Here is a 144,179-nt window from a genome sequence, read left to right as displayed (position 1 = left end):
ACTGATTGGTAATTTTATCATTTCTAAGTTTTCTGTATATATTTTCATAAGTGTCATCTCCTGTTGATTCTAATACTTTCTTATTTGAAACAACATTTTCTCATTTTTTCTGCTTTGACACTGTGCATCTATCAATCATTTTTATCCCTCAGATTATATATCATTGAAATATGATAGCTTCTTGGTCATTCTACATTATATAGTACCTGTATTAAAAGGACATTAATATTTCAGATAAGCTTTATTCTTTTATCAATAATCACCAACCCAAATCAGGTGTGCATTCACAAACAAATGAGTCACAATTGGGTAAAACATGGGCATTGAAGTAAGACTCACCTGGAATTTGAAGTCTGCCTCTATTACTTTCTACTTGATTGAATTTAAACCAATTTTTTACAAACTCAACTTCCCTAAATTTGTTTCTTCATCTATAAAGTTGCAATAAGTACTTTCTAGCATTGCTGTGGGGAATTGATGAGAATACATTTGTCAAATGTGCAATAGTGTACCTGAAAGTAAAGAGATGTCTTATTAAAATTTTATTTCATTTATTTTCTTCTTTTCTTCCCCCCTCTCATTTCATTTTCATCAAGTTGCCACTAACACGTTTTTCAGTGGTTTCATTATAACACATATGGCATTATCTGAGGTACCAAAATAGTTCTTATCCTTATTTTAAGCTCAAGGTATTCTCAATTTCATTGTACCATGTCCACTTTATGTTCCACTGCATTGCAAAAACTCCATTTTAAGAAAAACTATTTAATAAGGCTAATTTTGATAACTCCAAAAGCTCCCTAAATTTTCATTTGCTCATTCACTACCCCATTAATATAAAAGAGGCAAAGAATGGGCAGTATTGACACATGTAAATCATAACTCTTTGCAAAGGCACAGGTGAATCATGCATTTTAATTGGAAGACCACTTATAAAAACAACCTTCTGCAAACCTAGACTAACTCCACCATGATTTCACATTTGCATTTAACTGCTCTAATCTAATGGGTTTTACACTGTAGTTGGCCAGAAACCTGAAGATTTCAACCAGAAAATGTCAATAATATTTGTTTCTAGACAATGCTATGTAACAGATTTTCTTCCAATATTGGTGTGCCATTTGCAAATTTTTTAAATCACTGTCTGTGATTTCTTGGTTCTTCATAATAGATATATGTTCATTTTTGAAAAATTAGAAAATTCAGAAATTCAATAAAAAGAAAGCAAAAACAAGCTAAATGTCTTTTATACTTACACGTATACTTACTGTCTTAAGAGTAGACCCTGGCCTTAGAAACTTGGTATTTTTGTTTAAGTAGCAATGTTTTGAGTTTATAGAGTCAAGCATCACTTAACAACTAGGATACATTCTGAGAAATGTGTTGTTAGGCAGTTCATCTTGGTGCAAACATCACAGAGTGTAACTACACAAACCTAGATGGTATAGCCTGCTACACACCTAGGTTACCATCCTGTACAGCATGCCTCTGTGCTCAATATTGTAGGCAATTGTAACACAATAGCAAGTGTTTGTGCATCTAAACATATCTAAACCTGGAAAAGATAGAGTAAAAATATGGTAGTATAATATTATGGGATTACTGTCACATATGAGGTATGCATATGATGTCTGTTGTTGATCGAAATGTCATACAGTGCGTGGCTGTATTCAAGAGCAGGATGGAAATGATAGCAGTTTTCATTTAATAACCCTACCTCTTCCATTTCTCAACTATTATGAAAGAGTATATTGCTTCTTAGGGAGCATTCTATGAGAGTAAAGGCAAGAGAACAATTGCAAGAAATAATGTCAGGGCAAACATTTAAAATGTGGTAAGGCAAAAGCATTTTGATTCAAATTTTTTCAACAAAATGTGTTTAAATGTATTTAAATTTAAATTAACATTTAATTTTCCCCAATCTTTTCTGAATACAACAGGTTGAACCTGGTTCCTTTAAACAAAATAAGAAAAGACATTATTTTTGCTCATTTGCTATATCCTGGTAAAGTTTTGTTGTCCTATCCAGAAACTGAGAAACTAAATGGTGACAATGAACTAAATAATACATCCTTTTACAAGTCAAGTGGCTTCTAACTATTTTCCTTCAAGAGTAATGAAGGGGGACTTAAACAAGTTGCCACCTAATAGATTACAAACAAGAATTTTTGATTACCCTGTATTGGTTGCAAATAAATAAAGTAGCAAAAAAATTTAAACAATTTAAACAAAATAATGTACATACCTACTCCATGTGTATATGTCTGTGTTTACATGTAAAAAAACATTTATGATAAAATTTTATTTTTATATTTAATAATTATTAAACTTTTTAATATATTTATGTTGCTTTGATCAATTATGTAAATAAGTAATTATAAGAACTTTTATTATCTAAAATCTAATAAACATACACATTAAAAAGTTGGAATGTGTTTATATACATATATAGTACATACAAACAATATATATGTACAAGATATATAAGTAGAACATATATGCTTATAAACCTATGTGAATTATTTTGTGTATATATACAGAATTCAGTATGCACATACATTATTTACCTATGTAATACATTGTTATGCTTAAATGTTTTTAACTGATTATTCTATTTCTTTGCAACCAATGGTGCAATCAATAACACATTTAATCATAATAATGCATATATAATTTGCATCATTATATATTACGTATTATATAAGCACGTAATATTGCCTACCTCAGCCTCCCAAAGTGCTGGGATTACAGGTGTGAACCACTATGCCCGGCCTTACAAAGACTATTAAAATTGTTTATCATTAAAATTTTAGACATGGAAAGGAGTAAGTGTAAGTGGATGAGGCCACAGCAGCCTGAGAACAGCAATTTACGGCACCGATTTCTACATTTCAGAGGAAGGACCTAAACAGACTGCAGAACTTTAAGAGGAGGTAGTCAAAAACAATTTTGCAACCTCTTGCCCAGTATCTCCCTAAAAAGTATGAAAAGACTGGGGCTGAAAAAGTTCACTGTGTTAGCTTTACTACTACAAAAGATGAAACCGAAATTTTAGTGACTTCACACAAAGAAATCCAGTGTAGGAGGTAGTCAAAAACAATTTTGCAACCTCTTGCCCAGTATCTCCCTAAAAAGTATGAAAAGACTGGGGCTGAAAAAGTTCACTGTGTTAGCTTTACTACTACAAAAGATGAAACCGAAATTTTAGTGACTTCACACAAAGAAATCCAGTGTGTCTTGGTGAAGCTTCCCTTCCATTCACAGACTCGTAGACTCAGGTTTCTCCCATCTTGGGCAATTAGCATCTTAACACAAGCCTTCAGGTCACCACCATGAGGAAAGAGAGATAAAAGGATAATGGAGCTTCTAGGGAGTGGGCTTGAAAGTATTCAAAATTATTTCAACTGACACTCCAAGGTTAGAACCACCAGCCTCTTGGTTTTAATCTAGTTGCAAGGAAGCCTGCACAATATACTCCCCCTGTGTCCGCAGAAACAGAAAAATAATAAAGTTAGATTTGCTCAGGAGAGGGGCTTCAGAGAGATTCGTCAGAAATGACCAAGGCTGGAGTTTCCTCTTTGCCAGAAAAGATTCAGGTAGATGCAGCTTGAGACCAATCTCCCCATGATGGTGATGCAAAAAGTGAAGTCAACTGTGGGTTCAGTTGTTTTTCTCCCTAGCGTGGCAAAAATGCACAAGCTTCCTGTGGCAAACAGACACAAGGAAAGATAGATAATCTCAAAGGTGATAAGCTTGACAATTCATGAGGAACCTTAAACACTATTTAAGGGAAAAGGAGAAAAAGTTGCTATATAGTGCAGGTTTGAAGACACCATAAAGGAACATAGTTAAATTGCCTTAGAATTGCACTCTGTTGATTTTTGCTCTTCAACATAAGCATTACATGGAGGTCACCTACTGTTTTCTTCTCCATCTTTCGGAGGCTTTAAGCAAACCTGACACAGAAAGAGTCCCTGTAATATTTTGATATCAACCACCCTCAGGAGATATCCAGTTTGCTGAAAATCTAGTGCTTAAAAAGAGATACTCTTTTTTTTTAACACATCTTAAATCCCTGTTTAAATGACAGATTTTTAAATACAAACATTTATAGCTGTCTCACAGCATGACTAATCGAATTTTTATACTGTTAAGCCTTAATATTTTCTTGCAAAGCTGAAGTAATCTTATTCAGTACTGCAAACTGTACCCAAGTACAAGGGAATAAAATGCCACAGGAGAGCTGAAGGGCTAAGGGCTTAGCTTCTCCCTTTGTTTAGTTCTTTTCCTGGAGTAAAAATATCCCAATTATTTATGAAGTGAGAAGGGAAAAGTTCCCTTGGAGTTGGTCTTTCCTTCCAATGGTCCCAGTGTTTTTGCGGTATCAGTGGCTAAACCAGGACTACAAGCAGACCAAGAAGGAACAGGACTGTCAAACTACTGGATGCTGAGACTGGATTGGAAGAGTCACAGCTAGGAAGTTAGTTACGAATAGAATCAGGATCATGAAAACTTGAAGTCCAAGTGAGGAAACAGCCTTCAGTCAGGGACAAAGACTTCATGGAGTGCACATAGGCACAAACAAAAGGGATAGGACAAGTAACAGAGATTAGGGAAAAGAGGCCAGATAAGAGTGTAGGGTTTGTTCGGTGATAAATAATCATGGGCTGGTACTTTAGACTAGGAGGCTGGCAAGCTGAGACAGACAGAGACATAAGCAAAGAGGGAGTCCAAATGATGAGCTCAGAGATCAAGAAACAATGGGAAAGTAGAATTGGAAATTCAGATTCAGAGGAACTGAAATCTAAAGCCGAAGAGAGCTGAGGTGTGAGGTATTGGAATGAGTGACTGGAATTGTACAGAATTGTGTTAATAATCGTCTGTATCCCATTCTTCCCTGAGACCTCTGTCCAAGTGCCGCTGAGACAGAGGCTCCCAGGTGAGGCTGTTTCTAATGTAGTCCCACCTAAATGGGGTGGAGAAATTCAAGGAAGAGTGAAGTTCACGACAGCCAGAAAAAAAAAATATGTATATATATATATATATTTTGAGACGGAGTCTTACTCTGTCATCCAGTCTGGAGTGCAATGGCACAATCTCGGCTCACTGCAACCTCTGCCTCCTAGGTTCAAGTGATTCTCCTGCCTCAGCCTCCTGAGTAGCTGGGATTACAGGTGTCCACCACCACGCCTGGCTAATTTTTGTATTTTTAGTAGAGACGGAGTTTCACCATGTTGGCCAGGCTGGTCTCAAACTCCTGACCTCAGGTGATTCACCCACCTGGGCCTCCCAAAGTGCTCCAGAAAATATTTTTTTTAAATAAATTCTGAGTTCTTATTTATTAGAACAATATTAGTCACAATATTACAGTGAGCTTTTGCCTTTTCTTCCTTTAGAGGAACAAGTATTTTCTGTTCAGGTGTCAGGACATCTCTACAGAGCAATTTCGTGATAAAAATTGGAGATAATCTTCACAAATGTGAAATTCTATAACATTATCTGGAATCCTGTGGCACTGGCTTCAGACATCTGAAGCCCCAATCAGCAGTGTGATTTAAGAATTAATAATTGTCACCCAGTGTGGAAGGATGTGTCATTGATTCTGATTCAGGTGTCTGAAAGCAAACTCTCTGCCTTCAACTGACTCCAGAGTGGCAGCTCACCCTTGCCACTAGAAAAGATAATATTTGAGGAGATTAAATGGCAGCAACCTCAGATATGGTGAAATTCATTTCCTAAAAGCCACATGTCTTGTAGACAGATGAAGCAAAAGCCAGACAGGAGGGTTAGACAATAAGAATCTTTACGTGTTCTTCTCTATCCCACTACATTTCTGAATTTGGTATTTTGTCATTGTGAAATGTGATCAAGGTCATAATCAGACTCAGAGACTATGCATTTATTTTCTTTTTGGAACACGGGATTTTGTATTTCCCATGTCACCATGTCACTCTCACTACTGGTATGAGAAAGGATCAGCTGCTTTTAGCTAAGCCATCGCATAAGGGGTCAGTGCATTGTAGATGGGATGGGGGGGTGAATGAGCTTTGTGTTTCGTTCCCCCCACACCAAGGGAAGGGGATTTTAAAGGAGCTTTTTTAGACTAGTAATGATTATAGTCTAAGGCTGAGATTATATGAGAGGAAGACTGGAGATGGGATTCATCAGGTGACAAGAAATGTGAGGGATAATTATCCCAAAGAGGAAGATGATTAATGTTAACAAGTGACAAGAGTACCAACAGGTCATACTCCATAGAAGAAACAAAATTCTCAGTTGCAGAAGTGCTCAGAGAACCAAACAAAGGGGCAGATAAACTGGGAATGCTGAGTGACAGCAAAATTGTTCTAGAAGGGTCTGTGTGAGGAGAATCTATGTTAAGTTTTAGCTTCTGTGCTCAAAAGATTCCTAATAGTGCTGCCTCTGTAAAAGGCCATGAGGGGAATCAGATAAGTGGTGGTTAAGAAGAATGTTAATATAATCTTGACCTATTTTTTAAAGGAGAATATATCTATGCATATGTGTAACTGGTATAATCAAAATTTAAAAATAGTGTTTAAAGACCTAGTTAAAGGATGTTTCAAAATTGTTTTGAAGTAGTTCAAGGCTACACAAAATAGCCTGTTTGTCCTTAGCAGTTTTACAAAATAATTCACTGATATTTTTTCAAAAATTTTCTAATATTTTCAGTAAGCTCTGCAGTTTTCCCTAAGGGTCTTTAAGCTTTCAAGACTATTCATTTGGTTGTCAGTGTAAATTTTTTGTTGTTGCTGTTGTTTTGTTTTGTTTTTATTATGCTTTAAATTTTGGGATACATGTGCAGAACTTGCAGGTTTGTTACATTAGTATACACGTGCCATGGTGGTTTGCTGCACCCATCAACCCGTCCTGTACATTAGGTATTTCTCCTAATGCTATCCCTCCCCCAGCCCCCCACCCCCCAATAGGCCCCAGTGTGTGATGTTCCCCTCCCTGTATCCATGTGTTCTCATAGTTCAACTCCCACTTATGAGTGAGAACATGTGGTGTATGGGTTTCTGTTCCTGTGTTAGTTTGCTGAGAATAATAGTTTCCAGCTTCATCTATGTCCCTGCAGAGGACATGAACTCATCCTTTTTTATGGCTGCATAGTATTCCATGATGTATATGTGCCACATTTTTTTTATTATACTTTAAGTTTTAGGGTACATGTACACATTGTGTAGGTTAGTTACATATGTATACATGTGCCATGCTGGTGCGCTACACCCACTAACTCCTCATCTAGCATTAGGTATATCTCCCAATGCTATCCCTCCCGCCTCCCCCCACCCCACAACAGTCCCCAGAGTGTGAGTCCCCTTCCTGTGTCCATGCGTTCTCATTGTTCAATTCCCACCTATGAGTGAGCATATGCGGTGTTTGGTTTTTTGTTCTTGCGATAGTTTACTGAGAATGATGATTTCCAATTTCATCCATGTCCCTACAAAGGACATGAACTCATCATTTTTTATGGCTGCATAGTATTCCATGGTGTATATGTGCCACATTTTCTTAATCCAGTCTATCATTGTTGGACATTTGGCTTGGTTCCAAGCCTTTGCTATTGAGAATAATGCCGCAATAAACATACGTGTGCATGTGTCTTTATAGCAGCATGATTTATAGTTCTTTGGGTATATACCCAGTAATGGGATGGCTGGGTCAAATGGTATTTCTAGTTCTAGATTCCTGAGGAATCGCCACACTGACTTCCACAATGGTTGAACTAGTTTACAGTCCCACCAACAGTGTAAAAGTGTTCCTATTTCTCCAGCACCTGTTGTTTCCTGACTTTTTAATGATTGCCATTCTAACTGGTGTGAGCTGGTATCTCATTGTGGTTTTGATTTGCATTTCTCTGATGGCCAGTGATGATGAGCATTTTTTCATGTGTTTTTTGGCTGCATAAATGTCTTCTTTTGAGAAGTGTCTGTTCATGTCCTTTGCCCACTTTTTGATGGGGTTGTTTGTTTTTTTCTTGTAAATTTGTTGGAGTTCATTGTAGATTCTGGATATTAGCCCTTTGTCAGATGAGTAGGTTGTGAAAATTTTCTCCCATTTTGTAGGTTGCCTGTTCACTCTGATGGTAGTTTCTTTTGCTGTGCAGAAGCTCTTTAGTTTAATTAGATCCCATTTGTCAATTTTGTCTTTTGTTGCCATTGCTTTTGGTGTTTTAGACATGAAGTCCTTGCCCATGCCTATGTCCTGAATGGTAATGCCTAGGTTTTCTTCTAGGGTTTTTATGGTTTTAGGTCTAACGTTTAAGTCTTTAATCCATCTTGAATTGATTTTTGTATAAGGTGTAAGGAAGGGATCCAGTTTCAGCTTTCTACATATGGCTAGCCAGTTTTCCCAGCACCATTTATTAAATAGGGAATCCTTTCCCCATTGCTTGTTTTTCTCAGGTTTGTCAAAGATCAGATGGTTGTAGATATGCGGCATTATTTCTGAGGGCTCTGTTCTGTTCCATTGATCTATATCTCTGTTTTGGTACCAGTACCATGCTGTTTTGGTTACTGTAGCCTTGTAGTATAGTTTGAAGTCAGGTAGTATGATCTCTCCAGCTTTGTTCTTTTGGCTTAGGATTGACTTGGCGATGCGGGCTCTTTTTTGGTTCCATATGAACTTTAAAGTAGTTTTTTCCAATTCTGTGAAGAAAGGCATTGGTAGCTTGATGGGGATGGCATTTAATCTGTAAATTACCTTAGGCAGTATGGCCATTTTCACGATATTGATTCTTCCTACCCATGAGCATGGAATGTTCTTCCATTTGTTTGTATCCTCTTTTATTTCCTTGAGCAGTGGTTTGTAGTTCTCCTTGAAGAGGTCCTTCACATCCCTTGTAAGTTGGATTCCTAGGTATTTTATTCTCTTTGAAGCAATTGTGAATGGGAGTTCACTCATGATTTGGCTCTCTGTTTGTCTGTGGCTGGTGTATAAGAATGCTTGTGATTTTTGTACATTGATTTTGTATCCTGAGACTTTGCTGAAGTTGCTTATCAGCTTAAGGAGATTTTGGGCTGAGACAATGGGGTTTTCTAGATATACAATCATGTCGTCTGCAAACAGGGACAATTTGACTTCCTCTTTTCCTAATTGAATACCCTTTATTTCCTTCTTCTGCCTAATTGCCCTGGCCAGAACTTCCAACACTATGTTGAATAGGAGTGGTGAGAGAGGGCATCCCTGTCTTGTGCCAGTTTTCAAAGGGAATGCTTCCAGTTTTTGCCCATTCGGTATGATATTGGCTGTGGGTTTGTCATAAATAGCTCTTATCATTTTGAAATACGTCCCATCAATACCTAATTTATTGAGAGTTTTTAGCATGAAGGGTTGTTGAATTTTGCCAAAGGCTTTTTCTGCATCTATTGAGATAATCATGTGGATTTTGTCTTTGGTTCTGTTTATATGCTGGATTACATTTATTGATTTGCGTATATTGAACCAGCCTTGCATCCCAGGGATGAAGCCCACTTGATCATGGTGGATAAACTTTTTGATGTGCTGCTGGATTCGTTTTGCCAGTATTTTATTGAGGATTTTTGCATCAATGTTCATCAAGGATATTGGTCTAAAATTCTCTTTTTTTGTTGTATATCTGCCAGGCTTTGGTATCAGAATGATGCTGGCCTCATAAAATGAGTTAGGGAGGATTCCCTCTTTTTCTATTGATTGGAATAGTTTCAGAAGGAATGGTACCAGTTCCTCCTTGTACCTCTGGTAGAATTCGGCTGTGAATCCATCTGGTCCTGGACTCTTTTTGGTTGGTAAGCTATTGATTATTGCCACAATTTCAGATCCTGTTATTGGTCTATTCAGAGATTCAATTTCTTCCTGGTTTAGTCTTGGGAGAGTGTATGTGTCGAGCAATTTATCCATTTCTTCTAGATTTTCTAGTTTATTTGTGTAGAGGTGTTTGTAGTATTCTCTGATGGTAGTTTGTATTTCTGTGGGATCAGTGGTGATATCCCCCTTATCATTTTTTATTGCATCTATTTGATTCTTCTCTCTTTTTTTGTTTATTAGTCTTGCTAGCGGTCTATCAATTTTGTTGATCCTTTCAAAAAACCAGCTCCTGGATTCATTAATTTTTTGAAGGGTTTTTTGTGTCTCTATTTCCTTCAGTTCTGCTCTGATTTTAGTTATTTCTTGCCTTCTGCTAGCTTTTGAATGTGTTTGCCTTGCTTTTCTAGTTTTTTTCATTGTGATGCTAGGGTGTCAATTTTGCATCTTTCCTGCTTTCTCTTGTGGGCATTTAGTGCTATAAATTTCCCTCTACACACTGCTTTGAATGTGTCCCAGAGATTCTGGTATGTTGTGTCTTTGTTCTCGTTGGTTTCAAAGAACATCTTTATTTCTGCCTTCATTTCGTTATGTACCCAGTAGTCATTCAGGAGCAGGTTGTTCAGTTTCCATGTAGTTGAGTGGTTTTGAGTGAGATTCTTAATCCTGAGTTCTAGTTTGATTGCACTGTGGTCTGAGAGATAGTTTGTTATAATTTCTGTTCTTTTACATTTGCTGAGGAGAGCTTTACTTCCAAGTATGTGGTCAATTTTGGAATAGGTGTGGTGTGGTGCTGAAAAAAAAATGTATATTCTGTTGATTTGGGATGGAGAGTTCTGTAGATGTCTATTAGGTCTGCTTCGTGCAGAGCTGAGTTCAATTCCTGGGTATCCTTGTTGACTTTCTGTCTCGTTGATCTGTCTAATGTTGACAGTGGGGTGTTAAGGTCTCCCATTATTAATGTGTGGGAGTCTAAGTCTCTTTGTAGGTCACTCAGGACTTGCTTTATGAATCTTGGTGCTCCTGTATTGGGTGCATATATATTTAGGATAGTTAGCTCTTCTTGTTGAATTGATCCCTTTACCATTATTTAATGGCCTTCTTTGTCTCTTTTGATCTTTGTTTGTTTAAAGTCTGTTTTATCAGAGACTAGGATTGCAACCCCTGCCTTTTTTTGTTTCCATTTGCTTGGTAGATCTTCCTCCATCCCTTTATTTTGAGCCTATGTGTGTCTCTGCATGTGAGATGGGTTTCCTGAATACAGCACACTGATGGGTCTTGACTCTTTATCCAATTTGCCAGTCTGTGTCTTTTAATTGGAGCATTTAGTCCATTTACATTTAAGGTTAATATTGTTATGTGTGAATTTGATCCTGTCATTATGATGTTAGCTGGTTATTTTGCTCTTTAGTTGATGCAGTTTCTTCCTAGTCTCGATGGTCTTTACATTTTGGCATGATTTTGCAGCGGCTGGTACCAGTTGTTCCTTTCCAAGTTTAGCGCTTCCTTCAGGAGCTCTTTTAGGGCAGGCCTGCTGGTGACAAAATCTCTCAGCATTTGCTTGTCTGTAAAGGATTTTATTTCTCCTTCACTTATGAAGCTTAGTTTGGCGGGATATGAAATTCTGGGTTGAAAATTCTTTTCTTTAAGAATGTTGAATATTGGCCCCCACTCTCTTCTGGCTTGTAGGGTTTCTGCTGAGAGATCCGCTGTTAGTCTGATGGGCTTCCCTTTGAGGGTAATCCGACCTTTCTCTCTGGCTGCCCTTAACATTTTTTCCTTCATTTCAACTTTAGTGAATCTGACAATTATGTGTCTTGGAGTTGCTCTTCTCGAGGAGTATCTTTGTGGCATTCTTTGTATTTCCTGAATCTGAACGTTGGCCTGCCTTGCTAGATTGGGGAAGTTCTCCTGGATAATATCCTGCAGAGTGTTTTCCAACTTGGTCCATTCTCCCCATCACTTTCAGGTACACCAATCAGATGTAGATTTGGTCTTTTCACATAGTCCCATATTTCTTGGAGGCCTTGCTCATTTCTTTTTATTCTTTTTTCTCTAAACTTCTCTTCTCGCTTCATTTCATTCATTTCATCTTCCATTGCTGATACCCTTTCTTCCAGTTGATCGCATCGGCTCCTGAGGCTTCTGCATTCTTCATGTAGTTCTCGAGCCTTGGTTTTCAGCTCCATCAGCTCCTTTAAGCACTTCTCTGTATTGGTTATTCTAGTTATACATTCTTCTAAATTTTTTTCAAAGTTTTCAACTTCTTTGCCTTTGGTTTGAATGTCCTCCCGTAGCTCAGAGTAATTTGATCGTCTGAAGCCTTCTTCACTCAGCTCGTCAAAGTCATTCTCCATCCAGCTTTGTTCTGTTGCTGGTGAGGAACTGCGTTCCCTTGGAGGAGGAGAGGCACTCTGCTTTTTAGAGTTTCCAGTTTTTTTGTTCTGTTGCTGGTGAGGAACTGAGTTCCCTTGGAGGAGGAGAGGCGCTCTGCTTTTTAGAGTTTCCAGTTTTTCTGTTCTGTTTTTTCCCCATCTTTGTGGTTTTATCTTCTTTTGGTCTTTGATGATGGTGATGTACAGATGGGTTTTTGGTGTGGATGTCCTTTCTGTTTGTTAGTTTTCCTTCTAACAGACAGGACCCTCAGCTGCAGGTCTGTTGGAATACCCTGCCGTGTGAGGTGTCAGTGTGCTCCTGCTGGGGGTCAGGGACCCACTTGAGGAGGCAGTCTGCCCGTTCTCAGATCTCCAGCTGCGTGCTGGGAGAACCACTGCTCTCTTCAAAGCTGTCAGACAGGGACATTTAGGTCTGCAGAGGTTACTGCTGTCTTTTTGTCTGTGCCCTGACCCCAGAGGTGGAGCCTACAGAGGCAGGCAGGCCTCCTTGAGCTGTGGTGGGCTCCACCCAGTTCGAGCTTGCCGGCTGCTTTGTTTACCTAATCAAACCTGGGCAATGGCGGGCGCCCCTCCCCCAGCCTCGCTGCCGCCTTGCAGTTTGATCTCAGACTGCTGTGCTAGCAATCAGCGAGACTCCGTGGGCATAGGACCCTCCCAGCCAGGTGCGGGATATACTCTCGTGGTGCGCCGTTTTTTAAGCCCGTCAGAAAAGCGCAGTATTCGGGCGGGAGTGACCCGATTTTCCAGGTGCCCTCTGTCACCCCTTTCTTTGACTCGGAAAGGGAACTCCCTGACCCCTTGTGCTTCCCAAGTGAGGCAATGCCTCGCCCTGCTTTGGCTCGCGCACGGTGCACGCACCCACTGACCTGCGCCCACTGTCTGGCACTCCCTAGTGAGATGAACCCGGTACCTCAGATGGAAATGCAGAAATCACCCGTCTTCTGCGTCGCTCACGCTGGGAGCTGTAGACGGGAGCTGTTCCTATTCAGCCATCTTGGCTCCTCCCCCCTGTGCCACATTTTATTTATCCAGTCTATCATTGATGGGCATTTGCTATTGTGAATAGTGCTGCAATAAACATACATGTGCATGTGTCTTTGTAGTAGAATGATTTATAATCCTTTGTGTATACACCCAGTAATGGGATTGCTTGGTCAAATGCTATTTCTGGTTTTAGATCCTTGAGGAATCACCACACTGTCTTCCACAATGGTTGATCTGTCTTCCACAATGGTTACACTCCCACCAACGGTGTAAAAGCATTTCTTTTCTCCACATCCTCTCCAGCATCTGTTGTTTCCTGACTTTTTAATGATCCCTGTTCTAACTGGCGTGAGATGGTACCTCACTGTGGTTTTGATTTGCATTTCTCTAATGACCAAAGATGATGAGCTTTTTTTGATATGTTTCTTGGCCGCATAAATGTCTTCTTTTGAGAAGTGTCTGTTCATATCCTTTGCCCACTTTTTGATGGTTTTTTTTCTTGAAAATTTGTTTAAGTTTTTTGTAGGTCAGTGTAGATTTTGGGGAATGGGGGAAGAGGAAGAGATGCCTAAAGAGACCTCTGAGAACAATCCTGACACCAGACGGCTTCACCATTGCTTTTATATTGAAAAGAAAATGAAAAGAGTACAAGAATAAAAGGAATTTAATAGAACCCTACCACAGGGAAGCTGGATCAATTGTTTCATATCTATTTGAGAGGCAGGAAACTGTATAGAAGACTGTACTATTTTACTAAAGATGTGTTATATGTCTTACAGCTAGCTTTCTGGTAGCCCAGGTAGACTAATAGCGAATTCCATGACTATCTTTTCTCTGAAAGTGGCAAAGTGTTATTATTGCACTGTAAATTCATCCATGAACATGCCTCCCAGTCAGGCTGAGGGCTCAGGTGATCTTAAGATATTATGTGGCTTCAGATATCTGTATATCAGTTGACTATATACACAGGTCTCTGAAACAGAGCTACATGTTTATGAACTCTCAAGACCTGTACACTTCATCTTGCCCAGTATATTAGTCAGAAAGGGTAAAGTATGCAACAGTAACAACTCCAGACTCTTAAGGGGAGATACTTGGTCCTGAAAATTACAAGTACGAGCTAAATCACAACTTATTGGCCCAAACTAGTTGCATGGCCCTACTCAACCACAGAGGGCACGAAGTTCCATTTTCCCAGTGCCTGGAAGAAGATAGTAGTCACATGAGCAAAACTATTGACTATGGTGCCCAATGAATGATCCCACTTAACTCCAAAGAGCTCACCTTGGATTAGGAAGATAATTTTCAGGGTGCTAAGAAGTCTCTGAAGAGGAATTCAGAGCCTCTTGATTCTTCCACTAGATGGTCACCAGTTTGTTATTGCTTGAAAATAAATAACATATAGTGATGAGGTGCATGGCAAAATAGAAATATTTAAAGCAATGTAAAATTCTTTGATAGTCAGGATTTTAAAAGCTATAGATTTTAATAAGAATTTCTATACTTAAGGGCAATTTGACCTAAGACTTCCTGAGAAAAGAAGAAGTATTCCTTAACTTCAGAATAAAAATTTCACAATAGGATTTTAAGAAAAGCAATATTGTTCCTAGTTTTTCATCTAACAATTCAGAGTCAAGAATATGCAGTTACATCTTTGGAGGGCTGCCACAATTAGATCACAAGCATATAAATTGTAATTTGTCACATAAATTGTACACTCATGCTATTATTCCCAAGTTTTCCTAGGTAATTAGTTTATTGAAGAGTATTAACTCAGTAAAATACAAACAGGTAATGATTTTCCTTTTTTACAACCATTGACTAACACCATGCTCTGTTGAATCACTGTATCTTATCCCCTTAATGGCAACCTAAATAGGTCCTAAAGCTTCCCATTCACTTTTAGTTAATAAAAATTCCAATCCAATTCGATACGGTTTAACACTTCAATAGTATATCAAACACCATATTCAATTTAATGCTTATCTTCTTCCCCTCCCCAGCATTACCCTGGGTTTAGACCAAAGGATTTGGAGGAGAGTGAGGGTTGGGTCACCTTTTGCACTGCTTTTCCACCAGCACAGCAGCTCAGGAAGATTCCAATCAGGGAATGAAATCCCAAGGCCCGTCTTCGAGATCCCTCTAGTGGAGTGCCCCTGCCATCCTAGAGCTCTGGATAGTCTCTGCTTGCCCCTCCAGATCCATTCCCAGCTCCTCTCTCTGCTCTGGGTCCCCAGAATGCTGACCTCTATATGCTGCTCCAAGGAACTCTTTTGCTCCCTGGCTTCTGGCTGGGAGGCACTGGTGGGAGACCGGAGTTGGGAGAAAGATGTTGCGGTATCTGTTTCCTTGAGTCATACTGGGCCATGGACTGCCGGGGACTGCATTCTTATTCAGAAAAAGGTCCTGCCAGGCTGCCCTCCTCTGCAGCTGCAACTCTCACTGGGTCTAGTAACCATTTCCTCCCCTTGCTAATGGTGGTTGCAGCTTCCCACTGTTGCTATAGCTGGATGCTTCTCTGTGCCTTTTGGCTTTCCTTAACTCTGTTCACACCTTTGTAAATAATCCCTTCGCAAATCCCTCCTCGGTTCCACTACACGAGTGTGTCCTCTGTTCACTGTAGGATCATGACTGGAAATGGGCTGAGCACCTCTTTTCCTGCCCCACAGGAAAGGAGGGAAAATCATCCGATGCTGAGGATTTATAATCTAGACAATGTCCTTCTTTTGACTCTCTCTGCTCCCCTAAATTGTATGTTTATTAAGAAGGGGATAAGATTTGTGATAAAGGAAGCAGGGTCAGATTTGACGCCTCGTAATGAGGCCGCAAGAGAGTGTCAGCTTTCAAATGCAAGGTGCTTTCCTGAGAAAATGCATCACTTTCTGCTTCTTTGTCCTTAATTCAGCAGTTTTCAATTCTGGAAAGTCCATTCAACATGCTGAAAGACCTGCATATATCAGTTTGTGTGGTAAAAACTAGAGATAAATGCAAAATGTCATAAATTGATCTAATTTTCCAGAACTGAATATATCTGTAGGTTTGGATCCTCACTATCTCGAATAATCAACAGTTAATAGATACTCAAGGATTTATTTTTTATCTGTCTCATTACCTTCCCAGGAAAATAGCAAGTTGTACATACAAAATTCTAGCATTTATTCTCTGAAGCCTTTTATTATGTTTTCAACACACATCCAATGTCAAAACAGCACTCCCAGGACACTAATACAGAGATTCATCTGATGACATATTTAGCAAAATAGCTACTTTGAGAAAGAACAAGAGCATGATCCTTTGGAGGCATTGTGCTGTGTGTTTCATTTAGTTGTAATAAAACACTACCTGAGAGCCATTGCCAACTAACGTTATGCTTTATTTGCATTTTTTTAGCTTATTAAATGTGAAGGCATTCAGAGGTTGAGTAAAATTGCCAGCAAACTGTATTTCATGTTGAAGATCAGCAGGGGCCTTTTGGAGGGCTTCAATTTTTCTCTGAGTGTCAGGAAATCAGATTATTGCATCCAGCTGCAAGCTGTTTTGATTGAACTGAAAGTCTGATTTAATTTGGTACAAATGGCAAATTACTCCTCTATTTATCCTTGAACTACTTGTACCCACAAAGCACTGTATTTTAGGATGCTCTTAAAAGTTTAGAGTAGAAACATGATTTCTAAAGGTTCCCTCTCTATACCTGGACCACTTGTAAAATTCCAATATATGTCAAAGACCCCTGCAAAGATAACATACATGCATTCTTACACTCCCTGCCCTCATGCTGTTTAGAGAATATGTGTATTGATTCAGAAGTTAGATGCATATTGTGAAAGACCCATTAAAATTCTTTATAAAATGAAACAAAGTTTAGAGTACTTATTTGTTGATACCACTTAAAGGGCAACCAATTTTAAGATTATGCTATACTGTAAACAATGCTACTATTGAAAACGCTAAACAATGAGAAAAAAAATCAGTCTCTTTAAAGGAGAATATTGAAAAGAGGAGGCAACTGTTTTACTTTGTGAAATTTTCTTATATAGCACAGCTTTCTAGAACCACTGTGCAGAGAAACATATTTAGGAGACACAAAAGAACCTAAAAATCATAGCGTTATTTTTACCATACTTCAGAAGCCATTCATAATTTCTGAGATTTCCAGCTCAGAAAATATACAACTTCAAAACACACAGCTTAGGACATTTCAAGCTGTGTCAAAATAAATGATGATATGGAAACAATGATATTCATTATGAAGTATGAATGCCATAAAGTGAATTGTTGGATGGTCTTCTTTCAACGAGGTTTAAAGAAGGAAAATATCAGTAGGTTACATTTAGTTCAATTTAAGGGCAACAGTGATAATTTTTCTCTATTTAACACAATTTTCTTTTCAGAGATATAAAACCAGAAAATCTGGGTAGATAGCAAGTAACAATATAATTTTCAAAGAATAGAACTTCATACATCTTTTCATTTCTGATGCCAAGTTTGCTTATGTAGTTCGTCCACTCTGCAACCTTCCTTCTATTCAAATCATGCACATCTTCAACTCAACTACCACTTTTATTCAGGTGTCTTCCTCAAAGAAAATAATGTTTAATTTCCCTAAACAAATATAGAATTTTATATTCAATTACTAATTTTCTCCAAGAATAGCATAGTACTGAGCACTTTCTCCTGTGCCTATACCTTGCCATCAAACTACATAGTAAGAGCAGTGGTCAAATATTCCCTTATTTTCCCTCCCTTTAAAAATCTGTTATAGTGGCGTGTTTCACAAATGCTCACTGGATGATCGTGAGCATGAGTTCTGTGAAGTTTTCATAAGCTTTTGTTCAATGTCTAATGCACCAAATATAACTTTTTAAAAAATAAAAATTATTTTGTGTTTGTGCTATGGTATTCACGTCTGTTTTTGGAAACTCTCCTATAATATTTCATGTTATATGGTTTTTAAAAATATATGAAATAGGAAATGTGGTTTAACATATGCTTATTGCCTGGAAAATGAAGTTATTGTATTTACATAATATAGAACATATTATATAATACATAAATATGATGTCATAAGGTTTGCATTTGCTTGAGTGAAATTATAGTCTTTTACTTATTTTTAAATCTTACAATTTTTACAATACTCCTGAGAAAATAATGAAAATCACTGAGTTTCATGATCCTACTGAGTATAGCATTTGAGAATAATATGGTTACTACTCTGACATCTGAGAAAAAAAAATCAAATATGATTTTCTGTGAAGGGAATTTCAGACTAATACATGCTAATAAATGCTGAACTGAACTTATTAAGATAAAATGTTCTTGTAAATCAAATGATAGTCATTTTCTTAAAAAATGATAGCAGGTGTTCCAATCTGAACCATTCATTTGCAGCATGATTTAAAATTAGCAAACGTCAACATGATGGAGGGTTAGTTTCTGAAAATACAGATTACACAGACCATGTTCAATGCATGCACTGAAGCATAAATAATAATCCTTTACGGTGCTTTTCAGTTTGTAGTCTGCTTTCCCATACATAAAATCGTTTGCTGCTTATTACAACTTTGTAACAGAGAAAACAAGAATATTTTTATTATTCTCATTTTTTAGATAAGGCAGTCAGGACTCAGAAACATTTAATGACTCATCTAGGATCACATAATTTATATGTTGTAGACTATAAAACACAAGAATTGAAAGGCAAGCCTTCTGATAATTAGTTCTATACTTATTCCAACTACAAACCATCTTCAGCATTTTGAATGTTCTATACGGAATAATGGATCCTAAACGCAGTTCATAGCATAGTGTTTATGTCTACTGCATTAGATGCCACCAAGCATAAGAAGACAAGGCAGTGGAGAGAAAAGAAAACCCATGCTATTTTCCATTCCCATCTTCCTCATCATTTTCTTAATTATTTATAGTTCTTTAATTGAAAAAAATGCATTTGGCCTGACTAGGCATTTTAATTTTATTCTAATTGTAGTCTCCTGATTGATATTTTCATATACATATTTTTGTTGAAAGTGAATTTAAATATGGTAGAATTTGGATCAGCCTTATATGAGATAGAAAAAGAAAAAAACCTCCATTAAAGCATAAATGAAAAGGATGGAGGTGCATGGTGGCTTCTTACTGTGGTTCAATGTATAATGGCCCACTTTGGCAGATAAATGGCCAATATTTCACAAAATTGTCTATTTTCTCAGTGAAGCAAGATATCTCCTCTTTGCACATGGTTCACAAATTACAAACCTGTTCTGATTGCAAGTAATGTTATGAACTGGATGATTAAAAGAACATTTGAATGACAATGCTTTCCTCGAGTGCAACCCAAGAAAGAGACCAGAGAGTAGGGAAGAAATATACCCATTATGCAAATTCTAAATTTTGTGTCAGGAAAAAGAGGTAACGTGATACCAATGATTTTGATTCAAAGAGCAGGAGATAAAAACACACAAAAAAACACATGATTTAATGTGAATGATCCTCTGTTACCAAAATAAGAGGTCAATCTTAAATATCTAGGCCACTGGCTCAACACAGCACACTGTTCAGTGCAGGCTGCCCAAGCAGGCAGCAAAGCTTTCAGTGCCAGCAAATCTAAGGAACCTACATCAATTTTTTGTAATAATTTGCATTTTAGAAATAAGGTAATACCAATCAAAACCACATGAGATATCACATCACACCTGTTAGGATGGCTATTGTTTAAAAATAAAATAAAACAAGAGATAACAAGTGTTGGCCAGAATGTTGAGAAAAGAAAATCCTACACTGTTGGTAGTAATGTAAGTTGGCATAGCCATTATGGAAAACAGTATGAAAGTTGCTCAGAACATTACAAATAGAACTACCATATGATTCAGGACTCTGGATATATATCCAAAGGAAATGAAATCAGTATGCTGAAGACATATCTGCACTCCCATTGCAGCACTATTCACAATAGCCAAGATTTAAATCAACCCAAATGTCCATCAACAAATGAATGGATAAAGAAAATGTAGCATATATAAATAATGGAATACTATTCAGGCTTTTAAAGAAAAAGGAAATCCTGCCATTTGTCACAACGTAGATGAACCCTGAGGATATTATGCTAAGTGAAATAAGCCAGACACAGGGCCGGGCGCAGTGGCTCACACCTGTAATCCCAGCACTTTGGAAGGCTGAGGCAGGTGGATCATGAGGTCAGGAGTTTGAGACCAGCCAATATGGTGAAACCTCGTCTCTACTAAAAATACATAAAAACTAGCAGGGCATGGTGGTGCACGCCTGTAGTCCCAGCTACTCGGGAGGCTGAGGCAGGATAATCGCTTGAACCCAGGAGGCGGAGGTTGCAGTGAGCCGAGATTGTGCCACTGCACTCCATCCTGGGCAATAGAAGGAGACTTCGTCTCAAAAAAATAAATAAAAAATAAAAATAAATAAGCCAGACACCAAAAGAAAATTATAGTATGATCTCAATTATTGTGAAATCCAAAAAAAGAAAAGAAAGTCAAACAGAAACAACTAGAATGTACCAAAGGCAGAGAAGGGAAGTAAATGGAGAGAAGTGGGCCAAAGAGTACACATTTGCAGTTAGGTTAGGTACAATGAGTAAATCTAAAAGATCTAACATACAGCATGAGGACTAAAGTTAACAATATTGTATTGTATACTGAAATCTTGCTAAAGTAGCTATTATCACCCAAAAAAAAGCTACTGTTGAAGGCCAGGTATATGTTATTTTGTTTAACTGCGATAATCATTTCACTGTGTATATGTTGTGAAATTAAATAATTCACTTAAAGCTGTTCGAACTCTAAATTTCCCTGAGCCCTGGGAGGAATGTGGCTATGTAGCTTGAGACATGTAGCATGCAGTTGCAACTTCTGCTTTTTTCTGTAAATAATTAGGAATGACCAAGTGGTGCCAGAAATAAGAATTCCTCAGAACATTATTTCTCCTCAAGAAATGTTAAAGCAAATTTCCTTGGAATGTAGCAAGCTGTGCTCATCAAATTGCTATAATGTGTGTACTGTCCTTGTATGAAAAATGTTGCAACCCTCCTAAAAATGTTTCTGTCCATATAAGTAAAACCTTAGCTTTACCACTTGAGAGCACTGACTTTGTTCCTTTGGCATCTGTTTCCCTTCCTTTGGAGTCTGTTTACCAGATGACTATACTCAAGCTTTGTGCTTGAGTCACCTCTATGATTAATCATATTTTCTGAATCTTATTATTTAAATTCGACATTGTATATAAAAGCATCATGTTGTATACATTAAATATACACACTAAAATTATCTTTTAATAAATACAGACAGGGCACGGTGGCTCACTCCCATAATCCCAGCACTTTGGGAGGCCGAGGCAGGCGGATCACGAGGTCGGGAGATCAAGACCATCCTGGCTAACATGGTGAAACACCGTCTCTACTAAAAACACAAAAAATTAGCCGAGTGTGGTGGCATGCACCTGTGGTCCCAGCTACTTAGGAGGCTGAGCCACGAGAATCTCTTGAACCCGAGAGGCGGAAGTTGCAGTGAGCCAAGATCGTGCCACTGCACTCCAGCCTAAGTGACAGAGCGAGACTCTGTCTCAAGAAAAGAAAAGAAAGAAACAAAAATCAGAACTTTGTTGGGATTTCTTATAATTTTTATAGATTAGTTTTGATTTTGTTTTGAATTACACATTAGAGGTAACATAATATTTTTAGTGCTTATTAAGAACTCTGCAGGTCTTAATCCAGCCCTACTATTTTTACCCTTCTGCATTCCTTGTCTTGAAGTTGAAACATTTTCTAGCCAAAAAGAGCATCCATAAATTAGCGCTAGAACCTTAGCCAATAAAAGAGTGGGATTCCCAAGTAGGACTTCAGTTCCTAATAAGTCACATTTCTGGGACAAGAGGAGTAAGTGATGAAAGTGATGAAGACAAGTTTAACATTCTTGGCTTGACTACATTTTAGACAGGCTTCTTCTTGACTCTAAACACTGACCTCCCTTTGTTTACAGCATTTACGTTAGAAAATTTATAATCATTAATTTTTTCCTGTCCTTTCATGATATAAATCTTTTTACAAGCCTCTTGCCAGTTTTACAACCCGGGACCATCTTTCTCAAAGATCTGGGAGCTATCTCTTTGAAATATAATCATCAAGAAAGAGAGTGCCCTTATCTTCTAGTCTCTGTGGAAGGGTACCTAACCTCCATGGGTGCCAATCAGCAAACACAGAAAAAAACATTTGCAAACTCAAGAATAACAATGTGCTAAACATATCCCATTGGTCAACCTTGCCCCTAACTTCCCCCAACAGTACTTCTCCACTAGCTCACCCACCCTGAAAAACCCTCCAACCTTTTACTGTGTGAAGTTGGATGGATAAAAGGATATAGAAAATGGTGAAACTTGCTGAAGCTGGATAAGTGATGTGTAAAGTTACTTCTTTCTTAATAGACTACTTTTAGAACAATTTTAGGTTTGCAGAAAACTTGTGCAGAAAGTATAGATAGTTCCCATATACTCCCTCTATCTATCCTGCCTTTTCATCCCACGGTTTCTGCTATTATTAATTTCTTGCATTAAGGTAGTATAATTGTTACCATTGAAAGGCTAAAATTGATACATTACTGTTAACTAAAGTCCTTAATTTATCTTAGGATTCACTCTGTTTTGTGCAATTTCAACAAATGCATATTTGTCACATATCCACCAGTACAGTATAATACAGAATGGCTCTGCCACCTTAAAAAATCCCCTGTGCTTCACTATTCATGCCTCCCCCCGACTCAAAATCCCTGACAACCACTGAATTTATTTTTACTGTCTCTATAATTTTTCCTTTTCCAGAATGTGATATGATTGAAATTATATGGTGTATAGCCTTTTTTTAATAGTCTTTATTTTTAGAGCAATTTTATGTTCACAGAAATATTGAGAAGAAGGTACAGAGATTTCTCCTGTATACCCTGACCCTACACATGCATAGCCTCCCCTACTATCAACATCCACCACTGGAGTGTTAGATTTATTACACTGTTGAACCTGCATTGACACATCATTACCACCTGGAGTACATAGTTTATACTGAAGTTTACTCCAGGTGTTATACATTCTGTGGATCTGGGCAATTAATATGGCATGTACCTACCATTATGGTGTCACATAGAGTAGTTTCATTGACTTAAAAATCCTCTGTGCTTTGCCTATTCATCCCTCTCTCCCCACTAACCCTTGGCAACCACAGATCCTTTTACTGTCTCCATCATTTTGCCTTTTCTAAAACATCTATGACTAGAATCATACAGCATGCAGCCTTTGGAGATTGACTTTTTTTCACTTAATAATATACATTTAAGTTTCCTCCCTGCCTTTTCATGGTTCGCTAGATCATTTCTTTGATAGATCATTGCTGAATAATATTTCATTGCATGGATGTACCACAGTTTCTTTATCAATTCACCTATTAAGATATTGAGAGACGATAGGTATCTCTGGTTTTAGGTAATTATGAATAAAACTTCTGATGCAGGATTTTTTACTCCTTAGCTCAGTTAGGTGTGGGTTCTTGTCTCACAACCAGGAAGAAGTAGGCACACAGACACTCAAAGAGTGAGTGGAGTAGAATTCATTAAGCAAAAGGAAAGCTCTCAGCAAAGAGAGGAGTCCTGAAAACAGGCTCCCAGTTGCCCCCTTCACAGCTGAATACAAGGGCTTCTATATGTACAAGCTGAAGGGGCTGGGTTCCCTATTTGTATAAGGTGCGAATTCCTGATGGCTCCACCCCCCATCCTTCCGGTGGCCATGCAGGCCCTTAGTCTGAGCCACTCCGTACTGATTTATTTCCTTTACTGAGCATGTGTTAAGGAACAGAATTTTCCACTGTGGGCATGTTTACGCAACCCCCCCACCCACCGCCCCTATGCAAGTTCCTTCATCTGCACAAAACATCTGGTGTAAACACTTGTGGGTTGCGTGGGAGATTCTCCAGGGACCCTTCCCTTACTGTCTGCCTAAAGTAAGCTGGCCAACTCCTTTCACTTCTATAAACATTTGCATGCCGGTTTCTGTGTGACATGAGTTTTAACTCAATTAGGTAAATACCTAGAAGCATAATTACTGAGTCATATGATAAGGCTGTTTGCTTTGTAAGAAACTGTCAAATTGCCTCCAAAGTGGCTGCGTTATTTTGCATTTCTCCTGACAAGGAATGAGAGTTCCTGTTCTTCTGTGTTGTGTCTAATTTTTGGTATTGTGTAGCGATATTTCATTTTTTTTTAAGTTCTGATTTTCTAATGACAAATGATTTTGAGAATCTTTCTATATAATTATTTGTCATCTGTGTTTACATGTTGAGGTGTCCGTTAAGATATTTTGCCTACATTCTAATTGAGTCGTTTGTTTTTTATCGCTCCGTTTTAAAAGTTTTTTTTGTGTGTATATTTTGGATACAAGTCCTTTATCAAACATGTGTCTTACAAATATTTTCTCCCAGTCTATAGCTTTTCTTTTCATTCTTTTAACAATGTCACTCAGAAGTTTTTAATTTTAGTAAAAATATTAATTTTTTCTCTCATGGGTTGTACTTTTGGTGTTGTATCTAAAAATTCTTCACCAAACCCAAGTGACCTAGATTTTCTCCTGTGTTTTTTTCCAGAGCTTTATACTTTTCCGTTTAGACCTGAGTCTATATCCTGTCTTAACTTGATTTTGGTAAAATATGTAATGTCTGTATCTATGTTTACTTTTTTACATGCAGCAACACAATTGTTTCAACATCACTTCTTGAAAAGACTATCCTTTGTCCATTGAATTCCTTTGTTCCTCTATCAAGAGTTAACTATTGACTATATTTGTATGAATCTGTTTCTGGGCTCTCCATTTTGTTCCATTGATCTACATTTCCATTCTTTCACAAATATCAGGCTGTCTTGATTATTGTGGCTTTATAAAAAGTCTCCAAGTCAGGTAGTGTTACTCCAACATTGTTCTTTTTCTTACATATTGTGTTGACAATTTGGGGTCTTTTGTCTTCCCATGTAAACCTGACAATATTGAGCCTTCCAATTTATTAACATAGAATATCCCTTCGTTTTTAAGACTTTTTTAAAATGTAGTTTTCCACATACAGATCCTGTACATATTTTGTTAGAAATATACCTAAGTATTTATATTTATTGGTGTTATTGTAAACAATGTACTGTTTTTGTGTCAAATTCAATTGTTCATTGATAATACATAGGAAAACAATTGATTTTATATATTAACTTGCATCCTGTTAAAATAATCACTTATTAGTTAATTAGTAAATTAGTTACTTATTACAGTATATTAACATTAGTTAATATAATAATTTATTAGGTCGAGGAATTTTTTTGTTGATTCTTGGGATTTGCTATATAAACTGTAATATCTGAAAATAAAGATAGTTTTATGTCTTCATTTCAACTGAAAACAAAGTTTAATTTCTTCATTTCAAATTTGTATACATTTTATTTTTTTGTCTTGTCTTATTGCATTGCTAGGACTTCCAGTGCAATGTTGAACAGGAGTGATAACAAGAGGAATCTTTTTTTCACTCTTGATCTTAGGAGAAAAGGGTCCAATTTCTCATGCTTGTGTATGATAATACTGGTAAGGCTTCTGTAGGTGTTCTTTGTTCAGGTTCAGGAAGTTCCCCCAATGTGAAGCTTTTAAATAAACATTATTGTGAAAGTATATTTTGAATATTGTCTTTTGTTCACAATAATGTTTCTTTAGACACTATATCACATACAGTATATGGTTCATATAGTAAGCAAAGTACTTTCAAAATAAATTTAAATTGTTTTCTCTGGACAACTTTCCAGTAAGAAAAAATAAGCCTGCTATTATTTCTTTTTTATTGCTAAAATAACTATTTTTACTTAAATATTCCTTTTTTTTCTATTTTTTTTATTATACCTTAAGTTTTAGGGTACACGTGCACAACGTGCAGGTTAGTTACATACATATACATGTGCCATGTTGGTATGCTGCACCCAGTAACTTGTCATTTAACATTAGGTATATCTCCAAATGCTATCCCTCCCCACTCCCCCCACCCCACAACAGACCCCCATGTGTGATGTTCCCCTTCCTGTGTCCAAGTGTTCTCATTGTTCAATTCCCACCTATGAGTGAGAACATGCAGTGTTGGGTTTTTTGTCCTTGCGATAGTTTGCTGAGAATGATGGTTTCCAGCTTCATCCATGTCCCTACAAAGGACATGAACTCATCCTTTTTTATGGCTGCATAGTATTCCATGGTGTATATGTGCCACATTTTCTTAATCCAGTCTATCATTGTTGGACATTTGGCTTGGTTCCAAGTCTTTGCTATTGTGAATAGTGCCACAATAAACATACGTGTGCATGTGTCTTTATAGCAGCATGATTTATAATCCTTTGGGTATATACCCAGTAATGGGATGGCTGGATCAAATGGTATTTCTAGTTCTAGATTCCAGAGGAATCACCACACTGACTTCCACAATGGTTGAACTAGTTTACGGTCCCACCAACAGTGTAAAAGTGTTCCTATTTCTCCTCATCCTCTCCAGTATCTGTTGTTTCCTGACTTTTTAATGATCGCCATTCTAACTGGTGTGAGATGGTATCTCATTGTGGTTTTGATTTGCATTTCTCTGATGGCCAGTGATGATGAGCATTTTTTCATGTGTCTTTTGGCTGCATTAATGTCTTCTTTTGAGAAGTGTCTGTTCATGTCCTTTGCCCACTTTTTGATGGGTTTGTTTGTTTTATGCCTGTAAATTTGTTTGAGTTCATTGTAGATTCTGGATATTAGCCCTTTGTCAGATGAGTAGATTGCAAAAATTTTCTTCCATTCTGTAGGTTGCCTGTTCACTCTGATGGTAGTTTCTTTTGCTGTGCAGAAGCTCTTTAGTTTAATTAGATCCCATTTGTCAATTAAATATTTCTTAAAGAGGTCACTTAAAAACTAAAACTTACAGCCAAAATAATCACTTACCACATAAAACATAGCTACCCTTTCTTGGTTCAGAGTATGCCCTTGTAATATTTTGAGAAGTAATACAATCCTGGACGATCAACAAATATATGAGTAACAAATTAATTTCTAGGTACAAATGAAATTTTAGAAACCAGAAATCTGTTGGTTATATAAAGCATGAGACTAGATTCTAAAAACAGTAGCCATCTTCTCTTCAGAAATCCCTTCCTTGAGAAATTAACACTCCTGATTTTCTATGGTGTCCCACATATTCAAGTTGTGCAAGTATTAGCTGCCTACATGAGCAAGACTGGCAGTACTTTATATTAAGCTAGAAGCAACTTAATTTTATCAGTAGGAAGATTATTTCCTTTCAAGTCTGTTTAAAAGGAACTAGCACATCTTTTAACTAAAAAATAGGAAAAAAATTGAAATATGTAGGGTAAAGTAAAATGGTCTGGTTTCAGGTCTAACTTTCAGACTCAAAAGTACCATAGTGCATTTTCAAAATCTATAAATGTTTCAAATGTGTCAAGCAAATAACTAAGGCCTCCTTTCCTGACACACAAACACAATTGTCATATGACATCATAAATTTGATCACAGACCTAAAACTCATACGATGTTAGTTTTCATCTAGGCCAAAGAAGTCAGTAAAGGGTTAACAAATTCCTGGCAATTCAAAAACCTCTGGATTAAATGAAATAAAGATGAAAATTATACTTATCCAGTCTTGGAAAAAATTGAGACACTACTTCTCAAAAATGTAAAATGTATGATACATTATTGTTTGTGCAGCTAAATGGAGAAAAGCAGAAAAGATGGAGATGTGGCCAGGAGTCCCAGGACAAGGCTGAAGTTAATGGGACCTAGCTGGACATTCCTATTAGCTGTTCAGTGAAGACAGTAGTCCACGTGTGAACCAACTGACCCCTGAATAGACTTAAACAGCTAGTCGGGTCTTTGCTCTTCTTTCTGAGAGAACTGCCATGAAAGCAGTTCAGGAAAACAGCATCCACCCTTTTCTTTAAGATCTCCAGAGCGTGACTCCATATAAGCTCTCTCAGTAGCTAGCACACAGTCCAAAACCTTCACCTCTACTATATTATGTGAGGCTGCCTATCAGTTGCGTGGTCTTTAATTTTAAAAGGTTACACATGACATTTTCAAAAGGTGAAATGGAGCAAAGTGTGACTTACTAAAAAGAGAATTATATGTATCCTTCAAAGTGAGCATAGGTATAAATTAGAATATTATGTCTTCTAGCATTTCATGACACTCAGAGCAAATAAAACTTTAAAGGAGTCACAAGTCTCTACCTATTACACATTCATCAAATAAGAAACTGAAAAAATAGTTCTTATATTTAAATATCAGACACCTGGAATGCTTTAATAGACTTTAATCAATTTTGAAATGGCACTTATCTGTGAAAAAGATAACGAGTCTGCTTTTGAAGCAAAATACAATCAACAGAACAAAAAGCTTCCTTTATGCTGCTGTTTCTTTGATAGCTTTTACACAGCCCACAAACTTTTCACAATGAGCTCTCAATAAAGCTCAGTTTCTAGATGGCCTCAGCATGACAATGGATGCTGAGCTATGGGTCCCGAAAAAATTGATCAGATCTTGAGAATCAAGGCAAGCTGTGTAATCCTAGATCTTAGGTTGCTAGTTTGACAGAAATAGAATTTATTTGCAGGTTTCTGATTTCTTACTGGCTATAAACAATGTCAGTGAGTCTAGGACCCTCCATGCTCCATAAGAGGTATAGCTGAGAAATAATTACCTGTGGATTCTGCCTTATTATTTTCCTGCATCAAGGAATCCTGCCTGTTTCTCCTGATTATGGTTAACATCCTGAATTGAATCTCCCTTGTTTCTAAACACCATGTATCACCACCCTGTTAGCAGCATTCTAGGTCTATTCTACTTAATTATTAGTCATTTATGAGTTTGACTGGCACAAATTTCCAAAGTTCAACAAGGCAGAATGGCCAGGGTGGCAAAAACTGTAGTGTGAGCTCAAATCTTAGGAAAAGATTATTTGCCTTCTGCCAAATTTTAATCACCACTTTGAGTTTATGCGTGGAAGGTGATCATTTCTAATTTCTCTATGAATTGCAAATGCCAGGAGTACTGGTCCTCAGTGTCACTCTGTGAAAAAATCACTATCAGGGCTTGATAAACATGCAGATCCCATACTCCCTAATTGATGACTCAACTCCATGGATCAGAATCAGAGTCCAGGAAACTGCAAGCTGAACTCCTGTAGGATATTCGTAGACCATTTTGAGAAATGCTGGACACTCCTGGAGGACAGATAACTTACTTAATGGATGCTTTGTAAACATTTACTGATGAGCAAGTATTAAAATATCCACTTTACTTACTGTTATTGGCAATTATGAAACTAGCGGGAAAGGTCAGTTTTCCACAAGTATTTCTAAAAACAACTGCGTGTTTAGCTAAACGTTAAATTTTTTGTAATTCTGAAATTCAAACATATCCTTTATTTTAAAAGTAAGTGCAGGTAATGTCCATGAGCCTAAACAATGCCTCTAAGATCTAATGTAGTCAGATCAATATCTGTAGAACAACAATCAACAATAAGTTAAAAATAATGAACATGGAGGGAAGAAGTGCATAGAATATTTTTAGATTCCTTCAAAGAAGATGAACAAATAAAATCTGAATTCTAATCTAAGTGTGAACCATTTTTATAATACTCTACGGAAGAACTGAGAACAGAATAGAATGGAATGTCTGGGTGAGAAAACAGATTTTCTTTTTTCTAGAGAAGCAACTTAAACTTTGGAACATTCTCTTCTCTTGCACTTGTAATAGTTCACACAGTATCTCTTTCCAAGTGCAGCTCTGTATGCTTGCATGAAGCAAAATTTCACTAAAGTATTTTACTACTCCTAGTATAGAAATTATTTTTACTCAAGACAGCCTGCTTTGGAAGCATATATCCTGTGCACAGGATTAGAATTGACACCCTCCCCCTACCCGAAAATTTACCAAAAGCATATGAAAGGCTTATGTTTTTCAACTCTGGAGCATCTCCCTGTGAGTCATTGAAAGTAATTGATACTGTACTATCCTAAAGTTTTATAATATTAGGCTGATACTATAGATTGATACTATGAAACATAATGCTATACCATGTTTCTTACTCAACTGACCTTCACTTAATCAACTGGCTGGCTTAACTCAAGTTCTGTAGTCTTCCCTTGAAACTTACTGATTGCCACCCACAGCATGCTGGATCTTGTGGCTAGAAGCCTAATCTTTATATTCCTGTGCACTTCTGCTCCCATCTGTTGAGTTGAATGCTTGCCAGAAATCAGTTTTATTTATTCCCAAATTTGTTTTTGCTGGTTTTACTTTACATTGTAATTATCTAGATTAATTAACTATTATGTAAACTGATGAAATAGAAGTATGAAAAGAGAATTTATTCTAAGAATACTAATTTAAATACTTTGGTTAAATGCTTTTACTAAAGGTGAGTCACTCAAAATATCATAAGCTCATTTGGGGACAAGGCAACGTAAAAGTTGTAAGAAAGTCATAGAAATTGAGAAGGATTCTACACTGAGCCCACCTGGCAAATATTCTTCCCCCACTTTAAGGAAATGAAAACTGGGAATGAAGGACAGTGAGTGTGGTCTACACAAGGAAGACAATTCGGCAGTCCAGCCAGTGACCTCATCCTCAGAGAAAAGGATTTACTCCAGCATAAAAAGAACAGTGACCTTTGAACAAGTACCCTAGGAAATACATATATATTTTAAAAATAAAATAAATTTTAAAACTTTTAGAAATTATAAGGCAGGGCATGGTGGCTCATGCCTGTAATCCCATCATTTTGGGAGACTAAGGCAGGAGAATGACTGGAGCCCAGGAGTTTGAGCCTGGTCTGGGCACTATAGCAAGACCCTGTCTCAACATGAAAAATACATATTTTTTAATTTAAAAATTATAAAAACGATTGCTAAAAGAACTTACTGTATATATAACATAATGTATATGTAATTTATGTTCTAAGTTAACATAAACTTGGGATATGCATTGTCATGTATTCTGAAAATTTCATAATACAGGCCAATCATTTCCTTATGATAAACATCTTTAACTGATGTTTTGAACTAAACTAACTGACCAGCTACTAATGCTAATTATGTCAGATGAGAGAGTTGTAGTTGTACTATAATTACAACATCAATAACAACAAAAACCTCTCTAGAGATGAGGTTGCAAGCTAGCAGTCTGCAGGACAAATTCAGCCAAGAGAGATACAGAATTTGGCCTGTCAAATTCTAGAACAAAAAACAATTGGATATTTCTCATAAAAATGTAAGTCTCTGGTGTGTGATGTTCCCCTTCCTGTGTCCAAGTGTTCTCATTGTTCACTTCCCACCTATGAGTCAGAACATGCGGTGTTTGGTTTTCTGTCCTTGAGATAGTTTGCTGAGAATGATGGTTTCCAGCTTCATCCATGTCCCCACAAAGGACATGAACTCATCCTTTTTTATGGCTGCATAGTATTCCATAGTGTATAGGTGCCACATTTTCTTAATCCAGTCTATCATTGTTGGACATTTGGGTTGGATCCAAGTGTTGTGGGGTGGGGGGAGGGGGGAGGGATAACATTTGGAGATATACCTAATGTTAAATGACGAGTTGCTGGGTGCAGCACACCAACATGGCACATGTATACATATGTAACTAACCTGCACGTTGTACGCACGTACCCTAAAACTTAAAGTATAATAAAAAAGAAAAAAAAATTTAAGTCTCCATCTTCTCTTGAGAAATTAGATCAGGCAACCCTGGACTTGAAATTTCACGTGGCCTATCAATTTTGTTGATCTTTTCAAAAATTGATAGACCACTAGCAAGATTAATAAAGAAGAAAAGAGAGAAGAATCAAAAAGATGCAATAAAAAATGATAAAGGGGATATCACCACCGATCCCACAGAAATACAAACTACCATCAGAGAATAGTATAAACACCTCTACGCAAATAAACTAGAAAATCTAGAAGAAATGGATAAATTCCTCAACACATACACCCTCCCGAGACTAAACCAGGAAGAAGTTGAATCTCTGAATAGACCAATAACAGGCTCTGAAATTGAGGTAATAATTAATAGCTTACCAACCAAAAAAAGTCCAGGACCAGATGGATTCACAGCCAAATTCCACCAGAGGTACAAGGAGGAGCTGGTACCATTCCTTCTGAAACTATTCCAATCAATAGAAAAAGAGGGAATTCTCCCTAATTCATTTTATGAGGCCAGCATCATCCTGATACCAAAGCCTGTCAGAGGCACAACAAAAAAAGAGAATTTCCGGCCAATATCCCTGATGAACATCAATGCAAAAATCCTCAATAAAATACTGGCAAACCGAATCCAGCAGCACATCAAGAAGCTTATCCACTATGATCAACTGGGCTTCATCCCTGGGATGCAAGGCTGGTTCAACATACACAAATCAATAAACGTAATCCAGCATATAGACAGAACCAACAACAAAAACTATATGATTATCTCCATAGATGCAGAAAAGGCCTTTGACAAAATTCAACAATTTTCATGCTAAAAACTCTCAATAAATTGGTATTGATGGGATGTATCTCAAAATAATAAGAGCTATCTATGACAAACCCACAGCCAATATCATACTGAATGGGCAAAAACTGGGAGCATTTGCTTTGAAAACTGGCACAAGACAGGGATGCCCTCTCTCACCACTCCTATTCAACATAGTGTTGGAAGTTCTGGCCAGGGCAATCAGGCAGGAGAAGGAAATAAAGGGTATTCAATTAGGAAATGAGAAAGTCAAATTGTGCCTGTTTGTGCATGACATGATTGTATATCTAAAAAACCCCATCGTCTCAGCCCAAAATCTCCTTAAGCTGACAGGCAACTTCAGCAAAGTCTCAGGATACAAAATCAATGTGCAAAAATTACAAGCATTCTTATACACCAATAACAGACAAACAGAGAGCCAAATCAGGAGTGAACTCCCATTCACAATTGCTTCAAAAGAATAAAATACCTAGGAATCCAACTTACAAGGGATGTGAAGGATCTCTTCAAGGACAACTACAAACCACTGCTCCATGAAATAAAAGAGGATACAAACAAATGGAAGAACATTCCATGCTCATGGGTAGAAGAATCAATATCGTGAAAATGGCCATACTGCCCAAGGTAATTTATAGATTCAATGCCATCCCCATCAAGCTACCAATGACTTTCTTCACAGAATTGGAAAAAAACTACTTTAAAGTTCATATAGAACCAAAAAAGAGCCCTCATTGTCAAGTCAATTCTAAGCCAAAAGAACAAAGCTGGAGGCATCACGCTACCTGACTTAAAACTATACTACAAGGCTACAGTAACCAAAACAGCATGGTACTGGTACCAAAACAGAGATATAGATCAATGGAACAGAACAGAGCCCTCAGAAATAATGCCGCATATCTACAACCATCTGATCTTTGACAAACCTGACAAAAACAATCAATGGGGAAAGGATTCCCTATTTAATAAATGGTGCTGGGAAAACTGGCTAGCCATATGTAGAAAGCTGAAACTGGATCCCTTCCTTACACTTTTATATAAAAGTTAATTCAAGATGGATTAAAGACTTACATGTTAGACCTAAAACCATAAAAACCCTAGAAGAAAACCTAGGCAATACCATTCAGGACATAGGCATGGGCAAGGACTTCATGTCTAAAACACCAAAAGCAATGGCAACAAAAGCCAAAATTGACAAATGGGATCTAATTAAACGAAAGAGCTTCTGCACAGCAAAAGAAACTACCGTCAGAGTGAACAGGCAGCCTACAGAATGGGAGAAAATTTTTGCAATCTACTCATCTGACAAAGGGCTAATATCCAAAATCTACAATGAACTCAAACAAATCTACAAGAAAAAAAACAAACAGCTCCATCAAAAACTGGGTGAAGGATATGAACAGACACTTCTCAAAAGAAGACATTTATGCAGCCAACAGACACATGAGAAAATGCTCATCATCACTGGCCATCAGAGAAATGCAAATCAAAACCACAATGAGATACCATCTCACACCTGTTAGAATGGCAATCATTAAAAAGTCAGGAAACAACAGGCGCTGGAGAGGATGTGGAGAAATAGGGACACTTTTACACTGTTGGTGGGACTGTAAACTAGTTCAACCATTGTGGAAGTCAGTGTGGCGATTCTTCAGGGATCTTGAACTAGAAATACCATTTGACCCAGCAATCCCATTCCTGGGTATATACCCAAAGGATTATAAATCATGCTGCTATACAGACACATGCACACGTATGTTTATTGTGGCACTATTCACAATAGCAAAGACTTGGAACCAAGCCAAATGTCCAACAATGATAGACTGGATTAAGAAAATGTGGCACATATACACCATGGAATACTATGCAGCCATAAAAAAGGATGAGTTCATGTCCTTTGTAGGGACATGGATGAAGCTGGAAACCATCATTCTCAGCAAACTATCGCAAGGACAAAAAACCCAACACCGCATGTTCTGACTCATAGGTGGGAATTGAACAATGAGAACACATGGACACAGGAAGGGGAACATCACTCACCGGGGCCTGTTGTGGGGTGGTGGGGGGATAGCATTAGGAGATATACCTAATGTTAAATGACGAGTTGATGGGTGCAGCACACCAACATGGCACATGTATACATATGTAACTAACCTGCACGTTGTGCACATGTACCCTAATACTTAAAGTATAATAAAAAAAATTACAAAAAAAAAAGAAATCTCAAGTGTCAGGACTAGTGATATCTGAGCAGCAGCTGCCCCCTTCAGAAAAGGCAACAGCTCTCCAAAGAGATTCATTCTTCACCTCTGCAATCAGCCCAGCTCACTCATTCGCCTTACCTGCCTGCTTCCCAAAGGCATCTGTCTTACCTCTCTGCTTCCCATAGGCATCTGCCTTACCTGCCTGCTTCCCATAGGCATCTGCCTTACCTGCCTGCTTCCCATAGGCATCTGCCTTACCTGCCTGCTTCCCATAGGCATCTGCACTTGCTAATCATGCTCTCAGGCCTTGCTTGTGAGGGGTAAAGATTTCTAATTCACCTACAGTTTTGCTAAGAAAAAGCACCCTCCTTCTCAACTCTGCAAGTTCATTGAATAAAGTTTTTCTCAATCTTCCATGTAACCCTGTGAAGAAGATGCAAACAGGCATATTCACAGAAATAGAAGACAGTGCCTATTCTTTCAGAAGCTAAAAAAAACCATTTATTAAAAAAGAAAACACGTGCCATACCTAAACAAGTACTAGATACTTATGCTTTCAACTACTGCAAAATTTACAGAGTAAACCAAACAATGTAGCACTTAATTCCACATTTCCTTGCTACCCCAGCTATCTAAAAGCCCGTTGAAGAATATAATAAATTAGTTTGAAATCTCCACAGCCCCACTACATAATATATTTGTAGGAAATTTATTGATATAAAATAGTTAAGAGATCGAACAGTGATATTTGTTAATTTTTCAAAAGAATAAAGCAAGGTTTGAGATGTGAGATGGGAGGTCAACTTGTATGAAAAGTAGATGGTGCAATGTATTTTATGGACAGTAAAAATGTTCACCTACTGGGAATGGAATTGTTAGTTCCCTTCAATATTTTGAGGACTATGTGTGAAATGGTAGCAAATGACAGATTATGATAGGCTTTGAATGTTAGACGTCAGGGTTTAGATTTTATCTTGTATGCAGTAGGGAATGACTAGAGGTTTCAGAAGCATAAAGGTAACATGAAGGCAGATATTTCAAGAAATAGAACTGGTAACAGTATGTAACATCAGCCTAATTGGGGAAAGAATGTAAGTGGGGAGATTAATTGATTGGCTGTCACAGTAGAAAGAGTGCCTGTATTAAAACCAGACCTGCAGGAGGAATAGTATTTGTTGTTATTTTAATTATCTGAGAAGTAGTCGAATGTAGATATTGTCAGGATCAGTGACATTGAGTATGGGTAATGAAGGAAGACAAGCCTCAAAGATAATTAAAAGATCTAAGTTTTCAGAGGTTTCAAACTAGTGTCATTGTAGACAAAATGTATGAGAAAAAAGTTACTTTGAAGAGAGCACAATGATGCATTCAATTTTGAAGATGAAGTCCTATTTAAAAGATGTCAAGAGAAACTACTAAAAATAAGGTAGCTGCAGGGAATAACAGCATCATGACTTTACTATTTCAAATATCAGTAAGTGAAGTTCCTAAAAATCCTAGGAATAATAGATGAAAAAATATAAAAAGTTAATTATGGGCACTTAAAACTATGGATACTTAAATTTCAGTGACAACTAAAATTGAATTGGAAATCTAAGATCTACCACATTTTTCAAAAATATCATAGGCTGAATAGGATTTTTCAGAGGACTTATGGGATGATTTTAGCTACTTTTAAAGACTGAAACAGTCAATAACCAGTCTAATAACTACAGTAAGTCTTCACTTATCGTGGATAGCTCCTTGGAAACTGTGACTTTAAGTGAAACAACATATAACATAACTAATTTTACCACAGGCTAATTGTTATAAACAAAAATTATGTTCCCAGCATAATTCTGGTCACAAAACATCACCAAACTTCTGCTAACAAAATGACCATGAAATCTACAGAGGAATAAGAAAGGGAAGAACTTTCTTTTCAGAGTAACAATCTGCAGATTGGGAACTGTAGCCTCCTGGGAAGGTGGCATATACTCCGTAGAAGGGAAGGAGGTAGCAGCAGTTAAGCCTTCCAGGGTCTCTCTTACATGTACATTCCTCAGGCTTGGGCAATGTTATATGAATATTCATGGACAAAGTCTAGTGCTTGCACAATGAGTTAACATATATGTAGAGCATCCCATTCACTTTGGGACAGGGTTTTGACATTAAAATGACGTGGAATTTGGTTCTTTATATCAAAAAGTGAACTGTTGAGCACCAAGTCATTTAGACATTTTGTGCGCAGTCTCTGTAAGCCAGCTGGAGCTGTTGACACTTCTAAATAAAGACAAAACACTTCTAATATTGAATATTAACTAAGTGTAGGCTATATATACACTTAAGAATGATTAATCCAAACAACTAAGATAATTATTTATCTTCTTATTCCAGTTCAGGGTTCTGGGTGGCCAGATCCTATCCTGGCTTCTCAGGGCACAGTGTAGACACCAACTCTGGACAGGACACCATTCCATTGCAGGGCTCAGTCAGACACACCCACATCACTCAGGCACATCAGACACTCCAGTTCATTTAACGTGCACAGCTTTGGGATGTGGGAGGAAACGGAAATACCCAAAGAAAATCCACACTGACATGGAGCGACTGTGTAGACTCCACAAGACAGTGGCCCCAGGTAAAATTCAATATTTTTTCTTATCGATGTCATAAGAAATGATGTTGTTTGAGGACCTGCTGTATGGCCTCCACTGTTATTTTCATGGCCATGAAGATTGGTCATACAAAATAAGATAGATCAAATCTATCAGTTGAGATACTGTAAATAATAAATTAGCTCCCAGACACAATATCTGGTAAGAATTTTGGAATTTGAGGACGTTCACCTTTTACCTATAGTTGAATTTAAAATTATATTGAAAAGGGTAAACGAGAATCCAAGTGATCTACTATACAAGTTTAATTTTAAGATTTGAAAGACTAGTTTGAAATGCATAGATTGGGTCCTCAGGAACAAACATAGATTATTTATTAATTATTTCATTGAACAAGTCTTCATTAACAAAGTTAATTACCAGAGACGGGTCTTTTGAGATTACAATGATAATAAACCAGGATGAGATATATATGCTATTAAAAGCAGTGCCTATACCATCTAAAATAAAAGAACTAATATATGTGTTTTCACATGAATTCTTGTGAGAGTTAAGGAATTATGAATGACCAATATTGCTTCTTTTATATATATATATGTGTATATATATATATGTGTATATATATATGTGTGTGTATATATATATGTGTGTATATATATATGTGTATATATATATATATATATGTGTGTATATATATATATAGTGAAAAGACTTTCTAGTTGTTGGATGCTAAAGGATTTTGTGGAGCCATGGACAGCTGGGAACAGTTAGCTTCTCTGCCCCTACCTCTCATCTCCAAAGCCAGCTGAAAATGAAATGCCTTCTCAGGAGGCAAATTAGTGAATAAAACATTTGAAATATACATCATAAACTACAGCTCAGTGGGATCTGAAGTGGCTATCACATTAAAAACCCAAAATGGACTAATATAAAATTCTAATAAATAATGCTGAAGCTTACAAAGTTGATACATAAACCTGTTAAAACCAAGGGAAAACAGATTTGCAATTGAGATTTCTTAGTATTTTGTAAGAGTACAATTTGGGGGCATCTTGTCCTCTGGTAAACAATAATTGCTGTGACTTCCATATTCTTTTGAATACAATGATGTCAGATTAATTAGGTTTTTGTCTATTGACATGTTATGCAATTTAAGATAGCACCTGTACTGTAGCCCTCATGGATAAATCTGTGTAAGTCCAAGAAACTCCTGCTTCAATTCTATGATTTAGTGGTAAATTTATGACAAAATAGCCAATTCATCTTCTTCCTGAGTGCCATTGCACTTATTTATGATGTGTGTCTTCTGTTTCATCAAAAGAAGAATATCTTAGGTAATGCACCATCTTCTCATTTGTGTAACTCATTTGCTTTTTGAACACTTTGTTTCAGGGCATTCAATATAAGTTTCAGAAACAGAAGCCACAGGGAATGTGTTTGCAATGGATGTGTGACCTCTGCAACAAGAATACAAATTGTATACTCAATGTCTGGGGGCATTTGTTGTTGTCCCACCTTGTTGGGGGTAAGGAGAAAGGGCTTAGTTGGTAGAAGCCAGGGATGCTGATAAATATCCAAACTAAATGATATGTTGTTCTCAGAACAATGCACAGAATAGCTCCTGACAGCACAGCATTATCCAACCCAAACTGTCAATAATGTTGAGGTTCAGGAACCCTGGTGTAAGATATTGCAGCTTCATCCAATAAAAATTCTCTTTGTGGAAGTCTTAAAGCAGAGTTTCCTATTTTGGTACTTGCTTTACTGCTTACTAAAGAGAAATCCTTATAACAATATAGCTTATGGAAAGCCAATAGGTTTCTGTCTCAGTCCACTTCTGCTGCTGTAACAAAATACCACAGACTGAGGAATTTATAACAGCAGAAATGTATTTCTGTACAGTATTTCTCATTGTATTTCTCACAGTTCTGGAGGTTAGGAAGTCTGAGATCAAGCCACTGGCAGATTCCATATCTAGTAAGGGCCCTGTCTGCTTCCACGTTGGTGACTTGTTGCTCGGAACAAATGCTGTGTCTTCCCATGGTGGAAGAGTGGACAGGCGAAAGAGATGGGAGGGGCAAACGTGTCCCCTCTAGCCCTTTCACAAGGTCCTAACCCCATCCATGAGCGCTCATGGCCTAATCACTTTCTAAAGGCTTCATCTCTTGATACTGTTTGGGAATCAAGCTTCAACATGAATTTTGAGGGGACGCATATTCAAACCATAGCCGTTTCATTGCTGCCTTACCAGCAAACTAAATGATATCTTGTTCTCAGGATCTGTCATGTTTCCTGGTTATGATGAGCACTGTAAACTTTTCCATGTGGTTTTACAAGAAGGTCTATCTTTCTCAAGGAAAATTTCCTTGAGATAACAGTTTTGGTTTGTCTTTTTATTAAAAGAAATGGCCTATTTTATTTTGAATGACAATCATAACAGAGAGGTAGATGCAAACGATTGTAATTTCTTGTCCTACCTTTCTAATTCTCACTTGTTATTATATATAATGGCTTAGGGTCAGTCTTTAGAGTATGAAGAAACTGGGATAGAAATCACTCAGACACTTCTAGCTGTGTCACATTGCCAAGTCACTTCTTTTTTTTATCACTTAGATTTTTTATTTTATCTTTCTTGGTAAAACTCTTGATTTATTTCAACATAGATATAGATATTTACTACTATATCAGTATTGTGTACATATATTAAAGGGAAAATATGTATAATAAATTGGCTGTCTTCCTAAAACTACTTCACTTTTTTTCTAATTTTGCAGACTTTTATTTTATACGTTTATCTATCCCTTGCCCCTCTCTCACCCTTCCCCCCAAGTCCCCAAAGTCCATTGTATCATTCTTTTGGCTTGGCATCCTCATTGTTTAGCTTCCACATATCAGTAAGAACATAGGATGTTTGGTTTTCCATTCCTGAGTTACTTGACTTAGAATAATAGTCTCCAATCACATCCAGGTCCCTACAAATGCTGTTATTCATTCCTTTTTATGGCTGCATAGTATTCTATCATATATGTATGTGTGTGTGTGTGTGTATATATATATATATATATATATATATATATATATATATATATATCACAGTTTCTTTATCCACTCATTGATTGGGCATTTGGGTTGGTTCCATGACTTTGCAATTGTGAATTGTGCTGCTATAAACATGCATGTGCAAGTATCTTTTTTGAATAATGACTTCTTTTCTTCTGGGTAGATAACCAGTTGTAGGATTGCTGGATCAAATGGTAGTTCTACTTTTAGTTTTTTGAGGAATCTCCACATTGTTTTCCATAGTGGTTGTACCAGTTTACATTCCCACCAGCAATGTAGAAGTGTTCCATGTTCACCACAGCCATGCCAACATCTACTGTTTTTTGGCTTTTTTATTATGGCCTTTCTTCCAGGGGTAAGGTGGTATCACATTGTGGTTTTGATTTGCATTTCTCTGATCATTAGTGATGTTGGCATTTTTTCATACGTTTGTTGGCCATTTGTTATCTTCTTTCGAGAATCCAGCATCCCTTTATGATTAAAACTCTCAGCAAAATCAGCATACAAGGGACATACCTTAATGTATTAAAAGCTATCTATGACAGACCCACAGCCAACATAATACTAAATGGGGAAAAGTTGAAATCATTCCCTCTGCCAACTGGAACAAGGCAAGGATGCCCACTCTCACCACTCCTCTTCAACATAGTATTGGAAGTCCCTCGCCAGAGCAATCAGACAAGAGAAAGAGATAAAGTGCATCCAAATCAGTAAAGAGGAAGTCAAACTTTCACTGTTTGCTGACGATGTGATCGTTTACCTTGAAAACCCTAAAGACTCCTCCAGAAAGCTCCAGAACTGATAAAAGAATTCAGCAAAGTTTCTGATACAAGATTAATGTATACAAATCTGTAGCTTTTCTATACACCAACAATGACTAAGCAGAGAATCAAATCAAGAACTCAACCCCTTTTACAATAGCTGCAAAAAAAAAAAAAAACTTAGGAATACACCTAACCAAGGAAGTGAAAGACCTCTACAAGGAAAACTACAAAACACTGCTAAAAGAAATCATAGATGACACAACAAATGGAAACACATCCCGTGCTCACGGATGGATAGAATCAATATTGGGAAAATAACCATACTGCCAAAAGCTATCTACAAATTCAATGCAATCCCCATCAAAATACCACCATCATTCTTCATAGAATTAGAAAAAAACAATTCTAAAATTCATATAGAACCAAAAAAAGAGCCCGCATAGCCAAAGCAAGACTAAGCAAAAAGAGCAAATCTGGAGCCATCACACTACCTGATTTCAAACTATACTATAAGACCGTTCTCCCCAAAACAGCATGGTACTGGTATAAAAATAGGCACATAGACCAGTGGAACAGAATAGAGAACCCAGAAATAAAACCAAATGCCTACAGCCAACTGATCTTCAACAAAGCAAACAAAAACATAAAGTGGGGAAAGGGCACCCTTTTCAACAAATGATGCTGGGATAATTGGCTAGCCACATGTAGGAGAATAAAACTGGATCCTCATCTCTTACCCTATACAAAAATCAACTCAAGATGGATTAAGAACTTAAACCTAAGACCTGAAACTATAAAAATTCTAGAAGATAACATTGGAAAAACCCTTCTAGACATTGGCTTAGGCAAGGATTCCACGACCAAGAACCCAAAAGCAAATGCAATAAAAACAAAGGTAAATAGCTGGGACCTAATTAAACTAAAGAGCTTTTGCATAGCAAAAGGAACAGTCAGCAGAGTAAACAGACAACCCACTGAGTGGGAGAAAATCTTTATAATCTATATATCTGACAAAGGACTAATATCCAGACTCTACAATGAACTTAAACAAGTCAGTAAGAAAAAAACAAGCCTGGGTGCGGTGGCTCACACCTGTAATCCCAGCACTTTGGGAGGCCAAGGTGGGTGAATCACCTGAGGTCAGGAGTTCAAGACCAGCCTGATCAACATGGAGAAACCCCGTCTCTACTAAAAATACAAAATTAGCTGGGCGTGGTGGCACATGCCTGTAATCCCAGCTACTCAGGAGGGAGGCAGGAGAATTGCTTGAACCCAGGAGGCAGTGGTTGCAGTGAGCCAAGATCACGCCATTGCACTCCAGCCTGGGAAACAAGAGCAAAACTCCATATCAAAAAAAAAAAAAAAAAAAGAAAAGAAAAGAAAAAAAAAAAAAACAATCCCATCAAAAAATGGGCTAAGGACATGAATAGACAATTGCCAAGTCACTTCTAAAACCATTTTCTCATTTGTAAAATGGACATAATAATAATAGTACCAACCTCATGGGCAACTATGAGTGTGCAGTTGATAATGTATATAAAGATCTTAATATAATGCCAGTGACAAAAAGGCTATAAATAAATGTTAACCAAAACGGTTATGATTACTATTATTTTATTATTATTGTTGCTCTGTTGTGACAAGAATCAGTTTAGTATAAATATACATCTAAAAACTTGCTATTCATAAATGTGCCCACGTTGGACACATGGATCCTTCCAGTCTAATATTATTTCTTTTATCTCAACTTTTAGCTCAATGCCTGGCACACAGCCAGGTCTCTACGAATTCAAATAATTGTTTAAATGACTGAATGAATAAACACCCTGTAAGATACAATCAGAGAAACTTTTTTTTTTTTCTTTGAGATGGAGTCTGGCTCAGTCTAGGCTCACTGCAACTTCTGCCTCCCAGATTCATGCGATTCTCCTGCCTCAGCATCCTGAGTAGCTGGGATTACAGGTGCACATCCAGCGTTTCACCATGCTGGCCAGGCTGGTCTCAAACTCCTGACCTCAGGTGATCCGCCTGCCTCAGCCTCCCAAAGTGCTGGGATTAAAGGCGTGAACCACCATGCCTGGCTAATCAGAGAAACTTAAAAAAGATTCATCATGTACTATAAGAAACATCTTAAGATTTCTGCTCATTAGCATAACAAGATATTTTAATCAACTCTCATTTCTAGACAGTGTCTGGGAAATAAATCTATAAAATTGAATATTTCACTAATAGTGTTCCCTGAGACCTGCTATCTATCACATACATATTGTGTATATCCATAATATAATATAATATGATAATGTTTGATGTTTAAAAGTCACCTAAGGCCTTTATTCTAAATGCATAGAAAAGTCTTTTGATTGTTTAATGCAGGGGAATAACATGGCAAGAATTAGCTTGACAGAGATCCCTTTCGCTGCACTTTGGAAGATGTGCTGCAAGCCACAAGAATAAGAGCAGTAAAACAAATCAAGATGCCATTTTTGGCAGTCCAAGGAAAACATGATGGTGGTTAGGACAAGAGTATTCCATTAAGATAGACAGGATATAGCTTGAAAGTTGATGGATGCAAAATAAGTAGCAGTAGAGGTGGGAAGTGGAGTGGGAGGACAGGAGGTAAAGGGAGTGAAGGAAAGTGAGTAACCAAGAAAGCTGTTTGGGTTTTGAGCCAAGCCACCGTGTGGCTGGTAGTATAATTACTGAAGAGTAATGGGGTGTGGAAGGAGACTCAAAGTTCCCCCATTACACTGGTTTACTGCTAATAATCCCCTCAGCCTCCAAATTCTAAATCTAATTTTTTTCCTTCCAAGGAGGCAAAGGTACTGTTTCTTTCTTTCACTTGGTAAAAGCATTCTCTCTCTCTGTCTCTCTCTCTCTCTCTTTCTGTCTGTCTCCTCTCCTTTGCTCACTCTCATTCTCTCTGTATTTTTTTTTATTTTATTCTCCCTTGTCTCCTCTGCTCCTAGTTAGTGAACTAACAGTTTGGAAGAATATAAAAGAGAGATGTAGATTTCCCATAAATACCTCTCTCTCGGGAAAAGGTCATTGAGCCCAAGAAGAAGAAGGAACAAACTACCTTGTAAAACTCATCATTAAACTCAGTTTACTTAGTCCCACTGCACTATTTATGACAAGTCACTAAAATGTCAGCCTATTCCTCAGTGAAATGAGTCATTCTGTTTTACAGTTAAGCTTTTCCTTAAAATGTTTTTGGTGGGTAAGGTTTATAGGATACATAACAACTTTATTTTCTCGGTACCCAAAACATTTATAAAAACCCTGGAATATGCAAATAGCAGGTAAACAATAACACTTTTTAAGCAGTCTTTCATAAATTGATTTTAAAACATTTCTCCATAAAGGCACCAGGCAGGAAGCACTGTGTTCATTTCTTCCACAGTTACTCTAGGGTGCCCATTATTGGATGATGGGAGTGCTGAGTTAATGAGCCTTAGAATCACCTCTTGAACCAGCCTAGCTAACTTAACCAGATGCTTTCACAGCATCGGCTTTAAAAAATACCTTCACAGCAAACATCAATAATAATTTCAAGAAAAAATAATAGAAATGTCTTATAATAAATTGTTGGAAACACATCTGGTAGGCAAGTGATCTCAGCTAATTCATGCTAAAAATAAAATAAAGAAAATGAAAGAAAATTAAAACCCTCAGTGCTGCATCTCCAGGATAATGAAACATTAAGTAAGTGAAGGGTATTCCTGCCCCAGAGCTCTTTGTTTGACCAGTGTAGCAGAAGTTTTAGGCACTGGATACTTAGATAAGTCATGATATATGAAATGTGAAACAAGTGAAATCCCCAGCCTAGAAAACCACTCTAGGAGAAGGCAGGCAACAGCACATGGTGGATAATAAAAAGGCCAAAATCACTTTCATGTTTTTCAGCTGAAAAGAGCGGCAGTGTAAGTCCAGCCTCATTTTAGCATGCACTGTTGGGACTTGATCAGTTACCCTGATATAACCATGGATTGAATCCTGTTCTTAGATTAGCTCTCTGGCGAAGGAAGAAATACCAATTTTCGTCTTACCTGAAAAATGGGCTTTTCGTGTCACTGGGGATCTCATTATAAGGCAAACATTTTGCCGTTAAAGTTGCTGAATTAATTATAGGCACAAATCCTAAAGAGGAAAAAGATAAGTTAGGGACTTGGAGAACATGATGATGACACTGAGCTTTTCATACCCAAACCTATAAATCATCCAAATTATTAAAACTATGGAGGCTTTGTGAGTGTGACAACATAAAATAGTGCCAGAGTAAACTGCACATAAGCCTTGGAACTGTGGAATCAAGTTTCAGGGCATAGAGGAAGTACATCTATCATGAATCTCAGTTTCCCTGAGAATGAAAGATTTATATGATTCTTTTACTCTGAAACCTAAATAAAACTCTGCTTAAGAGTAAAATCAGTATAATAAATAAGTGTGACAGCAGAGTAATTGTTTCCTGGCTTATTGTCTACTTACTCATATTAATTTTATAATATTTTGTAGATTATTTCTTTACTCCATCTCAAAACTTTTAAGTCACAATGTTGCACTACTAGATCTTATTAAAATTCAAGATGAAATGCAAGGAGTCTCCTCAATCAATTTTTTATCCTTCTTCCTTGAAAATCCCTTACTTCACTATAGCACTTATTAAAATTTTCTGATATCTTACTCCAGTTCAGAAATTCCTCTGATCTCCTCACTCTTCTTTCACCTTTTGTTTTCTTTATCAGCATCCCCAGACTTTACCCAGACATGCAAACTTTGGAGACAGTCCAAAGGTGAGCAATAAATGTGATTAAGTGCTTGGGAAATAGGATGTATAAAGAAAGATGAAAGGCAATATTTTAGGTAAAAGAGAAAGCTGCTCTCAGAATATATTCAATAGTTTTCCAGAGCAAGGTCTTGAATTTCAATGACACTTACTTAGGTCTGATTCAAAAAATAAAAATGTAAGTAAAAATGCTAAAAGCCAATCCTCCAAAATTCACTTGCCTGGCATTTTTCCATTTTCCTCACAGCCTTTATCACATCTCTTGTATCTTACCTTCGTCGGGCTGCCTGTCATATCTACAGAATGCTGATGCTTTCGTTTTCTATATTATAGTCAAGGAGACATTTATATAGTAAAGAATTTATATTCTAGAACAGTGGTTCAATCAGAGGTGAATTTTGCCCCTCAGGGCGCATTTATCAACGTCTGGAGGCAGTTTCCCTTGTCACAACTGTAAATGAGGACACTGCCGGCATTTAGTTAGTAGAGGCCACAATGCTACTTAACTTTCTAGAATATGCAGAATAGTCTCCAATAACAAAAAATTATCCACTCCAAAATGTCAATAGTGCTGTGCCCTAGAAGCATTGGCAGGAAATATAAGGACTGGCTATGCTCTGTGTCACCAAAGCAGGCTACAACTCTTGAGCTAGGAGCCTTTCCATGCCTCCTGAAGAAGGTGAGAACACTTGGGTGGGGTTTCCTCAGTCACAGTTTCACCCAGGCTTTCCATGCAGCCTGCTCTCAAACCCTTCTCTATGGAACAGCTCCTCTCCATACAGGATGAGAACCCACTGCATGAGTGACCACATCCCTGGTTGGTAGTCTGCAATACTGTGTGTGTTGGATGGGGGCGGGGTCTTTTGCCAACACACAAATATTGGATATTTGAATCTGTAAATTGACTGTTTTATACTTAAATATAATGTCTATCTCAAGCTGCCATTACAGGCAGTTGCAAAAAAGCTTTATCTTAACTGAGGGAAAATTCAGTCAATTCTACATAAATATATACATAGTTCATCCCCTTACCTCTTCTCTGTGAGGGCTCTTTGCCTTTTCTCTTATATATTAGCTTCCCAGCTTCAGGAGAGGCATTTACCCTTGTTCAGCCTCTACCCTAACTGGCATCCCCTGGTGCGTGCTCCCACTCAGAGAATCTGATCCTATTGTCCATTCCTCACGGACCACTGTCCCTATCCATTCCAGTGTCCAGATCCCCTCTAGTCTACTTGTTCTCTGTCTCTCACACATTCTGTTGCTCTCTTACCCTCTCACTCTCTTTCTCAACTTACTTCCATGACTTTCTCAAGGGTATGGAGAGGCTCAGCTGCTCAGCTGCAGGAATCCTAGTAAAGATGTCTCCAGACCATTCTCTTCTTGATATCCCCTTTGGCCATCTTGAGTTGGCTGCTAACATACAACAGAAGCAGAGCCCCACCCAGGATACCAGACTGCAAGCAGAGACAGTCCTCACCTGCTCACAGACTTTCTAACACATCTGGAGCCTCTATAGTGTCCAGATTCAGATCCCCAGGTGCCCGGCTCCCTTTACAGATTCTCATTGGCAGTGATCATTTTGGTATGTTTTCCAACTTTCTTCTTTACCCCTCAATGGTATTTTTTCCAAGCATAGTGTTTAAGCCAGGACCTTGACCTTTGAAAGCAAGAAGGTCTTTGCTTCTCTCTGCATCACTGCCATGCTCTCTGTAGCTCCTACAGCAGTAGAAGCCGATTTCAGGTCTTCGGGTGTGGGTGTATGTGTGTGTCTGTGTGTGTAAGAGGGAAGGCAATAAGGTAAACAAAAGGACGTTAAGGAGCTAAATCACCTCACGTCTATTTGTTCTTCTTAATACTTTATAATGTCATCTTGCCACTGATAGCTAAAAACAGTTACGAAACATAATTGTTATTCTTGCTATTTCCTTTTCCTTTGTAAGTTGAAAAGAGTTTCTCAAAATTTCACACATTTTATATGGCCTATTTTATCACAGATTTAGATAAAAACTTAAAGTATAACTTCCTTCATGTCCTTAAAACCATTTATTTTTTCACCCTTTAAAAGAAAAGGCATTCTCAATTGAAACAATATAAATATTGGCTAGGTATTTTAGCCTTTGGTAGAACTCAACCCACCCACATGTATTTTATGCCTTGGGAAGATGGGATCTTAGATAATATGCACTCAAATTGGGCTTATCACATGCCAGGCCCTATTCCAAGTGTTTTATGTCTATTAGCTCATATAATCATCTGAGCCATTGTTATCTCCATTTGACAGATGAGAAAATTGAGACAACAGAAGTTAAGTCACTTGCCTGAGGTCACACAACTAGCAAGCAGGGGAGCAGGGATTTGAACCTACACCATCTTGTACCAGAAGCCAATGTCTCAAACCACGCATTACACTGTCAGCCTTTATTATGTGAGTTGAGGTTAAAAATGAATCATAAAAAGGCCATAGAACACAGCACCATGTTTACTGAAGGACATACATACGTGAAGTTTAAATGGGAATAGATTGTGATAAAAAAAATTTATGTCACTTCTGAAAATGAGAGTAATAAACCTTAGAGATCAAAGATCAGGATATGGGTCTTACAGTTTAGAGTCTCAGAGCAGAAAATTCAATCTTTCTTGGATTAAGCAAGAAGTATGATCAAGGCTTATAGACAGTTCACCAAATTCACTATTGTAAGAGAATACATATTGATTTAAAATACATATCAATATTACTATGGAACTAGTAATAAGATGGACATTTGCTTGACCATCTGCTGTACTAAGTTAATATCTCATGAGTCTAGGCAGGTAGTCAGCTGCTAGTCAAGATTCAGGGATTTGGTATGTCCCAATCTCTTTCTTTCAGGAGACACAACTAAGAGTTATTGATTTTTATGAACAACAGCAAAAAAAAAAAGCAGATAGAATGATTTTAAAAGAACCCTAAAAATCAGTTGGCTACTTCCATTGCTAATTCTTGGTATTTTTCTTTGACTCACTGTGAGTGATATCCTGAGATGCACAGTTTCTCCAGATTGATGATGACCCAATGCACGTAAATGTCACTGGAACAAAGGTGTGGAGTGTAAACTCAACACTTGACTAAAAGCTCTCTAATGACAGGGTGTTTTGTTTCCTGACACCTCCTGCAAACATTTCCCAAGCATTCACTCAACTTTTGCTGACTGCAGAAATCGTGAAGACCCCGGATAGGTGTGATGTGGAGACAAAGCAGCCCCGAGTCAGAGCCCACCCATGCCCAGAGGGGGCCTCTGATTTCTTTCTCCTTCCACGATAGGACATAAGGAGCTGTCTTAAGTGTTTTTGAACTAGGCCTGCTGAGCAGCTTTATCTCTCTTTATATAAAACTTTTCAGCAGAAAATTTAATCTAAAATTTAACTTTATCTACTGAACAAAATGAACCCCATAGATTTTATGTTATTATGTTGGGAACAAAACCTAGTTTTCTAGAACAATAAACATGGTAGACTTCTTTTCCACCTGCTTTAAACTGAAAAGAAAAGAAAAATTTCCCCTGTGAGATACCCATTGCCTTCCTTGGGCAAAGAGGCTAAATTTAATACAAATTATTTAACTATCCATATTCTAGTTATTTCCCTTATCTCCTTCCTAGGCCCTGTAAGCTTAGGATATAGCAGTTTTGCCTTCACTAGTTCAAACAGGTGACTTACATTTATATTCTTTATCTTTCTGTAAGAATCCCCACTGGTTGCTAAATATGTGGGCTCCCCTCTGATGCCTTTCCTATGGGACAAGCACTTATATCAGCAAGAAGGCAAACAACAGTAGCGGCTTCTTGGGCACTGCAGCAGCAGACAGCAGGTGGAAGAATATGGCTTGATTTGAATTGAACAGCACAGCAAAACTTTTGTGCCAAAAGCAGAGCCTGCAGTGGCTGAAATAGATTTTTTATCGAAATAGATATAAAACCTTAAATAAAAAGTGCTCCAAAGATTTTTTTATATGAAAATGACATCATGTATGGCTGTAAAACCTGGGAATATAAAGACTTGAATTGATGTGCTTGATTAAAATAATAAGAAACTTATTTCCTCCAAGGGATTCCTCTACTGTCACTATTGGTTTTGTACACCCTGCAGAGACCCAAATCGTAGTTAGGAGAAAAGGATACTGGCATTTCATTTAGAATACAGAAAGCAGAGCTTACAATGAACCCTACCAGGAGACAGAACACTCAGGCACACTTCACCTCACAGTTTCTTAAAAGGTTCAGCTCTGTTTGACTAGATAATTCCCAAAAGTCAGTTTGGCCACTTTAATGTTGTAGTCATAATTTCCATACTAACCCTACCCCCAGAAACCATCTTCTGAAAGGAAGGCATTAGAAGAAGGCTGGAACCACTAGACTTCAACCTGAGGACAACCTGATCTCAACAGGGAAGCCCACACTTCTTCCTTTGCATCAGGAAACCCATGGAGATTTCCATGGCTCGGTCACAGGAGCTCTACTAGGCGGTTAAGATGGATACTGTTAAGCAGTCTTGTGGCAATGCATCATTAGAATCATGTCCTTTTTCAACTGGGGACCTATTAACCCAGCTCCTAACTTCTTAATAATTTACTTGTCACTTTGGGAAATCTATTAAGTCACACTTTTGTTCTCTGTAAAATAAGAAAAGACAATGTATGTCCTTAACAGCCCAGGAATGGGAATAAAAAAGAAAATAAATGGGAAAAAGAATGCGGAAGAGTTGAGTCCCTATGAAATACAAAATGAGAGAATAAGGGACAATTCAGACATACTCCACTAGGAAAATGTCAACACTCAACAATGATCTAGCTAAATGTAAGCCCCCTGTACCTGTTCATGTGGAAAAAATCTCTAGTACTGAGAAGATTAGGCTAAATTCTGCTGACCACAATTCAATCTTTTGACATAACCTCTGTCTATTGACAACACAGTCGTATTTAAATATCAATATCTGTGATATAAGTTTCACACCATTTTGGAACCTTTTTAAATTCCTTAAATCCTTTGATAAGTTCTATCAAATCTTTCTTGATATTTTTTTCAGCCACTAAGACCTCACTACATCATTCTGTCTTCAGAGGCATGATGTTCAGTTTGAGAACATTTCTCCCTGGAATAAGTGTCATTTTTATAAGCTTTCAAAAGAAAATATCTGCTTAACAAAGATAGCGTCTATAAAAATATAAATATAGTTCCATCCCTTGTTCTACCCAAGCTATCTGCAAAACCACTCAAAAATATGGTGAAGCCATCAAAATTTTACTGAAGTGCAGCAAAATGCACACTCGAGTTAGTGATAGCCAGATGCCCATTTCTACCTAAGAATCCTGATTTGTCTTCAAAATTCAATGAAAGATTCACTTTTTTCCCACCATAAAAAAAAGTATACTTAAATTAGGTTTTGAAAAATGTGCAATATTTTAGGCAGCTGGCTACTTTCAAACTTATACTGTCACTTAGTCTAGCAAAGGTTTTATTGCGTGTTTGATTTTAAAATATCAGGATATTTTAAAAACTGATTTAATAATACACGATGAAATAATGTGTCCTGATAAATCCCTTGAAGAGCAATGAAAGAATGCATGACAGCTACCATTACGGACAGTATTTGAAAGACAGGAGAGATAGAAAGACTAATGTGTCCTTTCTTGCCACAAATTCCAAAATTCTTCTCAGCCCAGCAGTTCCCTGCCTTTCTTTAGAGCTCTGTGAAGACACTCAGCTCCTATTGCGTTTTATCTCACCAGCATCACAAGACAAGGATACCTCCTTTTCTTCAAAGCACACTCCAGTGTTTTTGGGCAATACTTGGATCCTTATAATTGTATTAATTTGTTATTTTCTTATAAATTTTAAAAATTTTATGTCTTTTTTGTTTCTCTGAAATTTTAACTTTTACTTCCAGCTACAAACACCTGTATAGTCATCTGCATCTACAGAATACCTCAACATTCTCTGAGACGTGAGTTTCAATTTCCATTCAAAAAATCGAAGGCAAACACAAATACCGGTTGAGCATTGCTGATCCAAAAATCCAACATTTGAAATGCTCCAGAATCTGAAACTTTTTGAGCAGTGACATGATGCCACAAGTGGAAAATTCCACAGTGGACCTCATGTGACAGGTTGAGTCTAAAAGTAGTCAAAACTTTATTTCATGAACAAAATTATTTAAAATATTATATTACCTTAAAGCCTTGTACATAAGATATATATATGAAACATAAATGTATTTTGTCTTTAGACTTTAGACATATTAGTCCTATCCCCAATATATCTCATTATGTATATGCAAATACTCCAATATCCCAAAAAAATTTGCAGTCAGAAACACTGTGGTCCCAAGCACTTCCAATATGGGATACTCAAACTATACAAAGAAAGACATTCTGATTGTATTGTATTTCTTCCCTGTCTGCCACTTTAGGTAGGAAGAATTGGATTGTGTAAAGTTTGTGGTTGGTTTAATATCATATAATAAGAATATAGACCACAGTAATGGAATACAGTGTGACAACAGCAATAATCAGTGGATGCATGTTATTGATCCTACTATTAGCAAAGATAACATTCTTATGTTAGTCAAAGTTCTAACTATGACCCTGGAAGGAAATGATGGTGTGCACTGAACAGTAATGAAAATTGTGACCCCAAGCTTAGCCAATACAAGTCAGCTTAGAATAGAGGTAGGAAGGTCTGTTCATTGCAACAACGTTTGTCCCAAGTAGATAAAGTGGATTGGGTTCATCAGTCTTGGGCAGAAGACAGAGTCAGACAGGATGTGGTCAAGATGACATGCATCTCACAGAGGGCTTAAGAACAAGTGATACATCTGTCAGGATTGAGGCAGATGAGCTCATGAGTAGGAGTCAGGATAAGGCCAACAGACAAAGTGGAAGGAAAGTTAATCAGCTGGAAAAAGTTAGATTCTAAAGAGCATTTAAGGAAGGCTCTGGAACCTAAGCCTAAGACAAACGGCATAGATTTCTCCCACTGCAGGAAGCTGCATCAATGAGAATTAAAGCAACTAATTTCTTTTATCTTGGTTTGCTCAGAAATTTCTGGTCTGGTCAGACTCAGTCTTAAGACATATATTATGTAATGATTCATACATAGGCTTATGAGGGCATATTTTAGTTGCTAGCTATGTGTGTATCCTCATTTACTCAGCAGTCTTTTGTTATCCAGTTAAAAGCATTGCAGCTTTCAAAAATACGTGGATGGGAGGTTGGTCCAATGGTATAAACACTGGGGTCACTGAAAACTAACTCATAATTCGTACTCTTTCTCATTTCTTCTGCTGTCATATCTGCTACTCATTTTTTTATTCTCTAGGAATATTTTGTCTTTCCAATTATGATTAAGAAATTGTGTATTAATCACTGACTCTGACTCTCTGTTCCAGTAATCCATCCTTGAAACACACCAGCTATTATCCTCCCCTGTCCTTCCACTCACTTGTTTCCCCCAACACATGATGTGGCTCCCAGGCTCCCAGGTCTCTGGATGTTGCCATTGCTGCCAGCCCAGGAAGGCTCAGTTAGGAGTGGGGCTTAGACAGATATAGATGTTAACACCAAACCACGGAAAACAATGGCTGGGAGTAAAGGAAAAGGCTTCAGAAACTGCCCAACACCGATGTTAAAGTAGCCTCGTGTGGTCAAGTGCCAGAAGAAGCAGCCTGAAAAATGTAAATATCCCATGTCAACCTCATCATACTACAAACGAGTGTGTTCTGTCTTAAAAGTGATATCTCTAAGGCATTTTAAGAACTTCCCAAAGGAAATAAATGAGTCAAAAGTAAGTTTTATGCTCCATTCTCCACAATCTCAGACACATGTAGGAACTCAATAATGAATTTCTGTTGGAGGAACAATAAACTAATTAATTAATTAATGGCAGATAAGCCACGTGTTAAACAAAGTAAATAATTCTTGCTCCAAGTGTCTACATAGCAACATCAGTATTCTCATTAAAAACCTTATCTATTTGAATGTTCCTAAATATTATTTTCTACAAAGAGGTGTAATCACTTTAAAAGAAGGCTATCTTTATCCAGTGCTGAATAATCTTTTGTCTGTGCTGTTTGTAAAGGAGGCCTTTTAAATAAATTGAAGAAGACAATTTCAAGCATATTAATAAGACAGCTACAAAAGTCCTTTGCATGTTTTTAAGTAGGTCAGTATATCATACTGCACTGGATTTTTACCCTTTGTTTGCTGGACCATGACAAGAAAGAATAAAAAGGCAGAGAATAAAGAACCTGGGAAGAGCAAATGGGCACTTACTCTTAAGTGTAGTAAGTAGTCATGACTTTCTTATTAAGTGGTGACAAATATAAATGAAATTTTATAATGAAAGAAAAGTATAATACAAGGATGAATTGAAGAGGAGAACGATTTCTATCAAGATGGGGATTTGTGTCTTAAATGATCAAGTAAAGAAATAGCTCAAAACACAGAGAAATGGAAACCCTGAAGTCTAGGAAACCTAACGGGCAAATGACAGGAGTTCTAGACTGCTTTTGTTCACATCCCCTAAATATACTATGCCCAAACATTTCCCATCTCATTTAATAGCAATTCTCACTTTCCAATTGCTCAGACCAAAACATTAGATCCTTGCTTGATTCCACTCTCTGTCATATCCCACGTAGAATTTATCATTAAATCCTATCCCATCTACTTTCAAAATTCTAATTTCTGAACCTGACCACTTGGCAGCAGCTCTGGCTGTTAGCACTGTTATCTATCCGGTGTTATCTCTTGCCTGGATATTCATGAAAGCTTGCAAGCTGTCTCTTCACTTTTACCCTTGCCAACCTACAGACGAGTCTATATCTGCCAGCCAGTGCTATCTTTTTAAAAATCAGTTCATGTCACTCTGCTGTTCAAAACCCTGTATCATTCAGAGTAAAAACCTGAGATGTTACCAACCACCCACAAGGCCCTAGGCAATCTCGTAGCTTTTATTTGTATGACCTCAACCTACCGCTCTATGCACTCCAGCCCATTCATGGCACTTCAAGGACCACTGGCCTCCTAGATATTGTTATGAACTAAATTGTGTCCCTCCAAAATTCATATGTTGATGTCCTAACCTGCACTACCTCAGAATGTGACCTTATTTGGAAATAGTGTCATTGCAGATGTAGTTAGTCAAGATGAAGTCACCATGGGGATAGGATGGGTCTTTAATCCAGTGTGACTGGTGGTGTCATAAAAAGGGGAAATTTGGGGCCAGGCACGGTGGCTCACGCCTGTAATCCCAGCACTTTGGGAGGCCAAGGAGGGCGGATCACGAGGTCAGAAGATCGAGACCATCCTGGCTAACATGGTGAAACCCCATCTCTACTAAAAATACAAAAAATTAGCCGGGCATGGTGGCAGGCATCTGTAGTCCCAGCTAGTTGGGAGGCTGAGGCAGGAGAATGGCATGAACCCAGGAGGTAGAGCTTGCAGTGAGCCGAGATCGTGACACTGCACTCCAGCCTGAGCGACAGAGCAAGACTCCGTCTCAAAAGGGGGGTGGGAAATTTCGATGCAAACACACCAACATGGAGAATGTCCTGCAACCATGAATACAGAGATTGGGATGATACACCTACAAGCCAAGGAAGGCCAAAGATTGCCACAAACCACCAGAAGTTAGGAGAGTGGCATGAACAGATTCTTCCTCACAGTCTCAGACAGAGCCAACCCTAAGGACACCTTGATGTTGGACTTCCAGCCTCCAGAACTGGGAGACTACACATTTCTGTTGTTTAAGCTATTCACTTTGTGGTGCTTTGTTATGGCAGCCCTAGCAAGCTAAAACATATTTCTGGGCACACTCTCAATGTTAGGGCTATTGCCCTGGTGGTTTTGCCAGATTCTGCTGAGAAGCCTGGAATGCATAAAGAACTCATGTGAATCAGAGATCTAATCTTCTTGCATCCACTGGAATCTTTAATTCATGCAGGCATGCTCATAGATGGCTGAGGTTTCCAGCAGCTATGTGGAGCCAGGGAACCCCTTGCCTCCAGGTGGAGGCACACCACATGACCTCCTGCATATCTAAATGTCTCAGTCAGAGCCAATATTCTTAAAGGAGCCTGCATCCTTGAACTGTGATGGCAAATCTCTGTCAAACACGTCACTATCAGGACATGTGACATTAGTTAAGTTAAAGAGGTTCTTCATTCCCTCAGCGATGACATAAAATTGTCATACATTAGACATGATACAAGTCTGGAGAGAAATATTTAAGTTATAATTTCCAAAGACAAGGAGAGAAAACAGGAAAGTTAGAAGGAAAGATAAGAAATGAGTCAAGTGTGAAAATACAAAATTATACATAGTTTGAACTTTGAAATAATGGTATAATTTTTAATCATTTTCTTAATCTTTTAATCATTAAAATTCTTATATACATAGTAACATTTCAGAGTATATGTTTTGGAAAATTGAGTTAGCCGACTTTCCTGTTTCTAGAGGGTGGATATGTCTTCTAAGACTTTTTTTAATGCCAGTGTATCTGAAATCTAAAATTTTTGAAACTTTCTAATTTTATTTTTTTAAAGGTTATAGTTGAATTGCATGTCACAATTTACAGGGAACTTTCTCACCTGTTATACTAGTTGAGACAATTGCCTGGCTACCAGAGGACCATTTCTTACATAATGTAAATTAAAATTGCTATAACATTACATTATTTTAGAAATAAATGTAAAATATTTAGTATAATACTAATGACTATCACAGATAGCTAATTTCAATATAATACTATTTTAAAGACTAACGTTCTATGATAATCACTCTTATTAAATAATTACCATTGGCTGTTTTAATTGTGTATATTCCTGATTTAATTTTAGCATGATTTGTAGAAATCTGGTAGTTAAGCATATATTTAATCCCTTAAAACATAATGCTCATTTGATTTAGCCATGAAAAATATTTTCATGTAGTATAAATTACTGTTTCTTTTACATTTCTTTCAATTATGACCAGTCATTTTTAATCTGCTATAAACATCAGTGCTGAAATAATAGATTAGATAAACACAGGTTGATGTTTTTTCATCTTCATCATTAAATATCCCAGATACAGTACATACGTCATGGGCCAAGGACCATTTCTTTTATATCTCCTCCAGCCTGTTGATATATCCTTGTCAGCACTTGGCAGTTTCACAACCTGGGTTTCGACTGGTATTTTCAGGGGGATGCCTGCAAGCTGCCTCATCATCACCAATGCCTCATCCAATAAGGCTGACCTAAGGACTAACTAATGTGAAAATTCAGCATATAAGGATGTGTATAGTTCCTCTGTCTCTCTCCTTCAAGCAGTTCTTTTTCAAAGTCTTGCCTTGAAAATCTAAGCCAGAGAGACAGAAGTGAAAACATGCCTCCTGATGATGCACACATGTGTAATGAGAATGTCTAAATATCATATTCAATTTTGTTTTTAGAGCTGGTGCAGTTCAAAGTCATCTATGCCACTGCAGTGTGCTGGTTTACCTAAGACTGCGTGGAGCTATCTGTCTTGAGGTTCTTTTCTACTGGAGGTGTGACTAGTTTTGCAATTATAGATTTTTGTCTATTTGGCTTAGTTCACGGATGGTATGGCACTATAGTGACCTGGGAAGGAAGGCGATGGGACAGTGACAGCCCTCATTTGTATCCATACGTGAGTCATAAACATCCATAAATCACCAAAACATCATAACCACCAAGCTGATGAATATAGCCTTAAAGCAGCGATCTCCCCGTAGCTGACTGTGGATGATTAACTAGTATGAATATGACATCTAAAAAAGAGAAGAAAAATAGAGACCACTTAAAGACTTACTAGCATGTAAGGAGGAACATAAAGTACAACAGAGAAAGAGACAAAATCAGAAAGTTCTGTTTTTATAATATTTTAGAAAATATTTTAATGGCCAAAATATCTTCAGAATAAATTATTTTTGAAGTCTTCTAATCTTAATACCAAAATGGTATTAAAAATTGCACCAGGAGCTTACAAAGGGCTTTTCATGTTATGTCACTTGGTAATATTTTCTTGTACATTAGGCTATTTTATAACATGAAAAAATATTACAATGTCAGAAAATTTCAGGTAAATTAAAAATTATTTTAGTAAAATGTTAATGAGACAACAATGTACATGTAATTACTTTTTTAAAGATTCTTATTCTTATATAGAGCAATTATAATTACTTTTGCAAATTATTTAATATTTAATATTTAAACATGCAGATGGAAAGATAAAGGTGCATAAAATATCTTTGGGACAAGGAAAATGTGAACTGAGAAAATAGGTAAACACACTCAAATTTTAAAGTGCCTACAATCTAACCAGGATCTAAAAAGGATAATAGAAGTATAAGGTAATCTATTCTTTATTCCTGCTTCTTATAGTCTTACCACAGAGAAATGGCTCACAGACGAATATAAAATAAAAAGCCCTCTTTGAGAGTGTTACCTTTTCAATACTATAGAATTTCAGAGGAGGATGACACTTTTAACTGAAATTTTTATGGAAAGTTTCACAGACCAGGGTTTTTGGACTACTTTCCTGCACCTAAATTCAGAACAATAAAGAGACAACAAAAACAAGGAGATTAAGGCAAATTTATACTTTTATTAAAGCAAAAGTCTAGACTACAGTATAGTTCATGTATGTGGCATCAATCAACTACCAAGTGCCACACATCAAAATTAGATGGATTGGAGAAGTGGAGCAAGATGGTAGAATGGAGCGTTCCACCGATCATCCCTCCCAGTAGGAAGACTAAGTTTGACAACTACCTACACAAAGGGAGCACATTCATAGGAACCAAAAATCAAGTACCAACTAGGTCACTGTGGGGTAGGGCACCAAGTGGACTCTTGGGGTTCTTGATTCCAGGCTCTGGCTCCCATTAGACAGCACTTCTTGACCTGCACTGGACTGGAGAGGAGCCCACTGTCATGAAGGGTGAGTCCCAGGCCTGGCAGAATTTACCACAAGCTGACTGGAGAGCCCTTGGGTGGTAACTGAATATCAGCGGTAGCCTAGTAGGCCCCCGTGGGCCTGTGATGATGGTGGCCGTGGGATGAAGCACCTCTGCCTGTGGAAGTGGAGGGAAGAGTGAGAAAGTCTGTGTCATGTGGTTTGAGTGTCAGTTCACCCACCATAGAATAGAGTGCAAGGTAGATTTCTAAGGTTTTGACTCCAGTCTTTGGGTACAAATGGCATCTCTGGACCTGCCCAGGGCCTGAGGGAAATCACCATCCTGATGAGAACAACACAAGACTGGCTGGCTCCACCATCTCTGATTGTAGATCCTTCCCAAGGATAACAGGCACATACAAGCCCAGATGGCAAACACTACAATAAATACCTAATCCTACAGTGTCCAGACACTACTTAACATCCACAATCATCAAGACCCTTCAGGAAAACATGGCCTCACTAAACAAACTAAATAAGGCACCAGGAAACAATCCTGGAGAAACTGAGATGTGTTGTCTTCCAGGTGGAGAATTTAAAATAGCTGTTTTGAGGAAACTCAAAGAAATTCAAGATAACACAGAGAAGGAATTCAAAATTCTATCAAAGAAATTGAACAAAGGGATTGAAATAATTATAAAGGATCAAACAGAAATTCTGGAGATGAAAAATGCAATGAATGTACTGAAGAATACATCAGAGTCACTTACTGGAAGAATTCATCAACCAGAAGAGAGAATTAGTGAGACTGAAGACAGGCTATTGGAAAATACACAGTCAGAGGAAACAAAAGAAAAAAGAATTAAAAAATGAAGCATGCCTACAAGACCCAGAAAATAGCCTCAAAAGGGAAAATATAAGAGTACTTAACCTTAAAGAGGAGGGAGGGAGGGAAGCAGAGAGGGAGGGAGGGCAGGAGGGAGAGTGAGAGATTGAGAGAGAGAGAGAGAAAGTTTATTCAAAGGAATAATAAGAGGGAACTTCCCAAACCTAGAGAACTATCTCAGTATTCAAGTACAAGAAGATTATAGAACACCAAGCAGATTTAACCCAAAGAAGACTACCTCAAGACATTTAATAAACTCCCAAAGGTCAAGGATGAAGAAAGGATCATAAAAGAATCAAGAGAAAAGAAAGAACTAACATACAGTGAAGCTCCAATATATCTGGCAGTGGACTTTTCAGTGGAAACCTTAGAGGACAGGAGAGAGTGGCATGACATATTTAAAGTGCTGAAGTTAAAAAAAAGTCACCCTAGAATACCATATCTGGCAAAAACCTACTTTAAACGTAAAGGAGAAACAAAGACTTTCCCAGACAAACAAAAGCTGAGGTATTTCATCAACACTAGACCTGTCCTACAGGAAATGATAAAAAAGAGCCCTTTGTTTAGAAAGAAAAGGATGCTAAGGAGCAATATGAAATCATCTGAAGGTAAAAAACTCACTGGCAATAGTAAGTACACAGAAAATCACACTCTTATAATCACACACTATTATAACACTCTTCTTGTGGTATGTAAAATACTCAAGTAGAAAGATTGAAAGATAAACCAATCAAAAATAACTACAACAACTCTTCAAGACATAAGCAGTAAAATAATATATAAATAGAAACAATAAGTTATGGATCGGGGGACAAAGTTAAAGTACAGAATTTTTATTAGTGTTCTATTTGCATTTTTGTTTGTTTATTCAAGTAGTTTTAAGTTGCTATCTGATTAAAATAATGGGTTAAAAGACAGTATTTGCAAACCTCATGGTAATCTCAAACCAAAAAACATACAATAGACACACAAAAACTAAAAAACAAGACACTACATCATATAACCAGAAAAAATCATTGTCGCTAGAAGAAGACAAGAATGAAAGAAAGAAGAAAGAGAAGACCACAAAACAACCTGAAAACAAATAACAAAATGGCAGGAATAAGTCCTTATTCATCAATAATAACATTGAATGTAAATCAAACCTAACTCTCCAACATAAAGATATAGAGTGGCTGAAAAAAAAAAAGAAGAAGAAGAAAGATCCAGTGACCTGTTGCCTACAGAAAACACACTTCACCTATAAGGACACACATAGGCTGAAAATAAAGGGAAGGAAAAACATATTCCACACCAAAGGAAACTAAAGAAAAAAGAGCAGGAGTTGCTATACTTATATCAGACAAAATAGATTTTAAATCCAAAGCTATAAGAAGAGACAAAGAAGATCATTATATAATGATAAAGGGGTCAATTTAGCAAGATGATAGAACAATTGTAAATATATATTCACCCAATACTGGAGCACCTGGATATATAAAATAAATATTATTAGAGCTATAGATGGAGATAGATTCCAATCTAATAATAGCTGGAGACTTCAACATCCCATTTTCAACAGTAGAAATACACTCCAGACAGAAACAAGAAAGAAACATTGGACTTAATCTGCACTATAAACCAAATGGACCTAAAATATATTTACAGAACATTTCATTTAATTGTTGCAGAATATACGTTTTTTCCTCATCCCATGAATCATTCTCAAAGATAGACCATGTGTTAGGTCTTAAAACATTCCAAAAAAATCCTGGCATGGTGGCTCACACCTGTAATCGCAGCACTTTGGGAGGCCAGGCAGGCAGATCACAAGGTCAGGAGATCAAGACCATCCTGGCTAACATGGTGAAATCCCGTCTCTACTAAAAATACAAAAAAAAAAAAAAAAATTAGCCGGGCATGGTGGCGGGTACCTGTAGTCCCAGCTACTCAGGAGGCTGAGGTGGGAGAATGGTGTGAACCCAGGAGGTGGAGCTTGCAGTGAGCTAAGATCTCACCACTGCACTCCAGCCTGGGTGACAGAGTGAAACTCTGTCTCAAAATCAATCAATTAATTAATTAATTTAAAAAATAATATCAAGCATATTATCTAGCCACAAAGGGATAAAAAACTAGAAATCAATAACGAGAAATTTTGTAAACTCTACAAACACATGGAATTTTAAAATATGCTCCTGAATAACAAGTGAGTCAATGAAGAGATTAAGAAGAAAATTGAAAATATTCTTGTAACAAATGGTAATGGAAACACAACATGCCAAAACCTATGGGATACAGTGAGAGCAGTAGTAAGAGAGAATTTTAAAGCTGTAAGCACCTATATCAAAAAAGAAGAAAAATTTCAAATCAATAACCTAAGGATTCATCCTAAAGAACTAGAAAAGCAAGAGCAAACCAAGCCCCAAATTACTTGTAGAAAAGAAATAATAAAGATTAGAGCAGAAATAAATGAAACCGAAATGAAAAGAACAACACAAAAGATCAATGAAAGAAAAAGCTGGCTCTGTGAAAAGACAAACAAAATTGACAAAATTCTAGCCAGACTCAGAAAAAAAAAAAGGGGAAGACCCAAATGAATAAAATTAGAGATGAAAAAGGAGACATTACAATCAATACCACAGAAATTTAAAGAATCAGTAGTGGTTACTATAAGCAACAATAATATGCCAATAAATTGGAAAATCTGGAAGAAATAGATTAATTCCTAGATACATACAACCTACCAAGATTGAACCATAAAGAAATCCAAAACCTGAACAGATCAATAATGAATAATGAAAGCAAAGCCATAATAAAAAGTCTCCCAGCCAAGAAAAGCCCAGGACCTGAAGGCTATTGATGAATTCTACCAAACTTTTAAAAACCTAATACCAAATCTACTCAAATTATTCTGAAAAATAGAGAAGAGAATGCTTCCAAACTCATTCTATGAGACCTGTATTACCCTGACACAAAAAACAAAAACACATTAAAAAAAGAAAACTACAGACCAATATCACTGATGGATATAAATGCAAAAATCCTCAACAAAATACCAGCAAACTGAATTCAAGAACACATTAAAAGATCACTCATCATTGTAAAACCCAAAACTATAAAAACTCTGGAAGGCCAGGCACGGTGGCTCAACGCCTGTAATCCCAGCAACTTTGGGAGGCCGAGGTGGGAGGTTCATGAGGTCAGGAGATGGAGACCATCCTGGCTAACACGGTGAAACCCCGTCTCTACTAAAAATACAAAAAAATTAGCCAGGCATGGTGGCAGGCACCTGTAGTCCCAGCTACCTGGGAGGCTGAGGCAGGAGAATGACGTGAACTGGGAGGCAGAGCTTGCAGTGAGTCGAGATCGTGCCGCTGCACTCCAGCCTGGGCAACAGAGTGAGACTCCATCTCAAAAAAAAAAAAAAAAAAAAAAACAGAAAAAAAAGAAAGCTCTGGAAGACAACCTAGGCAATACCATTCTGAACAGAGGCATGGGCAAAGATTTCATGATGAAGATGCCAAAAGCAATCACAACCAAACTAAAAACTGACAAATGGTATGTAATTAAACTTACGGGCTTCTGCACAGCAAAAGAAACTACCAACAGAGTAAACAGACAACCTACAGATGGGAGAAAATATTTGCAAACTATGCATCTGACAAAGCTCTAATACCCTGTATCTATAAAGAACTTAAATTTACACGAAAAGAAATGAAACAACCCACTAAAAGGTGAGCAAAGGACATGAACAGGCACTTTTCAAAAAAAAACACATACATGTAGCCAACAAGTATATGAATAAAAGTCCAATATCACTGATTATTAGGGAAATGAAAGTCAAAACCACGAGATACTATCTCACGCAAGTAAGAATGACTGTTATTAAAAAGTCAAAAAATAACAGGTGCTGGCCAGGTTGTGGAGAAATATATGCCACTTATACACTGTTGGTTGGAGTGTAAATTGATTCAACCGTTGTGGAAAGCAATATGGTGATTCCTCAAAGAGCTAAAAACAGAACTACATTTGATCCAGCAATCCCATTATTGGGTATATACCCAAAGGACTATGAATCATTCTACGGTAAAGACACATGCACACAAATGTTCACTGCAGCACTATTCACAACAGCAAAGACATGGAATCAACCTAGATTTCCATCAATGACAGACTGGATAAAGAAAATGTGGTATGTATACACAATGGAACACTATGCAGCTACAAAAAAGAATGAGATCACATCTTTTGCCAAGAACGTGGATGAAGCTGGAGGCCATTATCCTTAGTAAACTAGTGCAGGAACAGAAAACCAAATACCACATGTTCTTACTTATAGGTGGGAGCCAAATGATGAGAACACATGGACACATAGAGGGGAACAACAGATACTGCAGCCTACTTGAGGGTAGAGGGTGGAAGGAGGGAAAAGATCAGAAAAAATAACTAATGAGTAATAGGCCTAATACGTGGGTGATGAAATAATCTTTACAACAAACCCACATGACATGAGTTTACCTACCTAACAAATCTGCACATGTACTCCTGAACTTAAGAAAAAAGTTAAAACAATAATAATGTTAATAATAGCCATTCTGACTGATGTAAGATAGTATATCATTGTGGTATAATTTGCATCTCTCTGATTAGTGATGTTGAGAATTTTCTCATGTTTGTTGCTCACTTGTATATCTTCTTTTGTGAAATGTCTATTTATGTCCTTTGCCCACTTTTTTTTTTTCTTTTGAGACGGGTCTCTGTCACTCAGGCTGGAATGCGGTGGCACAATCTCAGCTCCCTGCAACCTGCACCTCCCAGGCTCAAGCGATCTTTCCACCTCAGCCTCCAAAGTATCTGGGACCACAGGTGCCCATCACACACCTGGCTAATATTTTGATTTTTAGTAGAGACAGGGTTTCACCATGCTACCCAGGCTGGTCTCGAACTCCTGGGCTTGAGCAGTCTGCCCACTTTGGCCACTTGGCCTCCCAAAGTGCTGGGATTACAAGCATGAGAGCTGCCACATCCAGCCTGTCTATTTTTTAATGGGGTTATTTGAATTTTTCTTGTTGAGTTTGAGATCCTTGAAGATTTTGAATATTAGTCATTCATCAGATGCATAATTTGCAAATATTTTCTCCCCTTCTATAGGCTATATGTTTACTCTGTTGATTGTTTCTTTTGTTGTGCAGAAGCTTTTAATTAAGTCTCATTTGTCTATTTTTGTTTCAGTAGCATTTGCTTTTGAGGTCTTAGTCATAAATTCTTTTCTTAAGCCTATGTCCAGAAGAGTTTTTCCTAGGTTATCTTCTAGGATTTTTATAGTTTCAGGCCTCATGTTTAGATTTTTAATACATCTTGAGTTAATTTTTGTATACTGTGAGAAAGTACCATTTTTCTGCATATAGCTAGCCAGTCTTCCTAACATTATTTATTGAATAGGATATCCTTTCCGCCCATTGTTGATTTTTGTCAACTTGGTCTAAGATCAGTTTGTTTTAGGTATGTGGTTTTACTTCTTTGTTCTGTATTCTGTTCCATTGATCTATGTATTTATTAATATTTTCATACTGGTGCCATGCTGTTTTAGTTACCATAGTCTTGTACTGTAATTTGAAGTAATGTGATACCTCCAAGCTTGTTCTTTTTGCTTAGGATTGCTTTGGCTATGTGGGCTCTTTTTTTGTTTTGTTTTTTGTTTTTTCATTCTGTATGAACTTTAAGATTGTTTTTTCTAATTCTGTGAAAAATGAACTTGGTAATTTTACAGGAACTGCATTGAAGCTGTGGACTGTTTGGGGTAGTATGATCATTTTTAATAATATTGATTCTTTCCATCCATGAACATCGGGTTTTTTTCCCTTAATTTCTGTCACTGACATTTTTTTTTTCATCAGTGTTTTATAGTTCTCCTTGTAGAGATCTTTCAACTCCTTGGTTAAATGTATTTCTATGCATTTTTATGGCTACTATAAATGGGATTGAGTTTTTAATTTGATTCTCAGCATCAATGTTATTGGTGTATAGAAATGTAACTGATGTTTATGCATTGATTTTGTACCCTGAAACTTTGCTGAAGTCATTTATCAGGTCTAGGAGTATTTTGGAAGAGTGTTTAGGGTTTTCTTGGTAAAACAGTTACATCATTAGCAAACAGAGATGATTTGACTTCCTCTTTTCCAATCTGGATGCCCGCTATTTCTTTCTCCTGCCTGATTGCTCTGGTTAGGACTTCCAGTACTGTGTCAAATAGGAATGGTAAGAGTGAGCATCATTGTCTTGCTCCAGTCCTTAGGGGGAATACTTTCAACTTTTCCTCATTCAGCGTGATACTGTCTGTGGGTTTGTCATAGATAGATCTTATTATTTTGAGGTATGTTCCTTTGGTGCCTAGTTTGATAGGGGGTTTTAATTATGAAGAGATATTGAATTTTATTTAATGCTTTTTCTACATCTATTGAGATGATCATATGGTTTCTGTTTTTAATTCTGTTTATGTGGTGAATCACATTTATTAATTTGTGTATGTTGAACCATCCTTGCATCCCTAGAATAAAATCCACTTCATTGTGATATATTATCTTTTTTATGTGCCATTGGATTTTGTTTGCTAGTATTTCGTTGAGGATTTTTTCATCTATGATCATCAGGAATATAGGCCTGTAGATTTCTTCTTTTGTTGTGCGCTTGCCTGATTTTGTTATCAGGGTGATATTGGTTTCATACAATGCATTAGGGAGAAATCCCTCCTTCCTGACTTTTTGGAATAGTTTCAGTAACATAGGTACCAGCTTTTCTTTGTACATCTGGTAGAATTTGGCTGTGAATCCATCTGGGATCCTGGGTTTTTTTGTTGTTGTTGGAAGATTTTTTATTACTAATTCAGTTTAATTACTCTCTATCGGTCTGCTCAAAATTTCTATTTCTTCCTGGTTTAATCTTGGAAGATTGTATGTTTCCAGGAATTTATCCATTTCTTCTAGTTTTTCTAGTTTGTGTGTATAGATATGCTTGAAGTAGTCTCTGATAATCTTTTGTACTTCTGTGTATAAATTATATGTCACCTTTATCATTTCTGACTGTGCTTATTTGAATCTTCTCTCTCTTTTCTGTTAATCTAGCCAACAGTCTTTCCATTTTCTTTGTCCTTTCAAAGAACCAACTTTTTATTTCTTTAATCCTTTGTATTTTTTGTCTCAATCTCATTTACTTCTGACCAGATCTTTGTTATTTCTTTTCTTCTGCTTACTTTAGGTTTGGTTTATTTTTGTTTTTCTAGTCCCTTAAGGTGTGACAGTAAGTAGTTTATTTGAGAATTCTCTGTATGTTTTATGTAGACATTTAATGCCGTAAGCTTTCCTCTTAGCCCTGCTTGTGCTGTATCTCATAGGTTTTGGCATGTTGTGTCTCTATCTTCATTCACTTAAGAACTTTTTTGGTCTCTGCTGTAATTTTATTGTTTGCCCAAAAGCCAATCAGGAGCAAGTTGTTTAGTTTCCATGTACTCATGTAATTTCAAGAGTTCCTCTTGGTATTGATTTCTAATTTTACTTCACTGTTGTACAAGAAGATACTTGATATTATTCAATTTTTTAATTTATTGAGACTTGCTTTATTACCAAGGATATGGAGTATTTTGGAAAATGTTACATGTGCAGAAGAAAAAAATGTATATTCTGCATTTATTGGGTGGAATATTCTGTAAATGTCTGTTAGGTCCGCTTGGCCTTGAGTCCAGTTTAAGTCCAAAGTTTCTTTGTTGATTTTCTGCCCCAATTATGTGTCTAGTACTATCAGTGGGGGTGTTGAAGTTCCACATTAGTATTGTATTGCTGTCAATCTCTTTTCTTAAGTTTATCAGTATTTGTTTTATGAATCTGGGTGCTCTGATATTGGGTGCATATATATTTAGGATTGTTAAATCTTCCTGTTGAATTGAACTCTTTATCATTATATTATGACCTTCTTTTTTTTTTTGCTGTTGCTGATTTAAAGTCTGTTTTATCTGATATGAAAGTAACTACTCCCACTTATTTTTCATTCTTTAACTTTGAGTCTGTATCTATACCTATTAGTTGAGTCTCTTGTGGGCAATAAATGGTTGGGTTTGCTTTTTTATCCAATTTGCTGGTCTGCATCTTTCAAGTGGAGCACTTAGGCCATTTACATTCAAGGTTAATATTGATATTTCAGGGTTTGTTCCTCTCATGGTATTGTTGTCTAGTTGTTTTGTAGTCTCACTTGCATAATTGCTTTATAGAGTCTATGTGCTTTGTATTTATATGTGATTTTATTATGGTCAGTATCATTGTTTCTATGTTTAGAATTCCTTTGAGTATTTCTTGTAGGTCTGGTCTAGTGATGATGAATTTCATTTGTGTTTGCTTGTCTGAGAAAGACTCTACGTCTCCTTTTTTTACGAAGCTTAGTTTGGCAGGATATCAAATTCCTGGGTGGCATTTTTATTCTTTAAGAAGGCTAAAAATAGGCCCCCAATCTCTTCTGGCTAGTAAAATTTCACTGAGAAGTCTGTTATTAGTCTGATGGGATTTCCTTTATAGGTAATTTGATGCTTCTCCCTAGCTCCTTTTAAATTATTTTTTCTTTAATATTGACCTTGGAAAGTCTGGTAACTATATGCCTTGGGGATGTTTGCCTTGTATGGCATCTTCTAGTTGTTTTCTGAATTTCTTGCATGTGGATATCTACATCTCTAGTAAGATCAGGGAAATTTTCTTCAATTATTGCCTCAAATATGTCTTCCAAATTTCTTGCTTTTTCTTTTTCTCCCTCAGGAATGCCTATAAGTTGTAGATTTACATGTTTTACATGGTTCATGTTTCTTAAAGGTTTTGTTCATTTTTTCTAAATTATGTTTCCTTTATTTTTCTGAGACTGGGTTTGAAAGTCTGGTCTGTAAGCTCTGAAATTTTTTCTTCTGCTTGGTCTAGTCTATTGTTAGCCCTTTCAACTGTATTTTGGACGTCCTTCAGTGAAATTTTCATTCTATAAGATTTTTTAAAAATATGTCTATCTCATTTTTTATATCCTGAATTGTTTTTCTGATTTCTTTGCGTTGGTTTTCAACTTTCTCTTGGATTTCAATGAGCTTCTTTACAATTCATACTTTGCATTTTTGATCTGTCATTTCAGAATTTTCATTTTGGTTTGAATCTATTGCTAGAGAGTTAATGTGGTCCTTTGAAGATGTCACAGCATTCTGTTTCTACATGGTGTTGGAGTTCTTATACTGATTCCTTCTCGTTTGGATAAGCTGTCACTCATTATTTTTGAATTTACTTTCATTTGAGTGCTATTTTTCCCCTTGAGGATGTGACTGTTGCATGTGCTGGGTAAAGTCCTTTGACTTTGTTTCTTTGTGCTTTTAGGGGGCCAAGGCTCCATATAAACTCCTTAGTTATAGAGATCCTATAGTAGTTTTCTCAAATGCTTGTTGTTTTTAGGTTATGGGAGCGGTAGGCTGTGTGTGTGGTCAGGTTCACTATCTCCTACAGACATGGAGAGGTGGAGGTCTCAGGAGACTCATCTTCTCCCCCAGTGCTGTGTACTTCTGGCAGCAGAAATTATATTGGGTTGTGCAGTTCACTCTACAGGCCAGCAGGTGGTGATTGTGGGTAAGAGCCAGCTGAGAGCTGTACAATGATATCAAGGAAAGCTGTGATGGGACATGCAGTTCATCACCCGGCCTAGAGGTGGAACTTGTAGGGAAGAGGCAATTGTGATGGCAGTGGAATTTATGCATGGCCTTTGTTAATCGGGGAAGTTCTGTGGGGTCCCAGGTGATGGGCAGGACATAGAGCTCCCAGGTGTCCTGCCCCAAGCTCTGCTGCCAAGGCTACTGTAAGGGGCAAACCTGGGTAGGACTGGGGTGGGCAAGCCCATGACCAAGTTCTCCAAGGTGGACGCAAGCACCAACCTTGGCAATGGCTAGAACCAGCTCTCAGGCCACTGGGACAACCCTCCAGGTAGGGGCAGGGGCAAAAGTGCCTCTCCTGTGCCACAGAGTCCACTCAGAGGAAGAGGGGCTAGTCAGGGTTTTCAGCCCAAAAGGTGGCCATGAGGCCTGCCCAGCTCCCACATTCCTGACCTGGAGGGTCTTTTTCCAGGATCCAGCCCTAGCAGCTGGCCAGATGAGTAGGCTAGTTCCACATTTTCACACCCAAATCACCAAGCCACTCCAGGTATTCCGGACCACAAGACTTCCTGAGGCAAAAACCGTGACTACCTAGCCACACCCTTCCTGGTCCAGTCTTGCAGAGGCAGAGGTACCAGCTCCCGTACCACATGAACCTGTGCCACACTCTTAGTATTCTGACAGTGGGAGCTCCTCCCTGACTTGAAATCAGACCACATATTTCATCCTCAAGCCCCTAGTCAGTGTGCTCAAGTCCTGGGGAACTGGGACTAGGCCAGCTGACTTGTCTTCAGGCCCCTCTGGCTCAAGCTCTGGCTGAAATAGGGAGGAGTGAACTGCTCCCAGACCACCAACAAAACACTGAGTTCAGGGAGGGGGAGCAATGGCAGCTACACTGTGGGTCATCCTGTATGAGAACAGCCAGGCAGGCAGTCTTAGGAAGGAACAGCAGACATGGGGCATGTGACTTGGATGCACTTCAGTCCTATGGCAATGGAAGTAGAGCTTGTCTTTAGGGCACATGAGCATGCCCAGGCCCCATTCACTCCCCAATATGGCAGAGAGCAGCAGTAGCAGCTGCTTGGGGTCAGACACAGAGCAGGGGTTGGTGCCCAGAGTCACATTTTGCTGCAGCTGCCCAGCACACTGAAGCATTTTGTACTCCATGAAAGTTCAAGCAGCATCTCTGTGGTTTCCAGGGAGCTCCCCCAGCCAGAAAGACCTTTACGGGTCTTGGAACTCTCTTGTATCTAGGATCTCAGAGGGAAGGAACACAGTGCCCCAGGGCTCCTTCATTCACCCCTTCCTTTTATCCAGGGGTCCAGTTCTTGCCTAGCAGGCAACCCCACTTCTTCCCTCTTCAATCACAGTGTCTTCCATTTCCTCTGTATTGAGTTTTAGTATTTTCTCTCAAAAGATCTTTCCCAACTATGGTTTATTTGATGTTTTAGTCTGTTTTCATGCTGCTGATAAAGACAAAGACATACCTGAGACTCGGAAGAAATGGAGGTTTAATGGAATTACAGTTCCACATGGCTGGGGAGGCCTCACATTCAGGGCAGAAGGCAAGGAGGAGTAAGTCACGTCTTACATGGATGGCAACAGGCAAAGAGAGAGTTGTGCAGGGTAACTTCTCTTTTTAAAACCATAAGATCTCATGTGATTTATTCACTACCGTGAGAACAGCGGTAAAGACCTGCCCCCGCATGATTCAATTACCTCTCCCTGGGTCCCTCCCCCAACACATGGGAATTCAAGATGAGATTTAGGTGAGGACACAGCCAAACCATATCACTTGATATTTTGGTTTCTGTGCATGGAAAAGGCACATCCCAGCTGCATCTAGTCTGTCACCTTAAACCAGATCACATAATTTTTTATTGTGTACATGTATAATGTACCATACCATGGTTTTTGAGTACCAAGTTAAAAATACATGGTCCTTACCTTCCAGGTGCTCATAGCTTAGTGTGAAAAATAGATAACAGATAAATAACATTATATTTATTTTATGCCTTACCTTACCATACCATACCTTATCATACCACATAAGAAATAATCATCTTAGTTTTACAGGTATAAACTATAGTATTAGTATACACATATACAAAATATGTGTATGAACCTCACTGCCATATCAACAGGGTATATAGTGGTAGGACATTGGTAAGATATTGGATATTGAGGCAGGCATCAAATCTGCCTGGGGAGATAAGGTAGGTCACTCAGAGGAGGGGGGTTGCCAAAAGATTGAATATGATATCACTAGCTGAACAAAGCAGGTAGACATATTTCATGAAAAAGGAGTAATGTCACTATAGACACAAACTGTGTGTAACAGACTGAGGTAGACAGTGGACTGGAGGAGAAAGATGTGGATGCAGGCAGAATGCCAACAAAGGGGCTATTAAGACAGTTCAAGCATGAAGGTTATAGGATTTTGCATAAGTTGTAGGAGCTACATTGTAGCAATGAATGAGAAAAGTATTGTGAAGAAAGGATTAACAAATTACATTTGGAGGAAGGAAAGAATTGAAGCAACAAGACGAGTGAAAATAACAGATTTCAAGCCTGGAAGTTGAGGGGAAACATCTTTGATCTAGAGTCTAGAAAGTAGGTAAGCTTTCTTGACAAAGTTTATTTTGAAATGGGTTTAATGTACATGGCTGGAGGGAAGTGGCTTGAAAATAAAAAGTGATAAGTTGTTCTTTTGCATACAAACTGGCAAAAATTAGGTGGGTAGAATCTGTAGTTCAGAGGAGTTAAATAGTTTGTCAGCCACTGGAATATAAAATCAGGTTCAGCTGGATATGGTGTCAGGAGCCTGTAGTCCCAGCTGCTTGAGAGGCTGAGGCAGGAGGGTCACTTGAGGCCAGGAGTTCCAGGTCATAGTGTGCCGATCACACCTGTGAATAGCCACTGCTCTCCAGCCTGGGTAACATAACAAGATCCCACATCTAAAAAAAAAAAAAAATCAAGTCCATCTCATGCTTTCACTTGCAGAATCTCAATAGTAAGTCATTCTCGTGAATCCACACAGGTTCTCCTATGCTATCAAGGGTCCTCTAGTTTGTGAAGCTAAGGCTGGCAGGGTGGGGGCCATATCATTTCCATCCTTGGTGAGTCTCAGGATTACTCTTCTCTGCTATCAGCTATGGGCATAGAGGGGAAGACTTTTTAAATTTTCTCTGTTTCTATCACCTTCCCTGCTCTGGCAACTGCTGTCTAACCATAGTTCAATATCAGTATCATCCACAGACATTTCAGGATATTCATTATATACTCTTAGGGTAAATCCCAAATACATTTTCAAACTCCTCAGCTGGCTTGGCAGATGTACAAAGTCATTAATTTTTCCCTTCATACTCATGAATATTATTATTTTTTTTTTTTTCTTTGAGATGGAGTTTCATTCTTGTTGCCCAGGCTGGAGTGCAATGGTGCAATCTCGGCTCACTGCAACCCCTGCTTCCTGGGCTCAGCAATTTTCCTGCTTCAGCCTCCCAAGTAGCTAGAATTACGGGTGCATGCCACCATGGCTGGCTAATTTTTTGTATTTTTAGTAGAGAGGGCGTTTCATGTTGGTCAGGCTGGTCTTGAACTCCTGACCTCAGGTGATCCACCCACCTCGGCCTCCTAAAGTGCTGGGATTACAGGCATGAGCCACTGCGCCTGACGTATTATTTCATTTTAATGCAAACCCAGGCCCTGAGAGTAACCTTTTCTTTTTGTTCTATTATGCTCCATCTTCAGCCTAGCCGTTGCTGATATTATATTCTTTTTTGAACCACAGACAATTCTTTGGCTTCTGGATGTAATTTTTGTCTCTAAAGTTTTTCCCCTCCCTCTTCCAACAGCTAAGCTGATAACCTAATGCCTGTCTTCTAGAAATGCTCTTTCCTCCATTATATTTTGTCTTTATCCTGGTTCCTGTTCAGGACTGTCAGTTTTACTCCCTGAAATCCAGACCTAAAATTTGGTCTTTATCCTGGTTCCTGTTCAGGACTGTCAGTTTTACTCCCTGAAATCCAGACCTATAAATTTGGTCTTTCTCTGACCTGAGTTTCCTTGCCCTTGGTCCACAGGGCCTCCTAAAGACTGTACACTTCCCTCAATTTTGGGCCAGAATATCAAGGATTCCTCTCATGGAAGAATACATAAGAAGCTGGAAACAGAAATTGCCACCGGCAAAAGAATCAGGAGACAAATGGAAAGAGTAGGAGGTAGACTTGCTCTTTACTGAATGTAATTTGTTCTTTTTGTGTGTGCCATGTGCACAAATAAGCCAGTAAAATTATTTAAATCTAAAAATTCATACAGAATCTTAATAGCTGGTTCTGCTATCCTCTGCCATTTTCTTCCCATAATTTATAAAAGTTATTGTTAAAAATAACTTTCATATCTACAACTCTAATTCCCAAACTTCATCATGGGAACAAAAACTGAAATTGATTGATCCCATACAATGTTTTAGACACTTTATCATCTCGTTAATCCTAATAGAAATAGAAAATTCAGGTTGGGTGTGGTGGCTCACGCCTATAATCCCAGCACTTTGGGAGGTCGAGGCAGGCGGACCACCTGAAGTCAGGAGTTCGAGACCGACCTGGCTAACATGGCAAAACTCCGTCTCTACTAAAAATAAAAAATTAGCTGGGTATCGTGGCACGCACACGTAATCCCTGCTACTCGGGAGGCTGAGGTGGGAGAATCGCTTGAACCCGGGAGGCAGAGGCTACAGTGAGCCGAAATCATGCCACTGCGCTCCAGCCTGTGCGACAGAGTGAGACTCTGTCTAAAAAGAAAAAAAAGAAAAGAAATAGAAAATTCACCATCTTTGAAGGCAAGTATTATTACTTATACTTTAGAGTGAAGGGACCAAGGCTCAGACAGGTTTAGTCACCCCTCCAAGGTCACACAGATAACAAGCATTGGAGATGGGACTGAAACGCAGTCTTACATGGCTTCTAAACTGCTGTTTTGCTTTGCGTTTCTCCACTCATAACGACATATATAGGGTCAAGCTTCACTTCACATAAGTACATTTTCAGAACATATCTTTCCAGAAGTTTTTATACTCTTGAATATTAGCAATTCTTATCTTCCTCCAATGGTTTAAATACTTAAAACCCAATATTTACATGTTGCAATTCTCTTGTTCCTCACCATAATCTCTTAAGAGTGATATTTGCCACATCAATATTTTTTCCTTTATGAAGGAGTCCTCATAGTGGGAACATTTTTGTTTCCTTCCTCTAAACCAGGTTTCTCAAGTTCAGCACTATTGAAATATAGGGCCAGATAAGTCTTTGTTAAGGGTAGGGAGGGAGTGATCCTGTGCATCATAGAATATGTAGCAGCATCCCTGGCCTCTACCCCACTAGATTTCAATGGCACAGCAGCACCCCCGCCACCAAGACGTGACAACCAAAAATGTCTCCAGGTTTTGCCAATTGTACCTTCAGAAATGAAGTCATTCCAAATTGAGGACCGCTGCTCTAAACAAACATTGATTTTAAAAATTAGGCTTCCTAGCTGATGATTCTAGATGAAAAACAAATAAAACTCTTGGCCACCAGAGTAACATGCTCCATCAGATGAAATTTTCCCAAGATAGGTATTATCCATGTTTATAAACTGTTGAAAGTGTGGTTTAAAGAAGATAAGCATCTTGTTCAAGCTCCAAAATTAATCTGTGCTGGAATGGAATTCCAACTCAGATCTGACAAACTCCAAATCCCATAATCTCCCTGCTAATTATAATACGAGGCAATAATGCTCTATAATAGAAAGCTATTTTTCCTCATTATAAAGAAAGACCATTTTTGGCAGCAACATGGCTAGACAAAATGTTACAAGAAGCTGCAATATAACAAACATATCAATCAATGTAGAACAAAAATACTTGTAAGTGTGAGAAATTTTTCTCTATTCCTTGTTTTTTGAATTGTTACTTTATAATTTCTAAAAGGATTTAAATAAGTTTTAGAGTTTTGAGATAGAAACTATATTTTTATATAGTATTTTCCTTCTGAACTGTACTTATCACCAGACGTCTGAGAGTTGGTTAATAACACCAGGTCTCTCCGGGAGGACCAGAATCTATGCATATTTTTTGGAAAGAAATTATAAACTATTCTTAGTATACAAAAAAAAAGACAAGAAATAAAATAACAGTCAAATGTGAGGTTGGCAATTACAAGAAGGAGTTGGCCACTTTTTTCTTCAAGCTACTCATCCTCAGTTGTCAGAGGCTAGGAGACACCATAGAAAATTAGTTCTTTCCAAATTGATACTAGAGGCAGTTTTAGAGAATGTTCTCCCTAGAAGCTAGTTGTTCCCATCAGCAGCTCCTGATTATAGTAGTAGCCCCACGTGGCTTTTATTAGCTGTGTAGGACAGCTATCACCAGGTCTCTAATGCCTCATGTTGTTCAGAGGATTGCATGAGAGGGAGAAGTTTTCCACACTGGACCTGCAGAGGTTTTTAGGTATCAAAGCCTGCAGAGGTCTTTGTGGTATATCAAGAAAAATTATTTCCAATGTTTCAGAGCTCTCCAGATTGCTCAAGGCAGCTAGTCTCTGTTACACTTCAGTGCATAACACACATCACTGTTCCGTCCGCCTCCCTCATCGCTGCACAGATTTTATTCAGTCGAGAGAAAGTTCTCCTGCATGCTCTCCACTGCTCAGGGTGTGGTGATCTACAGCACATGGGTCTCTTATCTTTAGCTCTAATCTCAGGTATTTGACACACTTATCAATAACCCCCAATTTTTGTACATCTATTCATATGGCACCATACTACACAGACAAATCAAGCCGTAGACTATCCCAGGATTCCCACACTTGTCAATGAATCATCCTTAACTTGTAAGTTTACAGGGAAGAATCAATGCATGTGTGGCCTTATATGAACAAACTTCATTTTCTCAGCCTGAAATCCTTGCTTGGATAGAGCTAACTCTCACTACCTGAAGGCAGCTGAACACACTAAGGAAATAAGGACTGGCAAGACCTCAAGTAACTAAAGCACCACCTTGTAATGAAAGTCACAGAGAGCCAAATTCCAGCACATAGGACAAGACAAGCCCTCCAATTATTCTAATCATCTGTCTTATGCAGAACACACAGAGTAAGCTGAAAAAATGTGATTGTCTTGAAGGCTCAGAGAGGACACACAATGCCAAACTCAAGTATCTGTATCAAGTTGACTCAAATTCTTATTCAAAGTAGATGTAAGATAATGTTAAAATAAATCAAATCCAACCACTTTGGAAAACAGTTTGGCAGCTTCTCAAAATACTAAACAGGGAGTTACCATATGACCCAAAAGTTCCATTCCTAAGTGTATAGTCAAGATCAACAAAACATATATCCACACAAAAATTCATACACAAATGTTCATAGTAGCATAATTTGTAATACCCAAAATGTGAAAACAATCCACTTTGCCACTCTATTAACTGACAAACGAATAAAGTGGTATAGTCTTATAATAGGATATTATTCAGCCACAAAGAGGAATGAAGTGTTGATATGCACCACAACATAAATGAACCTTGAAAATATTATGCTAAGTGAGAGGAGCCAAAAGACTATATGTTGTATGACTGTCTTTATATGAAACATCCAGAATCAAATCTATAGATACAGGAAATAGGTTAGTTGTTGCCTAGGGATGAGGAAGTGGGTAAGAATAGAGGTGAGTGAGGAGTGACTGGTAATGGATATGAGGTTTCTTTTTAGGGTGGCAGAATATTCTAAAATTTATTCTAGTGATGATTGTACAACTCTATGAATATATTTTAAAACATCAAATTATACAATTTAAGTTGGTGAATTGAATGTTATGAGGATTACGTCCCAATAAACTTATTAAAAATAAATAAGAGCAAAGCAAATAAACAGAAAGTACAACACTCTGATTGAGTCCAAAGGCAAAAAGACAGTAAACTCTGAAACTTTATATGACATTAGTTCTATTGGCCACTTTGGAGTAAATATCAACAGCAACCTTGGCAAACAAAGGAGAAAAACTATGAATTCCTTTAACCTTTTCTGATTTACAGCCTTTAAAAGTACAAAAAGGAGTTTGATTATGATCCCTGTTGTATTTTCACCATATTGAAAAGAACATATATTTGATCTAAATAAGATAAAATCAGTGTTCTCATAAAGTTTGTAAATGAATGAAATGTTTATTTTTACCTAAATTACTTTTCAATTACCACACTAACATCTAGCATATATGCTCACAACATCTGCAGTAGTTATAATATAAAAGTTCATGGCTCACATAACTTATATTTTTCAGAAAAGCATGCAATTCTTAGATTTAAAGAAAGTCTTTTCATGTACACTCTGAAAGACCAGAAATATTGTGAAATTCGTAATCTATCCATTATTTGTGTAGTCTGAAAATACATAAACTTAAATACATAATCCCAGATTATCTCATTCTGAAGTACATTGTTAAAAATAAACATATTGGCCGGGCATGTTTGCTCACGCCTGTAATCCTAGCACTTTTGGAGGCCGAGGTGGGCAGATCACGAGGTCAGGAGTTTGAGACCAGCCTGACCAACATAGTGAAACCCTGTCTCTACTAAAAATACAAAAAATTAGCTGGGCATGGTGATGTGTGCCTGTAATCCCAGCTACTCAGGAGGCTGAGGCAGAAGAATTGCTTGAACCTGGGAGGCGGAAGTTGCAGTGAGCCAAGATCGCACCACTGCACTCCAGCCTAGACAACAGAGCAAGACTCCATCTCAATACATACATACATACCTACATAAATATCTTCACTTAAGCCTTCAAGGAAATTTGCACATAATGGACCTGCAAAATTAATATGAAGCCTTGTTCACTGCCTGTAAAAATAACTCCAAATGTACTACAACATATAAAATCTATCACGATGAAGCTGTTCTTTCCAGCAGCACCTTCTCACAACCCATTCAAATGCTTCAATTCCAAATAGGACTTTCAATCCCCTGTACCTCTATAAAAGCCACTTTATCTGCCTGGAGGATCATTCCCTTGTCCACCTGGAACATTCTTCAACATCCTTCACCAAAGAATCTGTCTTAAGTTATCCCTCACCATCTGGTTCATCCCTATCCACAAGGCCAAGAACCATTTAATACACTCTCCTCTGCAAACCTATAGCACTGTGTGTGCTATTGCACCATAGCACACATAGCTCACTCTATAATGGTTTTCATGTGTCTTTTCCCTATTGGTCAGAGAGCTTTGCATTCAGAGATCACATGCCACTCATCTTCGTACTTGGGGAAACTGGCAAGGGGCTTGCAATATAGTAGATGCTTAAAAACTATCTAATGACTGCTCAATGAAATAATAGTATTGTGAGATAGCCAAAGTTTGAGTAGGTGTTGAAAATTATTTAAAACTTTTTAAAAATTTGAAGCAAAAGATACAATTCTTGCTTTCCAATGTATTGAATTGGTGAAACTTGCTTCCTTGGAAAAGCTCTTTATTCTACTCTTTGGTCACTACTTACTGAATGGCAACCACGTGCCAAGTCTTATGGTGGAGAGGGAAAGAATATCATGAGAGATCTCCCCCAAGCTTCCAAATCATTGTATGGTTTGGAAAAATCATACGAACCTTATCAAAATCAACAAAAATCATACAAGAGAGGAGGCAATAGTTCCTGTATGCAATTCTAATAGATTTTGTGCCTGGGAACAGAGAATTGCAGACAGTGCAAAGGCCAGCATATATGAAGAAATATTTAAATTCTGACTATCTACTTTTACACAGATGTTATAGTTTGCATTTATATGGGAATTTGATACTGTAAGTTCTCTAACACAGTATGATGTAATCTCATTAGCCAAGGCATTTTCTTGGGTCATGGTGGGTGCCAATGGGGTTCAATTAAAAGGTGCTGCTGGTGAGCTGCTTTGGATGACATCTAAAAATCTGCCAAACAGAGGATTGCCCGAAGCACACACAGCAGCATGACTGTTGATTCACTCAATTCGCATTATTTAAAATCCTTGATCCATGAATAATGATACTGGAGACAAAAGCACCTTCAAAAGTTCTACAAATGCACCAAATATCTTCATATTAGATGAAGTAGTAAATCTTATGTAATAATTTCAGGTGCCTAAAGGCAGTCAAGAACATATCTTGGGAATTTCAAAATGTATTAGAACTTCCTCTCACTGTGAATTCTAGGCATCAACCTAATTGTCATCAAAAGTCTCATTGAACCATCCTTAGAGCAGTACTCAAAAGGAGGCCATGTGCTATTGCTTATGAAATGTCCTTAAGAGAGTTACAAAATGGACTTTATCAGGAAAAAGAAAACAAAATGTTCTTAAGAGAGGGTTTGCAGTCAGAAGTCATCCCTTTTTAACAAAATCCAGTCCTCATTTTGAAGGTGATTTACCTGACAGCAGTAAAAATATTCCAGATGGTCAGGTGGTCTTCAGTAGAAAGATTCTTAATTTGCCCTTAAAGTAAGATTGTCTTAAATCAGAATCCAGATTAATCATATTATCTATGAAAACTCAAACCACTGAGTCTCCAAAGATTTAAAAATATTCATAGTTGTTGCCTTAAAAAACCTGTTGATTCTCAATCAATGGTTTAAGTGAAGACTATAAAATATTTTGAAATGATAGTTCAGTTTCATTTTTTAAAGATGTGGTTTTATATACTTCAGATAATGATATTTCATTCTGTTTAGGACAAAATCAGTAAACTCAAGATAAACAGAAACTAAAGAGGATGTACCAACTAAATGAGGTTTTCTTAGATTCTGAAGGCATTAATTCAACAAGTATATATAAAATTTGTTTCTATGCTTAAATGATATTAATTTTTCATTAAATAATGTTTTCCAGATTCAATACATTTTATTCCAAATATACACTCTGAAGACTATGACCACCTTTTATTTTAAACAGAAAAACCTGAGATCCCTCCAAGATGGCCAAATAGGAACAGCTCCAATCTATAGCTCCCAGAGTGAGCCACGCAGAAGACGGGTGATTTCCGCATTTCCAACTGAGGTACCAGGTTCATCTCACTGGGACTTGTTGGACAGTGGATGCAGCCCATGGAGTGTGAGCCGAAGCAGGGCAGGGCATTGCCTCACCCAGGAAGTGCAAGGGGTTGGAGAATTCCATTTCCTAGCCAAAGGAAGCCGTGACAGATGGTACCTGGAAAATCGGGACACTCCCACCCTAATACTGTGCTTTTCCAATGGTCTTAGAAAATGGCACACCAGGAGATTATATCCCACAGCTGGCTTGGCAGATCTCATGCCCACGGAGCCTTGCTCACTGCTACCACAGCAGTCCAAGATCAAACTGCAAGGCAACAGTGAGGCTGCGGAAGGGGAATCTGCCATTGCTGAGGCTTGAGTAGGTAAACAAAGCGGCCAGGAAGCTCAAACTAGTTGAAGCCCACCGCAGCTCAAGGAGGCTTGCCTGCCTCTGTAGACTCCACCTCTCGGGGCAGGGCATAGCTGAACAAAAGGCAGCAGAAACTTCTGCAGACTTAAACGTCCCTGTCTGACAGCTTTGAAGAGAGTAGTGTTTCTTCCATTATGGAGTTTGAGATCTGAGAACACACAGACTGCCTCCTCAAGTGGGTCCCTGACCACCAAGTAGCCTAACTGGGAGATACCTCCCAGTATGGGCCAACTGCCACCTCATACAGCCAGGTGCCCTTCTGAGACAAAGCTTCCAGAGGAAGGATCAGAGAGCAACATTTGCTGTTCTGCAATATTTGCTGTTCTGCAGCCTCCGCTGGTGATACCCAGGCAAACAGGGTCTGGAGTGGACCTCCAGCAAACTCCAACAGACCTGTAGCTGAGGGTCCTGACTGTCAGAAGGAAAACTAACAAACAGAAAGGAATAGCATCAACATCAACAAAAAGGACATCCACACCAAAACCCTATCTATAGGTCACCATCATCAAAGACCAAAGGTAGATAAAACCACAAAGATGGGGAGAAACCAGAGCAGAAAAACTGAAAAATTCTAAAAATCAGAGCACCTCTTCTCCTCCAAAGGAATGCAGCTCCTCACCAGCAATGAAACCAAGCTGCATGGTGAATGACTTTGACGAGTTGACAGAAGTAGGCTTCAAAAGATCAGTAATAACAAACTTATCCAAGCTAAAGGAGGATGTTCGAACCCATCGGAAAGAAGCTAAAAACCTTGAAAGAAGATTAGACGAATGGCTAACTAGAATAAACAGAGTAGTGAAGACCTTCCTCATGGAGCTGGAAACAATGGCATGAAAACTATGTGATGCATGCACGAGCTTCAGTAGCCAATTTGATCAAGTTGAAGAAAGGGTATCAGTGATTGAAGATCAAATGAATGAAATGAAGCTAGAAGAGAAGTTTAGAGAAAAAAGAGTAAAAAGAAATGAACAAAGCCTCCATGAAATATGGGACTATGTGAAAAGACCAAATCTACATGTCATTGGTGTACCTGAAATTCACAGGGAGAATGGAACTAAGTTGGAAAACACTCTTCAGGATATTATCCGGGAGAACTTACTTCCCCGACCTATAAAGGCAGGCCAACATTCAAATTCAGGAAATTCAGAGAATGCCACAAAGGTACTCCTCAAGAAGAGCAACCTCAAGACACATACTTGTCAGATTCACCAAGGTTGAAATGAAGGAAAAAATGTTAAGGGCAGCCAGAGAGAAAAGTCAGGTTACCCACAAAGGGAAGCCCATCAGACTAACAGTGGATCTCTCGGCAGAAACTCTACAAGCCAGAAGAGAGTGGGGGCCAATATTCAACATTCTTAAAGAAAAGAATTTTCAACCCAGAATTTCATATCCAGCCAAACTAAGCTTCATAACTGAAGGAGAAATAAAATCCTTTACAGACAAGCAAATGCTGAGAGATTTTGTCACCACCAGGCCTGCCTTACAAGAGCTCCTGAAGGAAGCACTAAACATGGAAAAGAACAACCAGTACCAGCCACTCCAAAAACATACCAAATTGTAAAGACCATCGATGCTAGGAAGAAACTGCATCAACTATTGAGCAAAATAACCAGCTAACATCATAATGACAGGATCAAATTCACACATAACAATATTAACCTTAAATGTAAATGGGCTAAATGCTCCCAATTAAAAGACACAGACTGGCAAATTGGATAAACAGTCAAGACCCATCAGTGTGCTGTATTCAGGAGACCCATCTCACGTGCAGAGACACACATAGGCTCAAAATAAAGGAATGGAGGAAGATCTACCAAGCAAATGGAAAACAAAAAAAAGCAGGGGTTGCAATCCTAGTCTCTGACAAGACAGATTTTAAACCAACAAAGATCAAAAGAGACAAAGAAGGCCATTACATAATGGTAAAGGGATCAATTCAACAGGAAGAGCTAACCATCTTAAATATATATGCACCCACTACAGGAGCACCCAGATTCATAAAGCAAGTCCTTAGAGGCCTACAAAGAGACTTAGACTCCCACACAATAATAATGGGATACTTTAACACCCCACTGTCAACATTAGACAGATCAATGAGACAGAAAGTTAACAAGGATATGCAGGACTTGAACTCATCTCTGCACCAAATGGACCTAATAGACTTCTACAGAACTCTCCACCCCAAATCAACAGAATATACATTCTTCTCAGTACCACATTGCACTTATTCCAAAATTGACCACATAATTGGAAGTAAAGCACTCCTCAGCAATTCTAAAAGAACAGAAATGATAACAAACTGTCTCTCATACCACAGTGCAATCAAACTAGAACTCAGGATTAAGAAACTCAAAACTGGACAACTACATGGAAACTGAACAACCTGTTCCTGAATGACACTGGGTAAATAACGAAATGAAGGCAGAAATAAAGATGTTCTCTGAAACCAACGAGAACAAAGACACAACATACCAGAATCTTGGGGACACATTTAAAACAGTGTGTAGAGAGAAATTTACAGCACTAAATGCCCACAGGAGAAAGCAGGAAAGATCAAAAATTGACACCCTAACATCACAATTAAAAGAACTAGAGAAGCAAGAGCAAACAAATTGAAAAGCTAGCAGAAGGCAAGAAATAACTAAGATCAGAGCAGAACTGAAGGAGATAGAGACACAAAAAACCCTTCAAAAAATCAATGAATCCAGGAGCTGGTTTTTTGAAAAGATCAACAAAATTGATAGATCGCTAGCAAGACTAACAAAGAAGAAAAGAGAGAAGAATAAAATAGACACAATAAAAAATGATAAAGGGGATATCACCACCGATCCCACAGAAATACAAACTACCATCAGAGAATACTATAAACACCTCTATGCAAATAAACTAGAAAATCTAGAAGAAATGGATAAATTCCTTGACACATACACCCTCCCAAAATTAAACCAGGAAGAAGTTGAATCCCTGCATAGACCAATAACAGGCTCTGAAATTGAGGCAAAAATCAATAGCCTACCAACCAAAAAAAGTCCAGGACCAGATGGATTCACAGCTGAATTCTACCAGAGGTACAAAGAGGAGCTGGTACCATTCCTTCTGAAACTATTCCAAACAATAGAAAAAGAGGGAATCCTCCCTAACTCATTTTATGAGGCCAGCATCATCCTGATAGCAAAGCCTGATAGAGATACAACAAAAAAAGAGAATTTTAGACCAATATCCCTGATGATCATTGATGTGAAAATCCTCAATAAAATGCTGGCAAACCAAATCCAGCAGCACATCAAAAAGCTTATCCACCTCGATCTAGTTGGCTTCTTCCCTGGGATGCAAGGCTGGTTCAACATACGCAAATCAATAAATGTAACCCAGCATATAAAAAGAACCAAAGACAAAAACCACATGATTATCTCAATAGATGCAGAAAAGGCCTTTGACAAAATTCAACAGCCCTTCATGCTAAAAACTCTCAATAAACTAGGTATTGATGGGATGTATCTCAAAATAATAAGAGCTATTTATGACAAACCCACAGCCAATATCATACTGAATGGGCAAAAACTGGAAGCATTCCCTTTGAAAACTGGCGCAAGACAGGAATGCCCTCTCTCACCACTCCTATTCAACATAGTGTTGGAAGTTCTGGCCAGGGCAATCAGGCAGGAGAAAGAAATAAAGGGTATTCAGTTAGGAAAAGAGGAAGTCAAATTGTCCCTGTTTGCAGATGACATGATTCTATATTTAGAAAACCTCACGTCTCAGCCCAAAATCTCCTAAAGCTGATAAGCAACTTCAGCAAAGTCGCAGGATACAAAATCACAATGTGCAAAAATCACAAGCATTCCTATACACCAATAATAGACAAACAAAGAGCCAAATCATGAGTGAACTCCCATTCACAATTGCTTCAAAGAGAATAAAATACCTAGCAATCCAACTTACAAGGGATGTGAAGGACCTCTTCAAGGAGAACTAAAAACCACTGCTCAGTGAAATAAAAGAGGACACAAACAAATGGAAGAACATTCCATGCTCATGGATAAGAAGAATCAATATCACGACAATGGCCATACTGCCCAAGATAATTTATAGATTCAATGCCATCCCCATCAAGCTACCAATGACTTTCTTCACAGAATTGGAAAAAACTACTTTAAAGTTCATGTGGAACCAAAAAAGAGCCCACATTGCCAAGACAATCATAAGCCAAAAGAACAAAGCTGGAGGCATCATGCTACCTGACTTCAAACTAGACCAATTGAACAGAACAGAGCCCTCAGAAATAATACCACACATCTACAACCATCTGATCTTAGACAAACCTGACAAAAACAAGAAATGGGGAAAGGATTCCCTATTTAATAAATGGTGCTGGGAAAACTGGCTAGCCATACGTAGAAAGCTGAAACTGGACCCCTTCCTTACACCTTATACAAAAATTAATTCAAGATGGATTAAAGACTTAAATGTTATGGACACCCTAACATCACAATTAAAAGAACTAGAAATGCAAGAGCAAACACATTCAAAAGCTAGCAGAAGGCAAGAAATAACTAAAATCAGAGCAGAACTGAAGGAAATAGAGACACAAAAAACCCTTCAAAAAATTAATGAATCCAGGAGCTGGTTTTTTGAAAGGATCAACAAGATTGATAGACCACCAGCAAGACTAATAAAGAAAAAGAGAAGAATCGAATGGACGCAATAAAAAAATGATAAAGGGGATATCACCACCGATCCCACAGAAATACAAACTACCATCAGAGAATACTACAAACACCTCTACGCAAATAAACTAGAAAATCTAGAAGAAACGGATAAATTCCTTGACACATACACTCTCCCAAGACTAAACCAGGAAGAAGTTGAATCTCTGAATAGACCAATAAAAGGATCTGAAATTGTGGCAATAATCAATAGCTTACCAACCAAAAACAGTCCAGGACCAGATGGATTCACAGCCGAATTCTACCAGAGGTACAAGGAGGAACTGGTACCATTCCTTCTGAAACTATTCCAATCAATAGAAAAAGAGGGAATCCTCCCTAACTCATTTTATGAGGCCAGCATCATTCTGATACCAAAGCCAGGCAGAGACATAACAAAAAAAGAGAATTTTAGACCAATATCCTTGATGAACATTGATGCAAAAATTCTCAATAAAATACTAGCAAAACAAATGCAGCAGCACATCAAAAAGCTTATCCACCATGATCACGTGGGCTTCATCCCTGGGATGCAAGGCTGGTTCAATATACGCAAATCAATAAATGTAATCCAGCATATAAACAGAGCTAAAGACAAAAACCACATGATTATCTCAATAGATGCAGAAAAAGCCTTTGGCAAAATTCAACAACCCTTCATGCTAAAAACTCTCAGTAAATTAGGTATTGATGGGACATATCTCAAAATAATAAGAGATATTTATGACAAACCCACAGCCAATATCATACTGAATGGGCAAAAACTGGAAGCATTCCCTTTGAAAACTGGCACAAGACAGGGATGCCCTCTCTCACCACTCCTATTCAACATAGTGTTGGAAGTTCTGGCCAGGGCAATTAGGCAGGAGAAGGAAATAAAGGGTATTCATTTAGGAAAAGAGGAAGTCAAATTGTCCCTGTTTGCAGACGACATGATTGTATATCTAGAAAACCCCATTGTCTCAGCCCAAAATCTCCTTAAGCTGATAAGCAACTTCAGCAAAGTCTCAGGATACAAAATCAATGTACAAAAATCACAAGCATTCTTATACACCAGCAACAGACAAACAGAGAGCCAAATCATGAGTGAACTCCCATTCACAATTGCTTCAAAGAGAATAAAATACCTAGGAATCCAACTTACAAGGGATGTGAAGGACTTCTTCAAGGAGAACTACAAACCACTGCTCAAGGAAATAAAAGAGGATACAAACAAATGGAAGAACATTCCATGCTCATGGGTAGGAAGAATCAATATTGTGAAAATGGCCATACTGCCCAAGGTAATTTACAGATTCAATGCCATCCCCATCAAGCTACCAATGACTTTCTTCACAGAACTGGAAAAAACTACTTTAAAGTTCATATGGAACCAAAAAAGAGCCCGCATCACCAAGTCAATACTAAGCCAAAAGAACAAAGCTGGAGGCATCACACTATCTGACTTCAAACTATATTACAAGGCTACAGTAACCAAAACAGCATGGTACTGGTACCAAAACAGAGATATAGATCAATGGAACAGAACAGAGCCCTCAGAAATAATGCCACATATCTACAACTATCTGATCTTTGACAAACCTGAAAAAAACAAACAAGCAATGGGGAAAGGATTCCCTATTTAATAAATGGTGCTGGGAAAACTGGCTAGCCATATGTAGCAAGCTGAAACTGGATCCCTTCCTTACACCTTATACAAAAATCAATTCAAGATGGATTAAAGACTTAAACGTTAGACCTAAAACCATAAAAACCCTAGAAGAAAACCTAGGCATTATCATTCAGGACATAGGCATGGGCAAGCACTTCATGTCTAAAACACCAAAAGCAATGGCAACAAAAGACAAAATTGACAAATGGGATCTAATTAAACTAAAGAGCTTCTGCACAGCAAAAGAAACTACCATCAGAGTGAACAGGCAACCTACAAAATGGGAGAAAATTTTCACAACCTACTCATCTGACAAAGGGCTAATATCCAGAATCTATAATGAACTCAAACAAATTTACAAGAAAAAAACAAACAACCCCATCAAAAAGTGGGCAAAGGGCATGAACAGACACTTCTCAAAAGAAGACATTTATGCAGCCAAAAAACATGTGAAAAAATGCTCATCATCACTGGCCATCAGAGAAATGCAAATCAAAACCACAATGAGATACCATCTCACACCAGTTAGAATGGCAATCATTAAAAAGTCAGGAAACAACAGGTGCTGGAGAGGATGTGGAGAAATAGGAACACTTGTACACTGTTGGTGGGACTGTAAACTAGTTCAACCATTGTGGAAGTCAGTGTGGCGATTCCTCAGGGATCTAGAACTGGAAATACCATTTGACCCAGCCATCCCATTACTGGGTATATACCCAAAGGACTATAAATCATGCTGCTATAAAGACACATGCACACGTATGTTTATTGCGGCATTATTCACAATAGCAAAGACTTGGAACCAACCCAAATGTCCAACAATGATAGACTGGATTAAGAAAATGTGGCACATATACACCATGGAATACTATGCAGCCATAAAAAATGATGAGTTCATGTCCTTTGTAGGGACATGGATGAAATTAGAAAACATCATTCTCAGTAAACTATCGCAAGAACAAAAAACCAAACACCACATATTCTCACTCATAGGTGGGGATTGAACAATGAGATCACATGGACACAGGAAGGGGAATATCACACTCTGGGGACTGTTGTGGGTTGGGGGGAGGGGGGAGGGATAGCATTGGGACATATACCTAATGCTAGATGACGAGTTAGTGGGTGCAGCGCACCAGCATGGCACATGTATACATATGTAACTAACCTGCACAATGTGCACATGTACCCTAAAACTTAAAGTATAATAATAAAAAAAAGATTTAAATGTTAGACATAAAACCATAAAAACCCTAGAAGAAAACCTAGGCAATACCATTCAGGACATAGGCATGGGCAAGGACTTCAAGACTAAAGCACCAAAAGCAATGGCAACAAAAGCCAAAATAGACAAATGAGATCTAATTAAACTAAATAGCTTCTGCACAGCAAAAGAAACTACCATCAGAGTGAATAGGCAACCTACAGAATGGGAGAAAATTTTTTCAATCTATCCATCTGACAAAGCGCTAATATGCACAATCTACAAAAAACTTTAAAAACTTTATAAGAAAAAATCAAACAACCCCATCAAAAAGTGGGCAAAGGATATGAACAGACACTTCTCAAAAGAAGACATTTATTCAGCCAACAGACACATGAAAAAATGCTCATCATCACTGGCCATCAGAGAAATGCAAATCAAAACCACAATGAGATACCATCTCACACCAGTTAGAATGGCAATCATTAAAAAATCAGGACACAACAGGTGCTGGAGAGGATGTGGAGAAATAAGAACACTTGTACACTGTTGGTGGGACTGTAAACTAGTTCAACCATTGTGGAAGTCAGTGTGGTGATTCCTCAAGGATCTAGAACTAGAAATACCACTTGACCCAGCCATCCCATTACTGGGCATATACCCAAAGGATTATAAATCATGCTACTATAAAGACACATGCACTGTATGTTTATTGCAGCACTGTTCACAATAGCAAAGACTTGGAACCAACCCAAATGTCCATCAATGATAGACTGGATTAAGAAAATGTGGCACATATACACCATGGAATACTATGCAGCCATACAAAATGATGAGTTCATGTCCTTTGTAGGGACATGGATGAAGATAGAAACCATCATTCTCAGCAAACTATTGCAAGGACAGAAAACCAAACACGACATGTTCTCACTCATAGGTGGGAATTGAACAATGAGAACATTTGGATGCAGGGTGGAGAACATCACACATGGGGGCCTGTCATGGGGTGGGGGAAAGGGGGAGGGATAGCATTAGGAGATATACCTAATGTAAATGTGGAGTTAATGGGTGCAGCACACCAACATGGCACATGTATACATATGTATCAAACCTGATGTTGTACACATTTACCCTGGAACTTACAGTATAATAATAAAAAAAGAAAAACCCATGTATATGTGTTTCAATAAAAATATGACCTCAAGTATTTCAGGTGCTACGTAAGATAATAAGCTTAATATAGTAGAAAGTAAGGTGGCCTCTTTAATGATTGATATTTATCAGCATAATAATTTGTGTTTAAGTAGAGGTGTTCTAATACGAAGACGAGCACATTGCAAACTAAATAGCCTAGTTTTGCTTCATCTTGTGCTGGTGTGATACTTGTTAAGTGAATAGTCTTTCATTATAAGTTTAATCTTTAATTCAATGAGTACCCCCATTCCCCTGCAAGGGATGTGAATTAAGATTTAAACAGCAGCCTATTTCAACATTCATTGCAATGTAGTCACTCAAGAGATCAAACACATACAACTTCATACTTTTTGGGTTTTTTTTTTTTTTTTGAGACAGGGTCTCACTCTGCCACCCAGGCTGGAGTGCAGTGGCACAACCTCAGCTCACTGCAACCTCTGCCTCCCGGATTCAAAGGATTCTCCAGCTTTGGCCTCCCGAGTAGCTGGGACTACAGGCACCCACCACCATGCCTGGCTAATTTTTGTATTTTTAGTAGAGACGGGGTTTCACCATGTTGGCCAGGCTGGTCTCGAACTCCTGACTTCAGGTGATCTGCCCACCTTGGCCTCCCAAAGTGCTGGGATTACAGGGGTGAGCCACCATACCCGGCCAACTTCATACTCTTTTAAGTGAAGGAAATAGACTAGGCTATACCCTTGAGAAAAATGTATAGGAGATTGAAGATTTAAGTAAAAACAAACAAAAAACGTGTTGAGAGAAAATAATAAAATACTGCAAAAAGAAAAATTAGGAAAATGTGGACATCTGTCATTCAAGCCTTTTTGGTAAATGGAAAACTGAACCCTGGATTTTCTTCATGAAGCTTTGTCCTGTTCATTTGAATATCATCCAGAGAACGTATGAAGCAATGAATGTGGCTGCTTCCGCCGCAATAGCTCTGACACTGGCTTGACACTGGAGGCATCCAAAAGAAATGGCTTTGGCACACAGGGTGAATTTTTTCAGGTATTTCTTAGCCTGGAAGCTGTTCTTTTCCTGCCAAAAACCCAACCCTATCTATAACAACCTCTTACCGCTAGTGTAAAGAAAAGGGTAGACAAAGCTAAGAGAGATTTTAGAGAGCACAGCCATAGGTGGTAACTGGCAGTGTGGATGGCATTTTCAGAGCCTGCAGTGAGGAACAAACCTTTAGTAACCAATTAGGAACCTGGGGAGTTAAAGCTATAAAGTGTGATTGATAAAGACTTATGTAATAATTAACAGCAGGGTATTGCATACAGAGAAAATAAAAACACCCTTGTGTTAGGATAAATGTCGTAAGAGAAAAATGTAGGACACAGAAGAGTAATATCGGATCCTGGGGCTGGACCTTGCACACCAGGGTCCCAGTCTCAGCAGAGCCCATATGCCCTGCCTGGCACAGCGGCAGTGAAATTGTTCACCTTCAAGAATCTACAGAGGGCATTTAGGAGGGGATGACAGTTAGAGGCATTCACCTGTTTTCCCAGTAAACTCACACCTCCTGAGAGGTATATGTGGATTAATACATAACCATCATAAGAGAGAGAATGTGCACTAAAATGACTCAAGTTGAATTTTCCACTAATTTGAAGACAGCAAGAAAGGGGAGCATGGATATTTAGTTTCATTTAGAGAAAAATAAACATACATGCGTGTGTTTTTTAGACTCAACTAATTTTGTAAAGTACAACTCATAGCAAATGTGTATATAGCTAATTGTTTAGTAAACTAGTAATTGTGTAATACTTTTCTATTAGCACACGTTTAATTCTCCCAAACCTATGCTTTTCTGTTGTCTTTAAAAATATCAGGTCTGTAAACCCAGTACTTTGGGAGGAGAATCGCTTGAGCACAGGAGTTTGAGAATAGAATGGACAGCATGCAAAAACCCTGTCTCTACAAAAAATACAAAAATTAGTTGGGCATGGTGGCACACGCCTGTGTTTCCAGTTACTTGGGAGGCCAAGGTTGGAGCATCACTTGAGCACAGGATGTGGAGGTTGCAGTGAGCAGAGATCATGCCACTGCGCTCCAGCCTGGGCAACAGAGCGAGAACCTGTCTCAAAAAAAGTAAAACAAAACAAAAAATTCAGAAGCCCCTTTGAAATCGTTTTAGAGGATTAACTGAACAAAAGCCAACCCAACAAGCACTCCTATCACAGACAAGTGGCATACCTTTAAGAAAGGTGCCCAGGTAAGCTCCCTACTGTGTGATTCATGCCACAGGAAGAGCCTTGCGGAGGTCTTGATGCCTTTGTTTTTTACCTAAACTTGACTCAATACACACCACACACCAAATTCTTTTCATTCATGCCCTTAAGCCCTGAAATATTTTAGACATTTTGTATTTCCTTCATACTTTAAAATCATATCCACCATCAGGATCTTAAAGTGGAAGTTACTTACTGTTGCTATAAAAAAAAATATCCACATAATATCTGACTTCACTTGGGCTTTTTATAACTTCTTTTAGAAAAGGAATGGAACTCAGCATGAATTCCTGCTTCCAACAGAAGTCCAGGCATAGTTGCCAGTTCTATGAATCCCAAGTATCTGTACTTACAATAGTAAAAAATAATAAAAACTTGATATCTACCTATTTTTTAAACCTAAACTGCAAAAATATTATATTGCTGCAGTTAAATGGTGCTTCGTGTTATAGCTGAATTTCTCTATGTGTTTCTAACCCTGAATAAAAAGAACTTCAGTGGACTCACGATTCGAGTGACTGTTAGTTAAGTCTTCTTTGTGTGTGTTCTTTACTTGATCCTCCCGCAGGATGGCCCCCTCTAGCTTTCATATATGTGTGCTGTGCTCCTTTGGCTTGGATGTCCTGGCCAGATACTTATAACTATAGGTTGGTGCAAAAGTAATTGCAGTTTTTGCTATTAATGGCAAAAAACACAATAACCTTTGTACTAACCTAATACATGCAAGGGGCTGAGGTAGGAGGTGGGATTTGACTCCAGAGGTGGGGCTTGGACACGGAACAGATTGAGGACTAGCTAAAACAGGGCCTGGGCAAAGCAGCTTTCAATCAGACATGTCCAATAGTGTGCCATGTCAATTTACTCTTGCCATGGCAACACCCCGTGGTTATCACCCCCTTCTGTGGCAGTGACCTAATGACCTAAAGGTACTACCCCCTCCCTAGAAATTTCTGCATAAGTCACTCCTTAATCTGCATGCAATTAAGAGTGGATAAAAATATGACTGCAAAACTGACCTGAGCTGCTAGTCTCTGCCTAAGGGGTAACCCTGCCCTGCAAGAGCAGCCATAGAACCCACTGCTAGAGCTGTAGCACTGCCTCTTCAGTAGCTGTTTTCTTCTACCTCTGTCTTGTCCTTGAATTCTTTCCTGGGCAAAACCAAGCCCTCTCATGAGCTAAACTCCATGTCGGGGCTCACCTGCCTGCATCAGTGCCTAATAAGTATTTGTCATCTCTGGGTTAAGACTAAGATACGGTACAGGTTTGATGGTTATAGCAAGTGAAGACAAATTTTCAATCAAATCCTTATCTAATAGTGTTTGAGGATAGGACTAACTTACATTTATGGGCCAACTATTTTATATCAGGAAACTGTAAGTAATCACTTTTTTGTGTTTTAAGAATCACGGATTCACTTAAGGCACATCAAACTTCATTTGTGATGCACGTCTGCTATGATGGTAACGTTAAATCAGTCGTTGTCAAAGAGCTTGTTAACTTGGAATGGGTTGATTATGTTAATGAAGTTACAGACAACAAAATTCCTAATCAACTTAAGTATCCTTTTTCTTCTGGAAAAAAAACCACCTTTTTATCTCCTTTAATACTTATCTACTACCATTTCTATGCACTAACTGCTCTTATAAGCATTTTATACATATTATCTCATTTAGTCCTCACAACTCCTTAAACTGACTCTGTCATTATCCCTATGTTATTGGTAGAGGCAAGCGGAAGGTGAGTGCTTTGCCAAGATCAGCCAGCTAACATGGGGAGCTGGCTTCCAAACTAGGCAGTCTGGCTCCAGAATCCACATCCTTAGCTCTTAACCTTCATATATCCTCTCTATGCTGCCTCTTTGACTCACCATTAAATGAGGAGCAACCCTCAAAACTTCGTTGCTTCACTTTCTGTTGTGAAAAAATTCTGCTTCTGTTCATAGGAACCAGAAAACTACAGGAGGAAACGAGAAATTTGTTAGCATAAAAAATAAAACAAGATGAAGCTGACACTTTACGAAGTCATCGATCTCAGCCTAGCCTACTAAAATCACATGGACTATTATTCTTGATGCCTCTCTGTATCTCTCTTCCCAAGCTTGCATAAGACCAGGATTGATGACAGTGACATAGAGCAGTGGTTCTCAACCAGGCACAATTTCTGTCCCCTCGCCCCACCCCTGGGAATATTTGGCAAAGTCCAGAAGCTTTTTGAGTGTCACAATTGAAGGAATCTATTGGTTAGAGGCCAGCAATGCTGCTAAACATCCGGCAGTGGACAAGATAGCTTCCCAAAATGAAGACGCATCCAGTCGAAAATATCAGTAGTACCACTGTTGATAAACCCTGACTTAGGGTATTCCATCTTCACAGATATTCATGTCAGCAGCAGTATCAATCTTTGGCCTTGTGGCTTCAGTTGATTGGATATAAAGCATAGTACTAATGAGCTATAGCTCATCCATCCTACATTCTCCCAGCCACTTTTTTTGTCTTTATGTGGCTATGGTGGATGACATGACTTTGAGGTCTAAAAAACTTTGGAAACCCCCAAAGAAAATTTTTTAAACATCTGCTGTAATTGTCACCTAATTATCGAATTATCTAAGAAGGAACCCTTTGACAAGGAAATGCTGTCAAATTAAGGGAAAAACAAATTCCATTTACCCCTTGTCATTTAGAAAGGCAAAGAGATTTAGCAGCCATCAGAGATGTACAATTTTCACATTCACCCATCAACGCCTAAGGAAAAAAAAAAGAGTTTCAGGGAATGAGTTTGACTCATACTGTTATGCTGGAGCAGTTACTGACAGGGAAGGTATGAAAACAAATCATATCCCTCAACTCAAAGAAGATTACAAAGATGTTTGCCTCTACAGAAACAGACTTGTGTAAAAAGTTATTTCTGCAAAATATAATACGTAGAAATATCCTTAATGACAAAAACAAATTCTTAGAGATTTCTCATTTTTTGTATTATTTTCAAGTACAAAAGGAGTCAGAAATGAAAGTAAATCAAAATGATTCTTTGAAATGCTATAGTTCATATGCAAAATGCTGCTACTAAAACACCAGCAGTACAACAGGTGCATAATTGTCCTATACTGAATCTACCTAACAGCCAGTGTGTCACCAACTCACATTTTTGAACAAAGGCATGAGTTTTCTAGGGCTGGAGTTTCAAATGAAGAAAACCAACACCCAAGAAAAGAAGCCTCCTTTATTTTTATGTTATAACCAGGGTGGTGCTGGTTTATGTTATAACCAGCACCATCCTCAAAGCACAGCTATGAATATCACCTCCCACGCAATGTGTGCACATTTCTAGGTTAGTGGGTTGAGGGTCAATGTATAACATAGGTAGAGTATAATCTATATTATGCTTAGTCAACAATATTTCCTTTATGGAAGAAACAATGCTCCCAGAATCCCAACTAACAAGTCACAAGGCCATTTTTCACACTTCGGAGGTAGATAAGAATACAGAAAAAATGAGCAAAACAGCCCATAGTGAAGATATGACCCTAAAATATAAAAAGTATTTTTTTCCACAGAAGAATAAGAAATAATAAAGTTTTCCACAGAGAGGGATTGCGTTACGATTACTAACATACATGAAATGTATAAAAGTTGTCTTCAAAAGGCAAATCCTCAGATCTTGTACCATAAATTTAGGAAGCCACAAATATACAGAATGGGAAACATAACCATCTCACTTTGTCATCATTAAGGGAAAAATGAAAAACACTATGTAAATTTAGAAATTCACATCATTTATGGGTTATCTACTTGACTCATTTTCAAACTGTTAGGTCTTTATACATACAATTTCCTATCTGAAGATACTCTCAGACTTGTCTATCATTTATTTAAACATACTTATCAAAAGTTTCTTCCTCTTTTAATCTGTCAATTTCTAATAGCCTAATTAATTTATAGAATATGTTCCTCCTGGCTGTTTTGTTCTGCTGGCTACCACACTTACTATGCTTCATTTCTTGTATGGTCAGTAATTGTTTATAGGGAGCTACTCATTTTCCTGAAAAATTATTTGTGTGAATTCTCTGAGATGAAGATGAAGTTGTATTACTCCAGAGAAGGTTCGTCTATGCTTCCACCAGGAAATTTTACAGTTCAATATTTCATTGAATTGAAGACATTGTTGATCCTTGGGTACATTTTGATGTAAAATGTGGGGGCAGGGAGGATTAAGTGCATGACAGAATCAATGAAATACAATAAATTTATGGTTTGGGATTTTATGGACAATCCAAAATATACATCTTTGGACACCAAATCCATGCTGGCTTAGAGTTACAACTCTTCAGTTGAATTTCCCATCCCACTCCCGCTCTTTGAAGCATCAAGACTAAATTCCTATAATCTCTTTAAGGTAGGGAAGGTGGAAAGGGAGATTTTCCTCTTGTTCCTCACAGAATGAGGCAAATGCCATCTGAGTTCAGCTTTCTGGAGTTCTCCTATCAGACTCCTCAACTTAGAAGAACTCTGGTCTTTGTCTTTTGAGGGAATTCTGTTCTTTTGATCCCATACTCCACTAGATTAGAAAAATCAAGGTTTTGGCAAGTCCCCTTCTGACAAAAACAACTCTATTGCTATACTTATCTCCCTGGGCTTCTGTCTTCAATTTGACTTTGGCCCTAAAATTTTGTATTATCTTGTCATCTCTGCCATGTTTTTAAGGAGATGTATTTGTATTTTATTCATTCTTTCAGCAAACTGCCTAGCCACTATATTACTGGACAGAGATAGCTCTATTGAAATAACTACAATCCAACTTTGGTATTATTTCTTAGAAGAAAACTGAGCTGCAATTCAAGATGGTAGTTGACAGAGCAGGAGCACCGTCATCTCGGACAAACACCACTACTTTAAGTTCCAGCTCCCTTTCTAGCCTCATGCATTTCAAGGAAATCACTTCTCTTCTAACTATAAGCAGCCAGAAAGAGCAGACAGTAAAACACAGATAAGACAGCTTGGGCACAGAGGGAGGTGGGGGAGAGTCTCTTGAGTAACTGCCAAACTTCCCTCATACAATGGGCCCCAGCAAAACAGTGGGCCTTAATAAGCACATTCCTTTCCTTTCAGGATGCACTGAAATAGGAAAGCTAAAAGCAGACTCGGGGGTATGCCTGCAGCTGCAGAAAAGTGTATGGGAACAGACACACAACTCTCCCTCCCAAATAAGCACAACAAAGGGACACAGAAGCAGTCCAAGCCTCTGATAAACTCTCCCACCCTGAATCCTTAAAAATTCTCAGTCTGTAAAAGAGTGTGCCTCTGACCTAACTTGGCCAGAAGCTCCTCTCTGGTTCGTTTTCTCTAAAATAAACCTGTCTTGACTGGCAAACCACCTTTCATGTTTCTTTCCTCTTTCTTTAATTCTTTCTTTAATTTAATTTCTTTAATTCTTTAATTTCTTTCCTCTTTCTTTAAGTAGCACATGCAGTTGCCTCCTGACTTTCTTGAGAAAATTTTAAAGTTATGGTAAAGAAACATAAAAAATAAATTATGACAGTAAAGAAAACAGGGGGCAGCATCAGCAGGCTAGAGATTTTTACACACTTCTGGAAGATGTGGTAAAACAAAGAGTATTGAATGACTTTTTTAAAATTTTGAAAGTTGCCAAAAAAGTAGATTTTAAGTGTTCTCACCACAAAAAAAAAATGAAAGTATGTGAGGTAATACTTATGTATATTAGCTCAATTTAGCCATTTTACAATGCATACATTATATTGTATACATGTATTTAAAATGTGTACATATTTCAAAGCAATATGTTGTCCATGAAAAATAAATACAATTTTTTGTTGCTCAATTAATATTAATAAAATAAAACAAAAACAAACAAATGAGTGGGGGAAAGATCTGAAGGTCTCAGATCAAATATATGTGAGAGGGAGATGCATAGAGGTGGTAGCTGATTTTCCTGGTGCAACAACTGATCAGTTGTGAGCATGAAGTTAGGCTGAAAACAGGTGAAGTAATTGAAATTATGTCCTCAGAACAATTGTGCCAGTTCTTACCTGTTCTTACCCATGTTTTCTCTCTCTCTCTCTCTCTCTCTCACACACACACACACACACACACACACACACACACACCCTTCCTTCTATATCCCAGGTAAAACAATTGGTGTTAAAAGTGAACATTTTCCTGGGAAAAACTAGATGTTGCTAGTACAAAGTCCTGATGACCAACAGAAAGCATTTAGAGTCCTACAACTTTATAGCTGGCTTCCCACCTGCTCAACCTGAAGAAAACCCTGCCAGGTGACAAGCCCTACCCACTTACAGAGAACTGTCAATCAGACTTCCCAGTCAGGGGAGAGTTCTTTAGGGGAAGCAAGGCAAATGAAATCCACACCGGGTACCTGGAATATTACCTCCTCCCATTTAAGTAAAAAATAACAACCAAGAATTCCCAGACATATAAAGAAAAACAAAAGCATAAAAATAATTGACTATCATAGATTCACTGTAAATTGGAAAAAGGGACCTGTTTGGGGATGACAAAAATGTTCTAAAACTGAATTGTGGTGCAGGCTGCCTGCACAAAGTTGGGGAATTATTTAAAAACATTAAATTTGACACTGAAGGTGGGTAAATGCTATTTGTGGTATGTAAGTGATACCTCAATTAAAGCTGGTTTTAAAAAGCAATATACTGATTAAAAAACGGTGTCAATGCGAAAATAGCACCAGATCATGTTAAACAAGTAAGGAAGACTTTATTCAAGGATATTGCAATAAGGGAGAGAGCTCAGCTTAGTCTGAACTCGACATTACTAAAACAAAGGGTGCAGGAGAGCTGGGATGGAGGGATGTGTTTGCTAATTGGCCTTACCCAGAGAAAAGGTAAACATTCTGTTCTATCTTCATGACAAGAGGTGGTTTTATAACTTGGAGCAAGGTGTCCATTAGAATTAGACTCTTCCCCAAATACTGAGCCTGGGAGATAGGGGCACTATCTTTCTTGATGATTACATTTCAAAAGGATGGCTCCCAGGTTCTGGAGAGGAACAGTCCTGGGTTGCAAAAGTGATAAGAAGCTTTTTTTTTTTTTTTTTTTTGAGACGAAGTCTTGCTCTGTCACCCAGGCTGGAATGCAGTGACGTGATCTCGGCTCACTGCCACCTCTGCCACTCGGGTTGATGCCATTCTCCTGCCTCAGCCTCCCGAGTAGCTGGGACTACAGGTGCCCGCCACCACGTCCAGCTAATTTTTTTGTATTTTTAGTAGAGACGGGGTTTCACCGTGTTAGCCAGGCTGGTCTTGAACTCCTGACCTTGTGATCCACCTGCCTTGGCCTCCCAAAGTGCTGGAATTACAGGCATGAGCCACCGCTCCCGGCCTAAGAAGCTTTTTTAAAGATTTGCATCTCAAAGGGACAGGGAAATAATTTATAATTGCCAGTTTTCTAAAGTAAATGCAGTAAGAAAAGTGAGTTTAGAGGCCTAAAGGCAAGAAGCATGTCTAAAGTTTAGTCAAGCTGAGGGGAACTTTAAGGCCCTCTTGATGACAAGCAACCCAACAAAAGAAAATAATTGGCCCCCAAAACAAAAACAGAAAAACAAGAGGGCAAAAAGCATTCACTACTTTTAAAATTTGTTAACTAATTTTTGCAGATGCATTAAAAATTGTATCTCTAAAATAAGAACTCAAAAGTCAGCATACAATAATCATCTCTTCTCCAAAATAATAATTATAATAATTTAAAAATTTATGAAATCATAGAAATTTCCCAGAAAAGGGGGGGAAATGAGAAACAATATGATGGAAAATATAAATGTATTATTTCCTTCAAATCCCCAAAAGTTGTAAACATAAAATGTGCTGAAAAGCAATACACAGAAACCAAATTCCATTACTAAGAAAAACTTGGGCGGCAAAAACTTTCAGTTTATATTATATGACCTGGCTTTTCACAGTATTTTCTACCAAAAAAAAATGCAACTTATTTTTCTATGTTGGATCAAGGAATAAGGTGGAAAGAAAAGATTTTACAGACATTTGGGATAAATTTATTTTTTAAGAGGTGAGAACCACAGAGAAAAACTTGAGCTTTATGTTTGACATTAATATACTTCTGAATGAATTATTAAATAAGCACTTGGTATTTTTTGGTATACTTCACCTGTGACTTGGCCTCTAAAATAATTATCACAACATGGTCTGGTGAAATGAAAAAGCTAAAATTAGGCTTCAGAAAGTCATTTTTAATTAAAATGCTTTGATTACACTTTAATATATCTTTTGTGTCATGTTGCTTCACTCTTAATATTACTTTTTCTTTTACTTTTGATCTCTTGATTTGGAACAAAGAAATTAATGAAAAAATTAATTACACTGGGCTAAAAGGTAATTACAAAATAATCAGGAATTTCTAATAAAAAAATTTATAATAACTTTGCTGCTGTTAGAAATCTATTCCCTTTATGTTATGTAGGTAGAAGCCAGAGATTATAACTACTTTACAAGGTAAACATATGTCACCTCAGCATTGAAAATGTTATCAACAAAAATGCCAGAGTTGACAGTTATCAGAAAACTTGTCTCCCTACAGGTCAGCCTTGGGTTCTCTAGTACTATGAATCCAGTTAGTAAGGTGGGTATTTCGGGGGAGGGGAGCCCTTGCAGGTATTAAGAGTCTGGATAAGATGGTCAGTAATACAGAGAAAAACATGTATGATGCAAGTTCATTTGGGTAGTGGAATCCAGAAGGCATCTGGACCATGAATCTAGTTAATGAGGTTGGGAATGGGGTGGTAGGGTGAGGAATTCTTACAGATATCCAAAGCCTGTAAGAACCGAAGGGAAAGAAAGAATGATGATGGGTTTCCAATTAGTCTCAGGGTTCTGGGACCCACATGAACCATGGCATGGGGTTCTGCCACTAGGTACCAGGTAGCAGCACCCAGGACACCTGAAAAAAGGAACTGAGGCATAAAAAGAGCACTTTCTTCTTCCCTAAGACAAAGGCTCTTTATTCCCTGCCCAGTGCAACATGAGGTTCAAACTCTGGGCAGACTGAATTCATAAGCAGGAACAAGTAAGTCTACCAGACAAAAGTCAGTAAGTATGAATAAGTATGCAGTAGCAGAAGCGAGAAAATTCTGTCAGGCATATTTCTCATGTGGTAGATAAAGCATTCACTCCACATGAAAATCAGGATAAAATTGTATATTCTACAAATTCACATATCTATTAGTGGAGGTTAAAACAGCGTGAGCATTTTAACATATCAGGAAAACAACTTGAGATAACAGAATATTGAGGACAGAAAGGCAAAATCAAACATTCCTTATTCAGGTGCTTTTGTGGATTAGATATGCTGAGCTCTAAAACCATAGGAATGATGCATCTTAATACTCTTACCAAGAAATGTAGCTTTGCTTCCTTCAGCCGATCTTGAGCAGCTCCAGAAAGGATGGTCCTGTTAATTCTCTAGCAGATGTTTTAAGCAAGATTTAGCTTAAGTTAAAGCAATGACCAATAGACTTTATATATTTTTTAAATTAATCCTCACCTAGAAAATTGATAGAAGTTCATACCAGCCTCTGGCTTGCTAAAATTTTTACTTACTGTATCTACTTAGGTTAATAAGTATGAAGTTCAAATAATATGGTTTTTGTTATCTTATGTTCAATGGATTTATTTGCTACTGCTCTACTTGTGCAATTTGCTAACAAGCTCCTTCTAAGGCATAGACTACACGTGGGAATCAGAAAAACGCATCCACTGCAGCTCTCTTCATAATTGCTGAAATGATGACACAGAGAGGAGGAAAAAGTGGACAGTATTTCCTATCTGTCATCAATTTGAGGGAATCAAAGGCATTAATTAATCTGTAGTTTTAACCCTGACTGCACGTTGGAACCATGTGGCTCATCTAAAATCAATTCATAATTTCAGCGTATGTTACCCAGACCTGGAAATTTTCCTAGGGTCTTGGGTAATTCTCCTGTACAGCCAGGATTGAAACCACTAGGTTAAAAGGCCATTCTTAAGACTCAGTTTTGGATTCAAATCCATGTTAATTCTCTAGTGCAGTAGTCCCCAACCTTTTTGGCACCAGGGACTGGTTTTGTGGAAGACAATTTTTCCATGGACTGGGGCAGGAGGGGATGGTTTGGGGATTATTCAAGTGCATTACATCTAGTGTGCACTTTATTATTAATACATTGTAATATGTATAATGAAACAATTATACAACTCACCATAATGTAGAATCAGTGGGAGTTCTGAGCTTGTTTTCCTGCAACGAGATGGTTCCATCTGTGGGTGATGGGAGATAGTGACAGATCATCAGGCATTAGATTCTCATAAGCAGCACACAACCTAGTTCCTTTGCACGCACAGTCCACAATAGGGTTCATACTCCTGTGAGAATATAATGTCACCGCTGATCTGACAGGAGGCGGAGTTCAGGAGGTAATGTGAGTGACGGGGAGCAGCTGTAAATAGAGCTGAAGCTTTACTTGCTTGCTGGCCACTCACCTCCTGCTGTGCAACCTGATTCCTAACAGGCCATGGACCAGTCCATGGCCTGGGGCCTGGGGACCTCCTACTCTAGTGGGCAAAGGACACAATCATAAATTTTTCAAAAGAAGACATACAAGCAGCAACAAACATATGAAAAAATGCTCAACATCACTCATTACTCATCAGAGAAACACAAATTAAAACCACAGTGAGACACCAACTTAAACCACTCAGAATGGCTCCTATTAAAAAGTCAAAAAACAACAGATATTGGTGAGGTTGAGGAGAAAAGGGAATGCTTATACACTGTCAGTGAGAACGTAAATTAGTTCAATCCCTATGGAAAACAGTGTGGAGATTTCTCAAAGAACTAAAAATAGAATTACCATGTGATCCAGCAGTCCCACTATGGGTATCTACCCAAAGGAAACTAAATCATTATATTAAAAAGACCCCTGGCCGGGCACGGTGGCTCATGCTGTAATCCCAGCACTTTGGGAAGCCAAGGTGGGTGGATCATGAGGTCAAGAGATCAACACCATCCTGGCCAACATAGTGAAACCCCGTCTCTACTAAAAATACAAAAATTAGCTGGGCGTGGCGGCATATGCCTGTAGTCCCAGCTACTCAGGAGGCTGAGGAAGGAGGCGGAGGTTGCAGTGAGCTGAGATCACACCACTGCACTCCAGCCTGGCAACAGAGCAAGACTCCGTCTCAATTAAAAAAAAAAAAAAAAAAAGACCCCTGCACATGTATGTTTATTGCAGCAGTATTTATAACAGCAGTCATGGAATCAATCTAAGTGTCTATCAATGGATGCTGGATAAAGAAAATGTGGTACATATACACAATGGAATACTACTCAGCCATAAAAGAAATTGTGTCTTTTGCAGTAACATGGATGGAATTGGAGGCCATTACCTTAAGTGAAATAACTCACAAACAGAAAGTCAAATACTTCACATTCTCCCTTGTAAGTGGGAACTAAACAATGTGTACACACATGGACATACAATTGGAATAATACACATTGGAAACTACAAAAGGTGGGAGGGTGGGGGTGTGAGGGATGAGAAATTACCTACTGGGTGTGGTGTAAACTATTCAAGTGATGGGTACACCAAAAGCCAAGACTTCACCACTACACAATATATCCATGTAGCAAAAATGCATTCATTCCCCTAAATCTACTTTTTAAATTGTAATAATAATTTTTTTAATGTATTTGACCTTAAGTGAGTCACTTCACCTGTATGATTCTGTTTCTTTACCTGTAAATAATACCTACCTTTTAGGGTTGATACATGGGTTAAATGAGATTATCTATTTAGGTTCTAGAGCCTGGCACACTGTAAACTCTCAATAAATGACAGGTTTTGTTTTTAGGTAGAATCTAAAACTCCATATTAACTATGATATTATTAATTCACTTTTTGATGATCCTAAGCAGTAGTATATAGTAGCACCTATTATGAAAGCAACATTGACATACATCCCCCTAAATAAGTTAATGTTCTCATCTCAATTGATCTTTTTGGTGGAAATAGTTTTAGATGCTAAGGAAGTAGGCAAGAGGTTCCTGAAGAGAGGCATATTACAATATATACTTTATGTATAGCAGAATTTCACTATTTAACAAAAACAAAGCAAAAGAAAAAAAACTAAAAAGACCTAAAAAGAATTCAGTGCTAATGCTTGCCTCCAAAAAAAAAGTATTTATCACACCAGATAGCATGTTTTCAATTGTCTTTCTTAATGAGACTTTATCATCCATCTAGTTATAATGGATACAACTGCATATCTTAGAATCTACACTTTTAGGTAGTTTTGACAAAATCATTAATAAATAAGATGAAAAGAACTTTTAGGCATCAATTGGCATATCAGAAGGCAAAGTAAAACTTTACATAGCTATAAGAGGCAGCAGAGTCCCTTGTACAGTAATGACAATTCAGACTACTCTTTCTTTTAGCTAGATAGAGAAAATAGTGTGAGAAACAAATTTTCAGTGCCACAAAAGAAATAGCACTGAAACATAAATTTAATTTTCTCAGCAAGGCAATTTTTACTTCTATAGAAGGGTGCAACTCGTGAATGGAGTAATGGCCAAAGCACACCTGAACAAGGGAGGGGAAGGAGTTCTTATCCCTGACGCAGGTAGCCCCCACTGCTGTGTCATTCACCTATTGGCTAGGGTTGGACTGCACAGTCTAAGCTAACTCTGATTGGCTATTTTAAAGAGAGCAGAGGTACAAGCTGGAGTGGTGGGGTGAGTAGTTTAGTGGAAAGGACGGTTACAGAACAGGTGACTCAGGATGACTCAGGTCAGAGCAGATGACCAGGGGTGACTCAGAATGGAGCAGGTGATAGAGGCTAGGAGGGGGTTGTTTGCTGAAACTAGGGGCAAGGAGACAAAGAGAATGAGGAAGTTAAACTTTCAAATGAAGAACAAAGAACAGGGGAGGTGAACATACTGATACATTGGTTCTTTGGAGAGGATCTCAGAACTCATTGTACTTAACAATTTACAGGCTAAAACCTTTGAAGAGGAATTTATTATGCCCTACAATAATACTGTGCCTCACTAGGTTGGAAGAAAAAAGTGGGCTATCAATGAATTAATGTTCAGCTCCCTTAAGACGAATCTGCAGTTTGTCTCATATATGTTGACAGGACACAACAAAGAAACATCCTCTCTGAAATCTGTGTGTGGACAAAAGTTGTCAAATGTCTACCGGACCCCAGTCCCAGCAGATAAAACACATCATTGTACATAGGACTTTCTGTCTTTCATGTTAATCTCTATTGCATTGTCTCAATCTCAAAACAAGACTGCCATATAAGAAGGTGTTACCCATTGTATCCAGCTGACAGTGGTGACATTGAGTGAGTCAAGCTAATAATGCTTAAACGTGGAATTCTCATGAATCTCGTTTAACACTTTTGCCACTTGCCAAGAGAAACACAATAACATCTGTCATTGAGGAGTTAATAATCTAGGAACAATCCCAGATTTACGTTCAGAACAAATCACCCACCACCAACGTAACTCCATTTCAAACTTAAAAGGACCTACCTCCCTGTGAAACACACAGCTGTTTTCCTGTGAACTGTTGAAGGAGTCCTTCTGTATTCCACATGAGATCATTATTATGAAAAGACTTTGAAAACTATCAACCAAAGCCTTCACAGTAACTCTTTGAACCTATTTTTTAATTGATGAGTAATATTTTATATATTTTATGAGGTACAATGTGATGTTTTGATATAGGTTTACATAAGAATAATTAAATCAAGTTAATTAACATATCTATCACCTCACATACTGTTTTTCGCAGTAAGAACATTTAAAATCTACATTTTAAAACAATTTTGAAATACACAATGCATTATTAATTACAGTCACCATGCTGTGCAATAAATCTCTAAAACATATCCCTCCTGTCTAACTGAAACTTTGTACCCTTTGAACATCTCCCCATTCCACCTACCTCCCTCCAGCCTCTGGTAAGCACCATTGTACTCTACTTCCATGAATTCAACTTTTTTTGATTCCACATATAAGTGAGATCATGCAGTATTTATATTTCTTTCTTCTTTCTTTCTTTCTTTCTTTCTTCCTTTCTTTCTTTCTTTCTTTTTCTTTTTTTTTTTTTTGACAGAGTTTTGCTCTTGTTGCCTGGGCTAGAGTGCAGTGGCACGATCTCAGCTCACTGCAAGCGCCACCTTCCAGTTTCAAGTGATTCTCCTGCCTGAGCCTCCTGAATAGCTGGGATTACAGGCACCCACCACCATGCCCAGTTTTTAGTAGAGACGGGGTTTCACTATGTTGGCCAGGCTGGTCTCGAACTCCTGATCTCGTGATCTGCCCGCCTTGGCCTCCCAAAGTGCTGGGATTACAGGTGTGAGCCACCACGCCCAGCCAGTATTTGTCTTTCTATGCCTGGCTTATTTCACTTAACCTAATGTCCTTCATGTTCATCCATGTTGTCACAAACGCCAGAATTTTCTTCTTTTTTAAGACTGAATAGTATTACATTGTCTATATATGCCATATTTTCTTTATCCTTTCATCCATTGATGGATGCTTCTAAGTTTGACTCCAATTCGAAGGAATAAATTATATTTCGAAGATTTTTTTTTTTTCATGCTATTCCATGGCTCTGGAAATGTCTGGACCAAAACAGGTATCATCAATGTATTCTTCTTACTTGTCATTGTAAAAGTCCTCTTAGCATACATGGGCAAAGCTAATAGTAAGTTAATTTTAAAAGTTTGTTAAAAGGATAAGTCAAAAACATATAGGTTTTAATTTTTTTATTTTATCTAAAAATGTATACATTTGCCAATGTACTTATATATAACAAAGGCTTTTTTTAATTAAAGAATGAATCTGCTGGTTGAAGTCTTAAGACATCTTATTTGCAGTAATCCTTAGGCTTTAGTATTTTATTTAAATACAATGGAAATCTAAAGATTCTTACAATAATCAGAGTATATAACCTTTTGAAAATTTAAGATTTTCTCTAATCTTTTGTAGTCATCTTGCCCACACATAATTTGATTATTTTTATTACCTTTATTATAACCTTTCCAAAGACTTCAACTTAGTCTTCATAGAAATAAGACACTCTTTTATTCACAATGTCGTTAGTTTCTATAATATTTGCTTGTAATATATTATTACCAAAATAAATACAACTGTCATAAATAGGTTTGGGAACCAACAACTAATTCTTGGCAAGCAGGTGCCTCACTGCAGACTTAGTAAAAAATAATCTACTAGCTGTGAGCATTCAGCATGTCCTGGCCATAAATTAGAAAATGTTCCCTAGGGAATGGCAAGGTTTGATTTCAGTGAGTCAGTCTAACAGAGGTGCATTTAAAGAACGTCATTTATATTTGATGAGTGTTTTCATTTCATCATTTCACCTGACTCTCTTACTTGATTATAAACTCCATGAGGACTGAACTCCCTTAAGGAACTGACACTTAGTTATACACCTTACAAACCAAACAAAAACATCCGGACTAATTTTAGTAAAATGTACTTAAAAAGTGAAATTATCAGTAAGCCATTCAGGTAGTGTATCTACATGATTACAAAGCTTCAGTTTCCTCTTTTCAAAGTTATTTTACATCTCTGTTTTTAAACTACAAATGATGCTATGTTTAAATATGCTTTAAAATGTATGTAATAATAAGCTCAGACTGTAACTAAAATCAGATTGAATCAGATGTAGGTTTGTAAATGATCTGGAAACCTTTTAGGACCATTGCTAGGGGAACATTAAACCAGCAGAGCAGTGTTTAATGAGTGAGTCATCTCTTTATTTTTAAATTAACAATAACACACTAATAAGGTAAAAAAAAAAAGTGAAATGAAACTGCAGGGAAGCTGGTGATAAAATCATAAAGGTTTTATGGTGATAAAAATCATAAGAGGATTCACACAGAACAATCTACATAACGGTTTCTTCCTCTTTCTATGTAGCAAAGGAAAAAGGGGATAAAATGAATTTTCAGGAACATAGCAGAGACCTTCCAACACAACGAATGCTAAAATACCTGAGAAAGCTCTGCCCCTGCTAGCTAACACCTAGAAGAGTGAGTGAGCCACTTGTGTCTATAAGTGGAAAGCAGCTCCTGGCGATGGGTCCTGGAAAGACAGAAGCTAAAATCAAGACAGTTTCAGAATGAGTTTGCTCTGATCTAGATAGAAGTAGCATGACATAAATGAGAAACAGAGATGACTGGCAGAATTAGATGTTTTCTCACCAATTTTCAACCAGTGTTCACATTTCTTTAAATCTTGTATTTTAATTGCATCTCAAATTTTTTAAAGTTTATATCAGCATGAATTAATTTTTAACAGCTTTATTGAGGTATAATTAATATACAGAAAAACCATACTGCAAGTTTGATCAGTTTGGACCAATTCATGCAGCCAGAGATACCATCACTGAAATCAAGTTATTAAACATATCTATCACCTCCCAAAATGCCCTTGTATTCTTTTATGTTTTGTTTTTGTCATTGTCTTTTATGTTGTTTTTTTTGTGATAAGAACAGTCAACTTGAGATTTATCCTCTTAACAAATTACTGTGTCTAATACCATATTGTTACCTATAGTCACTGTGTTGTACAGAAGATTTCTAGAACTTATTCATCTTTCATAATTGAAATTTTATACCTGTTAAGCAACAATTCCCCATTCTTCCCCTCCTGACAACCTCTAGCAACCATCATCCTATTTTCAGCTTCTATGCGTTTAAGTATCTTAGATACATCATATAGGTGAAATAGATGAACCTAGAGGGAGTTATGCTAAGTAAAATAAGCCAGTCACAGAAGGACAGATATTGCATGATTCAACTTATATGAGATATCAATTAATTCTTTATTATTTTAGATACGAATTCTATTTTTGTAGCAAAAATCTGAGTAGAAATGTGGGCTCTCCTCTATATCACAATTGAGATTGTGGGCCTGACTCTTCAAAGCCAAATTGAGTGTTGACCATTATCCAGGCAAAAGATCATCCAGATTTCAGACAAAATCATGAAGGTGAGCAGCTTCTGGAGTTGCAAGTCAAGACAAAAACATGAAAGAACCATCAAATGGATCTTTTAGTGACTCATTAAAACTTTTACTTTCTATCCACATATTTGGAATTATCTTACAAGTCATATGATAGCAATAACAACTGTAGTGACAGAGGTTAAATGAGGCTATTAAAGAAAAGACAAATGGAACTCGTAATTAAATACTACCAATAAAAATCATATGATCATTTAAGCAACTTTAACATAAGACATGTAGTCAGCACTTCCAGTAATAGAAGAAACATTCTTTTTTTTTTTCGAGATGGAGGGTCGCACTGTTGCCCAGGCTGGAGTCCACGTGGAGTGCAGTGAGGCAATCTCGGCTCACTGCAAGCTCCGCCTCCTGGGTTCACGCCATTCTCCTGCCTCAGCCTCCCGAGTAGCTGGGACTACAGGCGCCCGCCACCACGCCCAGCTAATTTTTTGTATTTTTAGTAGAAATGGGGTTTCACCATGTAAGCCAGGATGGTGTCGACCTCCTGACCTCATGATCCGCCCGCCTCAGCCTCCCAAAGTGCTGGGATTACAGGCGTGAGCCACCGTGCCCCGGCCCGAAACATTCTTAAACAAGCTCTTGCCATGAACTTTCTTACAGAAGTGCAAAGAAACATCTAAGAAAAGAGGTTATGAAAGTTTACTAAAAGCATTTACTAAAAAAGTAACTTCACTTAAACAGAGATTTTGAAAAAAAAAAAACCCTCACAAATCTTTAAGAAATTTCCTAGCTGATTTAGGGTAGAACACAGTTCCTTATGCTGGAGATGTGAGCACACATCTCCAAATGATTCCTGTTTACATTTCCAGCTAGAGTTGATGTTCTTTTAGTAAACTTTCAAAAAATTTAAAAAAGAGATTTTGAAAGTAAACTTTCAAAAAATTTAAAAAAGAGATTTTGAAAGTAAATTTTCAAAAAATTTAAAAAAGAGATTTTGAAAGTAAACTTTCAAAAAATTTTAAAAAGAGATCTTGAAAGTAAACTTTCAAAAAATTTTAAAAAGAGATTTTGAAAGTTTACTAAAAGAACATCAACTCTAGCTGGAAATGTAAACAGGAATCATTTGGACATGTGTGCTCACATCTCCAGCATAAGGAACTGTGTTCTACCCTAAATCAGCTAGGAAATTTCTTGAAGATTTGTGGCAGTTTTTTTGTTTGTTCGTTTTGTTTTGTTTTTTTTGAGATGGAGTCTCATTCTGTCACCCAGGCTGGAGTGCAGTGGCGCCATCTCGGCTCACTGCAACCTCCACTTCCCAGGTTCAGGCAATTCTCCTGTCTCAGCCTCCCGAGTAGCTGGGACTACAGGTGCAACTAATTGTCATATTTTTAGTAGAGATGGGGTTTCACCATATTGGTCAGGCTGGTCTGGAACTCCTGACCTCAGATGATCCACCCACCTCGGCCTCCCAAAGTGCTGAGATTACAGGAGTGAGCCAACATGCCTGGCCTTAAGATTTATTAGACAAAAGAATGTCCCCATTTAGAGTACGTTCTTTGATTCTGCTTTTTTGTCATTGTTGTTGTTTTTGATACAGGGTCTCACTCTGTTGTTCCCCAGGCTGGAGTGCAGTGGCGTAATCACAGCTCACTACAGCCTCAACCTCCTGAGCACAAACAATCCTGCCACTTCAGCCTCCTGAGTCACTGGGACTACAGGCATGTGCCACCATGTCTGGCTCATTTTTTTTCTTTAGAGATGGGGGCCTCACTGTGTTATGCAGGCTGATCTCACCTTCAGCGATCCTCCTGCTTCTGTGTCCCAAAGTGCTGGGATTACAGGTGTGAGCCACTGCACCCAGCCCTATGCACTCTTTAATTCTAATTCTCCTAATTCTATTTGTTAGATCTAAATAGAATGCAGGTAACCATCTTTGACCCATTTCATGCTTCTAACCACACAGATACACACAGGCACATTCATTTCATCATATTAAATAGCTCCAGTGCTTCCTAAAGTTCTATAGCATGGCATCTTCTTCCCCAGACCCTTCCATTAACTGTCCTCAATTTGTGCATTTTTCCCTTAAACTGTGGCACTTAGGACTAAAAGCAATCAGCAAAGTGTTGCCTGACACACAGAAAAGAGAAAGATAATGCCTCCCTCATTCTCTAAACTACATTTCTATTAATTTAGCCAAAGTTGCACTAGCCTCTATAGCGATCATATCTGATTGATGATTCATATTAAATGTATTTTCAGTTAAAATCTCGTTCCATTTTCCATGCTTTGTGCCATGTCTGTCCCTACTCTCATGGGATTTGAGTTCACCAGTGTCGGATTTTACTTTCATCCTTAATAAAAGTAATATTATTAGGCATAACACAATTTCCCAGTCTGATAACTTTTTCAGTGGCTCCTGATGCCACTGCTCACTTTCCTTCTAGGCTGCACATCATACAAAAAAAAAAAAAAGTATTTTTCGTATGTTAATTTTCTTTTTTTTTTTTTTTAAACATGGTCCCACTCTGTCACCCAGGCTGGAGTGCAGTGGCTTGATCTCTGCTCATTGCAGCTTTTACCTCATAGACTCAGGTGATTCTCTGACCACAGCCTCCCAAGTAGCTGGGACTACAGGCACATGCCACCATGCTCAGCTAATTTTCTGTATTTTTTTGTAGAGATGGGGTTTCACCACGTTGCCCAGGCTGGTCTCAAATTCCTGAGCTTGAGTGAATTGCCCACCTCAGCATCCCAAAGTGCTGGGAGTACAGGTGTGAGCCACCACACCCTGCCTGTATGTGTTCATTTAAGAACATAGTAAAGAGAAAAGGGACCCAGCTACCACTTACACCGATCGAACTTTTTTCTTCTTGTTGACAGCAGTTCATTAGTAGTCATTCTATGAATGCAGACATTTGATTATTAATCTATCTACAGCATCTAGCTTATATTGCTATAGCTAACCCACAATATATTGGAGATAACTTGCAAAGTGACTTGATGAACTCAAGATACTACATGGACACATTTTGTTCTGATCTATTAGTGTAGCTGTCATATCAAAGAAAATAATGAGGTAAATACATCAATTGGTATTATTGGTATTCATGAACCTGAAAGTAATTACCATTTTCTCTCCAGGGGAGATCGGATTACAATTAACAGGATACTGAATACCTGAAATGAAAGAGAGAGACGGTGCTTAGGAGTAAATGAAAAAAAAAGTAAACGGGAGCAATGGAAAGTAACCTTACCTCCTTTGCCATTCCACCACAGTTTGCCCCATTTATCTGCCCACTTCCATGTAGAACAGAATTCTATCCATGAAGAATGTTCTGTCCTGAGATGCTAAGCAAATCCAAATTTTACTTAAAAAAATTAAAATTTCTCATCAATCACCAATTTCTATGAATTGTGAAGATAAATTTCAACAAGAATAATGTCAACATAAAAGTTTCAACTTGGCTGCTACACAAACACACACACACACTCAAGTATTTTCTTTATCTCTAAATAGAAATAATAAAAAAGTTGAGATTACTCTTTTGAGAACTTTAATCAAATAACAGCATATCTTTTTGGTCATAGAGCAACATTTATATAGTAAAAGTAATAAAGCCTTCAGTTGGGGAGTTTATCTTTCCCTTTTTAAAACCAAAGCCAATAAAAATGAAATAATAAAGAAACAAACTTTAAATGGCCTATAGATAATGACACCCCTGCTAAGATACCAGTTTAGTATCCTGCAGTTTAAACAGCTGCCATTTGTCAGATAATTGCTTATTTCCCATATTTGCATTAAAGCAGAAGGCTATATTTGCATTTTTGACCCACTTTGTTTTTGCAAGCAAAGTTGTCATATAAGAATCATTGGATAACCTATCCAATTATCTTCACTAGTTGGAAGGCATAAAAAAGTTCAAAGAAACTTACCATCATAAAAAGAGATTTGTTGCATATATGACTTAATTTTCCATCTTACCTCTGGAAAAAAAATCACAGCAACTTAACTCCTTGAACGTGCAGAAGAATAATTATCTCCATCCTTCAGTCCCATCCCAGTATTCTATATTTACTTTCAGTTCACACAGCTAATCATTCTGCCCTCAATAGTTCTCATTTTTACACCTTTTAAAAGATCTTTTGGCCTAGACTTTGGCCCAGTGGAACATCCCTCAAAGACTCACCTTGTGCACATAGAACTCGAAGAGAGACACTACGTTGATTACCTAGGTTTTTAAAATCTCCAGTCACCTAGCACGAACACGTGCTACTATGGCCAATTTCACCTTATACTGAAACTCTTTTGGCTATAGATTTATGTGGCCATCTTTTAGTGTGATTCTAGGCAAACCGTATGTCAAAGAAAAGTTGCAGTGGACAAGTTAAACAGGTAAGGAAGATTTATTCCACACCTATTGCGTTTGGGGCCAAGGTTATGGCAATAAGGGAAAGAGATTGAACTCAATTCTGCAGAAACCAAAGTTGGAAGAGCTTTTAAATGCTGAGGTGAGAGAGTGGAAAAAGTACAGGAGGCATTTGTGGGGAATTGGTCAATGCAATTAGGCCATCTGTGTTTGCTAATTTTTGCTTATCTAAGTTAGGCTCCTATCCCCACACAGAGCCAGAAAGATGGGGGCTCTTTCTTGATGATTGCATTTCGAAAGGAGGACCACCCCCCGACACCCCACCCCCCACCACCACCATGGCCGGGCGCGGTGGTTCACGCCTGTAATCCCAGCACTTTGGGAGGCCGAGGTGGGCGGATCACGAGGTCAGGAGGTGGAGACCATCCTGGCTAACACAGTGAAACCCCGTCTCTACTGAAAATATAAAAAATTAGCCGGGCATGGTGGTGGGCGCCTGTAGTCCCAGCTACTCGGGAGGCTGAGGCAGGAGGATGGTGTGAACCGACATCGCATCACTGCACTCCAGCCTGGGCGACAGAGCGAGATTCGGTCTCAAAAAAAAAAAAAAAAGGAGGGGGAAGACCCTCAGCTCCCTGAGAAAAACAATTCTAGATTGCAAAACTGGCAAGAGGCTTTTTTAAAGATTTTCATTTCAAAGGAGCACAGAAATAGTTACAATTTGCAAGTTTTCTAAAATGAATGAATGCTCTAAGAAAAGAGAGATCTGGGGCTGCCGTCAGAAAGAAGGCTAAAGTTTAGTCAGGCTAAGGTGAACTTCAAAGCCATCCAGGTCACCTGTCTCAATTAGATGTGCACAGGTGATCTTCCCTGGAGTAAATCTGAAAGGGATATCCCAATTGCCTTGACTTAATCAATACACATTGTGTACGTGTATAAATTATTACACTTACCCCAAAAATATGTACGACCATAATATATCAATTATAAATTAAATAAATAAACAAAAATAAAAGTAAAGGGAATATGAGCAACAGGCAAGAAGACAACTAAGAGCAGAGGCTACCATCCACCTCAACCATCCTCCCTAAAAACACCCGCCCACCTTTATGGAATCACAGCTAAGATCCCTCTTCATGGAAATAAAGAATTGATTCCTTATTACTTTTTAATTTATTATTGCATATAATCATCAATATATCATGAAAAATAACAACATATAATCAAGTATTTCATATCTTTCATCTCTTCTAAAATCACATTCTCCCCATGGGCAGAAAAATATGACTAATCAAAGTTCCATTTCCCCAGAATTTTCTGCAATTTTATAAAATTCATGCAAAAAAAGCAACAGGCCAACATCTGGCTTTTCCAGCAGGACACAGGCAGTGCTATTTGAGGCTGCCACCTGGGTGTCTGATGCTGGTCAAAAGACACTCCACGACTCATAAAGCCATAAAGCCACACACTAGAGAAAGCTTTATATAAAAAAAGTAATATTCAGAAGATTAGTTCTGTCTGCCCTTCAACCCACTCTTATATCAGGCTTACCTCTAACCATCCTATTTCAACCCAGCTTTATGCCCTCCCCTTCCAGCCAGCAACTCATTTTATTGAGCTCCCAGCTGTCCATTCACCTGCTTCACTCTCCATTTCATGACTGGTCCAGCACTTTCTTGGGGCATCAGTTACCTGGCAGTATCAGACTGTTTGATACCTCTGAATTATTCTACTGCTGGAATCCTTTCATTCCTCTTCATGTAGCGCACATGAATTCACTCTTCCAAATTTGGAGCTCGAATCTCACATTTTCCATGAAGCCTTCCTGACTTTCCTTTCTGAATACATGCCCCTCCTCTCTGATCTGCAGCAATTCGATGTGCTTCTATTATTGTGTCTGTCTTAACGTACTGTAATTTTAGGTTCACCTATCTGTTTCTCCCACTGACTGTGACTCTTAGTGAAAAAATAACATAGTGTGTTTACCATTCTATCCTTGATCCCTTAAAGGCACACAAACACCTTTTAAATTAATTGAAAATGTATTTCAAACACCCCCATATGCATTACTTAGTGAAACACCCTAACAAGGTACAAGTCAACACCGTGGGACCTATCTCCTTCTGTCTCTGGACAGTTAGACCTGTTTTTAGATCTTATTATTTTTTCTTTTCCATATGATATACAATTAGTTACTTAATAAGTATAAAAAATAGTGCAATGGTTAATATGTTCTACGGAACTAATAAGTCCTGCATCACTTAAACTCATCTTTTAGAACATACATACATATATATACATATATACATATGGACCTATTAAAACTTATAACTGTAATAACCATTATAGCTAATAAAATGGTAGAAAATCAGCAATATATCAAATATAACATTTTAAATTTTATAAAAGATTGACCTGGATATTTTCCTTTCTCCATCTGATTTAGGGATTTGAACCTAGCATTTATTCTGTTTGGAGTATTATAGATTTTAGCTACTTATGAAATGTGTCATAATACTCTCTGTTATTCATTCTAAGATAGCATTTTATCAATTCTATTTGGTTATGAGAAAAGGAAAGAATAAAGAAATAGAGAGGTGTTTTCCCATGTCCTTTGTGGGATACTACATTCTATAGAATCTACAAATTAGAAGAAATTTCATCGAATGTCTTCTCAATGTCTTGGCCATCCAACACCCAGAGAGGTGGTCACCCAGGCCCTGTTTGAACATTTCCAGTAATGAGTGTGCCTTCCTCCATGAGGTCCTTCTGCCTGGTGCTGCACAGCTCTGATGCTTTGAAAGTTATCAATATTGAAATGAAGCCAACCTGTGTTGACTTCCAATTTGTGCCTACTTTGTGAAGTTATCAATCATATTCCACTTCAGTCCTCTTTTTCCAGCCCAAGTTCCTACAAAACATGAATTCTAGATGCTTTCCCATTTTTGTCAGTCTCTTTCTCTATGTCTTTCTGTACCTTCTCTATCTTTTTGTTTTTTGTTGCTTGGATTGGGTGGTTTAAATTTGTTTTTGATATGATTCGAGCACCACAATTTTCTTACACAATTATGAATTAAACCAAAAGCTTGTAAAACTGGCTTATAAAATTACAGGAGGATTTTAGAATAAAATTAATAGACAGTGAATTCTAGTTCAATTCAGGGATTAAACTTGAAAAATGGATAAACTCAAGCCACATGTGATTCATACTTTAGGATATAATTCTTTGCCTTGCCTTTTCTCTGCTGTAACTTCATGCAGCCTATTCTTAATTTTTAAAAATTAAAATAGTTCTCATTTTTACACCTGTTTAGTCTAGACTTTGGCCTGGTGGAATGTCCCTCAAAGATTCATTTGATGCATGTAGAACTCAAAGGGAGAAAATATGCTTATTGTCTACGTTTCATTGCCTATGTCTTAATTTAAGAATGAAATTACCATTGGTCAATAGTAAGCTACTTATTTTTCTGTGTCAGGCACACAAGAATTTGCACCATGACCTGCTTTGAGAGATTTGTCAACCCTGCTCAACTAAATTGTCTTTTTTTCCTTTTTCCTTTCCTTTCCCTTTCCCTTTCTTTTTTATTTCTTTTTTCTCTTCTTTCTTCGTACTCTTAAATAATTAAAATAATTAATAGGCATTGAGAATGTCTACTAACGCTAGACAGTTTCAGATTATTAGCAAGCAGGTATAACAGTTTCCCCTCTGAAGGTCAATAGCCCCAACTGACAACTTTTTCACTCACCAAACACCTATTGACTATGTGCTGAGGACAAGCAAACCAACCTTTGTGATATTTTTGTTTATAAACTGTAGTGCTAGGGGTTTGAACTATAGAAATGTAGAGCTGCATTAGCTAGGCAATCCAAAAAACTTTCTGGAGAAGGTGAATACCAATAGACATGTTCAAGAAAGAATTGAGACAGATAAGGACTTAGGAAACGGGTATTCCAGGCTGGGCAAAGCTCTTTTATGGTCCCTTGATCTTCTTGAAAAAGGAGTTTGATTTTTAGTATAATTCAAGTCCCCTCCTGTGTGGTTCTTAGATTTCCAGAGAAATCTTTACATATAGTCTATCAAAAAATTAAAGGATATCAGCCCTTCTTCCCTATAGCAGATGATTTTTGACATTAATCAGAGAAATCAACCTCAATATCCACAACATTGGAAAATAGATAACTTCTAAGATAACTGACATTTTAAAAATAGATAATAATGAATATGTTTACTATTTATTGTCTTGGATATCACAGTATCTATGCCTTATAATGTTAAATCAACAGAAAGAAATATACCCAGACTTTAATACCTTATCTTCCTGCAGCATGATGTCAAATGAGTTAAGATTTAATGATATTTTCTTACTTTTATAGAGGATCAAATAAGGACAATGTAAATTTGAGCAATGTGTCTTTAAAACATGATCATTGAAGACTCACCTACTATACAATTTATTGGCTCACACAGAACACGTAGTCCAAAAAGATAAACTCCCACACACAAATTTAGTTATTTTATATCTCCAGGTAAAAGGAAGTATTATGTTTCTCCCCCATAGCTATAACAAGCTAACTGCAGTAACCAACTGCAATACAGCCCAGGATGAAATTTAATTATTTGCTCTTTTTAATACATTTGGAGCTCTCTTTAATTTTTTATTTGCATATGAACTTTTAATTAAAATATACTAGATATAAAGAAAAGCATACAAATTATTCATGTAGAGATTGATGAATTATACGTAATGATTACAAAGGAAGCAAAATAAGGACCTCATAAATCAAGAGATGAAATTTGACCAGCAACTCAGCAGCCCTCCATAAGTTTCATCCAATTTACAACCACTAACATCTACCACAGTAATGTTAACCACAATAAAAAGAATTAAACATAGTATCTTCTTCCTCCTTTCTCTTCCCCCACTTCACAATAGTTATTCACTGTAATAAAAATCTGTGATGTTTTAATGCATAGGATGACTTCAAATAAAAATTTCAATCCTTTGAGGAAGTGAGTTAAGAGCTCTCTTGTTTTCTTCAATTCCTTTGTACAATTTACTCTTTAACCTTAAATGTTGTGTCTGGGTTTCTTTTCTTCATTTTATTTTTCTATTTATTTTATTTTTTCTAGGAGGATACACAGAGAATTTGAAAAACCAAAGCAACATAAAAGGAAGGGTGAGGTTAAAGATAGGAAGACAAATACACTTTTAAGTGTGAAATATACTTCATGTCCTTCAACGATGGGAACTTTTCTTGAAACAGGTTAATCGGATATCCTGTGGTGTTGGGTATTACTGTTCACAAGAACAGCTTTGTCCTTAAAAGGATATGACTTGTTTCCTTGATATTTTCTTTCTGCCTTCATCATGTATTTCTGTGTAGCTTGCCAACAGTAAATATTGTCTTTGTTGTAACAAAAATAATGTCTACACATATACGTCAGTGGAGGAACCAATGTAGTTATATTTAGCTCTTTCTTTGCATAACAAATAGGATAGATTTAAATCTTAAAGAATATAAAGTGATACATATATTATCAAAATATATTTTAGTACAAGAACAAAACAGTTGATATATTTTTCCATAAAGTGCTGTGTTTGGTTAAATAACTTTTTTGTATGCTCTATTTTGTTTTGCATCCTTTCTTTCCTTTTGTTCAATAAATACTGAATATTTAAACTAGGTACCATGCACTGATCTGACTACTTTATAAGCATTATTTTATTTCTTACAACAACCTTAGGAGATATAAACTATTATCATCATGTCTAAAACATGATCACTACCACATAATCCAGCAATCCCACCACTGGGTATATATCCAAAGGAAATGAAATCAATATGTTGAAGAATTATTGGCACTCCCATGTTTGCCGCAGCACTGTTCACAACAGCCAAGATATGGAATCAAGCTAAGTACCCAAAACACGTGAACAAATAAAGAAAATGTGGTATAAATACACAATGGGATACTAGTCAGCCTTTAAAAGGAAGGAAATCCTGTCATTTGCAATAACAATGATAAACCTGGAAGACATCATGCTACGTGAAATAAGTCAGACACAGAAAAACACAGAAAGTGCACGATCTCACTTATTTGTGTAGCCTAAAAAGTTGAAGTCACAGTAGCAGGGAGTAGAATCGTAGTTACCAGGGACTGGGGTAGGTTGATTGTATCCTTTGATGTTTATCAAAGTATTCAATATTTCAGTTAGACAGGAGGAATAAGTTCAAGAGATATATCATACAACATTGTAACCATAGTTAATAGCAATGTATTATATACTTGGAAATCGCTAATATAATAGATTTCAAGTGTTCTTGCCACAAAAAATAAGTATGTGGAGTAATGCATATATTATGTAGCCTGACTTAGCCATTCTACAGTGTATGTATACATATTTTAAAGCATCGTGTTGTATACCATAAATATATACAATATTTATTTGTCAATTTAAATAAATATGGTCACTGAAGAGTCACCTAATGTACAATTCAGTGTCTGACATAAGAACTTTTAATGTCCCCCAAATAAAAACTTCCACACACAATCTGAATATATTATTTTGCAGATAATAAGCATACAACTCATTATGTTTCTACCCTGCAGCTATCATAAACTTACTGCGGTACCCAACTGTAGGAAAGTCCAGATTTTACAGAGGCAGAGAGAACTCCAATAACTCACGCAAGCTTATACTAGGAAGTAGTATAACTAAGATTTAACTGAAATACAGAGCCTGTGATCTTAACCACTAAGCTGTAATGTCTTTTGGGAGGTTTTACTAATAATCACATCCCCCCAATAATTTCTTCAAACAGTTTCTCATGTTTGTATATATATTTTATAGCATAATATATACATTAAACATACCAATAGTTTTGCCAATCTATATTTTTGACCCAAATTTTAATTCTGAAGTTTCAGACATGCAAATTGTTTAATAGGAGGAGTAGTGGAAAAGCCTCAGGCTATCTCCCAGAAATCTGCCACACCGCATGAAAGTTTGTTATTGGAGGCTGATTCCTATAGATGAGTAAGAAACTTTTTAAACATACAAATACCTCAAGAAGGCTTAATATGTTGATATGGTTTGGCTAGGCATCTCCACCCAAATCTCACCTTGAATCATAATAATCCCCACATGTCAAGGGTGGGACCAGATGGAGATAACTAAATCATTGGGGCAGGTTCCCCATGATATTCTCAAGACAGTGAGTGAGTTCTCACAAGATCTGATCGTTTTATAAGGGGCTTCCTCCCTTTGCTCAGCACTTCTCCTTCCTGCAGGCATGTGAAGAAGGACGTGTTTGCTTCCCATTCCACTATGATTGTAAGTTTCCTGAGGCCTTCCCAGTCATGTGGAATGTGAACCAATTAAACCTCTTTCCTTTATCAATTACCCAGTCTCAGGCAGCTCTTTATAGCAGCATGAGAACAGAATAATACATATGTTGTCCATTCATTCAACAAATATTTATTGTCTGCTATTTACTAGATACCATACAAAATACTTGGGATACATCAACAAAAAATCCATCCTTATACAGCTACAGCTTTCTGATAGAAAGAAGAAATAAGAAAAATATGGTAAATAATAAATAAGTAACTTATATAAAATTTGAAAAGATGATATGTGCATTCAGAAAAGGGTACAGCGGGATAAGGAGGATTTGTAGTAGTGGGGTGGGGACAGCCCACAATCTTAAATGTCAGGTTCAAGTTAGTCCTATTGAGAGGACAAAGATTTGAGGAAAGAGGTAAGAAAGATAGCCAAGGGGATTTAGGGGGAAGGAGGAGTGGGTAAGGGGTTCCAGACAGAGGTAGCAGACAGAGTGAAGAACCTGAGGACAGAGGATGCTTCACAACCTAATGTGTTATAGAAGAAGCAAGAAAGCAGGCACCCAGCTGGAAAATGTGAGGGAGATCAGATCAGGTAGGAATAGAGGTCAAGATTTTGATCATATAGGGCCTTACAGAGCACAGTCAGAATATTGGTTTTTAACCTCAGTGAAGCAGGGTGCCCCTACAGGGTTTTCAGTTATGTGAACCAACATTTTGAAAAGATCCTCCTGACATCTATCTTGAAAGCAGTAACAGATGGAAGAAAGTTGAATCAGGGGATGTGACTGGGATGATTATTGCCTAATCCAGGCAAAAAATGAAAAAATTTACGACATGATAGTTGTTAGAAGTAGCAATAAAGAATCAGATTTGAAATATATTTTAAAGTTTCAGACACTAAGATTTCCTGATAATTGGAAGTAGGGTGGGAGAGAAAGAAGTGTCAACGAGGTACTCCAAAGTTTTTACATAGTGATCAGAAGAGCAGAGTTGCTGTCCAAGAGATATTAATTGGGTATTTGTGATAGGGGTTTGGTTGGGGAGGGAGGATCAGAAGTTCAGTCTGGACATGTTAAGTTTAAGGAAATTACCATATATCCAAATGAAGATCTCCAGCCTGGAGATAACACATTTGTTCTTAAGTACTTATCATTCCTGCACATGTAAAGGCAAAATAATTAGGACAGATAATTTTTTTCCAACAGCTGTTGAGTAGGGTTGGCAATTTCTTTTTTTTTATTATTATTATACTTTACGTTACACAGTACATGTGCACAATGTGCAGGTTTGTTACACAGGTATACATGGGCCACGTTGGTTTGCTGCACCCATTAACTCATCATTTACATTAGGTATTTCTCCTAATGCTACCCCTCCCCGAGCCCCCAACCCCAAGACAGGCCCCAATGTGTGATGGTCCCTGCCCTGTGTCCAAGTGTTCTCATTGTTCAATTCCCACCTATGAGTGAGAACATGTCGTGTTTGGTTTTCTGTCCTTGTGATAGTTTCCTTAGAATGATAGTTTCCAGCTTCATCCATGTCCATGCAAAGAACATGAACTCATCCTTTTTATGGCTGCGTAGTATTCCATGGTGTATATGTGCCACATTTTCTTAATCCAGTGTATCACTGATGGACATTTGGGTTGGTTCCAAGTCTTTGCTATTGTGAATAGTGCTGCAATAAACATATATGTGTATGTGTCTTTATAGCAGCATGATTTATAATCGTTTGAGTATATACCCAGTAATGGGATGGCTGGGTCAAATGGTATTTCTAGTTCTAGCTCCTTGAGGAATCGCCACACTGTCTTCCACAACGGGTGAGCTAGTTTACACTCCCACCAACAGTGTAAAAGTGTTCCTATTTCTCCACATCCTCTCCAGCATCTGTTGTTTCCTGACTTTTTAATGATTGCCATTCTAACTGGTGTGAGATGGTATCTCATTGTGGTTTTGATTTGCATTTCTCTGATGGCCAGGGACGATGAGCATTTTTCATGTGTCTGCTGGCTGAATAAATGTCTTCTTTTGAGAAGTCTCTGTTCATATCCTTTGTTCACTTTCTGATGGGGTCGTTTGTTTTTTTCTTGTAAATTTGAGTTCTTTGTAGATTCTGGATATTAGCCCTTTGTCAGACGGGTAGATTGCAAAAATGTTCTCCCATTCTGTAGGTTGCCTGTTGGTAGTTTCTTTTGCTGTGAAGAAGTTCTTCAGTTTAATTAGATCCTGTTTGTCAATTTTGGCTTTTGTTGCCATTGCTATTTGGTGATTTAGTCATTAAGTCCTTGCCCATGCCTATGTCCTGAATGGTATTGCCTAGGTTTTCTTCTAGGGTTTTTATGGTTTTAGGTCTAACATTTAAGTCTTTAATCCAACTTAACTTTTGTATAAGGTGTAAGGAAGGGATCCAGTTTCAGCTTTCTACATATGGCTAGCCAGTTTTCCCAGCACCATTTATTAAATAGCAAATCCTTTCCCCATTTCTTGTTTTTGTCAGGTTTGTCAAAGATCAGGTGGCTGTACATGTGTGGTGTTATTTCTGAGGCTTCTGTTCTGTTCCATTGGTCTATATCTCTGTTTTAGTACCAGTACCATGCTGTTTTGGTTACTGTAGTCTTATAGTATTGTTTGAAGTCAGGTAGTGTGATGCCTCCAGCTTTGTTCTTTTTGCTTAGAATTGTCTTGGCAATGCAGGCTCTTTTTTGGTTCCATATGAACGTTAACTTTTTCCAATTCTGTGAAGAAAGTCATTGGTAGCTTGATGGGGATGGCATTGAATCTATAAATTTCTTTGGGAAGTATGTCCATTTTCACGATATTGATTCTTCCCTTCCATGAGCATGGAATGTTCTTCCATTTGTTTGTGTCTTCTATTATTTTGTTGAGCAGTGGTTTGTAGTTCTTTTTGAAGAGGTCCTTCACATCCCTCGTAAGTTGGATTCCTAGGTATTTTATTCTCTTTGAAGCAATTATGAATGGGAGTTCACTCATGATTTGGCTCTCTGTTTGTTTATTATTGGTGTATAGGAATGCTTGTGATTTTTGCACATTGATTTTGTATCCTGAGACTTAGCTGAAGTTGCTTATCAGCTTAAGGAGATTTTGGGCTGAGACCATGCGGTTTTCTAAATATACAATCATGTCATCTGCATATAGGGACAATTTGACTTCCTCTTTTCCTAATTGAATACTCTTTATTTCTTTCTTCTGCCTGATTGCCCTGGCCAGAACTTCCAACACTATGTTGAATAGGAGTAGTGAGAGAGGGCATCCCTGTCTTGTGCCAGTTTTCAAAGGGAATGCTTCCAGTTTTTGCCCATTCAGTATGATATTGGCTGTGGGTTTGTCATAAATAGCTCTTACTATTTTGAGATACGTCTCATCAATACCCAGTTTATTGAGAGTTTTTAGCATGAAGGGCTGATGAAATTTGTAGAAGGCCTTTTCAGCATCTATTGAGGTAATCATGTGGTTTTTGTCATTGGTTTTGTATATGTGATGGATTACATTTATTGATTTGCATATGTTGAACCAGCCTTGCATCCCAGGGATGAAGCTGACTTGATCATGCTGGATAAGCTTTTTGATGTGCTTGCTGCTGGATTCGGTTTGCCAGTATTTTATTTACAATTTTTGCATTGATGTTCATCAGGGATACTGGTCTAAAATTCTCTTTTTTTGTTGTGTCTCTGACAGGCTTTGGTATCAGGATGATGCTGGCCTCATTAAATGAGTTAGGGAGGATTCCTTCTTTTTCTATTGATTGGAATAGTTTCAGAAGGAATGGTACCAGCTCCTCTTTGTACCTTTGGTAGATTTCGGCTGTGAATCCCTCAGGTCCTGGACTTTTTTTGGTTGGCAGGCTATTAATTATTGCCTCAATTTCAGAGTCTGTTATTGTTCTATTCAGAGATTGGACTTCTTCCTGGTTTAGCCTTGGGAGGGTATATGTGTACAGGAATTTATCCATTTCTTCTAGATTTTCTAGTATATTTGCATAGAGGTGTTTATAGTATTCTCTGATGGTAGTTTGTATCTCTGTGGGATTGGTGGTGATATCCCCTTTATCATTTTTATTGCGTCTATTTGATTCTTCTGTCTTTTCTTCTTTATTAGTCTTGCTAGCAGTCTATCAATTTCATTGATCCTTTCAAAAAACCAGCTCCTGGATTCATTGATTTTTTGAAGGGTTTTTTTGCATCTCTATCTCCTTCAGTTCTGCTCTGATCTTAGTTATTTCTTGCCTTCTGCTAGCTTTTCAATTTGTTTGCTCTTGCTTCTCTAGTTCTTTTAATTGTGATGTTAGGGTGTCAATTTTGTATCTTTCCTGCTTTCTCTTGTAGGCATTTAATGCTATAAATTTCCCTCTACACACTGCTTTAAATGTGTCCCAGAGATTCTGGTACATTATGTCTTTGTTCTCATTGGTTTCAAAGAACATCTTTATTTCTGCCTTCATTTCGTTATTTACCCAGTAGTCATTCAGGAGAAGGTTGTTCAGTTTCCATGTAGTTGAGCACTTTTGAGTGAGTGTCTTAATCCTGAGTTCTAGTTTGATTGCACTGTGGTATGAGAGACAGTTTGTTATAATTTCTGTTCTTTTACATTTGCTGAGGAGTGCTTTACTTCCAACTATGTGGTCAATTTTTTAATAGGTATGGTGTGGTGCTGAAAAGAATGTACATTCTGTTGACTTGGGGTGGAGAGTTCTGTAGATGTCTATTAGGTCTGCTTGGTGCAGAGCTGAGTTCAATTCCTGCATATCCTTGTTAACTTTCTGTCTTGTTGATCTGTCTAATGTTGACAGTGGGGTGTTAAAGTCTCTCATTATTATTGTGTGGGAGTCTAAGTCTCTTTGTAGGTCTCTAAGGACTTGCTTTATGAATCTGGGTGCTCCTGTATTCGGTGCATATATATTTAGGATAGTTAGCTCTTCTTGTTGAATTGATCCCTTTACCATTATGTAATGGCCTTCTTTGTCTCTTTTGATCTTTGTTGGTTTAAAGTCTGTTTTATCAGAGAATAGGATTGCAACCCCTGCTTTTTTTTTATTTTCATTTGCTTGGTAGATCTTCCTCCATCCCTTTATTTTGAGCCTATGTGTGTCTCTGCATGTGAGATGGGTCTCCTGAACACAGCACACTGATGGGTCTTGATTCTTTATCCAATTTGCCAGTCTGTGTCTTTTACTTGAGGCATTTAGCCCATTTACATTTAAGGTTGATATTGTTATGTGTGAATTTGATCCTGTCATTGTGATGTTAGCTGGTTATTTTGCCCATTAGTTGATGCAGTTTCTTCCTAGCATCGATGGTCTTTACAATTTGGCATGTTTTTGCAGTGGCTGGTACCAGTTGTTCTTTTCCATGTTTAGTGCTTCCTTCAGGAGCTCTTGTAAGGTAGGCCTGGTGGTGACAAAATCTCTCAGCATTTGCTTGTCTGTAAAGGATTTTATTTCTCCTTCACTTATGAAGCTTAGTTTGGCTGGATATGAAATTCTAGGTTGAAGATTCTTTTCTTTAACAGTGTTGAATATTGGCCCCCACTCTCTTCTGGCTTGTAGAGTTTCTGCTGAGAGATCAGCTGTTAGTCTGACGGGCTTCCCTTTGTGGGTAACCTGACCTTTCTCTCTCGCTACCCTTAACAGTTTTTCCTTCATTTCAACCTTGGTGAATCTGACAATTATGTGTCTTGGGGTTGCTCTTCTCAAGGAGTATCTTTGTGGTGTTCTCTGCATTTCCTGAATTTGAATGTTGGTCTGCCTTTCTAGGCTGGGGAAGTTCTCCTGGATAATATCCTGAAGAGTGTTTTCAAACTTGGCTCCATTCTCCCCATCACTTTCAGGTACACCAATCAGACATAGATTTGGTCTTTTCACATAGTCCCATATTTCTTGGAGGCTTTGTTCATTTTGTTTTACTCTTTTTTCTCTAAACTTCTCTTCTCGCTTCATTTCGATCTTCAATCACTGATACCTTTTCCTTCACTTGATCGAATCAGCTACTGAAACTTGTGCACACATCATGTAGTTCTTGTGCCATTGTTTTCAGCTGCATCAGGTCATTTAAGGTCTTCTCTACACTGTTTATTCTGGTTAGCCATTCATCTAATCTTTTTTCAGTGTTTTTAGCTACCTTGCTATGGGTTCAAACATCCTCCTTTAGCTCAGAGAAATTTGTTATTACCAACCTTTGGAAGACTACTTCTCTCAACTCGTCAAAGTCATTCTCTGTCCAGCTTTGTTCCATTGCTGGCGAGGAGCTGCAATCCTTTGGAGGTGAAGAGGCACTCTGGTTTTTAGAATTTTCAGCTTTTCTGCTCTGGTTTCTCCCCATCTTTGTGGTTTTATCTACCTTTGGTCTTTGATGATGGTGACCTACAGATGAGGTTTTGGTGTGGATGTCCTTTTTGTTGATGTCGATGCTATTCCTTTCTGTTTGTTAGTTTTCTTTTAACAGTGAGGTCCCTCAGCTGCAGGTCTTTTGGAGTTTGCTGGAGGTCGACTCCAGACCCTGTTTGCCTAGGTATCACCAGCAGAGGCTGCAGAACAGCAAATATTGCTGCCTGATCCTTCCTCTGGAAGCTTCATCCCGGAGGGCACCTGCCTGTATGAGGTGTCAGTTGGCCCCTACTGGGAGGTGTCTCCCAGTTAGGCTATACGGGGTTTAGGGACCTACTTGAGGAGGCAGTTTGTCCGTTCTCAGAGCTCAAACACCATGCTGGGAGAACCACTGCTGTCTTCAGTGCTGTCAGACAGGGATGTTTAAGTCTGCAGAAGTTTCTGCTGCCTTTTGTTCAGCTATGCCCTGCTCCCAGAGGTGGAGTCTACAGAGGCAGCAGGCCCTGTTGAGCTGCCATAGGCTCCATCCAGTTCGAGCTTCCTGGCCACTTCGTTTACCTACTCAAGCCTCAGCAATGACAGATGCCCCTCTCCCTAACAGGCTGCCACCTCACAGTTTGATCTCAGATTGCTGTGCTAGCAGTGAGCAAGGCTCTGTGGGCATGGGATCTGCCAAGCCAGCTGTGGGACATAATCTCCTGGTGTGCTGTTTGCTAAGACCATTGGAAAAGCGCAGTATTTGGGCATCAGTGTCCCAATTTTCCAGGTACCGTCTGTCATGGCTTCCCTTGGCTAGGAAAGGGAAATCCCCTGACCCCTTGTGTTCCCTGGGTGAAGCAATGCCCCACCCTGCTTTGGCTCACTCTCCATGGGCTGCACCCACTGTCCAACCAGTCCCAGTGAGATGAACCAGGAAGCTCAGCTGGAAATGCAGAAATCACCTGTTTTCTGCGTTGATCACTCTGGGGGCTGCAGACCAGAGCTGTTCCTGTTTGGCCATCTTGGAATGGACCAGGCTGGCAATTTCAATACAGTTTTGGTTGTAAGCAGAAAGGAAGTTAAGAAAGGAGGTATAATTTTAACCTCTTCATGGACCCTATGGCCCATCTGAGGGAAAAATGACTTTGTGTGCATTTAACTCAGTCCTAAAAGGTACATATTATTACCACCATTATATGGTGAAGATCAAGGAGGCTCAAAGAGTAAAGAAGATATGGCAAAGTTTGTACAGTAAGAGATTTAGACAGGACTTGCAACCCTTGCATCTATCTCCCCAGTATGACTCCTTGCCTCCATTCAAGCACCACCAGGAAGCTGAAAGACAAGGTGCGAGAGTTATAAAAGAGACACACAAATGGTGAGATGAAAGAATGTGTTGGGAAAATGTGCATATCTCATTAACTTGCCTAGCATCAACCTCTGAACACTGGGATAGGTGATAGACTGTAAGGTTACCTTTCTCAATGCAATTATACAAAAGTTATCTGTCTAAATCAGTTTAGAACATTCCTAAGTAGAGGTGGGAAAAATATCTAGATAATTTATGGAAGCTGCTTCTCAACCTATGAGTCAACGAAAACTTATTGTGTAGCTTCCCTAATTTATATTTCTAACCAGAAAACTGCCAAATCTTAAAATTCTTTTATGTAAGCATTTTTTAACAAAGAAAGTAATGCCTGTGGGGAAATCATTTTGCTTGGCTATGACCATTTTGCTCGGCATTCATATGACCTATGAATTTCAGTGGTCACGTTTTTATATATTTTCAAACTAAGTTAGCTCAGAGTTTATACTAAGATTGATATATATTTTTAAATAGTATCATAAATTATATTTCCACCTATTGTTTTCTGGGAATCTGTTTTTACTGGACATAGCTTTTTCGGTCTATTATACCCTTTTAGTTGTCAATTATATTTTCCAAAATAGCAAGAAGAAAGATAGAGGTTGTTTTTTTTAAAATTATTGTTTTAAGAAAATAATAATTAAGACTTACTAGATAGAACCCTCATTATGTGTATATAATATAACTGAAGAAATCAATATTCAAAATAAGAAAAAATATTGTTAAATTATGAAATTCAGTCTTGCTTACATTTCTACTGCCAAGTAAAATTATTTGTTTGTAAATATTCAGACACAGTAAAACATATTGGTATCTGGAAACTTATTATGCTTCACTTCATTACTTTGATTTAAATATGTTTTTTAAGTTGATAGCAAAGGACTCATGAATATTTTCAAATGCAAACCAAGTATAAAGGAACAAAGCACTTTTCTTCACACAGAAGTATAAACTGTTATTACTTTCTGGTTTTTTTATTATAAGAGCTGTCAACTGGTATTCAGGTACCAGTCATAACATATGCAGCAAGAGACTTACTATTGAAAGTGACTGTGAAACAGAAAAAAAGAAAACATTTTAAAAATTGTGGCTAAGACACAGGAAGAAAAATACTCACTGTGAAATGCTATATAGAAAAAAATCAGGTCCACCTGACCACCAGAGAGATGTCACCATATACTTGAAACTGGCTTCAGGGCTTCCTCAAACTCACATTTAGTCTGTTTCTATCTGCAAATAAATGGAAAATACAGTGAAAGATGAAAAACACTTTTAAAAAATAGAAAAAGCATCAGATAAAATAGAGAAATTATTTATCCAGATTCCAAATTATACAGCAAGTTCGGAAAACTCAGCTTCACAAAGATAGGACATTATCAAAAGGAATGTAGTGAAATCTAACATTGAAATTGTGAATTACCTTGAGCTAATAGTTTACACAGTATCTGACAAACATTATTGTGTTTCCCTCGGCCTTTTGAAATACTCTGAAATGCTCCTATAAAATTCACTGTGATGCCATAGTTTAGGAACCACAGGTCTAGGTTAATAAGTAGTCCATCGTATTCTGGGACAAGATAAAACAAAACAAAAAAAACACAAATAATTACAGTTCAATAAGGAAAGTCCTGTGTTGCAAGAAGACAGTAATAACAGTAATGGGAAAGTTGGATCCAGTTTTATATAATATTAGATTAAATAGCATATTAAGGCCTTCTGCCTTTTCTGTAGTTCATCATCTCAAGAGGTTTATAGGCAAAGGGAATAGATGAAAAATCAATTAGAGGTAAGAAAGGAATCAATTCCTAAAATGAGAGCAAATGTATGGACAATCATTTGGTAATCCAACAATATCTAAACACCCTCTGCCTGGCCAGCAGACATATCACACCACACAAAGCAAGAAAAAAGACAAGCATTCAACTGAAAATGCTCTCCACCTCTTACCATCTTCTACATCATCTCTTGGACACAGTGATTCTGTTGTGCCATTGACACTAGAATGGTGGCCAGCATGTAGTAGGTGCCTAATAAATGATTATATATTAAATAGAAGAGACAGAACATATGGGAATATTCAAGAAGCCACATATGTAGATTTCAACAACTGAATAAGTATTTATTTATTACATAGAAAAGGAAGCCTATAGTAAAGTGCTTCGCATATCCAGTTGAGAAGATCAAAAGCTTTGCAGTCAAAGGAAATAAAACAAATTTATTCAATGTAAACTGCACAAATATCTTGAAGGGAAGTTGAGAATGTGAATTCTATGAGATTTTTTTTTTCTGTTCTGTAAGCACAATAAAATTCTTAATAGATACGAATCTAATCTACACTGACAAAGGAGGAACCAACTTTATGGGCCAAGTCACATCATGGTCAATGGTAGAATAAATGTACATCTGAATGAAAAGAACATTGTTTTCCTCTTCAATCGTGGAAAAAATTACAACTCTGTGCACAAGTGGGCAGACCTGACAGCGGTTTGTCCAGTTGTGCTTCCCCACCCACTCATTCTTACCACATAATTTAGTGATGGTTCAACTGGGGAATTATAAAACATGACTCTCCATTAGAGTAATAATAATCCATTTTCATAATCTTGCCCTCAAAGTAAAACTGAGTACACAGATTTTAATTTTGCAGATAAGGAACCCCCTGGGTATGGCTAGATCCAAGTTGTTTCAGGCCAATACTGTTGTATATCTTCTCTTAAGAGAGTTTTTGCTTTTTCTTTTTCCCCCAACTTGACTACCTTTAGAAACACTGCTTTTAATCAACCAGGAAATCATCCCAGATACAGCCTTGTTAGGTACACAGGTACGTACAACTGCTTAATGGTAACATTATTGTAACTAAGGTATGAAGTTTTTCATCCATTAAGTTACTTCCGAGGGACTGGTTTTCTCCACGTTTTGCTGTCCTTCTTATCTAAGATTTCCTCTGGAATTACCATTATGTTCATTTTGTATAATGCAGATTAATTCAATATCACCAGCCCCTACTTCCAAACTCATCTCCAAGCTCATGCTTGGCAATGACAAAATCCATCAGGGAACTCAACTGAACCAAGTGTGACATTTATAACAAGAAAATTTGGTTATTTCTGTGACATACAACAAAAATTATAACCACACAACAAGATATTGAAAAATTTCTATGACCTTCATACAATTTTCTTACAATTAATATAATGCCTACTTATGTCATCAGCCAAACAAAAGGTTGGCAAAGTCCCTTCTAAAAACAATTTATATTTTAGTATTAATTTCCTTTTCCAGCATTTCACAATGGCAGTACACTAACATTTTCTAAAGTCCTCATTGAATCAAATGTTAATGTTCTTTGTTAAAGAAACAATTATTCAATGATACTTGCTAAAGAACTGCAAGGCTGACTTTGTTCGAGGAGACTATTGCAATACAAGTAGGGACCACTGCAGTGAGAGAAAGAGAATGAGCTCATCTTCTTATACAATAAGGAGAAGTGGGAATTTATAGACAAGAAGCAGGGTGGGCATCACTGGATGAAAAATCACTAAGAGGAAACAATAGGTAAGGAGTTTTCAGGCTAAACCAACCCAACAGGCTTCTTGCTGAAGACAGGCCAGGGTGATCAGACATCACCTGGGGGATGGTGGAGGAGGAACTCTGTCAGGTGTCTAGGGTGATCAAGTATCATGGACAGGTTAAGGCTGGCTAAACTAAGTTAGCAGGATTCTTGCTAAAATTGGACAAAGGATGCAAAGATGAACACAGAAGCCCAAAATTCAACGTTTAATTGAGAAGAGAGTTTGAAAGAGTCTACTTAAGAGTTTCATCAAGGAAAGAATCTTCGTCAGTCCCTGCACTTGTTCAAGGAAAAAAAAGACACTCTTCTTTCCTTTAAATAATATAAGTCCATTTTCTCACCTTTGACCAAATCGTTCATTAACAGCCAACTGAGTCATCTGTTGGGGCCCAGTATGGGATATTTGCTGTATGGTGTAAACATTCAGGCATTTAATGAGGAAAATTTCTGTGGAAACAAAATAAAAACAAAGATTATTGGTCGGAAGGCTGGCTTTTGAGTCCTAAAGGCAGCCAGTCAAAAAGATTTCTAGATGTTGGGCTCCAAGTCTCTTCAGATGGTAGAAGGAGGACAGCAATGGTCATCTGACAAATATTCTGGCTTGCAATTGGGATGTCTTTGGTGATGGCATTGGGTGTTTTGGTGAACTGCCTGAGTGGCCTACATAGCAGCAGGCATGGAGGTTGTCAGTACATGATTTGCTATGATTTTTTGGTAGTTTATGACAACTCATCTAGCCTCAGCTTGCAATACTTCAGGAAAAGGGCAGTTTTAGTTATCAGTGATGCCAAGTTAGGAGAGTGGGGAAAAAAAGTGGAAACATTAGTTTGGAGAATTGTAACCAGATATAGGAAGAAACTAGAATAATTCAGGATATAGTCCAGTTTATACATGGATAACAAGGGAGAAAGTGAAATGAAGTTACCAAGAGGCAGAAAATCACTCAGATGAACAGGATTATAATCTAATACCCACAAGGGTGCATGATAATTTTCCACTGAAACAAAATTTCTACAATCACCTTCCTTTGGACCTCGTTTACAAAATAAATCTAGTCTCATCAGATTAAGCCTGATTATTTACATAAGTGCAGCAAGAGCCATTGACCACGTAGACCTTTAATAAGGAATTTTAGATTAGATTTTTTTTGAAGCCCTTTGAGCCCAGGAAGCCAAAGCCAAGAACTCACCACCAGATTTTTCTTGTGGTAACCATAGATTTCAGTGAATTCCTCTTTTCTTGAGATTCCCACGATATCATGAGGTTCCTGAGTCTGCCAAAAAGTGATCTCCTTACACACATGTAAAACTGGGAATGCTATGAGCCAGGTACCAGGCCAGTTTTCCCAAGAGGGCTTTGTAAGCATTGGCCCCATAAAATCAATTGTTGTTTCTTAAAGCCAGATTCTATGTACATCATTTTCTGATATGACATTCCAGTCAAAGCCTTAGTAAAACAAATAATTTTTCCAATTCTATTCTGTTACAAGGAGAACAGATTCTGACTGAACTTATGCAAATAATTATATTGCCAGGACGATAAGAATACTCAATAATAGTTTACAAATTTTGGAAAGACCAGATAGGGAAAAACAATAAATGTTTCATCTCCGTTCACAAAGATATACTTTACCAAACTGCTGTAAGTTATGCATAGCTTGAGAGAAAGAAGGAACAGGATTCCTTAAATCTGGAAAATAAAACATTAAATTACCAGCCATATTCCAAACAAAACGACAATCACTCTTTGTCAGTTCATTCAGTTCCATGTAATTAATTCTTATGTGCTTGATTTGTGGTTCACAGTTTCATAAACCTTTCTCTTTCTAAATATCTGATGAGAGTTCACATGACAAGAAAATTTGGTTATTTCTGTGACATACAACAAAAATTATAACCACACAACAAGATATTGAAAAATTTCTATGACCTTCATACAATTTTATTACAATTAATATAATGCCTACTTATGTAATATTCACTCATACAAATATAATCCAGGAAAAGCAAAAGCGTCTCTTCTTTTATTTATTTGCAGAAAAGCAACATCTCCTCTTATTTGACATGCCTTTCCACAAAATTTTTAAAACAACTTCATTGAGGTATAATTGATGTACAATTAAAACTGCACATTTTTTCAACTTTCATTTTAGAGTCAGTGGGTTTATGTGTGACTTTTTTACCTGGGTACATTATGTGATGCTGAGGTTTGGAGTACAAATGGATGATCTTGTCACCCAGGTACTGAGTGTCATACCCAATAGTTAGTTTTTCAACCCTTGCCCCCCTCCCATTCCCAGCTGCAATAGTCCCCAGTGTCTATTATTGACATCTCTATGTCCAAGAGCACTCAATGTTTAGCTCCCAGTTTTAAGTGAAAATATGCGGTATTTGTTTTTCTGTTCTTGTGTTAATTTACTTAGGATAATAGCTTCCAGCTGCATCCATGTTCCTAGAAAGGACAAGATTCCATTTTTCTTTATGCCTACATAGTATTCCATGGTGTTTGTATACCATATTTTCTTTATCCAATACACCACTGATGGGCACCTGAGTTGATACCTTGTCTTTGCTATTGTGAATAGTGCTGAGATGAACATTTAGGTAAAACACTTTGTTTTCGTTTGAATACTGTAATAGGCCATTCCTGCATTGCTATAAAGAAATATCTGAGACTGAGTAATTTATTGGAGACGTGGTTTAATTGGTTCACAGTTTTGCAGGCTCTACAGGAAGCATGGCACCAGCATCTGCTTCTGGGGAGGCCTCAGGAAGCTTTTACTCATGGCAGAAGGTGAGGTAGGAGCAGATACTTCACGTGGCAAAAGTAGGAGAAAGAGAGAAAGGGGCTGGGGGAGGTGTCACACACTTTTAAATGCATCTCGTGAGAACTCAGAGACAGAGGTCACTTACCAACAAGAGGATGGCCCAAGCCATTCATGAGGGATCTACCCCTATGATCGAAACACCTCTCACCAGGCCTCACCTCCAACATTGTGGTGGCTCACACCTGTGATCTCAGCACTTTGGGATTTGGGCAGGCGGATCACCTGAGGTTAGGAGTTCAAGACCAGCCTGACCAACATGGTGAAACACCATTATCTACTAAAAATACAAAATTAGCTGGGTGTGGTGACGCATGCCTGTAATCCCAGCTACTTGGGAATCTTAGGCAGGAGAATCGCTTGAACCTCAGAGGCAGAGGTTGCAGTGAGCCGAGATCGTGCCATTGCACTCCTGCCTGGGCAACAAGAGCAAAACTCCATCTCAAAAAAAAGAAAAAGAAAAAAGAAGAAGAAGCCTGGGACTCTAACCCAGCTTTAGAGAGTATATCAGAATCTCAAGAATCAAAATCTGTCCTTACCAGCTTCAGCAGATATTTGTCCAGAGCAATGGTTCTGGAGTCTGTCTCACCAATGGATCCCCAACAGTCAGTCGGGAGTGAAGACAAAGTCTTCAAAGCCTTCTCACTTAGGTGAGAAGCAGGAAGTCAAGAAGAGGGGTTTTTGACCTCTCTTCAAAAAGATTCAAGAGCCTAATAATGAATCTAATCTTGAGTCACAGAATCATAACTGTTATAGAACAAGATTATTCATTTATTTGTTAGAGAAAGAAAGGAAGACCTTATCCACGGGGACTATAGATATAGGTATAGAGACCACTGCAATGAGGCATTGCAGTTGGAGAGAGAGATTGAGCTCAACTCCAAATACAATGAGAAGAGTGGAAATTCATAGACAAGGAGCAGGGTGAGGGTCATTGGATAAAAAATCACTAAGAAAAACATCAAGAATTAGAGGACATTTAGGCTAAGCTAACTGACTAGGTCTGTTGCTAAAGGCATGCTTACAGTGATCAGACATCACAAGGGGATTGTGGAGAATGAGGAACCCAACTAAGTATCGTGAGTGAAGGACTCTGGCTAAACTGACTTGGAAAGCTTCTTGCTAAAATTGAGCAATGCAGAGACAAACACAGAAGCCCAAAAGTCATGGTCTAGTTGAGAAGAAAATTTTGAGTCTGACTAGAGTTTCCTCAAGGAGAGAATCTATTACCTTTTGTTCTTGTCTTTGAACCATTTTCCACATTGCCTTGTTTCTCAGTCTCCCCCGAACCTCCTTAAGGAGCCTCAAGAAACCAAACTCCTCATGCTCGAGGATTCTCATTCCCATCACTTTTCAAATTCTATCCCTGCTTTCACAGAGGAAACAAAAAGGTGAAGAGAGATGAGCAAAGGAAAAAATTATTGGTTATTAAAAACACCAACTTGTAATCTATGTCCTTTTTCAAGAGTGAAGAAAGTGTTGGGTTGTCTGAGCTAAAAAACCAAAACTACAACCCGATAGACTTCATGTCAGTATATGAAATTATCCTGAAATCAATTTTAATGAGAAGCTGTCAGTCTGTAAAATATCCTATATGCAATTTAATTGCCTGCTTGTTTATTTTTTAATCAAGATGCACAAACAATTCCCTCTACTCCCATATTTCTGAATTAATAAAGATGGTTTTTCATCTGCTGGAAAGGTTTCACAAGACAAGGTAAGTATTAAATGTGTGTGAGCTGATACTTATGAACTTGACAGAAGAAAGCTGAGTCTTTTAAAAAGTGAAAAAGAAATGAAATTGCCATAAGATACAAGTCCCAGAAATCTTCAGTTTGCAGATAGGTGAGTTAATGGTCACTTTTGATCTCGGCTGAAGTCATCTAGTTCTTGCAATTCATTATGCAGGCAATTACCAGTAATAAGAAGTTTCTCCAGAAACACAGCAACTACTTTTTCAAGACTATTTCCAATTATAACAGCAATAGTTACCTGTCAGGAAATTACTAGTAGATGAGTGGCAACAGGAATATATTAACAAGCAGAGTTTAAAGACAAAAGAATTTTATAAAGTTCTTTCTTTGTTACATTCTTAAGGGGAAAAATCAATATACTGTGTAAAAAGAGACAAATGAATCCACAGCAGTGATTATGGTGCATGGCTATTCTAACTCACATGTTATTAACCCATAGATTTATTAGTGTGATTTGAAATACCATCCACTCCCCTTGCAGGAAATGGTTTAATTATAAGGCACAAAAAACTACCTCCAAGTTCTTATGTTTCTTTCCAATATTATACTGCCCTCCTATGGAAACAGAGATAGGTCTCCTACCTTTGGATGCTGAATTTTTAAAAATGTGTTTCAAGCTTATCACCAGGTATTTCAGGAAAGTAGAAGAATTTTAGAAAGTTCTAAACAAATACCATATATACAAACAATAGCATTTCCGAATCCACTTGAGCTTCTAACTTAGTAAAGAATGCCATTTACATTTCTAAAAAATGTGTGGCCACTGGAGTTCTGAAACAAGCCAAGACAATTACTGTTATTGAGCAAGTCTGTATAACTAGGCTATCGTCAACATAAAAAGCCTTTTAGTAAGCTTCTAATGCTTATATTGCAATGAGGTGGTTTGAAATATTATGCTCTTCCTACCAGATCAATTTCAAGGAGTGTGAAGTAGAAAGCCCATCCCAGCAGACTTTCAAAACAGCAATATTTGCAGTTGGAAATGTACAAGAATGCAGACAAGTACTCAAGTATGTACATCTTGTGCAGTGTTTGTGGATAAAAAATCATAATGAAAATAGAATGAGATGAGCGCATTATAGAACATATCTGTTTTAGTTCTTGTTGTGTGATATATGCATTTATTATCATAAACCATAAGATGCAATGAACACATCAATCACATAAGCAGCTTTCATATCACACACAAAGTGCTGCTCATGCTATACAATAAAATAAAGCTATTAATTTCTTTGCCTCAGTCAATGAGCCAAAACCAGGAAAATGAATTCTCATTGTAAACACTTGCTAATATCACCCCTCTAATATTTATCAAGATATGTGAGGATGGCAAGTCTAAACATATGAACTCTTGATTTTCCCCACACAGCAGTTGGCCTCAGTTGATTCCCCTTCACTGAGTTTTTTCTATCTCATAAATTCTTACATGAGAAGTTTAACTCCAAGAGAAAAAAAAAGCAGCCAAAGTCCAGTACTGCTATTTATGATGTATATAAATCTGAGTCATTTCAGCATCACTTGTTCATGTAAGTTGAAAAACAAGTTCTATTGATTCCCACAAGTCTAACCTAGCTCTATTTCCCTTAGGATCTAATGAAACTCAGGCATTTTCTTGCATTATAATGACTCTATTTCCTCAATAGCAGTGCATTCATTGCTATATCTTAGAAGTCTACTAAAGTTTATGGCTCTTTCACTAAAACTGTGATAAATTTTTGGTAAAGCATAACAAAATAGCTAACAAATTATAATTTTACCTTCTGCTCGGCATAATTATAATTACTTCCCTTAAGAATACAGAGTAGCCTTTTGTCAATTTTCTGTCATTATTTTCAAAGGAAGAGTTTTTAAAATTATTAATATGAAGAGGCTAAAAATAGCAACAACAGCACTTGAATATTGAGAAATACACATAGGTACTCAGATATCTGTGCTTAAGTCACATTTTAAGAAAGTAAGTATAGAATGCATTCAGGTATAGATTTGTATCAAAGAGGTTTAGTTAAAATTTATCTCAGGGCTTAACATTTAGCAACAATAAGGGCAGCTAACTGCTACTGAGTCATAATACATAACAGGCTGTTTCTTAGAAACTTGATATACATTACCGTATTTAATCCTCAAGCAATCCCTTGGGCAAATATTGTTATGGACCTACAGACAAGGAAATAAAACTTAGCAAGTTTGTTCCAAGAACAATGAGTTGTTATTATAAAGGAGCGGCAATTGTTATTATCATTCAGACTATTTTCCTGTTCAATTTCCCTGGATTCACTTCTACTCCCTAGAAAGAGGGAACCATAATAAAGTAGCAGAACCTAATATTCAAAATATCTGTGAGACACTAAAAGCATATGGACAAATTTCTCTTTAGCCTCTTTAAAAAAATTATAATCCAGTACGGGTGGGGGACACTGTTGCAGCCTGGAAACTACTGGGTGGACTATACTCCAGATATCTTCCCTCTAGGATGGAGGGAAGAGATAGGATAACATGGACAAGCATGAGCACCTCTGTGAGGGGTCTGTCAGTTACCTTGACTCCAACCATCCCTATAGTCAGAATAAGAACAAAAATTTCAGGCACCAGAGGACAAATGATAGGCTTGCTTGGGAGTACAATGCTATATAATTCATAAAGGGACTTGTTTCATGATTTCTAATACTGAGCACTATAATAAAAAGAACAAGATAACATGAGGGTGACCAAGGCTGATTGAAAGATTACTTTGAATGGGGAGGTCAGGGAAGGCCTCTCAGTGGAGACAACATTTGTCCCTGAGTGACATTTTTTTTAAGGGACAAGAAGGAGCCAGCCAATCAAAGATTAGGATGCAAATGATTCTAGGCATAGAGAATAATAAATGCCATGACCCTTTGCTCACATTTACTATGTTTATTATGTTTATGTTTACTGGGCTGAATGCAGAGGATGAAAAACAATAAAAATCGGGAGCAAGGGTTAAGGAGAAGAGGATTATAAGGAGAAGTGAGAGGTATAGGCCTGTGTATTACTTTGCTAGGGCTGCCATAGCAAAGTACCACACACTGAGTGATTTAAACAACAGAAATTTATTTTCTCACAATTCTGGAGGCCACAAGTCCAAGATCAAAGTATTGGCAGGGTTGGAGTTTTCTGAGGTCGCTCTCCTTGACTTCTAGATGGCTATCTTTTCACTATCTTTACATGGTCTCCCCTCCGTGTTTGTGTGTGTGTGTGTGTCCTAATTTCTTCCTTTTTTAAAGATACCAGTGGTATTGGATGAAGATCCACCCTAATGACCTAATTTTTAATGTAATTACCTTTTTAAAGACTACATCTTCAATTACATGCACATCCTGAGGTACTATGGATTAGGACTTTATTATTTTGGGGGAGACACAATTCAGCCCATGACAACATGATATGTTGACTTGTAGACCACAGTAAGGAATGTGGATTGTATTCTAAATGCAAGGAAGCCAAATTATCTGATTTGCATTTTTTAAGGAAGATTCTGGCTACTTTGTAGAAAATAGATTATAGAGAGGCAAGAATGAAAGCATGAAGTCTGGTCAATAGTTTACTGCAGGAATCCACATGAGAGCTAATACAGGGTAGTTTGCCTCCCCCGTTACTTTTGTTGATACAAACCAAGAGCATTTCAAACCAGAGATACAAACTAAGTAGCATTTCTTTATAAAGAAGATTTTTTCTTAACAGTTTTCAAAGAATTACTATGTTATCAAATGTGTAAAAGCAAGTCTCAAGGTTGTAAAAACAAGTCTCAAGTTTATATAAACAATCAGTACTTTAATAACCATATAACTTTACACTTTCTCAGAATACCATGTTTCTACATCTTTAAGAGAAGTAGTTTAAATTAAATGATCCAAAATGTTTCTTCCAGATCTAAAATTGTAGATTTGAGCCAGTTAACAAAAAAAGATAAATCTTGGAATGTCAAGTATAAAATTATTTGAGACACAGTCTATGAATATTTTAATCAGTTTCATATCAAGTCCGGAAGTATTGGACCAAGAGTTCAGGGATAACCTTGAATTAAAGTGAATACTTTTCAAGAATCTGTAGAGATCATTACGAGCCATTGTTTCAGTCTCCAGCAAAGAGGCTTTTTACAGTTTTTAAGTTTATCATTGTTCAGCTACTGAATCTGAAATAGACCCATCAGACTCATCTCTCAACTTATCAAAGCCTGTGACCATTTTTAGACTTATTTCATGTCCAGACCATTAAAATCATATTCACAATCACAGGCATGACAATCATGACTAGTCACTCATCTTTTAAAACACTCTCATAAAGACAAATTGCATCCTTCCTCCCATCAGTACTTCTGTCCACTAATAGTACTGTATTCTGAGAAAGGCTGACCATTTTCAGATGACTACACTCACCCTTACCTTTACAACTTTTCCACTTCTGATTTCGCCAGCCAACAAAATTGAAATTTCAGTAAGAGAGGCTGATCAAATGCAATTAATGGTGGTAAAAGCTGAAGATTCTTTGTCATTAATTTCACTGGCTTAAAGAAATCCTCAGGCCCAGTTAATAGCTGTAAGCTGAGGAAAAGCGAAAAATGATCAACTAACTCCCTTCTCCCCATATTTATCAGTAGTCCCAAAGCCAGAGTACAGGGACATAAATCATATTATCACACAGATGTGTCCTGCGATAGGAACCTATCTCACATACTTATTCCACTTCTGTGGAAAGAAGACTTGGCTGACTAGACAACCCCCTCCACAAGAAAAAAAAAATGCCACTTATCATTTATCCCTTCATGTCACAACCCATTTATTTTGCCATTAGGTAAAGTGAAAAATAAGGCTTTTCGTTTGTCTGTTATTGACTCAGTTGTTTGCACTGGATTTCCTCACTACTGTCCTGCACCATCAGGCAATGTCGTGCTTCCTGGAGGGCTACAGCCCAGGAAATGTTATTGCTCTATGAATAACCTTGATTCCTAGTCAGAATTTCTGCCCTGCCTCCTCTTCCAATCTGTGCAACTGTACTAATCTCCTGAGATGAACCTGTTAGGTCCTAGAGCAAGTTCTAAGGATCCAGCACCCTACCTCCTGTTCTCTGAGCCCTAATATTTGCTTGTAGCTCTGTGGCATTAGAGATTATCTCCCAAGATGAAAAAGAGTCCTTGAAATAAATGGCAAAGTAAAGAAGAGGAAATTCTTTAGCCAAAATTCTCCATAACACCCCACAATGTTCTTGTCCCACGTCTCTCAAAATTTCCAATCTTTTTTTAACCAGAGATTCACCCTCACTCCAATGATAGTGACATTTGAAAAGGAAAATGTAGAAGAGGAGTCCAGCCCTTTCCACATCACATATACACATAAGAATAGGATACTATTACCCTTCCCCTATATTTTCCAATTTCTAGTATGATAGACATTTTCACAATTATTCATACTTTAAGTAGTAGCTTTATGTGGCTTCCCACCACTTTCCTCATTCCTTTTTCTACTACATATCTTCCATGCTACCAACTCTTCTTCCAGGGTAGGTTGAAATGTCAACATAGGACCAATAGTTCTCAAGTCCTTTAAAGATCTGTGTCCAGAAAACTCAAGAGCCATATTTCCTATATATTATAAAGCAACTGGTAATTCATTCTAACGGTGAATGGGGATATGATGAAGACAAGGAGACTTATCATTTACTGAGTGCTTGTAACATGCAAAAAAAAAAAACTGGGATTGGTATTTTATCACATTATCTCATCTAATCCTCAAATAATTCTATGAAGTAGGGATTCCTTCATCCTCATTTTAGAAATGAGAAGAATAAGATTTAGAGGAACTAAGGAACTTGCTCAAGTTTGCATAACTAATAAGGAGCAGAAATGAATAATTAAACTTGGGTACCTCGGTTGCAAATTTTGTACCCTAAAGCAGCACTTATGAAATAATGGAGAGCATACATTAATACTTTAGAAGTACCCAAGGAAGACTTTTTTGACTGCATTTTCTTGTCTCAGTCTTCTATCTGCCTGTCAGTATTGGTGTATGATCCTTATTAAGCCTCAGCCTGAAGGAGCTAAGATTAACTAAATCCAGCCTCCTCCAGACAGGAAAAAGCTTCCTAAATATAGGACATCACTGAGATAAGAAGAGTCATTAGTAAGTCCTTTTCTCAATATGTTTGCTGAATACATGAATGAGTGAACTGAATGAAATTGATTGGGGTTCTCTGAAACAGTTAATGCACATAATGAAAAATATGCTTAGAATCAAAGAAAAATATTATGTATCACAGAGTCATTAAGTTGACATGTTCACAATCTCTACAAAAGATAAGAAGATACCAAAAATAATATTAAAAGGAATAAGAAGGCTTAGTTGTTCAGTTCCTGGTGCTTCAAGATGGAATCATACCTGCCACCCATTTTACATTTCTCACCCTCAGCCAGCACATTATGTTTTTTAATTTTTAATTTTTGTGGGTACATAGTAGGCATATATATTTATGGGTTACGTGAGATAGTTTGATACAGGTATGCAATACATAATACATCAGGGTAAATGAGGTATCCATCAATTCAAGCATTTATCCTTTGTGTTACTAACAATCCAGTTACACTCTTTTAGTTCTTTTTAAATGTATAATTAAATTACGTTTGGCTATAGTCACTCTGTTGTGCTAGCAAATACTAGGTCTTATTCATTCTTTCTAATTGTTTTTGTAGCCATTAACCATCTCCATCTCCATGTCCCCCTCCCACTACTCTTCCCAGGCCCTGGTCACCATCCTTTTACTCTCTATATCCATGAGTTCAATTGTTTTCATTTTTAGCTCCCACAAATAAATGAGAACATGCACAAATTGTCTTTCTGTGCCTGGCTTATTTCGCTTAACATAATGACCTCCAGTTCCATTCAAGTTGTTGCAAATGATAGGATCTCATTCTTTTTGTAGCTGAATAGTACTCTGTTATGTATATGTACCACATTTTCTTTATGCATTCATCTGTTGATGGACACAGATTGCTTCCAAATCTTAGTAATTGTGAATAGTGTTACAATAAACACGATAGTGCAGATATGTCTTGGGTATACTGATTTCTGATAGTGCAGATATCTCTTTGGTATACTGATTTCTTTTTTGGGGGGTATATACATAGCAGTGGGACTGCTGGATCATATGTTAGCTCTAGTTTTGGCTTTTTGAGGTACCTCCAAAATGTTCTCCATAGTGGTTGTACTAACTTACATTCCTACCAAGAAGGAAAGGAAAGTTTCCCTTTTTCCATATCCTCGCCAGCATTTGTTATTGCCTATCTTTTCGATAAAAGCTATTTTAGCTGGGGTGAGATGATATCTCATTGTAGTTTTGATGTACATTTCTCTGATGTCCAGTGATGTTGAATGCCTTTTCATATATCTGTTTGCCAATTGTAGGTCTTTCTTGAGAAATGTCTATTCAGACCTTTTGCCCATTTTTAAATTAGATTATTAAATTTTTTCCTATAGAGTTGTTTGAGCTCCTTATATATTCTGGT

At 37.7% G+C, this 144,179-nt stretch overlaps 1 long non-coding RNA gene across 1 annotated transcript, besides 3 other annotated features; it reads right to left on the bottom strand.

The window, feature by feature from the left end:
• Positions 1 to 45,451: 45,451 nt before the first annotated feature.
• On the bottom strand, positions 45,452 to 101,770 carry LINC02512 (long intergenic non-protein coding RNA 2512). Its single transcript, XR_001741530.1, has 3 exons — positions 101,462 to 101,770; positions 93,936 to 94,021; positions 45,452 to 45,524 (listed from the first exon to the last, which is right to left on the bottom strand). It is a non-coding gene; the product is annotated as a long intergenic non-protein coding RNA 2512 (long non-coding RNA).
• Positions 104,626 to 105,825: an enhancer, noted in NCBI's record as "P300/CBP strongly-dependent group 1 enhancer chr4:171259917-171261116 (GRCh37/hg19 assembly coordinates)". NCBI's record gives its function as "activates an origin of replication core promoter dependent on BRD2, BRD4, P300/CBP, MED14 and CDK7 cofactors, with strong dependence on P300/CBP, by STARR-seq in HCT116 cells {active_cell/tissue: HCT116}" and the evidence as "EXISTENCE:reporter gene assay evidence [ECO:0000049][PMID:35650434]".
• Positions 104,729 to 104,778: an enhancer, noted in NCBI's record as "active region_22148". NCBI's record gives its function as "activates an Ori minimal core promoter by ATAC-STARR-seq in GM12878 lymphoblastoid cells {active_cell/tissue: GM12878}" and the evidence as "EXISTENCE:reporter gene assay evidence [ECO:0000049][PMID:35858748]".
• Positions 107,836 to 107,975: an enhancer, noted in NCBI's record as "active region_22147". NCBI's record gives its function as "activates an Ori minimal core promoter by ATAC-STARR-seq in GM12878 lymphoblastoid cells {active_cell/tissue: GM12878}" and the evidence as "EXISTENCE:reporter gene assay evidence [ECO:0000049][PMID:35858748]".

The sequence above is a fragment of the Homo sapiens genome, chromosome 4, assembly GCF_000001405.40.
Source record: "Homo sapiens chromosome 4, GRCh38.p14 Primary Assembly".
NCBI classification, from domain to species: domain Eukaryota; kingdom Metazoa; phylum Chordata; class Mammalia; order Primates; family Hominidae; genus Homo; species Homo sapiens.
The sequence above is the reverse complement of the archived record's forward strand: the minus strand, read 5'-3'. Positions and strand labels throughout refer to the sequence as shown.